General features: G+C 42.5%; 1 protein-coding gene across 1 annotated transcript; it reads right to left on the reverse strand.

The window, feature by feature from the left end:
• Window positions 1-11,928: 11,928 nt before the first annotated feature.
• Window positions 11,929-77,135, reverse strand: RND2 (Rho family GTPase 2). The gene is made up of 5 exons (XM_075846952.1): window positions 76,897-77,135; window positions 63,723-63,810; window positions 33,494-33,603; window positions 16,284-16,418; window positions 11,929-12,678 (listed from the first exon to the last, which is right to left on the reverse strand). Exons 1-5 carry the CDS (start codon window positions 77,083-77,085, stop codon window positions 12,430-12,432), a joined length of 771 nt encoding a protein of 256 aa, XP_075703067.1. The 5' UTR covers window positions 77,086-77,135; the 3' UTR covers window positions 11,929-12,429.
• Between the last annotated feature and the right edge of the window lie 67,044 nt (window positions 77,136-144,179).

A 144,179-nucleotide genomic window follows, 5' to 3' on the forward strand; every position in this document is an offset into this window, starting at 1 on the left:
AAACAACGGCTGTGTGAACGGCCACATTGAATTACATAGGTCTGTTTCAACGGCCGTCCCACGGACGTTTAACACGTTCGTGTGAATCAGGCCTTATATAGGAAGCCAAAAGGGTAAGACTAATTAGGTAATCAAGGCCAGAAATCTGAAGAGGCAAAAATCAAACAGAATCTAGACAATAGATTCAGCATTGGAGCTGTCCCGCATCAGCAGTAGCTCCGTGACAAGAGCCCCTACCTGTGAAACAGGAGATTCTGGGATTGAATACTGACATATATATAATACTTACTAATAAAATCACTATAATATTATTAAAGGTACTGAAATAAGGCAATATTTACATCCCACTTAGGGATGAATGTACTGTTCAGCAGGCATCTTTGAACAGTGCTGCTGAATGTGTACCCCAGACCTAAACTGATGTATGCCTATACAGTCTCGCACATCTAACATTAACTCTTAGGGTATGTGCACACACACTAATTACGTCCGTAATTGACGGACGTATTTCGGCCGCAAGTCCCGGACCGAACACAGTGCAAGGAGCCGGGCTCCTAGCATCATACTTATGTACGATGCTAGGAGTCACTGCCTCGCTGCAGGACAACTGTCCCGTACTGTAAACATGATTACACTACGGTTCGGTCCGGGACTTGCGGCCGAAATACGTCCGTCAATTACGGACGTAATTAGTGTGTGTGCACATACCCTTAGTGTATTACATGGTATGCATATTTTTTCCCATATAATTAGTATTGAAAAGTATAGTCGATTGCGCTTTTCAGTAGAGTTCAATCAAAGATATACCATCAAACGTACTGTATGTCAAAAGGACACTATTTTGGCATACGCCTTGCTAATAGACATCTATGGTCACGTTAAACCTCTACGTTGGAAGCCTTTCCAAACATATACGCCGAATGTAGTGTGAAGTAGCCTTGGGTCTGAAGATCTGCTGCCATCCAAAGAAATCTATGGACATTATGTAATGCTTAAATTTCCCTGCAGCAGCCCATGACCAGTTGTGCAAACATAACATCCTCTTCAATAATGTCCCTGCAGAACATCTCACCGATATCTAGAGCACTGCAGTATTTGCAATGCAGAATATTGTAATACTATGCAGAACACTGCATCTATACTATACAGCAAAGTTCCCTATATTATTACCGATGTATATGCATCGTACTAATGCTGTACAGAGCCATACCATACTCTCCATCCCTGTAGAACAGTATACAGACGGCAGACGGGCGCTGGTAGAATAAACACTGAGCGTGCAGATACCATATAAAGAACTACAATACTCTGCAAGGTGATGTACTGCAGCCAGTGAATAGCTATTTATAGGGCCCAGGGAACATAGGTCTTTCGTCACTGCTCTAACTCCGAACATACTAGCACAGCATAGAAAAACCAAGATATGGTTACACAACACACAGACTGGATGAACACAGTGATAAGCAGATTCTCATTGTGCGGAGTTTTATAAATCATCTGTTATTTTTGCTGTTCTATAATAAGTACAGTGAGAAAATAGTAAAAACTAAAATAATCACTTTATAAAAGTTATATTCTAAATAAGTTATAAGTTTGAGATGTCCACTTACTTTTTTTTTTAATTTTAATATTTTTTTGTATTTAAAAAAGACTTTAACTATTTTTTTTTAACAATATACTGGGAAACATGTATTTCAGTGTATTGTGTTTTTTGCCAGCCTCTGGCAGAGCTTAATAGGAGCACAAAGATGGCAGACCTGGCAGCCTTCAATTGGCCCCCAACCTGCCATGACCACCATCGGCTCCCTGGGAACATGTTGCGAAAGGACCGATGGGCTGTCAGAGGGGAAGCATTGCATTGAGGTGTTGGCTGTAAGATACAACCAACCCTCGCTGAGAATGGGGCCTGCTCCATACTTTCCCTTCTTAGCTATGACGTAACTGTACGTCAAATGTCCGGAAGGAGATAATAGATGAAGGAACAAATTAATATGAAAAGAGATGGAGGAAACATTAGAAGAAGTATTTTTTTCTTGGAGTACTTGACCCATACAATAATGGGCTCTATAGCAGTCATGTTGGCTTTTCTCCAGTTAACACACAGATAATAATCCATATCTTCCATTTGGTTCTTGGACCACCGGTAAACAAACTGAACCTGCATCCGGGTAAGACTACTACATCTTCCTTTATTGTGGAAAGAAAAGTCTTGAAGAAGTACAGGCTTTTTATTTTAAACATCTTTTATTTGGGAGACATGAGGAAAGAAAATGAAGGTGACAGATTCCACAGTACAGCCAGCCATCCTCATCAATCTCAGGGAGAGATATATGAGCTGACTCTTCGTAGTCTTCTGCTGCAGATGAAGATCTTTCAGAATGGAGAAGCCGTTCAGAAGAATATTGATTAGACGGCCAGATTTCACATAACAACTAAATCAGAGATTGCCAGAGCCGTCTGTGGATCTATTTTATCCGAGCGTCAGTGATAGACAGCACTCTGAGGAATTCAGCTGGTGAGGACGTCCTGAAAGCTACATTACCCATATTTCTCATCTTTCAGTTGATAAAAGGTTTATAGAGGTTCTGATTCATCTGAAGAGTCATAAGCAATACACTTTAAAAGAAATGGACCTCTGGATTTAGGCAACTACAAAAGATTGAATCAATATCATGGTACAAGGTGTCAATTTCCAGGCATGACGAGTTATCTAAAAACTAGCACTAAAACATGGTCCTCTGAGCGCACTACTTTGCAAAATATGGATGTGGCCGAATGGCGGCTCACGGTGTCCCTAAGGCTCCACAGTACGGAGATATATTCATATGAATTCTGACAGAAAAATTCACTCCGTGCCCCATTTCGAAATCAGGTACATATGGAGATAAAATATGCCCGCATAGAGTGCTACGAGTATTGTATTATGGCTCCGTACTACTCGCAGCTTGTAGAGCTGTAATAAATCCTGTGTGCATGAACCCTTACGAAGGTGACATTTCATAAGCAAATCTTAATATACACTAGTATGCTATGATGAGACAGTCCCTGATATAGTCCAAAAAGTATGGAATCAACATTTTTGGACTATTTATGTAATGATAAGGGGCATCTGGATGGGGCAAATAGTTCTCTGCATATGGTGTCACTGTATATGGTAGGGCCAGAGCAAGGGCATAGCCTGTAGAGGTGGTATGTCTTGAGTGAGGAGACGAAGGGCAAGGATCTGCAGAGGAAGAAGTCAATGCATGTTGAGGAACAGAGAGTGGTAGGGCGCAGCAAGAAAGGATTGTGTTTATCCGGGGAGTAAAGAAGAGTGTACCTTTGGTGCCAGCTTGGACCAGCGGGCAGCCAGTCCGCCCGTTTTTTCCTGCAGATGTCGTATTAGCAGTTTTTTTCCCCCCATTCTCTAATATCATTGTAGAGCTACAGGGATGAGGTCGATAAGGGGCCCACCGGAGGTATGGAGCCCCAATTATGGATCTGTCTCAGTAAATGTATGGATGTATGGGGTGGCTCTCTATAGGAGGGTGTCCCAGGAAGCCGGAATTATTTAATGCAGTACCCTGACATATTTGTCAGCCCTAAATTAGCGCAGTGCAGCTGGAAATATGAAAAGTATTTGCTTTATAAATGTCCTCAAAGACATCATATCATCAGTGCTCCGGATGTTAAAAGATGGGAATATATTGATATAGGTGTTAATGTTTTATACAAGGTTTATTTGGTTACATAATAAATCAGTCATTTAGGTTTTTGGTTTTTTTAAGGCTGCTGCGGTCAAATATTTACAAATCACACGGATTCAATTTCCCTATCGGGTTGATTTAATGGGCGTTTTTGGGTAGGATGTTTCTTGGATGAGCATAGTCTGTGTACCCGGGTCATGTTTTTAGCAATGGCTGCAAAAAACAACAAAACAAAAAAATTATAGAAAATGCTGCACCGCTCATCTCCAATTTATCTCCAGAACAACAGACGTCAGAACTGGATTGCTTAGATGGGCACATGTAAGGCACCTATGCGCTAGTAATTAAATGAATGACACTGGTATGCATTGAGAAGTGCCATAAGGAAATCCTGACAACTAGCGGCCCAGCGGTGTTTATCTCACAACCGCTTTGCTAAATCTCTCTACTTAATTTGATTAACCACAAATTATCTTAAGAAAAAGCAATGCTCAGTATGTACTTGCTCCCACTTACTGCATCACGGATCTCTCGGGAGGAGGCTTCATCGTGTTTCCAGTTACTTGGACAGGCTGTGGAACTTATATATATATAAAACTTTAGATCTACTCCTTTAGGGTATGTTCCGACATGACAGATTTGTTGCAGAAATTTCATGGAGGAGACTTGTAGAGAACTGCACTGCCAATGCTTGCCAGGGATCCAGCTTAAATCAAACGATGTTCATGGTATAAGGTATCTCAGGATTTAGCGCTAATGTTTAGCTAATCCGGGAACCCCACCTATTGTCCGGGTGTGATCTAAGGCCTCGGCTACACTGAGACTTTTTGTAGCGCTACTGATTGATTTGCACTATTGAGCTACAGCTGCAGTCCAAACTAATACATGGAGTTACATGTGATCTTGTGGACTGCAGCGGTCACTCAAGAGTTAAAATGAATCAGTAGCGCTACAAAAAGTCTCAGTGTAGCCCAGGCCTAATATGATATATAACAAAGAAATTGCCTATAAGATCATTATATATCCGGATTTATGGACATTTTATAAAACTAATTTTATAGTAGGCCAGCGCTACACCTAGACTTTTTTTTTTAGTGCTATGGATTGATTTTAGCAATTGAGCTAAAGCTGCAGTCCGAATGAATATATTGTGTTGCATGCAAACTTGTGGACTGCAGTTGTCACTCAAGAGTTAAAATCAATCAGTAGCACTCCAAAAAGTCTCAGTGTAGCCCTGGCAGTAATCTATATCTCCCCTGTAATAATTGATAATGCTGCTACTGACTTTCCACAACAGAGAATACGTGCAGTCTATGATGGAATACATGTATAGCGACATCTGGATTCACCTTATGGAATGTGTATACGTAGGTGAAACTTCGTGATATAAACAATGGTCAGACCCTTGTGAATCCAAGTACTCACTTAACACAGCTGTAAATACAGATAGTCAATTTGATCTGTCACGAGAATGTGTCCGGCCACTTGGTGGCAGTGTTTCTTAAAGTCTAACATGACAAATCATTAGTGTCTTGCAAAATTCAATTTGTGAGAAAATTGCAGAAGTGATAGGAAAGTAAATTGATTTGTGAATTCACCAGTTATAACAACATTTCCTATAGGAAGTCCTGTCCAGTGCGGTTCCTCCATCTTTAAAACATCCTAGGAAGGATTTGTGTGATGTTAGTTTTCATTTTTTTGTGCTTTAATATATTTATCATTATATGATGTTATGAATTACTGGCATCCACCTACCGGGAGTAGGGAAATATTTTAGGTGAAAATATAAATTATTTTTTTTCTGGTTGTCTTGCAAACAAATTTTCGAGCCAATTTGCCTGGGCCCAGGATAGTAGCTCTTACCAAACCCTCAGGAGAGAAGACAGATCTGTGCTGCATATTACCTAGACGGATAGATTTGAACAAAAAAATATTAGATAATTTTTAAAGATTACAGCCTCTGGATGTAAGCAAGAATGTTTCAATTCACTGACAGAAAGCAGAGATCTTAAAATTGGGAAGTTATTGAAAGTTAGAACATTAGAGCGTATTAAAAAATTATAGAATATTTTTTATGATTAAAGGCACACTTCGGGCAAAACCGATTCATTGTGTTATGTCTTGGGCAGGGCCTGAGGGGGCGGAGCATGACACAGGGAATAAGGTTTGCCCAGAGTATTCCGGAGTATAAAACAGGATCTAATCAATTCCTTCAAAATGATGGTATGAGAACTGAACTTTACCTCTTAAGCAGTGGTATATGTTACATTTAAAGGATACCGTCAGTTATGTAGTCATGAGCTTTTGGCGTTGTACGGTTGTCTTAACAACTGGACCACCTGCTCCCCTGGCCGTGTCTCACTTCTAAACTTCTGTAAGGAAATGTGGTCGGCAACTTAACTGGCGGTACCCTTTAATTAAGGGGGAATGCACAAAAACATGCAGGATGCATATTGTACCTTGTGAGTCGTGAACCCAACTTCCCCCTTCCATACCGGGTGCCCGATTCTCATGTCTGATATCGTACAAAGCAATGAAGAGCCCGCCACCTGCTGCCTTCTTTAGTTACATGATGAGTCCCCTAACTGCTTCAATGATTTGGGACATGCAGCTTGGGATCTGGGGCACAGAGTGCCCAGAGGGATTTTGTTCCTGTAACCCCCTCTCCTTTAGTACACCAATGCGCAGTAATAGTAGTAGTAGTAGTAGTAGTAGTATTAGGCCCCATGCACACGTTCGTAAAAACTCTCCGTAATTGCGGACAGTAATATGGTCCGCTATTACAGACCCATTCAGTTCTATTGGCCACGGGCACCTTTCCGTATCGCTACGGATGGGTGTCAGTGCCGTAACAATGTTCCGAAAATTATGGAACATGTCCGTTCTTTTGCATTTCACAGGTCAAACCAGATGTGATCTTCTCACAAGTTCCGGCTTTTAGAAGCATGTGAACTCGTTGCATGACATTTATACTTTACATTAGCATTCTCATTTTTAGTAATAATGGGGGCACAGTGTTCACGTGACATCACCGCTGGTCGCTAGATGAATGAGCTGATACATTGGCGCAGACACACGAGTCGTTTGTTGTAGCGTCTAATCCAGATCTCTGAGGACAAGTGCGTTATTTATGACATATTCACTCTTCAATTTCCATTTTGCCGCGCATAAAACACTTATAATGATTCAAAATACTTGTGTTTATGCAGATTAAATGAAACGATGCAGATTTTATACAGATGTCTCCGACCTTTCTCTGTGAAGGACTTCAGGGACAGCGTTGCTTATAAATAAAGAACATTTAATCAGTCTTATCTGTACTTTTATTTTTTTAGCTAAAATGCAATTGTGGTTGGAGAGATATATGTTACGCAAAGACTTCATGTCCGTCAAGCCCAGTAAAAGACAATGCAGACAGACTTTCCTCATCTCAGTTGGATGATAACATAGAAAAATAGATCTCTCAGCTGTATATCAGATATTGAAGATGACTGGTCATAGTTGCAGACTTCTTTAAATTATGCATCTGCTGAATGGCCCCCTAAACTACAGACAAAGGGTGCTCAAAACTTGTTGGTTGTCATGGTAGCAAATTAGCCAAAAAAAAGTGGAGTTATGCGTGCTCTCCTAGAGATATTTACGCAGGGGCGTAGCTAGGGGGGGCAGGCGGGGCATGTGCCCCGGGCGCAACTTGGAGGGGGGCGCCAGCGCCACCTCCTCCTGCACTATAGGACACAGGTACAATTAGAAGCAATGAATGGCCGGGTACGTTCCGTGCCCGGCCATTCAGCTCTTTTCTACGAGTGAAGCGAAATCGCGCTTCCGTCGCTGAAAGGCGCTGACTGACAGGGAAAGTCATTCTGCCCAGCCAATCAGCGCCATTCATAGACGCTTCGTTCAACCCCCAGGAGACCTGCGCAGAAGAGAGCAGGTCTCCATTGCTGCCGGCCGGCGTGGGAACGGGATTAAGGTGAGTTTGAATAGTTTGTTATTTTATTGTAATAAAAAAGTGTGTGGCAATATCTACAGGGGAGGCTTTATCTACAAGGGGGACTTTATCTACAGGGGAGCTCTATCTACAGGGGGGGGCTATATACTAGGGGGGGCTATATACTGGGGGGGGCTATCTATGGAGCACCATATACAGGGGTGGGCTATATCTACAGGGGGGCTATATAAAGGGGTGGGCTATCTATGGAGCACTATATACAGGGGTGGGCTATATACAGGGGTGAGCCATCTGTGGAGCACTATAGGGGAGCTATTTGTGGGACACTATATATATGGGGGCTCTATGGCAGGCACTATCTACAGGGGGCACAGAGTGTGTGTGTGTGTGTGTGTGTGTGTGTGTGTGTGTGTGTGTGTGTCACGGTGTATGGTGCTATTATAATTAGGGGTGCAGTGTATGGCGCTATTATATTTAGGGGCGTAGTGTTTGGTATAATGAGAACTTGATCTTTGTTTATAGGTGTAGAAATGTTGCAAAAGTGGGAAGCTGAAGACATCTGAGCGGCAAACTTCAGAAATGCTCTGTGACCGGGGAAGTCATCATAGAGGTCTGGACCGGATGGAGAAAAAGAACTAAAATCTGAGACGTCACCGGTGAGTCACTTAATGTAAATGTTTATTCTGCCTCTAATTAGCACTGTATGATCTGCAGCGAAATGATGGGTGGTATGATTATGATATGATTTATTTTTTGTGAAACAGCAACACTCAGCATATCCTTATCATTGTTCGGGCCATGCTGGGAGCTGTAGTTTTACGCCGTACATACCTATACGGCAGGGGTTGCACTAACTTGAGCTGTATTTGTGCTGAGCTTGGTTCTGGTGCTGTATATATGTACGGAGCTTCGTTCTGGTGCTGTGTATAGAACTATATTGCTTGTAAAATGTACAAATGTTTTTCTGCTCGAGTTACATAAAAACAAATGTGGAAAAGAAATGACATGTCATTGATTGGTAGAGAAAACAAACACGACGAGGGGGAAGGAGATGACGGGAAAGAGGTGGGGGGGGGGGCAAACAATCATTGCCCCGGGTGCTGGAGAACCTAGCTACGCATCTGCTTTACGAATGGGAATAATACAACCTTGCAATCACCTAAAATATATACTGATGAGCGGTTTCTTTTGCATGGCAGTATTATATAATCCTACATCTTGGGCTGTGGTCAGAACGCCAAGAGATGCCATTAGCAATATTGAGGACCAGTCACGGTCAGCACAGGCTATAATGCTATTTAGTGATTTTATTTATAGAGCCTTGTAAGAGAAAAGGGTCAGCCGCTTCTCAAAAACAAGCCACCTCGGCGATCAGCTGACTGCCACGGATCTAGCTGCTGAAGTTTTTGGGAAATGTGCACAATGCCAACTCAAGTGAATAGGTGACCATGTAATACATGGCCATGCCAAGTCTACCAGAATGTGAGCTGCTTTTTCCAGTGTCAACTCTGGCTACTAAAGGGAAGCCTAACAGGACATATGAATTCTTGAGAGATACAGATAGAGATCATCATATCATCATGCTATTTGCTGCAGATATTTACACCACACATACCACTGGCCACATATTCTTACTCCAGACTATCCCGGACTCTGAGCACAGCAATTTACCAGCACCCAGTACATAGGAAAAACAAATCTATAAAGATGAAATACAATTTCAACATAACATCACCATACAAAAATCTTTTGCACTGCCTGTGACATGCTGCATCCTGCTGCATAAGATACAGCCTGTAGCCTCTCCTGTGCTTTATGTCGGTTTCTGTAGCTATTCAGCATACTGCTCATCATTTGTAATTATTTAGTATAACTTCGCTTCTGAGTCATGTGATCTAAGCACAACTATATTTTTAAGGCATCATGAGACAAGTAGTTACCATAGCCAATGTCAGCAGACATTGATTTATAAAGTTGGAATATTCTCTTCGAAAAAGCAAGTTGCAGGTGGTATGAGGGGGCAAAAGAACACTTCTAATGAGGGCCGAATTAGGGGGTGGTTAGTATCATTACATTTGTCAGCTGGATTTTCTCTTAAAAGGACCCCAAGAGCAGCCCTGTTAGTAACAGATTACTATGAATAAAGTTTCAGATCACATCATGACGCATTTGAGTGTATATTGCCTAATCAAGTGGGAACACACAAACATCTCCTATATTTTAGTTTTGTGTTGTCCATTTGCTGTTTATTTAATATGTTTTTTTTTTTACCATTGCAAGAAAGACGTTGCATGAACGTGCTATTTCTCCTGCCAAGAGCCCGGTCTACAGATCTCTCATTTTGTACTGTGTATTCATTCAGCTGGAAGACGCCACGGTTCCACTGCTTCACCTCCTGACCCCCATAAACAAGTCACATTAAACCTCTTCCTATTGTAGCTCCACTCTCCCTTTTAGGATATTACATTGTGTGCCATCTAAATCTCATTAGTGTGGCGTCCTTGAAAAGGCCATTGCAATTTAGAAATAAAAAGAAAAGGCTGATTTAAGATCCGTAGAGCAGGATGAGAGCGAAAGTAATCCCGATGAACTCAGGCCTGCCACAAGTGACCCCCATTACTGCGCCAGTCTATCATAAACCAGCCTGCTAATGCACAGATTTATAAGGAGCCTTTCTGTTATCTCTGGCTAATAGATGTTCGTATTTTCTTGCTATCTTACCAATACGATTTCATATCTTGGGTGATATAAAAAGGTCAATGTATCTTTGAAATTGAAGTAAATATATAAAAGTAACATATGCTGGCCACAGGTACAAAATTACTGGTGTCTTTAAGTCAACAAGTGCCATATTCGATTTGTCCTTAAAAGCGCTTGTTCAGCTCGGCTGAATCGGCAAGTTAATTCTAATGAAGCGGAGGGGAGATGAGAAGCTGAAAATACCATGGGCCACTCTTATCCAACCGTTCCAGTATATTCTCCATCCACAATGGGTCTGGTAGCCCCCAGAGACATATCAACTACACAGTTAAACCCCCTACTAGTGACGGACTGAGGATCCATCTATACAAAACATTGTGAATATCTTAAAATCGGTTATTATTGTACACACAGGACATATTGTCTATAAGGTCTAATAGGTTATTTGTGAATCAACCCATAAGAAGTAGATCCTAGTGGCAAGTGATTGGCTCCAAAGAAAGCTCCTAATGGGGTTGTCTCCTGCTGAACCTTGTTGTATTATTGTGTCGGAGCCTGGGCCCTCTGGAGGATCCTCTGGTACTCTGGTGGGTGAGTCAGACCCTGCCTCCTATTATTGAACTTGCATTTCATATTGGATATCCTATTTACATTCGTGATTTATTACATAAATACGGTCTTCTTCCCATTAGTAGCAGACATCTCAATTTTTGGACTTGGTCATCATTTGCATCTACAGGAAAGCAGTGAGAAACAAATCAAATAGCCCCTGTTTGAAACACAAAGGAAAGCATCGGCTACGTCGGGAAATTGCTGGTGGACCCTTTTTACATAATTGGGGAGATTTTAAATATATATTTAGAAATTGATTGACACTTAATTTTGGACCTCATTTTAAAAAAAATTAAGAATTTTAGTGTAAGGTAGAAATTCATTTTATGAAAATGGTAGTGTGGTTAACGCCATTTCCGGTTGCCTTCCTGTCAATCTGATTGTATAAAGATCCTTTTACACGGTCCGACTGCCGACTAGCGACCATTTTATTGGCCGCGTAAACTGGGAGATCAGCTGGTGAACAGGGCAATGATAAGGAATGAGCGTTTATATGAACGCTTGTTTGCCCGACCATTGGCAGCGTTTTAAGTCTGGTCACAGAGACCCTCCACAATCGCCCGCTGTCTGTGGGGGAAACAATACACAAGTCCTTTTTTTTTCTGCAGCGGAACAAAGCATACCAGGGTGACCATTGAACTAAATAGACATCCATTGTTTTCAACGTGATGCCTGCTGTCCTCGCAAGTGGATGCCCCCACCTGTTTGCACATTCAACCCTAGTGGGTCAATTAACAAGGGTTGTCTATAGAAACAACTAAGAATATGAGTAGATACTGTATGCGAATGTTGATCAGCAGAATAATAACTTGAAGCTCAGAGGCCCCAATGAAGACATCGGATGTCTTCTTATGTGACCCACTTATGTGCCAGGAGCCCTACTTGTGCACCCTCTATAGCTACCCTCCTGTGGATCACCCTCTTCTGTATATCCTGCTTGGGCTTTAAAAGAAAAAAAAATATCACAAAAGAAGCTGCAACTCTTGTAACAATAAATTGATTTTAATTATATTTTTGGATTACAACAATGCTTCAATTCTCAAACCAACACAACCTTCCACACCTCTCCATAACACAATGTGCGTCATCTGTGTGTGTGTGTATATATACATATAAACATACATACATATATACACACGTTACATAGGCTTTACACAGACGCCTCCTCTATGCTCTGTACAATGGGCGTGAACTGTGTGCGCATATAAATACATTGATGGGGACAGAATCAGCAGGACAAAAGCAAAACTTGTAATGCGCTGTTATTTGTTAATATCGCCATTGACTTGCATTTTCAATGTGTTTCTTTTTATTATTTTTCTACGGCAATCCAGAAATAACCGTAACAGTCACAGGCCTGCGCCTAACTATGGTTACACAACACTGGCCAAAGCAAAAACTGCCATTTCTGTGGATTGGATGCCGTATCACCGTGCAGAGTGGATCCTCTACCCACGCTATTTACAGCCAATAGACACATTTTCACATAATAGAGCAGCTCTTGGCACGATCTTTACGGATTTCTGTCTCGCTTAATAGTTCAGTCCGTCCAGGCAGCTGTGAGACGCGTTTCAGTCCCCTCTTGGAGTTGCTGCGCTTGAGGTTCTTGTGAATGCGGTTAACAGAAGCCAAGGTGGTGACGTGAAAGACGTCCCTCACACTGTTCTCCGACACCTTAGAGGAACATTCTACATAAGCCACAGCTCCAATCTGACGGGCCTGAGTGCTACCCTGGAATAAGAGAGAGACCATTATTAGTGTATAAAAACAACTATTCTGTATGCATGCATGGTTTTCCTATTGAAGAGGTTGCAACCTTAGGACAACCACTGTCCACATACCCTACTAGGACATATGGATGTTATAGTGGAGGGTCCCCCATACAGTAGAACCCTCTATGAACCATAATGGACAGCTGCTAACAAACACCAGCTCTCGCTCTGACAGACCATCAGGGCCACTGAAAGGATGGCCATGCCTTTCCTTAGATAAGGCCATCCCTTTCGGATAAAAAGTTAACAGTATGGTGAATCAACACTTTGGGGAAAAAGTTACAGGGCCTGAAGGGAAGGTGCATGACACATGAAATCTCTTTGGTGTTCTTTGAGTTCCTGGGTCATGCACCGACCCCTCAGTCTCGACACTAGGCCAAAATGGTATATTTGTTTTTCCAAGAATGTTACTTAAAATATTCAGATGAACTGGTCACATTACACTTTAAAAACAGGCTGAATCCACTTTATGCTTTTATTTTTACACATCTGAGCATGCCATTGATGATTGTTGAATCCGGTACAATCGCTTTACCTACCCACCGCATAGTTGGCAGTTGGCGATTTTGGTACAACCCCTTTGGTGAACAGGGATATTGCATCTTGTAGCCAGGTCAGCCCATATCATTGGACAGTTTAGAGCAGCAGCAGAAGAGGAGGAGTGTGTTGACCTTGCAGGAGACTGTGACCTGTTCACTCATAAATAACTTTGCCGAAGACAGGGCGAAACAGAGTCCACTTGAGTGGAAGCAGAAGTAGCAGAACACAGACCACCATAGTGTTATAAGGACTTAGCAGTAGCTAAGGAGACATTTGCATCCTATTTGGGTTCTCTCCTGTTGCATGAGATGAAATGCAATGCTATTGTCACTAAAGCCTCTTTAGCATATGACATCAAGCTGCCATCCATCACCAACGTAGCCCCAATATAGTTCAAGCATCCAATCGATGTTTTAATGTGTTCAAATAACAAAGAAGAGACTTTTTTCGATTACAAGACAATGAAAATGATTTTTAGATTTTCTAGAGGTCTATGTTAACTATCAGAGAGAGGGATAATATCATTTTACTTTATACTGTAATGAAACAACATTTATAGGCAAGAACAGTTTGATATATAATTAAGCAATTTTTCACTGAAGCTTTGATGGGGGGGGGGGGGGGGATATCCCTTTATATGTCAATACAATGAAACACATTGACTGGAGGATGTACTGTATGCCGGCATATGCAGAGGAGGAAATATCTTTAAGGCTATGTTCACATCTGCGTCAGGGCTCCGTTCCGATAGAATGGAGCAATAACTGAAAGAAGCCAAAAGGTTTCCATTTCCATCACCATGGATTTCAATGGTGATGGATCCGTTGCCAATGGTTTGTTTGTCTCCGTTGTGCAAGGGTGATGGAAACGGAAAGCTTTGCTTTAAGTTTGTCAGTCAGGGCTCCGTTCCGACGGAAAGCTACATCGGAACGGAGCCTAATTTACACACGGTTGTATATTCGAGAACTCCCCAATTATTCAAGGATGTTCTGCACCTAGATTTCTTTTGGCAAGAAATCTAATAATATATCAAGAAAGAGAGAATATAACTTGAGTACTGCTCGGTCCTCAGCTTGGTGCATTTTAAGATTTACATTTTTTTTTTTTTTTTAAACGCTGTTAAACCCCACAATCTTCTATCTGGAAACGCCCCAAACCAACCAGAAACACCTCTTTAAAAAACGAAATTAGCAAATCCCATCCTTTTGTGGTCCAATTTGCAGAACTAAGTAAAGACAGTTGGCAGCGGATTACATTATGCCATTCCCCATCACAGCCTGAAGTATCAGATTTTTCTAAAAATGAATTTAAAAAAATGAATTTATGTGAACAAACATTTTTAATTCATTCTGTAATGAACTTCAAAAATGTGCAAACTTATTCCAGTTAACGATAATCAAATAAATCACTACTGCCACATGTTATGACTACATAGAGGTCGTACACACTTAGGAAATTAGGGTAATTTAGGCTCCGTTCACACCATGTTCAGTGTGTACAGCATATGTCCTGGGAGACATTTGTGGTGTGTACACAAAACGAAACCACAAAGCCCTATAGACCCAACGGATGCCAAAGGATGTCCAGGAATGTTTCTTGTTGTTGTTTTTACTGTATAGGAAAGTGTAGTCTGCTGTGTTTTTTTTAGACAGTAAGTCACCCCAAAAAAATAATGATATTGTGTGGTATAGGTTTTTTTTTTTTTTATCATGGGGGCCCAAGTATGAAATATGCCACTGGTGTAGTATAAAGGTATACTGTATGGTATAATGCGGCATATGTTGGGGCTTAATGGTCGGCGGTGAACAAAGCCACATAAAACAAAAAATGTGTAATATCTTACTGAAACCCGCTTCAAAAATGGCCGTCGTCGACACCGCCTGTGAGACAGATTCTCTATATATTCATTTTGCCCTCTGTATACATTAATAACATTTTCTCTGTCATTTTTGTTTAGTCTGCTGTGAACTGGCTAAAGAAAACATAGTTTTAGACCCGGTTTTAACTTATGGGAATGTAAACGTCTTCTGTACAGAGGATGTGGATTAGGACATGGAAGGAATGAAGTGTGGGAACTGTGTAAACATAGGCAGAGTCATTCCATTTTAGGAACACAGGAATTTTCTCATAATATACCAGGATTCCCATCTCGAACATTACTACTTTTTTTGGCACACATACACTAAACATAGTAGTCCAGTATCATATAGCAGCATAAGTGAAATACCTAATGAGACCTAGACTACATAGAAAGGAGAACCTCTGGGTGTCATGTTTTTGTTTTTTTTTTAAGATTAGAGCAAAGTAAAAAAAAAATTGCCATTGCGGTATACATGCGGCGGTCCACGGCACTGCAGTTCCAGCCACAACCCCTTGATTCTGTTGATCGATGAGTCACGTTGGTCGGGCCCCCAATAAACATACATTAATGGCCAAAGGATAGGCCCAGATTCCCAGAAAACAAAAGTCTCATTCTTGTAAATTTAAAATGTGGAAAATCATTTTTTTGATATCTTACGTCTATGACGAAATAGGATAGCCTGAAGATACAGGCCCATAACGGGATTCTGATGACATTTCTGTTCTTATTTGACTCAAATGTAATATCATGGAGACCATGTGTGGATTTAAATTATCAAATATATGGATATCCCCACATATAAATTTTTTGCCACTATTTAAGTAGATAGTTATATTTGGTGATTTGAATCCACACAAGGTCTCCATGACTTCATTACACTGCACATGACAGAAGCCAGAACACGACATGATGTCATCAGAATCTGTACAGCATTAGGCTATGGACCTGTAACTTAGAGATCATATCCCAGTATAGGATTAGAAAATTTAAAAAAAAATTTAAAAAAATTACAAATTTTTAGCATATACTGAAGGTGCTTTTTAGATTCTCTGCTGATAAACCTACTTTAACAGTTCTGTAAATAAAGTTTCTCTTGCTACTTCTGCACACGTGAATGGCATACATCAATGTTCTCTACATAATGAGTCCTCAGAGAGTCTTACCTGTTCATGTGTAACTGGGATAAGTCTCTGTTTCGACAGTTCCCGTAAAGTATTCAGATCTGTCCTCATGTCAAGTTTACAGCCCACTAGAATGACCTTGGCACTTGGGCAGAACTCCTGAGTTTCACCTTGCCACTGTTGAGAAAAAAAGATAATTAGCTTGCAAAATATTCTGGATACTCGGTAATTCATGTTATCATAAGCTGCACTGGTGACCTTCCTACGCTAACTAAACAAGAGACTCTAATGTGCTCATGAAAAATTTAAAAAAATTGCAAGACATGATGGGTATTACCTCAACTCGTTCACAAAATCAAGCATTCTATGCATACATCCCACTTGTAGGGCCAACAGGCAGATTTTTTTTCCAACAGGCATCTTCTTCTGTAGTCAACGGGTCTATAAACAAAGAGTCCCCACCATAAGGGCTCATTCAGAGGAGCGTATATGTAGTCTGTGTGACAGCCGTGAAAACAATGGCCGTCACACGGACTCATGTACTTCAATGGGGCCCTTCACACGACTGTTTGAAAGGAGCGTGTGAAGGGTCCGTGAAAAAATAGGTCCTATTTTTTTGCACTTCACGCATCCTTCCATGGACTAAAGTCTATGGGGGATCCATCACAACGCGTCCCGCAGGGGTGCACCTCCGACGTGAAAAACTGCAGTTTTTCACGTCCGAGGTTTGCTACATTCATCTGAATGTAGCCTTCGATAGTATGTAGAGGTCAAAATCAGACAACTTTTTGGCAACTTATTGTATATATCTAACTTTGATCATTTTTATCTAGTCAACATTGAAAGGTTTTGTAATTTGCAATATTCTTATCATCAGGACCTCAATTCGCCCTATGCAGAATTATATTGCGTATAGTACATAATTGATAAGCAGCAAAATGACAAGTGTTGCAGACTACTCCCCAGCAAGGTGACAGAGGGGTGACATCGAGCCTCACATTTCTCCGTCTCTACCTCTAGAATCACTGTAGGTCTGTGTTGTGTTCTCTGTACAGCAGATTAATAAATGATAAACTCCGCTCTTGAGCCCCTCGAGTTCATTTTCTTGTTTAATGGAACACATTCATTCCCCATGCTGAATGCTAAGTAGCCAAATTTTTCTTATTTGTCGAGATCAGTTGGCTGCAAACAGACCTCAGTTTCACATAACAAACGAGGCAGCGGATTCAGCAGAAACCTCCCAGCGAGGGCAGGAAGAAGTGCTACGTGCGGACAGCAGGAAGACTGCCATCGTCTGCCTTGTAGAGACTGCTGGGAAAAAGTTTGTGCAGCATTAAAAAAAAAAAAAAAAAAATAGACTAACTACTCGCTAAATCACGAAAAAACAAAAGCTGCCATTAAAAGGAATCCACTACTTTTGTGTTCATTCACCCATCATATGTAAACCTAATTAAACATAACCGGGTATCTTACCGCTACTTACGAGACAATGGTTAGCGGCCGGTCACTTTCATATCTATATATGCGAATAATAGTAATGAGATCGTTCATAATTATATACGTAGTCCATTCTGATATAATAGATGAGGCTCCTTACGCCTTCCTTTTAGCCAGAGCTGCTACAAAGTGTGTCTCACTCTAGAGGAACTGGCACATCCCTGCATTATTTGATATCTAATTGATTTTAGTGGGAGATGTGTAATACTTAATTTCCCCTGTGATGGCACTGCAGAGTAACTGAACACTTGCTCCCGGGATCCTTCACATTTTGCAAATGATTGCTGGGGTGATGTAATCAGTTTATTGTTAGGGGGGCCCAATAACAAAAAGGTATTTGTCCGAAGTGGACGACCAGTTTAAGGCTGCCGTAGAAACACGGAAAAATTACAAATCATCTTCTTTTAATATATCTATTAGTAGTAAATATTTTGCATCAATCCCACAGAATTGGAGAATTTAACCCCTTTAAACTTGAAAGAATTGTTCCCTTAATTTGATGTTGTGATACAATTATTAGTGAATGATCAGATTATATAGGATTTTACTTAATAAACAAAACTCTAGGCACTTGTTACTGTGTACAGAGATGTTCCAAATTGTTGGATTATCTCTTTTGTATTGGTAAAATTGATAAAAGGACGATATTAAAAGTCTATAGACCACTACATAGTGTCAGCCGAAGACTTCAGTGAGTTTTTGCTCCATCATGTTCCCAATGAGACATTCATCTATATATTGCTGCCCTAACGCTAGCCCAAGACATTATAAGAAAGTCTGCGTGTTTCTGAAAGAGGAGTTGTTCAGCCAAATGTGACATGACCTGATTCGCAAACCTTTGATGTCACCCTAGGGGTCCCATCCTCCTTTTTCTCTTAAGGCCCTTTTACACGGGCCAATGATTGTTCACAAGACGCTCTTTCCAGATCATTGCCCTGTGTAACAGGGCAGCGATCAGCTGATCAACAAGCAAACGCTCGTTCGTCGGCTGATCGTATCGTTTCTGCAGCCTAAAATATTAGCGTGATCGGCAACACACCTCCCTGTGTAAACAGACGTGCTGGCGACATGATAGAAATGTATGGAGATGAGCGATCGTATTAACGAGCGCTCATCCCCATACTAGCTCCTTGTAAAAGGAGCACACGAGCGCCGATCAATGAGCTGTCTCGTTGATCGGTGGTCATTTACACGGCCAACATCGGCCCATGTAATAGGACCTTTACAGTATTGATAAGGAGATTTAAGTGTTTCTGATTGACAGTACTCAATAGATCCCCATGCATAATGTAATTATCCACCTAGTTGTCATATTGGGCTGAATTATCGAACAGCACATGTCCACCTTAAAGAGGCTCTGTCACCAAATTATAAATGCTCTATCTCCTACATAATCTGATCAGCGCTGTAATGTAGATAACAGCAGCAGTTTTTATTTTGAAAAACGATTTTTGAGCAAGTTATGAGCTAGTTTAGATTTATGCTAATGAGATTCTCAATGGACAACTGGGCGTGTTTTTACTTTTTACCAACTTGGCGTTGTACAGAGGAGTGTATGAGGCCGACCAATCGGTGACTAATCAGTGTCATACACTTCTCATTGTTCCAGCCCAGCTTCTTTCACTGCACAATCACACGGTCCTGTGGATCATGCTGGGCTGGAACAATGAGAAGTGTAGGACACTGATTAGTCACTGATTGGTCACTGATTGGTCAGCCTCATACACTCCTCTGTACAACAGCCAGTTGGTAAAAAGTAAAAACACGCCCAGTTGTCCATTGAGAAACTCATTAGCATAAATCTAAACTGCTCATAACTTGCTCAAAAATGATCGTTTTTCAAAATAAAAACCACTGCTGTTATCTACATTACAGCGCCGATCAGATTATGTAGGAGATGGAGCACTTATCTGGTGACAGAGCCCCTTTAAATCCTTGTTCACACAGCGCAGATTTCATGCAGATTTTGCATGAATTTTTTAAGCCAGAATTTAATTTAGGAGACAATACACTTCATGGCCTTCCAAAATCCATTTTAATTCTAAGTTGTAATGCAACAAAACAGGAAAAATAAAAAATCAGGAGGGGAGGGGCAGGGGAATACTTTCGCAAGGCACTGTATATTTCTTCTGTTTAGGTGCCGTTCCTGGTTTTGTCTTAAAAAAAAAAAATACATGCAAAAAATGCATCAAATCTGCACTGTGTGAATAAGGCCTAAAGCTTTGATGAAAAAAAAACAACAAAAAACGACTATTGCATCCCATACAATTAACCCTTCAAATGCTAAACACCACATGAAGTGATGACTCTCTTATAGCTGATCAATCAGCGGGACATCGGTGTCTGCGGCTCCACATTCCCGTTCACTTTCCCTCGGCTACCACAGATTACATTAGCATCAGATAGTGTTTTCTTATCTCGACCAGAGTGATATTGGAGAACAAAAGAACAACAACAACGTGCATCTATTCATCTTGATTCCCCGCAGAGAACATCGCCTCCTCTATTTGATGAAACATGTCTTGTTTAGATTATAAGTACAAGTTGCAGCAGCGATGAGAGGAATCTGCTATCTGCAATAGGCCTTCCTTCCATCCTCATCCACACTGCATAATGATGTTTAGGGCAGAATCTCATTGCCAGCCCCTCACTGCTCGATTTAATGAAACACACAAGTGTTGATTGCTCAGCATCATTACTGCAATGTTCTCATGTAAATGCCTCCTTCTCGTAAGCTGACATACTGTTACAAGCAAGGAAAAAACGTGCGCCTTATGTTAATGCACTAACGCACTATTCTGCAGTACAAAAGTCAGAGCTAAACCAATATACAAAAGAATGCAATGCAGCGGTCTAGCAATAGTGGGTGAAGGGGTTGTAGTTGCACCTAGGCCCCCTGCTACATGGTAGAACAGCAGTACTATATGGAAATTCTGAATGGGCAGGGATAAAACCTCTGACAGACATCTGGCGGCGGCTTATCTCCCCTGAGAACCAAAGGATTGGGCATGTTGAAATCCAGCTTCCCAATCCTGCTCTCCTGACATTTGCAGTCGGAAGGTCCCCATACACATTAGATGCTCAGGGATCCTGACAAAATAAACATTAATCTAATGTGTATGGCCACCTTAAAGAGGACCTGTCACTAGGTCATATAAGTTGAACTGGTAAGCTGACCTGAATAGCGAGCAGTCTCCCTGATTTCAGGTTTTTTTGGGGGGGAGGGGGGTGTCCAGAGTTATGGCCCACTGTTGTGTTGGTTCCCTACAAGCCAACTGGGTGGAGCTAGCTTCCCTGCCTCTGATGCAGACCTTTCAGTGCGAAGCGGCTTGGGGCTAGTTCACGACCGGTTAGCCAACTACAGCAAATTAGCATATAGGGAGCCAACACAACAGTAAGCCTGAAACGGGAGGATCCAGGAAAAAAAAAATATATATATATATAGGGCCGAATCAGGGAAACTATTCGGGTCAGTGAACTTGCTCAACTTATATGACCTAATGACAGGTCCTCTTTAATTGACAATTTGGGGTCTCTGGTGCGGACTTTATAATTGGGACCAGGAGAGCCAAGCTGTAAAGGATCTGCCAGGCACTACGTCTGTGGTTACTCCCAGGATTAATCAATCGACACCTGAGGCCGGACCTTAGACTGACTCCGGCTCCCACCAATCAGGGTGGCAGGCTCAGGAGTGGGAGAGCCTATCGCGGCCTGGTCAGTCGGAGTTAGCTCCGCCCCCTGTCCATTTATACCTGCCGTTTTCTCTTCCTCATTGCTTGTGATTCTTCCTGGTTTCCTGGCCTTACTACAGCCTTGCTCCAGCCTGCTTCTGCCTTGCTTCAGCCTTGCTACAGCTTCCGCTTATCCTGCTTCGCTCTGCCCCCGGCTTGCTTCCTGCTCCTTGCTCTGCGTTCGTATACTTCGTGACATCCTGATCCTGACTGGCTCGTTCACCACTCTGGTTTCCTCACGGTGTTCCGTGGGCTACTGCCCCTTCCCTTGCTTGTTCCCTGTTTGTATTCCCTTGCACTTAGTCAGCGTAGGGACCGCCGCCCAGTTGTACCCCGTCACCTAGGGCGGGTCGTTGCAAGTAGGCAGGGACAGGGCGGTGGGTAGATTAGGGCTCACTTGTCCCCTTCCCCTCCTTCCTGCCATAACACAAGCTATAAAGGATGCAATGTATTATCATGGTGGTATTAATGTATCACTAGTGTATTTGTTTAAAACATTTGCATTGCAGTACCACGTAAAAACACCAATTTGCCACAGACGTCAATACGGTTTCTTGGTATTATGACAGGATAGCCGTCATACATGAACAATAGGGGAGATTTATTAATACTGGCACACAGTGGCGCTCTCTCCCTCAGATCAAGATATACATTCCATGCTCTGAATGGGAAAAAATGTAGCGGTTATTGAAAAATTAGGAAATTGTTTAGGTATCAAAATGGCATTTTTGATTCACTGGAGTCATGACTTTAATTGCAACCAGTCATCCTCACGCTCTTGAGGCGTTTCCTAGAGATTATTTCATTTTTACCGATAATTAGCAAAACGGTCAGAGATGTGAATTTCTACATAAGCCCTGCAGGGAATCTCAAGAATAGGAAAGTCACAAGTACGAAAGACGAGCCCCTTCTTTTATTAAGTTTGTGACCCCCTGCTCTTTGTATGCCCATGCTGGTAGGCTAATATTATTTCACATCAGCCATTGTATGTGTGTCACTGTGATAGGGAAATGCCCAATCCGTACGGTCTGCCAAACCTGTTAACACAATATCAATCTGATATATATATATATATAAAAAAAAGAGTGAAAATATTTATTTATAGGGTTTGGTTACCTCATGTAGATCAACAAAACGACAAAAACCAATGATATGAACTAAGCGGTGAGCTGTAGTTTAGACACGGATGCCCAAATTTCAATTTAGGCAATTATTGCGCCGTTCTTCAGGTATGGTAATAGCTGCAACAGTTATGACTCATTCCTATGGCGATGACTTGGCACACTTAAAAGCACGCTTGTTCCTAATATTTTCTGTTGTATGTTAGAGATGTCTGTTGCTGCATGACTTGCCATCTTGCACCCTTTGTTTGTTTGTTGTAATCTTCTAAAGCTCCGCATCCACAGTTGGCTGTATATATAAATAAATGACACAAACATACAAACGCCCACGCAAGCAAACTGCCATACTGTCTTCACGCTCGTAATCGGGCCAGTTAGTCTATCGACCACACACTGACAGCAGAGACTCGTGGCTCGAATGGTTTTCCCCCGAACGGAGGCGATGTACGAATCTGCACCTGTGAAATAATTTCCAGTATGTGTTGTGCCGCTCGCTTTGTTGTGAACAATGTCCATTCACGCAGCAAGCCTGTTATTAGAGCTACTGTGGAATTACAACAGGGGCTGAAATCAGGTGGTTGAAACCGGCTGCTGCTTCCACGTCTCCCAGCAATGTCGCTGGCTGCCACTTATTTCAATGCTGGAGAGCAAAAGGCTCAAGAAATCACAGCCTGCTGCTTGTTTAATGACTACCTGTGTGCGGGGATAGGCGATCCATCACCCAACAGTGGTCATTGCCACGCTTTCATAGTTAACACAACCTAGCAACCCTAAAGAGACACGATGATCAGTAAATATTGGTATCGGCCTTCTGCAATATAAAGTTTGTCTGTCGCCTCAGACTAGAAGATATTTGAGGAGTTAATAAAGGCTTATGCACACGGCCATTGTGTTTTTCAGTGTCCTATCCGTTTTTGTTTTTTTGAGGATAGCATGCTGAACCAATACCATGAACACATCCTTTTTTTGCGGATCCGTGTCTCCATTCCGCAACATGTCCTATTTTTGTCTGTTTGCGATCGGTCTTACCCAATCTAGCGTATGGGTCCACGAAAAAAAAACAAACACAAAAGGACAGCCACTAGAAAAACAGAAACGCTTGTGTCATGATGCATTAGTAGAATGACTTGTTATTCAGACACCTTATTTCATGGGATGTTTACCCAAGGCCCTGTTCATATCTTTTTTGTGATGTACGTTTAGCGTGTACGCCAGGAAAGCTCCCAGCGTTCACGCTAAGCGTGTCCATAGTGCTCCATTAGCCCAATAGAGGACCAGAGAATGTCTTTTTGGCCTCTGTAGGACTGGTATACTAGTTAATTTTTAGGTATAGAATAGCGCAGTAGACTACGCTATTCCATTCAACCGGATGCTGCAAAAACATATGCCGCACAATATACTTTTTTAACATGAGAGCCTATGGGTGACGTATGCCACTATAGGACATACATCACAGGCATCCGTTAAACATATAGATCATGAGTTTTTAAAAATGTATACGTTAAACGGATACCATAATAGTCTATGGGTCAAGGATGTCTAACAGTGGTATACGTTTAAAGTATACGGCATTAAAAGGTCATGAGAGTTCATGACGTGTAAGTCACGGATGGCCTCTAGCATCCATCATAGTCCAATAATTGGGGTTCAATAACAGATATTGGTTCTATTGTTTTTAGTATATCGAAGGGAACAAATCTGAAAATTATTCCTGTAAAAGTAGAGGAAGTATAGAATGGAAAAAGATGTGTACTAGTAATAATACTGTGCTAATAACATAATATACCTATTGAAGTTGAAGCAGTCCGGCCGAAAAATGGAATCCTTCAAATGTGCAGAACACTAAATAGTCCTATTAAATCTCAGTAACAATCCACTCTGAGCCGCTTAGTTTATAGCTGGACACGTAACGCGTGCAGCGGCTGAGCTGTATACACAGCATGACAAGTAAGATTATACTGTGGCTGCAGCACAACTAGAAACTGCCTGCAAAGGGATCTGTTCTCCTACACTTGTCATATGATTTTTTTTGTTGAAATCATTCTAGGAAAAGGGAGCGTCACAAAAAACTGATCTCTGTTCTTACATGCAGTTTTCTGTCCCACATTTGTGTCCCCTAAGTGAATGAGATGAAAAGACTGCATAAGATAGGGCACGCTGGAAAAAAACAAACAAAGCAAGACACAAAAACGTAACATTAAGCGCTATGCGTCATTCCAATTTTATAAATCCCATTTTGTAAAATTTCAAAAACAAAAAAGCAAACAAAATACCAACAACCTGCAGAGCCAAAAGGTGAATAGAAAATTCAAACGTGTGGTTCATGCCTTAGGCTTCATGCACATGGCAGTCACAGCTCCGTGTTGTACTGCGACGTAATAGGATTTCTTATGTTGGCACAATTCTGATTATTTCTGTTGGAATCCGTCAGAAAATAAATGGCAGACTGCTCTATTGTCTGCCATATTACAGAGCTATTCTCCCCTGGAGGAATTACACCCGGCGGAGCACACATGTGGCAGAGTTGTAGCGGATTTTAAAAACCCCATTTACCTGCAGCACATCTGCATGGATTTCTACGGCATGCTGCAGCTTTTCAAATCTTTGCATTGACATACACTATTTGGACAAAAGTATTGGGCACCGCCCGTAATCATTGAATTCAGGTGTTTTATGCAGTCCCATTGCCACAGGTGTATAAAATGCAGCATCCCGCCATGCAGTCGCCTTTACAAACATTTGTGAATGAATGGGTTGTTCTATAGAGCTCACTTAATTCCAGCGTGGTCCTGTAATAGGACGCCACCATTACAAGTCAGTTCAGGAAATTTTTTCCCTCCTTGATATTCTACAAATCAACTGTGAGTGGTATTATTGCAGTGAAAGCGTCTAGGTACCACAGCAACTCAGCCACGAAGTGGCAAGCCACCTAAAGTTAAAGAGGGGGCTTCACGAATGCTGGAGGCGCATAGTTCATAAAAAAAATAATAATAATTAACGGCGGAGTTCTAAACCTCCTCTGGCATTAAAATCCTCACAAAACTGTGTGCCGGGAACTTTATGGTATGGGTTTCCATGGCTGAGAAGCTGCATGCCAGCCTTACATCCCAAGCATCGGATGGGGATCACCCTCCTCTATCTGGCAGCCTGATGGTGGAACCTGGGTTTGGTGAGTGCCAGCAGAACGTTACCTTACCTGTCTCACTGCATTGTGCCAGTTGTAAATACTATGGGGTGGTTTTTCAGGGTTTGGTCTAGACCCCTTAGTTCCAGTGAAGGGAAATCTGAATGCTTCAACATACCAAGACATTTTGGACAATTGTATGCTTCCAACTTTGTGGGACCAGTTTGGGGCTCAGAACTTTTCTTTTCCAGCATGACTGTGCCCCAGTGCATAGAGTAAGGTCCCTAAAGACATGGTTGGGTGAGTTTGATGTGGAAGAACTTGACTAGCCCGCACAGAGCTCTGATCTCAATCCCATCAAATACCTTTGGGATGAACTATAACCGAGATCGGGAGCCAGGTATCTTCTCCAACATCAGTCTGATATCAAAAATGGAACGACGGACAAAATTTCCCACAGACACTCCAAATGCTTTTAAAAAGCCTTCCAGAAGAGTGGAAGCGGTTTTAAAACCGGCAAAGTGGAGATCGACCCCATGTTAATGTCTATGGATTTAGAAAGGGATGTCAAAAAAGCTCCTGCAGGTGTAATGCGTAGGTGTCCCAATGCTTTTGTCCATATAGTGTATTTTCCTGGATTGTCAGTGGATTGTCAGTGGATTTCACCAAGTGCTACGCTATAGAACAAACGTGCATGGAATCCACATCCAATACTTGTGGATATTGCAGAAGATTTCAATCAGCGGAGAAGACTTTGCTGATGTTCTACAGAATAGCTCGACGGCCCCACCAACAGTTATGCACCATTTATACAGTAATACTGCTGTCCGGTTATGTGGTACATTGGGACTTTGTAAATGCTATGGGGTGGTTTTTTAGGGGTTGGTCTAGGCCCCTTAGTTCCACAATAGTTATGTCATTATTGGTCATATCAAACAATACTGGCCATGAGGGTATAATGTGCAGTATTTGCTGTGATATACACTGGGTTGTAGAGACCCCTATACATTATAAAGGAACCATTAATCTGTATAATACATTGGACCCACCCAGCACCTCGGTCTAACACATGAAACAACTTTATTTGCTTTATTGTAGATCCATAAATATGCTAATTTAATTTGTATAATTAAGGTTTTGGGTCTATTAAACCTAATGGAGATCAAACAACAAGTGTGGACTTATACTTTATAGCAACGTTTACATTTCCCAATGATTGCTTTTTATTCTCCATTACGGTTTTACCGCCGTCTTTTACTGCTTGTCACATCCATTCTACTTTTATGAAGTTATTTTGAGGGAAATATTTTTTAAGGGGTGACAGCAGGATATCAGGTTGTTTAATCTTCCTTCAAATTAAATTCTCTCAAAACTTGTTTCAAGCTCTACAAACTCTACAATAAACGCAAGGTGTTGGTGGAGTTGATAGGAATGTGTTAAAATGGAACAGGACTAGGAAAAGAGATTTAGAAAAACGGAAGCAATTGAACCCCCCGCGTAAAACTAATGAGCCTTTAGTAGATCCGCTAATACATCTAACAAGGCTCATGTGGCCAGCTATTAGGAAGGATATTAAGCCTGTACATACTGCTCTCCACTGTCCCCCCTGCACCCTGCAGTGCCCGCTCTTTAAGTACAGACATCTGTCCGGAACACAGGGGCATTGTGGGAGCTGTGTATGGCTCCATTGTGTGAAATGCCCAGGACATTCTGGTTCTTTGGATAAATTCCAGGAACTTCCTATCAGCTGCAGAGGATAAACATGGAGTTATGTGAGTCAGCAATGGCCACAAACTAGTCGTAGGATGCTGTCCAGTCTAGAGAGTGCACCAAGGTCATTCAACCCTGCGGCTGGCACGGTGGATGTGTCATTTGCAATTTAATTTGGAAAGCTTTCTGCTCGTTCTCAGAATTCATGGATGGCAGCATAGCAACAAGTGATCCATTTGAATGACAACCTGTTGATGAGCAGAGAATGAAAATGCTCGGAAGATCCTTGTATATTGATTCTGTACATTGAAATGGCAGCACTCTCGAAAGCACCATAATCTGCGAGAGTCCTTATAGTGACATGTAATATGTGAAGTGACAGGCATACAAACAGGATTCAGCTCTACATGAGAACATCAAGGCTGCTAAGGTTTTACCTACCTTAGCTTTACAAATAATATACCTCAACAAATATTAGAAAGAATATAACTTGGGACATCTCTACAACATACAAAAAAAATAATAAAAAAAAAGGTATTAATTCTGGTTTCCTACATGGGCATCACGAACATATTATGTGGTGTCTGTAGTTTTGCTTTACGTCTCCCCTTACCTCCCATCATGCCTTGCAATAAAGCAGATTTCATATACTTTGCATCCTGGAAGCATCATTCTTCTGTGATGGTTATCCTCACGTACTTCATGTTCATTTTTTTATACATGTATTCCTAAACCGCAATAGTTTTCTTTAAATAATGGATATGTCGACCATATACTAAAATAGCGTACTATGATAATGTCCTCTGAGGACTAGAATAAGGGCCTGAACAGGTAAGAAAGGTCCGCTTTGGATAATGCCTTTTTGTTAGGAGTTCCCTGAAAATAAGCGGATTACAGGGTGATCTCAGTGATCAGCTGTAATCTATGGGTGTGCCTAGCAGCAAATGTTCAAATCTGTTACAGCGCCACCACAGGGGATATAAAGAATTACATTGTGCCCATTGAAACCAGTCAGCTGTCCTTGTAGTGCACGGACATGCTGGGTCTTTTCAGAGACACTCTTTGTAGCTGAAATCTGCTCCCGAATGAAAGACCCTAGTATAATATTTGCAAAACCCTTTTTGAACCAAATGGCCATCTTTTCAAATTAGACACTCACCAGCCATAACCCCAAATCCATAATAGATGGCCTGTAAATACTTCTAAAACATGCAAATGATCTATCAGAAGACAAATAGAAATGGACTGGCGATACTTTCCTAATGGTTATATTATTAGTAAAAAATACAAATTAATTTTGGAGTATCTGAAGCTACTTGACACGTTTTATTGAGCCGATAGTACTGCTGTATGTCATCTGTCTATGAAAAGAGTGTACCCTGCAGCACACGATAGATCTGTCACCCTCGCTTACAGGTCCCTGCTAACAAGCTTCAGCGGCAGCTTTCTCTCAGACGCTATTGAGGCCCAGGAGGTGTGTGGTAAATAAGGGAGGAGGAAGCAGCATTCATTTACACCTCTCCAGACAGAAGCCGCGTGCGCATCCTCACACCTCAGACACAATGTTACTAGAAAAGACGCCTTCTCCCACCAGAACAGCATGAGCTGCACCGGCTGACAGTGGAGAACCATTGCTCATGCAGCTCCTTCTCACACCTTGTAAAACCTTACAAAGAATAAACCTGAGGTGGAGGAAGCACATGCCATCTATGCCCAGTCTGAAAACAAGAGGCAAAGCTGCCACGTTGCTCAAAAGGTATAAATGCCAGTCTTCATTACAAAGCACTGCGTTTTTTTAACAATAAAAGCCGAAGCCATCTTGGCGTGAGCGTGCATTAAAAAGTAAAATATAATTGCACAGGGCAACACAGATTAATATATGGCATTCAATGTGAAATAGAAAAATAGCAAGGGCAAACACTATAATGGCAGCCCAAGTAAAGTCTATGGGGCTTATAAGAGGGCCCCCAGCTCAGGTTGGACCCATCTCTCTTCTGTATGGGCGGTTTCAACCTATGAAGGGCTCCAAAGAAACAGAACATTACCATACATGGGACGAGGAGCCATGGGGTAACCTCCTTATTCTCCCAGAAGGAATGGGAAGGATGTGGGGAAAACAGGTGTCATGCCCTTCTGCCCCACCAGCGCTGGAAGAGAGAGACTATTGGAAAAGATAACGTGAAAGGGTTTTCTATATACTCCAATAAAGGTGGTTGGAGCAATAACATCTTATTTTAATGGTGATTATATAGTAACAAAAAGTAGAGGGTGGAAATGACAGAATACTGTCGCAAGGGGTGATCAGGCATAACGTACTAGGTGAAGTGAGGCGCACTGCTGGAGCAGCCCCATCGAGACAATAATCCTGAGACACAGTAATTATTTACAGCAATGCAGGAAAAGCTGGCAAACCTCCAACAATTGTATGATGTTACCGTGCTCCTGCCCAAGACTTAAGGCATTCACACTCATTAATATTCATGAATATCTTTTTCAGTAAAGACGCATTTTTCTTGAGGAAATGTAGAAACAAATTTTTTAAGCATGTACACAACTGTCCACGTATTTGTTTCATGTATAGGTTTACTTTTGTGAAATGTGTATGAAGGATGGATGGGTAGGTAGATGGAAAGTTAGTCTGCTTTAGATACATGTTGGGGGGGGTTCCCAAACAAGAAAGAATTGGCCCCATTTTCTATGGGGTCCTCCCACTACAATACAAGGACTCATATTGCGAAGTGTAAATTATAAAGTTTGTAGCTACAAACCAAGAACTAATTTTCACTGTAGGGCGATGTCAAGTTGACTCACTTTATGCAAGATGAATCTGACTGTCCCAGAGACTAGCCGTCAATTACTAAAGAAAAGCCTGAGCTCAATAAATTGTCAGAAAAAAAAAAAGGATTGTGATATATATATATATATATATATATAATCTATAATATGTGTCTCTATCACCAATGGCCAAATTAGTGATAATTATGATAGCAGCTATTGGTGTAATTACTGATCGTTCTTTAGACTTCATGGGCAATCTAGGGCAATTTAGGTGGTATAGCAGGAAAGGTGGGGGTGTCAGGAAGCCATGATCAAGTAGACAGAACACATCCTAAATAGATGGCCGTATATACCCTAAACCCAATAGATCCAGAATATACTTTAATTTGCATCAGTTTTCATAAATCACAAATCAATCATTAGGTGTTGATATCTTATTGATGCCAAGGAGATCTAGGGTAGTTGCTCAATCAGGTTGCGGTTTCATTTTATCAAAAAGTCTCTGAAAAATAAACGTGGTCATCTGATTGGTTACTTAAAGCAACACATCCCCTTTTCTTTGCACCTATTTTTATAAATCTCCCCCAATTTTCGGAGGTTAGTAATTAGTGTTCCCCTTGTAGAACTCTGTAATAATTTCTGCATCACTGTAAGGAACACCCTCATAAATGAACCTACCCAAGGGACTCTGTGCCCCCTGATCTATGCCCAGCACAGAACATCCTGTAGCGCTGTACACAAAAGCCAGTCTAGACTACGAACCGCCTATTCTGGGACAGCTGCCCATGTATGTGCCTGAGCAAACTGCCCAACTGCATGTATTCCCTTCTCACATTCCCTGCAGATGGGCAGGTGGACCTAGCAACTTCAAGAAAGCTCAAGCTTTGCTTGGGAAATGTGTGAAATTGTGTATTATGAGAACATTGAAAGGGGATTGTGTTTAAGTGTTCACATAATCCTGGATACCTTACAGCATTCTGCAAAAACTTAAAGCGGGAAAGCTCCGTTTGTGATTAAAAAAAAACAAAAAACGGCAATACTTATTTTTAGTACATTTCTCTGTCAATTTTCTATCATGGTTGACTTAAGGGATTGTCTGAATGAGACAACCAGTTTATGTAAAGCATATGATCTATAAGAAGAGACTAGAAAGTCCTGTCAAGCGCCACTCTCTGCTCTGAAGCACAACTGGTGCCAAACGAAATCCATAAACTCCACCGATACTATATAATTTTTCATGTAATTTTAAACAGTGAAGGTTCATGTTAATATGGCTTTATACAGCAAGTGAGCAAAACGAATGACTTCTAGCATGACTGGTGAAGTGGTAGTTTGCTCAGATCAGGATTGTGCATTTATAATGATATATCTGCGCACTACATTATCCAACATGAATGATGATAATCCAATCAATTGTGAGATCTCTGAAAGGGTAGACATCTACATTAGAAGGAAATGACATAAAAAATTCTCTATCAAGAAAAGTGGTCATTTGTTTTCCATGGCAACTGGATTTTAAAGTACTACAAACGAGCCATAATAACGATAAACTGCCATCCAATTCCAATAGACATTATATTATCACGTTGCCCTTCTTCACACTCATATGTTGTCGAATCACACCCACCACTTATATGTGTTTATGTGCAGTTTATTTTTTTATTTTTTTTTTTATTTTTTTAGACACGTTCTCTATTCTTTTTATGAAAGTACTAAAAGCACATTTGTGAAGAATATTCCAAATCATCAAACATAGAGGAGATACATGTCCTTAAATGTAACATCAGGTAAGAGAGAATAGGACAAATGTACATACACATCTCTATATACAAAGATTAGTCTAATCTTAGGTCTGTTCTAGTCTTAGGTCTACAGTTTTCTTCTGGCTAAATCGTAATGACTTACCACCTCCATTGCTCAGTTAAAAAAAGTATCTAGTGGTCTCCACTGAATCTATGTATTGATTGCTTGAAAAAAAAAATCCAGCACCAAGCCTCCTGCCCCTGTAATCTATATAAGCCGCTAGCAGAATTGCAAATGGGTGACTACTCTGGTCTCCGGCAGAGTTAGGAAGACCGGTGTAGTCACCCATATTCTGCTTGTAACAAGGTATGGATATTCCATATAGAAGAGTATGCAGTGAGGCCACTATGAATAGATATGTAGAAAGATCACTCTGAACCATCTTTTAATTTCCATTGTCTGCAGCTTTGGATATAGACTTCAAAATACACTATCAGGAAAACATGGCCATGGACAGTAGGGACATCAGCTCTGTTTGGTAATATCCACATGGGTGGTAAAAAAATAAATGAGCAGGACCAACTCCTTTCCACAGCAACATTATGAAACAAATAGGAGAGAATTTATTTGAGGATAGCGCTACCCATCTCAAGGGATGGAGGGGTGGGGTTGTCGATCCTCAGGTTTTTGGAAAATGGGGTGTGAACCAACACCCATTTAGATTAGAACTATGGCTCCCTCTCCTCTATACACGCACACCACCTACATTACATTTGAAGAGGATCTGTCTCTAGTTTAGGAATGCCCAATCTTCTAGCTAATCTGATAGGCGCTGTCAAACTGATAATGCTAGTGAAAATTGTGTCCCAAAAAGAGCATTTTAAAAGTTATGAGCTTTTTTTTTTTTCTAAATATGCAAATGAGGCTATACTTGACAAGTGGGTGTCAACCCCAGCGATTCTCGTGAGTTGGAGCCTCCTCACAGTTACTGACGCGGTCCTATCAGCATGAAGCTGCTTCACACAGTGTGAGAGACTGAGGCTGGATCAATTCAAATAGCCATATCTCCAGCTGTGGACCACCTAGAACAGTGGCATATGAAAGAGGAGATTCTAATCTTTCATATGGCACCAGGATCGCAGTCCTAGCTATGAAAACCACCAGACGTACAACCAGTGGAAAACAGTCGGGAAAAGAAGCTGTATACTATATGATCACCACCCTATGGGCTGGGAAGAGGGGAACTCTATGAAGCAGATTGGACAGAGTCATACAAAAACATTACACCGCCCAGAGTGAAAAGAAAGGGTAACCTCCCATTGGGCAAATATGAGCATTTTTCTAAATATTCTAATTTGACTATAACATAGCGCCTATTAGATTAGTTAGGACATTAATAAACTAGAGACAGATCCTCTTTAAAGTCTATAATTTATCTTCAGGATCAGCAAAGGACAATGCCCCAGTACGTAGCACAATCACTGATATCAATTTAAGTTGACAATTTCACATTAGGGTAGATCTTCGTTATAACATAATCCTACTTACCTTTTTTAATACACTGTCTAACGTTTCTGGTCGGCTGATATCAAAACAGATGAGTACGGCATCAGATTCTGGGTATGCCAGAGGACGGACATTGTCATAATATGCTGAGCCTGCAAATGGAGAAACACATTAGCCAATTCCATTCAATGTCTCTATATCTTATCCCAGAGCTAAGAGATTAGTAAATGTCTTCCTAATACTTACACGTTATAATACAGCAATAAAACTTTCAGGAGAAAATACATTAAGGTCTTGTACTCATGGGTAGAAATAAAAGCATTATTATAAGCTGTCCAGCACATCATGCCCACGGTCCTTTTTGGTGTACTACAGATAATTGGGTTTTTACAGGACCCTTTGGCCTTTGGGAGTCAACCATCCTTCAAAGGCAGCGCTATGTTCACAGCACCTTCCTGCCGCTCAGCGAGCATGCGTCTTCAATAGGGAGCGGGAAATAAGCCGCTGCCAGACACCTCTGGTGATGGTTTATGTCCCGTGAGAATAAAGGAATATGGCATGTCGAAATTCAACATGCCCGATCCGTCTTTCCTCGCCGACATCTGCAGTCGGGGAAAGGTTAGGCTACCCCCATACACATTAGATGGTTATACAGTTAACTTTTTATCAATTACTAGTGCAGGTAAATATAAGAAGCTTTGTAATATAGGTCACAAAATAAATATGCTTCTTGCTCATCAGACTGCTTTGCTTTTTTCTGTTTTTAACATAGAAGTCTATGGAGATTGAAGGGGGAAGAAGTAAGACAAAAATTGTAGCTTCTTAGCTCTGCCACACCCAGCACTTTTAATACTGCTATATCTACTAAGATAGTGCTCTACCACTGTTCAGAGTAAGTTAAAGAGGCTCTGTCACCAGATTTTGCAACCCCTATCTGCTATTGCAGCAGATCGGCGCTGCAATGTAGATTACAGTAACGTTTTTCTTTTTAAAAAACGAGCATTTTTGGCCAAGTTATGGCCATTTTTGTATTTATGCAAATGAGGCTTGCAAAAGTACAACTGGGCGTGTTGAAAAGTAAAAGTACAACTGGGCGTGTATTATGTGCGTACATCGGGGCGTGTTTACTACTTTTACTAGCTGGGCGTTCTGAAGTATCATCCACTTCTCTTCAGAACGCCCAGCTTCTGACAGTGCAGATCTGTGACGTCACTCACAGGTCCTGCATCGTGTCGGCACCAGAGGCTACAGTTGATTCTGCAGCAGCATCAGCGTTTGCAGGTAAGTAGCTACATCGATTTACCTGCAAACGCCGATGCTGCTGCAGAATCATCTGTAGCCTCTGGTGCCGATGTGGCCGACACGATGCAGGACCTGGGGCAGGAAGTGAGTGACGTCACAGCGTGATCTCTGGAGAACACGGCTGTGTCTGCACTGCCAGAAGCTGGGCGTTGTGAAGAGAAGTGGATGATACTTCTAGTCAGAGCGCCCAGCTAGTAAAAGTAGTAAACACGCCCCGATGTACGCACATAATACACGCCCAGTTGTACTTTTACTTTTCAACACGCCCAGTTGTACTTTTGCAAGCCTCATTTGCATAAATACAAAAATGGTCATAACTTGGCCAAAAATGCTCGTTTTTTAAAAATAAAAACGTTCCTGTAATCTACATTGCAGCGCCGATCTGCTGCCATAGCAGATAGGGATTGCAAAATCTGGTGACAGAGCCTCTTTAAGAATTCAATTAGCAGCCTTGTCCTTCCCCCTCCACTCTCCATAGACTTCTGTGTGAGGCTGGAGACAAATGACGGATTCCTATAGATAAGAGGCTGAGTGAAAAGAAGGAGGAGGAAAGCAGCCCGAGAAGTGAAGGTAGCATAATTCTTTAATAAAATATATCAAAGTATTTTATATTTACCTGTACTGTCTCTTTATGAAAAGTGGTTTTATAACTGGAGGTACGCTTTAAGGCCCCATGCACACGACCGTGCCCACAATCACGGCCCGCGATTGTGGGCACGGCTGGCCGCCGACTGACAGCCGCATTTTCGGGCCGTGCTCCCATACAAAGTATGGGAGCACGGCCCACAAAATGCAAAATAAAGGACATGTTCCATAATTCCCGGAACATTTCCACGGCACGGACACCCTTCCGTAGTGCTACGGAAAGGTGTCAGTGTTCAATGAAAGTGAATGGCTCAGTTTTTGCGGACTGCAATTGCGGTCCGCAAAAACGGAGGTTTTTTTTACGGTCGTGTGCATGGGGCCTAAGCGTTCAATGAAGAAAGGCTTTCTAGCAAAAATAAACCTTTCAGTTGTCCTCCATCTCCCATGTTAAAAATTCTATTTAGCTAGATTCTTAAGGGGGATCATAGAACGCTCGTTAACGATAATTGCCCTGTGTAAACAGGCCAGCAATCAGCAGGTGAAGGTGCAAAAGCTCGTTCATCTGCGGATTGTATCGTTTTAAAAAAGTTAAATATTATTGTTGTCGGCAGCACATCTCCTTGTGTAAACAGGGAGATGCGCTGCAGACATGATAATGTATGGAGATGAGCGATCGGAGTAACGACTGCTTGTCCCCATACATAGCTCCTTGTGACAGGAGCAAATGAGGGCTGATCAATGATGTCTCGTTTGTCAGCGCTCGCTGCAACTGCCAAAATTGGCCAGTGTAATAGGGCCTTTAGGCTCTATGCTTGCACAGTTGCATATGTCTGCCATGGACTCTGTTTTAAAAAAAAATAAAAAAAAGTATACTGCGTGGAATGTACGTGATACCCTTTTTTTTTTCTTTTGGCGTTTCCCAAAAAAAAAAAAAAAAAAAAGAGAGGGAAGAAGCAGATATAAAACTAAGAAATGGCTGAATAATACTCTGAACAGCTCAATGACTTATCCATAAAAGTAAATAGAGCATGCTCTTTAGGAACATACAACCCCCTCCATTTTGGCTACATTCTGGTGACAACGTGTACAACTCATTCAATGTCCATTGCGAACACAAAGCAGAAAGCAAATGCAAGACCTCAACCAAACACCAATACAACCCAATGCAGCCAATCGCTTCACCAGTAAATAATACGTCCCATTTACAGACTGAAGTCAATGGTGGTCTACAGCTTGCTGGCAGGAACTTGGAGACAAGGAAAATCTGAAATTCCCCCGACTTCTTTGCTCTATGTTTAAATCATTCCCAGAGCGAAGTTTATTAAAAACATATTATGGGTTTGCTATATATAGAGTTTCCTAATATTTTACATGATGTGACTTCAATCTGGAGAATTCTTATAACGTTATGCGATCCTTTATACTCCAGATCTATCAAGGCTTTATTTTCTCCACATTGGGAAACATGAAAAAAAAAAAAAAGCCACAAGAATACATGACATAAAAAGGAAACAAATATAAAGCGAGCCGAACCGTAACGTGTGATTAACACAGAGGTTGTAAAAGCACACGAAAATCTTTTAGTGACAGTTTGTGTGATACCAGGAATTAAGATTTAGCCTTGCACAAACCACCACAAAATGTACCTAACCCAAGAGCGAAAAGCACGAAGACTGTCCAGTTACCAAGAGCATTAGTGCAGTATGACTAGATTACCACGGCAGCTCCCCGGTTTCTGAGACAAAGACAGGAAGGTGACCAACTCAGAACCCCCAAAATGTTCATTACAGATTAAAAAAAGAAGAGGACCCTGTCCTTAACTTAAAGTATCATTGTTTGCCATATAATGTCACAGTTCCCAACTGCCCCCATGAATAGCGCCAGACTGCCCCCATGAAACAGCGACAGACTGCCACATGAATAGTGGCATGGTCTCTCCTACAGCAGGTATGGCACTGTTGCCCACTGTCTGTGTTTTTACTCCGATTTCCACTTTACTCAGATCATGGTCCTGCCCCTTTGACATATTTCTAAGCCATTAAAATATAATCATGTGAATTAATAGATCTTTACCTTCTCCTTTAATATATTTTGCTGCCGTGCAGAATTTAATTATTATCTCTCGGCATAGAATACTCTCTGGGGATAGAGTAGTCAAATTGGATTAAAGATGAGGTGCTCTAACCATAAATGAAAGACCCTAGAAATGTAGAAGCCTGCTTTCACTACAAGCATTTATTGCCATGGATGATCAAGAAAATTTGGATGGAGTAGATTTAGTACTACAGAGACAACGATTACTACTAACAACCATGAAATTGGTAGGAACATTAACGGTAATCTTGGCATCTCTGGTAACCATTATATAAGACCATCTAATAAAACCCCTTTTGCAAGGTATCCGTGTCCCTTCTTTTTGAGCTGCATCTTATCCAATTTATTGTGACATGATGGAAAACACTGAGTTGACACTTTTCATTACTGGAATTTGGCTGCTAGCACAAAACCTCCAAAAAGAAAAATAATTCCCAGTGCATCAAAGCATACCTGTGACATGTACACACAGACCTCGCCTTGTGTAATCACTAAAAGTCAAGCCGAGCCGAGCAATCAGGTTAGACTGGATAACAGCCGGCAGGGAGGAAAACATACAAACTTCTCATGCTCCAGACACACATAGCAACAGAACCCACGAGACATCACACACGTCACAGCGAATGCCGACAACATATCTAATCTCATAGTAAATGTGACCTGGATAACACCACCAATTCATCAACCCACAACTGGATGACTTTAGATAGAAAGAGTGACACCATACCACCATCACCTGGCCTGTCCAACTCTTCTCCAAAAATGCAACTAGAAGAAGTCCTTGAGCTGTTCTCTTTTGGTTTTACCGGCTTAAATCGGTTTCTGGGGAAAAAGCTGAATGACAATGGATATGGCCGACATTACAGCTGCCACAAAGTTCATCATATACGGACAGTATGCAGTGATATAAGAGTATGGAAGTATCACTACATAACTAAGTATAGTTGAATGAGTTGACATTCAGGTTTCTGGAACATTCGGTGACAACCCGCGTGGAGAATATAATGAGATAACGGCAGCCATATTGGTGGTCACCCGGCTTTGCAAAAAACAGCTATTATTGCATTATGGCTGAACAGTTTCACATAAAAGGACAACCCAAGGACTTCTCTAATTTCATGTCAAATGCTCTTTAAGAGGGGTTGTCTTATCGAATCCAAATGGGCCTCCCCAAGGGGCTGGTTCAAGCCACAACACCCTAACCACCTACCTAAGCTTCGCAGGAGAGGAATGGAACGACCCTTGGGTTCACATTTGAGGTATAAAGTACTCATGGGAAAGGAAAGTAGGTTGAGGCCAACCTGGGCATGGACCCTTCATCCTAATGGCGCCATAGGCTGCCTCTAAGGTATGTATTCCTATTTATAGACGTACTTCTGTAACATTTTTATTACACTTATAGGTGTAGGCAGTACGTAATATTGAATCCGTAGAAATGGAGACTAAAGGGCTAATTCATGTGGGGAATTTCTCTGAAGTGAAAAAACGGCAGGTTTTTCATGTCCACGTTTCACCCGTGTGAGAACAGTTTCACAGATCCCTCCATAGACTGGAGTCTATGGAGGGATCTGTGAAAATGGAGGAAAATAGGACATGTTCTATTTTTCAATAGACCCTTCACGCGTTCCGTTGAAACAATGGCCGTGTGAACAGCCCCATTGAAATACACGCGTCCGTGTGACGGCCGTTGTTTGAACGGCCATCACACGGACGTATGCAATGTTTGTGTGAATAAATCCTAACCGTAAGATGACCGAAGTGGTATCCTAACTATACAATATGTTCTGATAATTTTGTTAATGACTAGTGAAAGTTCTAATCATTTTCTTTTACACCATTTACGTTCGCTCTTCTGCGCCTTCCACTCATCGGTCATCGCCATAAATTTATATGGAGGGATTATTACATTGTAAACTCGCATGAACAAGGTCCCTCATTACTTCTCACTGCGCCTGTGATGTATAATCATAAATATAGGACCATAAAAGTAATAACTGCTGTCACCTGAAGCATGGCAGCCATTTTGAGATGCTAAGAACAAGTGTTTTACAATGTACGTTACAGGGTTAATGGTCTGGAACATCACATCTGCCTCTTCCCTATATCCATAAGTACAATGATTGCTAGCCTGGAGAGGAGATACAAGGTGCTAAATTATGTACGACCCCACATCCGGGCAGGGACGGGCGATCCGCACAGCAGGTGACAGCTGCTGGATGACAATAAGTGGCAAAGTGATTTTCAGAGTCAACAGAGGAGCATGTTTAGCCAGTAAGACGTAGAGGGGAAAAGGTCAAGGACCGAATGAGTCGAGTGCAAAATAAATAGGTTTTTGACAAATATTGAAAGGTCTAACTGATCACAAGGAACACGCATATTTTAAAAAGCAAAGAAATAAGAAGGCGGCGAATTACGTGTGTTTATGGGGAGGCTGGCCGAAAAGCCATTATTATCACCGTTATCGCTGTCACAGGGGTTGGCACCAAACCATGACGGAAGAGTAAATTTTAAGGACTGTTGACTTGACAATAAAGGCTATAGAACTTGGTGCCAAAATAATCATACAAAAAAAAGTGCCACCTGGTGGTCAGTTTATTATGAAGTACTCAACTCTAGGTACTATAAAAAAACAAAACATGGATTATATACAATTGTGTCTGCAGGTCTTGAGTTGAATATTACATGGTTACCATTACATCCCCATAGGACCCACCCTAGCCAACTCTCACTTTAGGACCCACCACTGTCTGAGCACAGCCCCTAAGGCCACATTCACGCAGCAGTATTTCACTTCAGTATTTGTAAGCTAAAACCAGGAGTGGAACCTATACAGACAAGAAGTATAATGGGAAGATTTGTCCCTCGTCCGTGTTTTGGACCCACTCCTGATTTTGGCATACAAATACTGAAGCAAAAAACCTGGCCAAAATACTGCCATGTGAAAGCAGCCCAAGAGAAGGAATTTACTTATCTTGCATGATACCGCTGCCTGCAGATGTTGGAGGAATAATTAGCTACATTGCAGAGTCTGACAGCACGAGGCGTGTGAAAATCCGCAGCTTCTGTAGAAATTTATTAACTCCTCTAATACCAGATTGACACAGGAACACAAATTAAATGACAAGAGGACTTCACGTTATTGTGCACTGGATAACAAATCTGATTTCATATAGTTTACATTACGATACTACAACTGCTCTAATGGTTTCGGAGCACCTTCCAGCTGCCCCAAATTCAGATGGGTTGTGCCAGTCTGCCAGCACACTCCGACTGTCCGAGCATAGCTCTCTTGCAGAGGCAACCTATTCACTCCTAATACACATGGTTCTCGCTCCTCCACTACTTGCCTATACAGAAAGAAGAAGATGTCACCTGTGAGCGAGCGCCTGTTGGTTGCTCACACGTAGCATACAACACATATAAAAGTTTCCCTACAGAGCGCTATGGTACACAAGGCCCATATATAGATGTGAACTGTAAAATGATGTTCAAAAGTGACACTACAGCTTTGGGAAAGAACTCCTACTTCCGCGCTGCTTGGATTCATTCACATTTTATATATGTAACGTTTAGAATACAGGCGTCTTACGTGGCAGAGGGGTCTTTGGGCCCCCTCATGCACCAGAGTCCAGGTGATTGTTATCTCTGCACCCTCTAAAGCTACAACCCGTATGTAAGGATACATGGACCTAAGATACAGTTCTGTAATAAGCCCTTCACTATATTGTTAGTGAAAGAGAACAGCCTAAAATATATGGAGTGAGGCAATTATACCGCCCTAGGCCTGAGGCTTTCCCAGACGATTTAATGATTTGTTCTCGAATTTCAGTCTCATATTTCTACGTCCTCCGTGTCAAACACAACAGTTTACTACATATAAAGAAATGAGAGAGAGTGAAACACTGATCTGATAACATATTTACTGACATTTTTTTATTAGTTATTATATAATGAAAATAATTAAGACATCAGTAGACACAATTCAGACTGTGGATTTGAGGGATGCTTTTCTTTCCCGGACTTTGTCACAGAATCGCTGCAAAATTTGCAGCAAAAATATGCGTAAAATCTGCACGACACCCTCATAGCCGTAGCGTACAAATTAACTACATGTAAATATTAATATATTATACTGTACTTTGTTGCTGATTTTGGGTTTATTAGAAGGTCTCCTGATGTTAAGCCAAATCGCCAGGTGACCTGCTGCTGGCGCCCCCAGCAGTCCGCAGTAATTTGCGGGCTAACCCGGTAGCAAGTGTTTAATTCCACTGCAGCGCCACCACAGGGGAAATTAAGCATTACACAATTCCCATTAAAACCAATGGTCTGTCTACGTAATGGCCATACATGTAGGATTCTCCAGAGACAGAAAATTTTTTTTTGCCCCTCTCTTCCCTGGATAATAGATACTCCCGTCTGCTAACCCAGCATTCACGAATAAATTATTTGAAAACGGGTTTTCTAAGCCAGGCAACACAATAAGGAGGACGTTCGGATGACTCCGGTGTATCTCCATCCGCATTTCACATTTTGGACATTTATTTTCTTTAGGAGATCAGCCTCTATCCAGTTAAGCTGCGGATGTTCCCGGCTTGATGCCAGCATATAAACGTGCTCCTGCTGTTTGTTTTACATTTCAGTCGTCTCCTTACGTAACATAACTGCAGGACCTTAGCGATTTATAATCCCTATGCATACAGCAAGCTGGAAACAGTCAGCCGGAAATGACTTACCCCACACCCCTTAATGTCAATACAGAACGGCTGTCATATGAAAATTCATTGTGGATAAGGTATCAGTGCTAAGGTTTGGAAGCATTAATTATTATGTAACATTGTGAACCCCCCCCCCCCCCCGAGGATATAATATATCATATTCCACACACCTCCAGGGATCATTAAGTAACATTTTTAACAGCTTGGTCTGACATTGGCAATGTCCATCACAACCATGGGAAACGCATCACTAAGCTATAATGAACATATTGAAGTATTCCACAAAACACGAGACATATTGACAGTGTGTTCTCCTCATGGCCTTGGGGGAGACAAGCAGATGCATATCTGTAGCGCGCACAAAGCGTGGAAAAATGAGAGATCACCGTAATTACAGAATGGGGTTTCCCTCTAAAATCCAATGTTATCTATCTAGCTATCTATATCCATTAGGATTTAAGCCGGAATAATTCTTTTATATTCCAATTAGGAGCGAAATGAGAATTACAGAATCATCTTCTATAATGGCATTCTCTACTGCTGCTTGTCAAGTCTTGGCTTTTCCATATCTAGGACCATGATCGGTCAGAATATACTTTAAAAGTTTTATACAAATGAAAGTAGATCATAGGTAACGGGAGAGCAAGCTTGAAATAAAAGGTTTATCCTTAAAAGGGGCATTCCCATCTTATAAAGTGATGGCATATCCCATTGCGTTATGATCAGTGGGGGTCCGACCTATGGGACCCGAACCAAACCTGAGAATGAAGGGGCCGCAGCGCTGGTATAATGGTATATCCCCTTAACAATGGTGCCATGGCCACCCGTTCTGCAGGGAACTGCAGCATGATCCCATTCAAGTGAATTAGGCTGACAGCATTTCCCTGCACAGCGAGGTGGCCGGGAGCGCCGCTGTGCAGGGAAATCTTAGGTGAAGTAGTGCTAAAATCAGAGCTGCGAGCCCTTAATTCTTAGGATTGTGAGGGTCCCACTGATCACAAAGTAATAGCATAACCTAGGAATATGCCATCACTTTGAAAGACGGGAATAACCCTTTTAACAAACCATTCTTCACCTGGATTTTATAGAGGCAAGAACTGAAGCTGCCTATAGATATAACATATGTGTGGGTCAATACCTATGTGCCCTTACCACCATTTACATGTCAGTTTTGCCCATGCAGGTTATTTCTATGGAGAGAGATAAGTGGCTGCCAGTCCTCGGGGGAAACAAATGATCGGACAAGTAAAAATCTAACATATCCAGTCTCGGTTTACTATTCTGGTGGTAAAATTAAAAGATATATTGTTAGATATATATATATATATATATATATAAAATACAATTGTACTAGGCCATTTCATGTCTGACCCAATAAATAGTACTCCATCTGGAGCCGCCAGAAATTAAAAGCAGAAACTAGTGGGTCCATGAAGACAAAGCTATAGAAGGACTAACCACATTGTTATACCTTTGTCTCATACTTAAATAGAAGGAATAAAAATCTTGGAATATAAAGTATTATAAATGTGACATGGTAGTCGAGGGGCCCAGTAACAGATTTTGCATTGGGGCTCAGAAGATCAAGTTATGCTGCTGGGTCAAAGACGGATTATAAGAACATCAACGCAAAGTACTAGGTAAGTGCCTGTTCACAGCACCGTTCGTTTTCCGTTCCGGGGTTCCGTCTGAGGTTTCTGTCGGGTGAACCCCGCAACGGAAAGTGAAACCACAGCTTCCGTTTCAGTCACCATTGATATCAATGGTGAGAGAAAGATTGCTAATGGTTTCCATTTGTCACTATTGCAGCAGATTTCAGTTTTTCAGATGGAATCAATAGCGCAGTCGACTCCGCTATTGATTGCGTCATTAAAACGGAAACCTGCCGGAATGGTGACGAACAGAAACCATTAGCGATGTTTCCGTCACCATTGATATCAATGGTGACTGAAACGGAAGCTGTGGTTTCACTTTCACTTTCCGTTGCGGGGTTCACCCAACGGAAACCTCCAACGGAACCCCGGAACGGAAAACGAACGGTGATGTGAACAGGCCCTTAAAGTGTAGCTAAACGTTCGACAAACTTCTGACATGTCATAGAGACATGTCAGAAGTTTCGATTGGTGGGGGTCCGAGCAATGAGACCCCCACCAATCGCTAGAACGAAGCAGCTGAAGTGCTTGTGTTAGCGCTCAGCTGCTTACTTTCTGTTCGGCTTTTTCCAGAAAGCTGATGTATCGGTGTACGGGCTCATAGACTTTGTATTGAGTCCGTACACCGATAAATTTATTTCCGGAAATAGCCGAACATTCACGAAGCAAATGAGCGCTCACACGAACACTTCAGCTGCTTCGTTATAGCGATTGTGCTCGGACCCCCACCAATCCAAACTTTTGACATGTCAGAAGTTTGTCGAACGTTTAGCTACACTAAGCCAATTGACCAATAAATTGAGGAGCATTTGTTTTTAACGTTTTCCAGTCGGATTGATATTTGGGAGCATATGAAGAGGTGTGTTCCTTACAAACATTTGCAAGAAAATAATTTCCTAGAACTCTTGGTGACACGATCGGCTTTAGGGCGAGAACTAGAGAATCAAAGTTAAATTCCGTACCCAAGACCTTGGGATCTACTCTACCCTGTTCAATCAACTGCTAGCAAAACCTTACCACCCAGGACCAAGTTAATATATTTTATATGTTACCATATTTTTCCTGAAAGTGAATTGTTATGGTTATCACAGATTAATCCTCCAGCGCTGGTGCCCGATAATACACTATGAACGACTTCTGAAAAATTAATGGCCCATGTTCATATCACTAATGCCTTATTTTTACTAAATTAAATTGCTAAGGGGTTTGTAATTTGAAACCAACGTGAAAGCCATAAATGATGTATTGATGGGTATATATATTATCATTAGGCATAAGCTTTTTTTTTTTTACATAAATTAATTGCTTTTCTATTTATGGTGGAAGATTATAATGGATATCCGTCTGCTGAAGCCTTTCATACAGTAAGAAGAGTCTGCTACTGTTAAACATGTGTCAGCTCCTGTAGGACTGTCACCCGCTGTACAGGGGTCAACGGAAGGATGGGAATTTACAGCTGCCATATAGATAATTAGTATTATTACACTTAATATGAAGCGTGAGATGGGAGCACCATCTAACAACGCCTGGGTGTTAAGAATCCTGCAGCTGTTGTAGTAGATTTCAACCCTGTGGATGACTAAAAAAAAAAGACAACCTTGACAAACGCACATGGTCTGTCACCTGCTCCACAAAGAGGTCAATACAAGTGGTATTATGGATTGTAGGGATTTAGACCATCATGAAAGGAAATCATCACGGAATTAGTAGTTATGTCAAGTAAAAACACAACAGGTCATAAAGCGAGATACTTTATACTGAATCGCCTCGTCAAAGGACATAACAAGGAGGAACCTTTGGCCGACGCCATGCATCTCATTACATGAACTATAATCTGTTACCAAAGTCTTGTGATAATCAAGAAGACGCACGCTTTTACTGGAACTAAGGTCCTTAGATAGAGGTCACAGCCTCAGTGCTTACAGCGCGTTGTTATGGTGGTCACTGTATTGAAGATCCATTGATCTAAGTTGTTTTTTTTTTTCATATCTTGCAGATTTTCTGCAATTAATACAATCTGATTCATGCAGTAAAAATAAATGGTTTCATAATTAAACTGTACTGGTTGTCTACACACAATGGAAGTAGACGAGTCAGTATTCAAACACAGGAAAGATCCTTGCAGATCGCAGCCCCTGATTATGGAGTATGGCAAAAAAATTTCCATATGTACCTTTAGGCACCCATTCACCCGGCGTATGCCAAAAAAAAAAAAAAGGAAGAGTGTCCCTTTGGCATGTGCCAGGCCAGTACACTGCATAGAATAACATAGTAGACTACACTATTCTCTAAAAATGGATCTAGTAAAGTTACGTCACTAAATTGCGCCAACCCACGCAAGGGTCCAGTCTCAGCGCCACATAGGCTGAAGGACTGAGGAGGCTGTGAGACACTCCAGCAGCGTTCGTTGTGGGAACGGGGCTAGGCGAGTAGACGTTTATTTTTTGGGGGGCACTATCTACAGGGGGTTGTGTAAAAAGTTTTCTATGTGGCCCAGTCTTTCCTAGTTACGCCCCTGTAAACGCCAGTAGATTTTCCGGACGTATGGCTCTAACATGATGTGAACTTACTCTGTTATAATGCTCGATATCACAGACCTAGTGTCCTACTTTGAAACCTAGAGCCCTATGAGATAAAAGATTTTGAGGTACCACCAATAAATATGTATAGGGCTCATCAGCTCTGTTGTAATTGAGGCCCATTATAATGTCAAAGTCTGAGTCTACTAGAAGTTGCTCTGGTCAGTCCAACCTTGCACAGCTTGTAGTGATTAGAAGTTTCCACCTGATCGCTTCCTGGATTGTTATAAAACGACAAGGGGACATATGGCGACAGCACAAAAGGGAAGAAATTAAAAGTTTGTCCTATCAGGACAACCCCTCCCCAACAGAAAGCCCCCCCCAGATAATCAGCCACGGGTCTGGCAGCTGAAACCCCTGTTGATATTAGCGGAGGGCAGCCACATATGTCCCCTGCAGCGTAATGTTACACTACATTCGTTCAAAGGGATGAGTGACTGTCCATGGTCGAGCTCCAGAGATAAAGCCACTCTCCATTGTGGCTCATCACCCTGGCTAAAAGAGGGGAGTCCCGAATCTATATATCCGAATAGGTTGCCCATTTAAGAGAATAAAGTCAGTAAGTGGTCAATGCTTACAATATGAATTAAATAGGGAAATAATGGTTTTCACCAGGGCGCCCCTCTGTTGTCAGACTGTCAAAGTTTATTGAAGCCCAAAACTAGGGGCTACCAACTATTAGAAAAAAAATAAAAAACTGGCTTACCACCTTTTAGCAATAAAGTAAAAATTAGGCCCCATGCACACGACTGTAGTTTTCATCCGTGGTTGGTTATCAGGTCATTGCGGATCCATTTATTTATACAGACCACGGACACCTTTCAGTATATTTACGGATGTGTGTACAGATGAAACGCAAAATATAGAACATGTTCAGTTCTTGGCTGCAATTGCGGTACTGACTTTCCCTTAGAAGTCTATGGGTGCTTCCGCAATCGCGACCGGCTACGGATGTGCATCCGTATTTGCGGACAGTAAAAACCCTTACGGTTGTGTGCATGGGGCCTAACTGGGCAGTGCACATATAGCGCTGTAAGCTCCTAATAAAATGTATAATAACCTCCGGCCCCTGAGTGGAGCGGAGGTTTATCCATGTCCATAGAGAGTAATAGACCTAATGGACTAATATCCTTAGAGCCACCTGCATTGTACATGAATAAATAACAGATTCATAATTTAAAAAATTCCCAGTAAATGTTTTCGTTTACCAAGCTAGTGGCATATAGTGTTAGATGGCACACAGACTTGGCATATTTGTAGATTTCTAGTCACTTAAAACCATTGATACTCCTGCTGCCCGGCTCTAGCAGACACAGCAGCTGAATGTGAACACTGACTCTTTCACGGGGCAACACAAGAAGAGCAGTGAGATACACAACACGATCACAGTATGAATTATATATATGACTGGTGTGACTGGGGGAAATTGTTTTGCTGGAATGTATCAGGGTGCCTCGTGCTTGCATGAGTTTTTCCATCTACCATGATGGGTAAATATATTTCTGATTATTTTGCCTGAAACCTAAACCCTTGTTTTTAGTTGCAGTGGAGAAAAATTACAAAGATCTGTCACAATCATATTGTTATCATTCTGATAATGGTCTACGGGTGATGGACTGGACAACGGATACGATTTTTGTACAGGCTGCAATATATCCCCTATTCAGGGAACATGTCAAAAGAGTTATGAACACGACTATAAAATTAATTTATTTGTGCAGCGCTCGACAAATCCCATGAGCCAGGTAGCCAATGCGATAAGCAAACACAGAACATTTTCTAACTTTTTGGGTTGTTTTCTATCCATAGCTATGGCAGATATGTCCTGGCCACTCAAAATATACAGACTGTCTAATACAAACTACCTCCTAGAGTGTTGCATGTCACTGCTAAAGTCTTCAGTCATTTATACACCCCTGTATTAGTCAAAAAGAATAATTTTGACATCAAAAAGGTAGGCCCTTTCATTGTTCTGTCCACGACAACCTTTATATACAACTACAATGATGTAACCCCAATAGATTAAAGGGGTTGTCCAGGATTAGAAAAACATGACGGCTATCTTCTAAAAACAGCGCCACACTTGTCCATGTGTTGTATCTGATATTGCAGCTCAGCTCCATTGAAGTGAATGGAGTTTGAGCCGTAATACCACACACAACCTGTGGACACGTATTGCGCTGACTTTTTTTGGAAGATAGCAACCATGTTTTTCTAATTCTCTACACCCCGTTTAAATGTATACATGTTGTAAGATACACCACAGGAGACACACGCTGGCATACGTATATATGAACCACTGTCGACAACTGGATGTCGCTTCCCTAAGACTTTCCATAGACAGACGCACAGACATGTTAAAACAGATATGGAAAGAACATTTATTGCAGACTACAGTTCTCTTGAAAAGAACGGCTTACTGCACAGACCGATGTATACAGGAGAATAAAAGGCAAGTAACTATTCCTTTCCTCACTACAGGGATTCCCTTCTTATAATTCAGCGTTCAGTAGACTTACATATTCTACAGGACAAATCGTTCTTAAAAAAAAAAAACAAAAAAAAAAAAAAAAAAACCACACGACAGGTACGAAAGCTTCCAAGTAAAATTTGGCAAAAATGAAAATGTGGGGTAAATGAACACGTCTGTGACAAACTAAAGTCAGAGATTTCTTGCCTAGAGCAATTCCACAAAACAACATTTTAATGCAACTATTAGAGCAGAGAAGGCGTGAGTCAAGGCTGGTAACAGTTACCATTACGCCAATGACCAATGCCACCATTTCCTCATTAGCATGTATGGTATTGTGCCCCTTGACTGGAGGATGTCAAACAGCAGTAGGCCACCTTACTGACCATGTGTTATTGACAGCTTGTAACACTGGTTGATCAACAGAATGGCCCACTAAGGCTTCGTGATACTTTACCAGTCTGTCCATTACCAAATGAATGCCCTCCATCAATCTAGCCAACAATCACCATAAAAAAAAAATACAAAATAATAAAGAAATCAGATCAGCCCCTGGTTTAATCTAATGGGTTCATAGTATCAATAGTATTTTGTCCATCACTGGCCCATAGAGAAATGGGATTAGGTAACCCTGAGCAGGCACCATTCTTCAGCACTGGTCCTATAGACTAGTTATGCCAAACATTATCTTGACAAACATGTCCTTGTACTCAAAAGCAACATACCGCTTAATTACAAAGTACAGGACCTCTAATTATTTGGTTACGTTAATTTCGAATTGTTTATCAAGTTGACATGTGTCAGTATATTTTAGAAAGACAACATAATTAATAGACAGGCGGAGAGTATCTATATTATTATGCAACCTGTTCTTCAAATCCAGATGGCCGTAATCATAGGGGAGCTAAAAAAAAAAAAAAAGACACCGAACAGCGAAGAGAAAATTACTAAATGATGACGGGAAACGTAGGACTCTAATACCCATTGTCTGCACACAAACAATGTGGTAATTACTACGTATTTAAAGAGCCATGAGAACGCAGGTTTAGCTTGAAGCCAATTTTAACACAAGTAGAAAAACTGGAATCCACCAGTCACTGTAGAAAGCGACATGCAGTCATCTAAAAGGAACAATTAGCTGTAAAATGTTATTGTTGTTTGCAGACTTTCACATTCATCTGTATGTGTCACTTCCCCTCGACTTACACAATTATCCAGAAAATAAAAAATACATTCTACTTCTCATTTTCACGTCTAACCAACTTCTACAGAAATCCGATACCTAATGCCTGAAGTCAACTTTACTCTGACAAAACCAAAATGTCCAGAGGCCGTGATCTTTCCACTTATCAAGCAGCCTGTACCATTATCTGTTAATGAGGTTTCCATTTATCATACCATCCCCCCAAAAAAATACAGACCCTGCCATTTGGCCAGATTAGCATTGCTTAAAGTGTAACTACTCTTTCATGGTGTTCTGCAGAAATCATTAGTATAGAGGATTGTAGGGTTTTTCTCATCAACGGTTTCTTTATTATGGAGCACAGATTCTCGTTACAGTTGGTCATACACTAGACATTTTGGACATCCAAAAGGCAGATTGAAACCATTTTCTACACTGACCATCGGCACCTTTTCATGACACGAAGGCGTGTGACAGATGTCGACCGAAGGCAGGTAGCTGAATAAAGGCCCTTTTACACTGGTCGACACTCGGCCGGTGCGAGTGCCGATCAACGAGACATTGTTAATCGGCACTTGTTTGCTCCTGTTAGACAGAGCTATAGATGGGGGCGAGCAGTCGTTATTCCAATCGCTCATCCCCATACATTATCATCATGTCGGCAGCGAGTCTCCCGGTTTACACAGGGAGATGTGCTGCCGACAACGATAATATTTTACTTCTTTAGAATGATACGACCAGCAGATGATCCAGCGTTTGCTCGTTTATCTGCTGATCGCTGATCTGTTTACACAGGGCAATAATCGGAAAAGGGCGTTATACGAACGCTCGTCTGCACGATAATCGCCCGGGGTAAAAATCGTCCTGTTAGCAAAAAGACAGATCTGCAACCCCTGAATGGAAGCTCAGACCAAGCTAAAGATCAAGGTAGTGATCGATTGGCAATTTTTTTCGCTTTAATTTATGGCATTGACGTTCAAAACAACAACCTTCACAGACAAACCGTGAATTGCAGATCGTTCCGAAATGGACGTCTGGAATATATGCTATAGACAAATCAGATACTGCATTTTTTTTGCAGAATTGTATCCAGTTGGATTTAAAAGCCATGTCGATTATGCTTTTGAAGACAGTTGAAAACAAATGGTATGTGGGAGCACGGTGGCTCAATGGTTAGCATTGGGGTCTTGAATTCGAAACTGGCCAAGAACAACACTGCATGGAGTTTGCATTCTCTCCTTGTGTGGGTTTCCCTCAAAATCCAAAAACAGACAGTTTAATTGGCTTCCTATATAAAAAAATAAAAAAAGTCTGAGATAGGGAAATTAGATTGAGAGCCCCATTGGGGACAGAGACTGATGTGAACGGTGACAATCTCTGTTCAGCACTGCGTAATATGTAGGCGCTATATAAGCAACAGGAAATAAATAATGCTATTCCAAAATAATGGCCAACAGAATTGTATTTGCACATTAGATGCATACGTTTGGAGCAGCTCCTTAGGTATATGATGAGCATATATCCCAAACAATGTGTGTCTTAAAAGGGGTTGTCTTCATGAGACAACCAACTTGGCGTAACCAAAAAAAAAAAACAGCAGCCACTGCCAGCACTAGAGGTCTGATCTGTTAATTGGATTGAGCTGAATAAGTGCTGTATACATATTGGATCCACTAGTGGTAGTAGCGGCCAACAAGTAATGGGGTTATTACATATTTTTTATAAAAGAAGGATATTCATAGCATACTTAAAAGTCATGCAACTTTTTAAGATACTTTTTTGTTTTGTACTAAAGATTTCAGAAGAGAGCTATTAAACAATAGGAACGCTTTCATCTATGGATAATTATGAATATAGTACATGAGGGACCTGCACACAGAGAAATGATTACATCAGGCAATGCGGATTGTTCGGCTGATGTAAGTCAATACTTTATGTTGCGTGTAATTTGAATAATGGTTAAAATAGAAAAAATAAATTACATAATTTGTCAAGTGTGTATATAGTATCACGTGTATTGCTGTATGAATAATAGGACTCTGGTACAATTTTGGCGCTATCCATAATACAACTCAATAACATACTCATGTAGGCTACACGTTCATACGTACGATTTAATTGTTAAATGTGCAGATGGTTGACGGATACGCTGCCTAAAAAGCACGCAGAGTATCCGCCCTGTGCTCCGCAGGGAATTCCGGGCGGAAAACCGCACCAAGCTGTGGTGACGTTTTCCGCCTGGAATGTTCGCTGCGGAAAACTTCAGCACTTAGCCGGCCTGCTAGCAGACCAGCCCCCTGGGATGATATTTCATCCCAGGAGACTGCTGCAGCGGCGATCAAATGGGATGAAGCGTAATCCCAGGAGGCCGGACCTCTGACATCATCCGGCCGGCATCCTGGGATGATGTTTCATCCCATGTGACCACCGCCACAGCCTGTGATTGGCTGCAGAAGTCACATGCGATGAAACGTCATCCCAGGAGGAAGAAACAGACTACTGGGTAAGTTTTAGTTTTTTTATGCAGAGTTGCGTTTTTTTGTGCCGGAATTGCTGCGAACCACCTGCCAAAAACGCAACAGCTGCTATTTGTTGCGGGTTTTACCTCCCCATTGAATCCATTGAGCAGCGTTTACGCAAATACAATTGACCAGCTGCGGAATAAAATTCTGCACCACAGGTAAATTTCTGAGCGGTTTTTCCACTCCGTATTTATGCAGCGTGTGGCTGAGATTTTTTTTATCTCATCAACTTTGCTGCTATTGTATTTGCTGTGAAATTCCATTGTGGAAAAACTGCAGTATATACGCAACTTGTGAACTGACCCTTAAAGGGCATATGAACACAGCAAAGCCGTACGCACACACCCTGTATGGCGGAATGGCGATGGAATTATAGAGCTGTAGGTTGACAGTGTGCTACTATATGGTTTCTCGGTGAGGCGCCATGTTCTCCCCTAGAAGAATTCGATAATACAGCATGCATAGTAACATACCACAACTTTCTAAAAGCGGTCTATGGGCTACGTATTACAGATTCATAACACAGAACTGTGATACGGTGTACCTGAGTTTTCAGGTAAATAAAAATAACATACCGTAGGTCTTTGAAAAAAACAAACATAGAAGTGATGCGGCACATTTAGAGTCAATACACAGTGAAACCTCTTGAGAAGACCGCCTGATCTAGAACACATTTTTCTGGGAAGGATTTTTACATTTGTTTGTATCCTTGGTTTATAGACCTTCTTGACCAACCGTCAAACCATTTTTCCCGATTTTGGGTAATTGTTTCAAAGAAGTTTCACTGTATTAGGCAACTACCCAAATTGCTGCCATTAGCCAAGACAGTAACTATCGATCTGTAGCATATACCCAAAAATTTCTGATAAAATGTTGTGAGGAATCAGAGGCGTCTATAGGCTAGATTAGATGGAGAGGAACCTTATGTGGTTTTGTGCTTCACAACAAAAAGGACTTAAACCAACTCAGAAATTCACTCCTATGGGAGTTACAGAAACAGCATAGCTCCGTGAGCTTGGCTGTTTCCGTGACTCCCGACCACCTAACTAGGATGTGGCCGGGAGGCAGCGGGAACCAAGTAAGCTAGAACTGGGTTTAGGGGGCACAGTTCTAGAGAGGTGCGGGTCCCAGAGGTGGGACCTGCCTCTATCAGACTTTTCGGTCATATCCTGTAGATATGCCATAATTGTCCAAGATGGGAAAACCCCTTTAAGATCTACACCAACCTGTTGTATGTGAACGCTTCTTCTTGGCATAAAAGCGGCGAATATTACCATTCTGAGAAAGAAAAAATGAAGAGAAATCCTTGCGCGACACGAAGTATACAAGCCTAGTAACTCAATTATCAGAGCCATCTCCCAGAATCCCTTATTCACGGCATATTTGGGTCGTTGTCTTGCTCTGATAAACACAACTATTTTGCTTCCAGCTCCCTTGACAAAAAGGACAGAGAATTGTCTACTGCAAAGTTCAGCAAAGGCTTCTGGGGAAACGCCATGAAATTAACATGAGAATGATAGAGCTCTGAGTGAACCATTGTCCCCAGCAGGGTTGTCAATAGAAGAGGGTGAAAACAAATGTTAAAAAGCCAAGCCAGAGAACCAGCAGAAGGGATAGAGATCTCACTTCTTGTAAACAAGGGGTGGCCTGGGAAAATCCTCACCTCTCTGCAACATGGCTTTCATTGTTATAGGGAACGTGCTACAAGCCACCAATGCGAAGAAGATGCAGAAAGGGGCCACGCTTGCTTTCTGGTATATAATGACTGTCAACCCTAAGAATTAAAAAATATGAGCATCATATCAGAAACGTCACAATAGGACATTACCGAAGGTAGACTAACCTTAAAAGGGCCTCTCTTAATTAAACCTGCCTCCTTACTTTTGATTGACAGCTTACTTTTCATTGACAGCATTCAGTATGAGCCAGTTTTCGGTGGTGGGCAGGCATAAGAAGAGGAACAAACGAGACTGCCGTATTACCATAAAAGACGCAAAATGTTTGCAGACCGTTTTTTACGGTCAGAGGAGTTTAGGAGAGGGGATAACGGCAATAAACATAGCGTAGTCGACTGCGCTATTGATTCTGTGAAAACAACGGAATCCTTTCACAACGGTGACAAAGGGAAACCATTAGCAAAGTTTCCGTCGCCATTGAGATCAATGGGGATGCAAACAGAAGCGAAGGTTTCCGTTTGCCTTTCCGTTGAGGTGTTCCCCTGACGGAAAGAACCGACAGAGTCCCTCAACGGAAAGCAACGCTGATGTGAACACAGTCTAACTATAGTGGGTGCAAGAGTTGTAGTTTTTACCCTAACCCTGATTCTTAAAAGAGCCTAAGAGCCCCTCTGTCCCAGATGTTAATGGATGCAGATGGAACCACTAAGTGGCCCCCTGGTCCTCCACATGGTGCAGGCAAATATCCTCTAAATAAATTAGGGACCCTAAGCCCTCTAAGCCCATTTAACAATGGAGAGAGCTACTTTAGGCTGTGTAAGATTTTGCACACACCAACTTCTCTTTAAAAAAGTTCTACACTTTGTGGAAAATCTTGCTCAATAGTAAACAATGGAGATAAGACGTAAATTTTTTTATATATACACCGATTTACCGAATCTGCAACTCTGTTGTAGAAAAGACCCATTCCAACATAGTGGTTTAAATATGGCCAAAAAAATGATAGTCTGACAGGATAGAGGGTGGCATTGTGTAACCAGAGTTATATCATTGCAACTTCATGCCCTCCTGTCACTCCTGCCCTTTGGCCTTCAAACAGAGAAGTCGGCTTCCAAATATTTTCTCAAGACCGGCGAAAGGCGAGCAGACAGCGCAAAAGAGCGGAGTCCAAAACCATTCTCTTTATTTCTGGCAGCAATTGTTCGGCAATGACAGCAATCCCAACATATCATGTATTGTAAACGTGAATTGTGGCTCCCAGCAGGGAAAGAGTTAAATAAAAGAAGAAACAGTAGTTAATGTTCCTTAAAGATCAATAAGCAGAATGCAAAGACAGAAGGCTATTGAGCCAATAATCAATTAACGCAGGTGGTAATTACGAGCCCTTGAATAATATATTAGCGAGACATTAGTAGAGTAAGAAATCTGTTCAGTCTGTGCAATCATTATCAGTCGGAGGTCTTTAAGGGCTTAGCAATATTGCTGGAGAGATTTCAGGCAAGTACCGTTTTATTTTACCAAAAAATAAATACATTTTTTTAAAAAGTCGCAAATTAAAGTGAATCTACACTAAAAAACAAAAAAAACGAAAAACCACTTCTTTCACGACTCCATGCATGAGGCATCTATTCATATGTTCACAAGAGGTTCTTGAGCATTCAAGTACTCTGCAAGACACGGCACAATTAAAGTTACGGTACGACTTGTGGAATTGACATGGTCCATTGAAATTTGATTATCTGGCTGGATGTAGAAGTGAATACATTTGCCAAACATGCATGATAATCCCTGGAAGAGGGGTGGGTGACTGACACCCTTACGTCTGAAAGACTCTATTGAATCTGGAATTGACAATAAAACCACTACCGAAACCCATAAGATCATCTTAAAATCCAGATAAAGACAAAAAGAATACCCTGACAAGTTTACTTAAAGGAACACTCCAAGGAAAACTGATAGAATGTGTTACGTCTTGTGCAGGGCCCGAGGGGGTGGTGCATGACCAAGCGATTTAGTCTTTTATGTTCTTTGAATTCCTGGGTCATGCACTGCCCCTCAGGCCCCGCCCTAGGCAGAATACATTGCCTGGAGTGTTCCTTTAAGCAATGCAGCCATTAATTGAACAAGAGTCCTAAAGTTTGTCTGCAGGCATGCAAATATATAATTGGAATGATTCTCCTAATTGATTTATCCAAATGTAGCATCAATTCATGGCCCTAAATGGAAAATTACTGGTCAAATACATTTTACTGAAGAACAAACAAGGTATTTGTTTATGTAGAGCACGTCCGCTCATTGAGTATATGTACATAGACGTCTGTATGCACATTCCTCCTCTATGTAAATAAAGGGGCACCTGTCCCAAAATCTGCTCCTGGCGATGGAATCAGTACATGCAGGGATGGGAGGAGGGGTAGGCAAAGTAGGTGGCTGCCTTGGGTGCAAATGAAGGATTACAAAGACTCTGCTTTGGGCACCAAGAGAGCTTGTTAACCACTGACTACATGCAATACATGACACAATCTACTTTGTTCCTTTTGGAGAGCCCCTTTAAATGTTATGACTGAATAGACATTCAACCTGGGACTCACCACTTTGTTGTTTTTTTTTACTATTAAGGCTTGTCCACACGTAGCGGAATTGCTGCGTATTTTCCGTCCGAAAAATACGCAGCAGAATACAGTAGCAGCAAAGTCGGTGAGATTTAAACAAACGCTGTGTAAAAATTCAGAGCAGAAATTTACCTGCGGTGTGTATTTTTTGGACCGCATCATGTCAATTCCTGCTGCGGATAGTGGACTGAATTGCTGCGTTTTTCAGGAGGAGATGTCACCATCTCCCAGCATTGAGAAAAACACAGCAAAATATGCACCATTTTCTGCAGTGAAAAACGCAGGAAATAGTGCGTTTTATCCGCAGCGGAAAGTCTGCTACTATCAACGGAATTCCGTTACGTGTGGACAAGCCCTTACACTGTATGTCCGTAACACAAAGTACATGTACAATATTTTTATCTTGCTTTACTGGCATAGTGAGATCACACCGTCCAAGGAGTCGACCTGAATTCTGAACACTGCAGAGCAATTAGCACAGGCATTGTACAAGATAACTGCAGCTATAAAAGCGGCGTCATTAGCAGTTAGCGGGCAACCTTGTGGAGAGAAATCCCTTCATTACCTTTATAGAATATTTTCTAAGCAAGGAGAAGTTTAACGCAGAATATATTCAGGTATTTAGTCTGCGAGGGCTACGTCTTATTCGGTTTTTAATTTGCCTGTAATTATACGGCTTTTAAGATGAATAAACTACTGCTAGCGAATAGTGAAGTATAGGACAATTGGTCTAGCAAGGTGGCACGGTCCACAGCTCTGCTTTTTAGCTGCTGTGAAACTACAACTCCCAGCTTGCCCTGATAGCACTTGTAGTTTCACACCAGCTGTAAGAGCGTCAGGTTGCAAACCACTGGCTTGTCGTTTGAGCCTACGTGATGTTGTGTAAGGCCTCAAGCACACATCCGTGGCCCTTTATACGGCCGCAAATCTCGGATCCGCAAAACAAAAACCGCACACTGATAGCTTCCGTAGTTTTAACGGACCAATGAATGGAATGCCCGAGACTGATTAACAAAAACGGACAGGACTAAAACCGGTTCTATTATTTGCGTAACGGCCACACGGTTCCGCAAAAAAAAAGACAGATGTGTGCATGGCCCCATAAAAATGAATGGGTCAGTGCGCTATCCGTTAAAAAAAAACAGATAACACACCGAAGCATTTCACTGAAGTGTGCTTGAGGCCTTAGTGTCCTGGTAGCAGTGGCGGTGGTTCAGGTATTTACCCGGGGGCCAGAGACTCCTAGGGGGCCCACGGGATCCGGCCGGTTCGCCCCAGTTCTCCCGGACCGGTTGTTAAAATTACAGCTGGTTTGGCAAACCGGGGAGAAGCAGCACTCAATTGTATCCACGATCTTAAGAATGCGGATAGAATTGATTAGGCCAGCGCATGCGAGGCACGGAAACCATCGGTTTCCTGCCTCGCCAATAGGCACTTTACGGATAATGCAGGCAGCTCTATGTCATTGCGCTGCCTGTATCGTTGCGCTGTATGAGGCCTAGTCTCTCACTAGACTTGCGTCGCTGGAGGACGGCGGGGGAACGGGGACAGGTGAGCATGTAATGGTTTCGCTTTCTTTTCTTCAGTGGGCAGTGTTGGAGGCACTATCTACAAAGGACTCTATGGGGGCACTATCTACAGGGGGCACTGTGTGTATGTGGTGCTTTACTTTACAGGCTTTGACAGTTATATTCAGGGGCACAGTGCATGGTACGATTATATTCAAGGGCGCAGTGCATGGTGTCATATTTAGGGGCATATTGTGTGGCTCCATGAGAATTTAGTCTTCGTTTATAGGTGCGGAAATGTTGGAAAAGTAAGCAGATGAAGACATCGGAGTGGCAAATTCTACAGAAATGGGTCATGGCCGGGAGAAGTCATCATGAGGTCTGGACTAGATGTAGAAGACAAGAGAAAAAGAACTAGAATCTGAGAAGTCACCTGTAAATCACTGGATTTATAGAGGAGCCCTCACCTCTACTGACATCTCTGTTATAGGAAATCCTTGCATTCCACAAAAAGTTGACAAGGGGAATAGTATCACCTATTTGTCAATGCTCGCACAGAAAGGTGGTGTTAACTACAGACACGGGCATGGCAGGGCGGCGGTGAATGGGGGGGGGGGATTACGTCTGGGGGGAACACCCAAGGGCCAATGGTCTATTTAATCCTCCACTGCCTGGTAGAGCTGTGATGTGGGTGCAACATTAATCAGCAGTGTATCTGTAATAAACACAAATAGGGACATGGTGCTGCTCCTACGGGCATTAGGTACATTGGTACAAAGGAAGTACATCAAACCCCAAGGTTTATCCATGGCCACAAGGTATTTCTCAAGAGTTCAAGTCAAATAACACTGCATCCCATTGGTTTGCATCAAATATCACAGGGCTAAATAAAACAATGTTGCCACAACTCGGCAACGCCCATATGTAGCTGTTGACTGGAACATTGGCCCAGCACAACACCAATGCACAAGTTGTACACCAATAGAAGTCAACATAAACCTTGCTCAACCGCAACAAAAGGTGTGATATGAACATTGACTTCTATTGGAATGTGACTCAATAATAATATATTTTCGCAAAGCGAATCAAGAGGAAGTTGCATTGAGCAACTCAACTCTCATGACACTCTAGACGTCTACCAGGCATTGTAAGGATGAGATTACAGTCTAGACGGGACTGCGCAAGTACAATTACACATGACAGTCCACACGTTCCCTACCTACAATAACAATTATGAATCAATCTGTGGTTAAGGAAAGTTGTTATTGGGAATAGGACGGAGCTTGTGCTTCCTCAACTCTTTATTAGCAAACTAAATAAAAAGCAGAATATTTTCCATTCCTGCATTACATTAGCCCAGTGTGACTACAATGTTACAGCAGATATTTTACAGCTGCCTTCGGCTCATAAGAAGCATCGTAAAAGCCAATATCTGAAATTGGAAAGTTTTCAGCAGTAATGTGAATTATTAGGAGGTTGCATTTTTTCCCTGTTTTTAGATTTATGGCTTATAGTGAATAATGGGGGGAGGGCGACGACGACTCTCCTTCCATAGTCCACATCTGGTTTACGTTAGTCTGGGCAGCAAAGAATGTATCTTTGTTTCCTGAAACACTAGGCTTGATCAACATAACCCATTTATGCTAAAATGTTTACTGCCTCAGTCCAGCTTCTTAGCTCAAAAATATATTTTCCGACCACTGTACCATACTTAAAAATATTTTTTTAGGAACCACTCTAAACAAATAGAATACAAAGTGTTATGTCTAGTGCAGGACCTGAGGGGGCAGTGCATGACAAGGATTTTATGAACACTAAAGATAAAAAAAAAATCCTTGTGTCATGCACCGCCCCCTCAGTGTATCAGTTTTGCCTAGTGTTCCTTTAAGAAGTATGGTAGCCGATACCTATAAAATACACAGTATATGACTACATTAGATGCCTTATGATGTTTTCATCTTAAAGGGAAACCTGTAAACAAGATCGGTTTTATTAAGATTATGGGATCTTCACAATGACGTAGTAAAGTAACTATTAAACTGTGCCAACTAAATACCCAACAAGTACCCGGAAGGCCATTTCCGAACTCCTTAGGTAAGACCCCCTGCCAGCTCTCGCCTGCCCTGTAATAGAGGTCCTAATGTAGTACCTTAAACTGTATCATAAATGAAAAATAAAACACAGACTATTCCCAAAAGGGCACAATGGGGCTTTGAACTCCTTATTACAGAAATACAATAGTGGGAGTACTAGGGTAAAGATGCCAACCAACATGAGTTATCCCAATTGTTGGACATGTGACACATTCAGACGAGCGTAGCTAACTTCGGATGTGAAAAAAATTGCAGTCCGAGGTGCACCCGTGCGGGACGCGTTGTTACGGATCACCCATAGACTAGAGTCTATGGAGGGATGCGTGACACAGTAAAATAGGACAGGTCCTATTTTTTCATGGACCCTTCACACACTCCGTTAAAACAACGGTCGTGTGAACGGCCCCATTGAAGTACAGGAGTCCGTGTAACGGCCAGTGTTTTAACAGCCGTCACACGGACTACAGATACGCTCGTCTGAATGAGCCCTTATGGTGTACCAGATTGATATGTAACAAGTGTAAATTAGTGTAAAAATCCCTTTAAGCCGAACATATGATCAGCGGCAGTAATATTTATCAGTTTAGGATGCAATAATATGTAAGTGTCAGTTCACATGATGCGCATTGCCGGATTTACTCTTGCACAGCAGGCGGTTGCTTTGCATTATGGGAACATTATAACACGGAGTTAAAAGCTCTTTGCCACAAGTAACTGCAATTACTTCCACACAAAAAAGAGCAATTCTTCATAGCACAACACATGCCAGTTATACACATATTAGAAAATGCTTAAAAAAATTGTAATTCAAGTTAAAACTGCGTTTTAAGATGAAGGAGGCAATAAAAGTGTATAATGATAGCTTCTTCTGACATTAGACTAACCGGGTATTATCCGGACGTTACGTTTGGTATAAAACACATTTTATTACTTCACAGTATGACAGCTTCAAATGCCAATAACTGTATATATAATCGCTGGTTCAACCTGCTAACATTAAAAGTGATTTATGCTCCCATATACCACGTATAGCGAGCAAGTGGGAGGGGCCTGTGCCAAGATACGGCGAGCTACGACGTCTGATTTATTGAGGTACAAAATACTCAATTCCCTTTATATTCATGATATACTCACTTCAAATGTATTAATAACCAACCAAAAAGGCAGAAGCTAAAATATGTCCTTATTTACAAGTAAAATGTCCCTCCTGTCTGGGGACATATAAATTGTTGTCCTGTGTGCGCACGAAGAATGGAAAACATTGCATCTTCAACTGGTAAAAACCAAACGTCTGACATAAGAATAATGGTGCCGACAAATACGGCACAAAACTGCGAATTACGTGCAGACATATCAATGCCTTGAAGGATATGTACACCTTTGAAATAGTTTTCTTTTCTTTTAAAATAAAACGGTCTATTAGTGTGTTTGGTGTGACTTTCAAAATACTTTTTATCAAAAATGAATTTTTACTTTTTAAGATACAGCCGCTTTGTATTCTGTATACATAGCAGCTGTATCTAGCACTGAAACCTGTATCTGTCAGTTCCATGGGACTGAGGGGTTCAAAGTCAGCAGGTCCTGCGTGTCTCTGCCACCCATAATCGAGCGGCTAGCGATCACATCCAACTTAGGATCCTCATGTGATCAATTCCAGGTGGATCCTAAGTTGGATGAACTTGGATGTGATCGATAGCAGCTCGATTCTGCGTGTCAGAGACATGCGGACCCGCTTCCACTGAAACCGCCAGTCCCACGGTCCTGACAGATTCAGGTCTTTGCGCACGATACAGCTGCTCCGTATACAGTATACAAAGCAGCTGTATCTCAAAAAGTAAAAATAATCTTTAATAAAAAGTATTTTGAAAGTCACACCAAACCTCCTGATAGAGTTTTTTTTTTTTTTTTAAATAACGATTTGTAAAGTTGTACATATCCTTTAAGGCCTCGTTAAAACGAATAGACCGTCCCATTCATTTTTGAAAATCTGAAACCTTTAATTTGGTATTGGTTTCAATCTGATCTGTCGCCTTATTTTTTTACACCATATTGCAGCTTCTACAAAAGAACAGGGTGGAGGTCTGATGTTAACGGATTACAGCCACGTCCATGTTTGCAGCTCTAATCAGCTTTGTTCTTAGAGATGAACATGGATGTGGCCAAGTAATACACAATAGGTCAGAATTATTATGGTCTTTGCGCTTCGGTTGACATTTTGTGCAAGTATTATCTTGGCGCAAACATTGCTGCCCAAATTTATTATTGCGTGTGCCAGAAAGAACCTTGATTGGCAACATGCTCGCCAAGTCTGGTCGCAAACTTAGAGTATGGCCATGGATTTGTCAAGTCGTGAATTGCACGAGGTTTATCACGCGGGTGCACCAGACTTGTGTCGCAAAATACTGGTCTAAAGTATATTACCTAATAAGTGCTGTAAAAGAAGAGAAAGGAGTCCAACATGCACTCAGATGCGCCAAATATCTTTGAACAATTTGCCGCATCTGTGATGTGGTTTTTTTAATCCGCAGAATGTCCATTGTAGTTGTGTAACCGCTGGTTATTTGTTGCAGGTTTTCCCCATTTAATTCAAGGAGGTAAAACTCGCAACAAATAGCAGATGTTGTGGTTTTTGCGGGGGAAAAGCAGCGATTCGCCACAAAAAACGCAACTCAGAAAATCTTATACTTACCCAAAATTTTGCGCTTTTTTTTGTCCAGGCCAGCATCCTGGGATGACGTTTCATCCCATGTGACCTATGCAGCCAATCACAGGCTGCAGCAGTCACATGGGATGAAACGTCATGCCACGAGGGCGGACAGCAGGGCGGCGGAGGAACGCGTTGCCATGGCTAGGTAAGTATGAATCCAGTAAGTTAGTCTAGAACCCCCTTCATGATGAAAAATAACAGAGAAAAAAAAAAAGCATGCTTTTTGGGATACTCTCTCTTTTTCTTTTACTAGAGAGATGGAGATATAAGCGTAACTAAAATCTAATGATCGGATAATTCCATAAAAAAACATTTGTCTATTTCTTGCTTCTTGGAAAAGGGGACAATCTGGTCCCACCTCGGTCTACTTAGTTTGTAGTTCTTAGAGTAAAAAGATTATAATTTAGGTACAGTGGCCTTTAAAATAAAAAAACCCTGAAAGTTATTTTGCTGGGAAATCCACAAAAAAAAACCATATAAAATAGTCATTATTTGCAGCTACAGATCAGCGCACCGGCCACGCTGTGTAACTCGCAGACAGCCTGCCGATATACAGCAGAAGCAGAGACTCACCAGACGTGTCCCACATGTTCAGCTCGATCCTCTGCTTGTCTATCTCGAAGCTGGCCGTGTAGTTCTCAAAAACAGTTGGGACATAATTCTGAAATAGAGAGAACAATATTATTACATAGGACACGGACCTCACAGAGAAATACTATATGTACATACATGGGGAGAAGGCTTATTCATTGCACAATAGGATTTTTTTTAGTAGCTCTCCTAAGTTCAAACTATTGTTTTTTTGATCCATTTCTAATAACAGTTTTAACTACAATTACACGCAAGCTTCAACCACTTTACCAAATGTTTATATGCTTTACAACTGGGATGAGAAAGAGGTAGTGGATAGGGGCATGTAAAAAAATGGGGCACCCTCACACTGCTGAAAAGACTCAACGGGAGCCCAAAGACCTACCGACCGTTCTTGCCAAAACCTATAACTAGGTGTCGCATCAACTTCGCTTCCCATCTACTGTATGAGAGAACATTATATAGGTTTATGAAGGAAAACATCCAAAACGGGCAGCCCGCAATGCCCAAACTAAGCTTTCCATCCTCCGGGGCAAAGATACTCTTTACTGCCTAGCCCTATATCTAAATACCCAGGCCAAGGCAGAGTGGCTTGTTGGTGCCCCCTTGGCCTCCTAGAAACTTAGGGCAACCTTGGGTGCTATAAGCTATAGCCATCATAAAACAATCTACCACCTTCTTAGTGGCTAGCAGGAAAGATGTGGGTGGCAGCTGCCCGGCTGTATTTTCTGATCACTAACAATATTTTATAGATTTAATGTTTATTTTATTTCCAGTATTTTATGTAGAACACCTTTACATTGGAGGCACAATCCAAACCGTAGGGATCAGTATTCCATATGATGTAATAAGCGTGTGTGCCATGTAGACAAGATACCTGAATACTATAGCTACGTTATTTTGCACTTGCACTTTACTACCCACTTTTTTTTATGGCTTTTGGCAGTATGAATTATATAAAAATGTGGGTATTATTGCTTGTTACTGGGTCGTACTATATATTCTTCATCTTGCATCCATTGTGACTCCAAATTTTATTAAATTCATTTTAATATAGGATAGCAATAAAGTTGGCATTGTTGGATTATAGGTGATGTGGGTTGCTCCATCATTTTGTAGGATTAGTAGGTTAGGGATTGACATATTGAATGAATTATACCAGGGGCGTAACTATAGAGGGTGCGGAGGTAGCAGTCACACCAGGACCCAGGTGCCTGAGGGGGCTCAAAGGCCCCTCTGCCACATCCGAAGACACCAGTATTATTGAGAATACATGGTAGGTGGGGAGCCCTGTAATAGATTTTGCATTGGATCCTAGAAGGTTGAAGCTCTGCACTAACATCCACTATCGCATGTAAAATACACAATCTGTCTTTAAAGACAATTTATTGGGCTCTCCTTTGGCTTTTGAGTTCCCTAGTGTCAGACATGCAGTGCCCCTCTTCATTTTAGGGACTACTTATCTGGTATCCGAGAACATAACGGCACTCTGGTAGCTTTGGTCAGTCTAGCTATTATATAATGGAATTCCCTAATATGAAGTGTCCAACAGCCTCAGAGTGATCTCCATTTACAGTATTGAAAAGCAATCTGCATTGGGACTCCGTTCATAGGTTCGGTCTGACTTTCCCCGTCACGGGAACCCATGAACGGAATCCAAACAGAAACTCACCACTGCTTTTAATGGTGAGGGACCCGATGCAAATGGTTTCCGTTTGTCACCGTTGTGTTAGGGCCTGTTCACATCAGCGTTGGCTTTTCGTTCCGGGGTTCCATCGGAGGTTTCCGTCAGGTGAACCCCGCAACGGAAAGTCAAACTGAAACTACAGCTTCCGTTTCCGTCACCATTGATATCATCCACTCATTAAGCGATTTGCGGATTAGAAGACTAACTACGTATTCATATATAAAACAACATCAGCTGACAGATTCCAAGCAGAGAAGTTTTTTTTCTGCACTGCACAGACTACAATAAAGCTAAAAAAAATAGTGAAAAGTTTAAAAAAGGTAACATTTTACATGACGACTATATATTCAATGTTAGTCAAATTTGGAGTGCTTTATCTTTCTGCAATACATTATCCTGCAATTCATTGAGTGGTTACTCGGCTCTGCTACATCTGTAGCTCCTATGGGCTATGAACGGTATAAATAGTCAGCTACATAGAATTCCAATACAAAGCCGCCATGCAGTCTGCCCCTGCACACCAGAAATTAAAAATAGTTGACAAGTTCATCAATTGAAATTTTTAATGTCACAAGGGATTGTCATTGCCAACACCGTAGAACTACAAGTCCCTGCACTAAGTACTACGTCAACGGACTTCCTATAATATTATTGCTGTCGGGTGTTTATTTGCATACGATTGAGAAATAAGATTCGAATAATTGGTCAGGAATATGACTCATTTATCAAATCATTGGAACATAGAACCACCCGGATGCGGGCAGCTCTTTGTCTCCTAGTTTTTCACTATACCGCCATGTTTCCTCCACGCCTTCACATTTCAAGTTGCCAGACCGTCTCATTTAAATGTGAGATGACAATGATAAATGAAATTCACAAGAATTCCTCCCTAACCCTATTAATCTGCTGGAATGATACGAACATCCCTGGAGATGAAAAAGGAAATTATCACCTGATAGCAAGTTATGTAAATGAAGCTATTCCTATGGGATGCTAGAAGAGCGCAGCTCCAGCTACCCTGTGTCCATCTCACATAATTGCACAGGATAAGACTAAAAGTGAATCCAACAGCAAGCACAGAATAGAATAGACAGGTGAAGTAAAGGCCCTAATACACCGGCTGATTTTGGCCGGTGCAGCGAGACAGGTCGTTGATCGGCGCTCGCTTGCTCCTGTCACACGGAGCTATGGATGGGGACGAGCGGTCGTTACTCAGATCGCTCATCCCCATACGTTATCATATCAGCAGCGCGTTTCGCTGTTTACACAGAGATGTGATGCCAACGATAATATTTTACTTTTTAAAACAATACGATCAGCAGATGATCGAGCATTTGCTCATTAATCTGTTGATCGCTGCCCTGCTTCGTATTCGCGATTGGAGGGGGTCTCAAGTGCTGGGACCCCACCGATCAAAACTTCTGACATGTCACTATGATATGTCAGAAGTTTGTTGAAAATTTAGTTCCACTTTAACAACAAGACCTTCCTCTATTACCACTGTGCCTTTATTTCGGCATCAGGAAGAAACACTCGCCCCCTTTTATTGCACGGTTTTCTGCTGGTTTTGTTACCATAGTATCGATATTTGCACTTCTGAGCGGTTACAAAACATTTTATCTCCTGCCAAATGTTTAAACATTCCTTTATTTTAACCTGATAACTGTATTTTTAATGAAGATATCAGACAAATCTAAATGTACAAGTGTTAATCCGCACTCACTAAAGTTAACAACGTCCTAATGGGATTACAGAGCAGATGTTTTCAGAGACTGCAATTGTTTGAAGTCTACAGGAAGAAAACAAGACTGAATGTGCGCATTAGTGGATAAGTGGACACAGTGTAGGCAGTCTCTTTAATCTTATTAAAAGGGACTGTCATCTCGACAATGCATTTCCATTCGCCCTATTATCATAGAGGGGGGTCTCCTGCTTGGGACCCCCTCTATGAGCCAGAGGGAAGGGAAAAAAAAAAAAAAAAAAAGAAGAAGGAGTAGCTCTGGTGGTTTTAGCCTCTCCGTATATTACATTGTCGGCCATGTATACTAATCAAACATAGATGGTCTAATTTTTAGGTCACATTTTTGTGCAAAAATCAGGGAAGGGGCATACACAAATAGATACGAGGAGACGTCATTTAGTAAAACTGGCACAAATTTTGGGCGAAGAAAACTCATAAATGCATCAAAACGTGCAATTTGTGTAAAGATTGAGACTTTTGATGCATTAACTCCGCCCACGCCACTATTGCACAAAGTAGGTGGGGCTTAGCAAAAGTTTACCAACAAATTTACTATAAATTTACACCAGAAACTAGCTGGCGTAAATTTCCTTTTCAAGTGCTAGAGATGTGCCTAATTTAATACGAGGCATGCGCCTCTTAATAAAAAACAGACTGGGGTAAGATGAGACAAATTTATTAAAGACTGGCGCAGTATTAATATTTCCCCCCCTTCGTATTTCAATTCTTTACCATTTTAAAGATATAAGTTTGCGGTCAGTGAATGAGAACACTTGTTTAGATTTAGAGGCTGCCAACCTATAACATGCCTATTCCTGCGCAGCTGAGAAATAGATTGTATGCAGTCCAGGCAATACTCGGAGGTAAATACATCGGCAGCAGATGCACGAATCCCTCCGTTACGGGGCGGATACGCTGCGTAAAAGTACACAGTGTATCCACCCTGGACGCCACAGGGAATTCCGGAAAAAAAAACGCACTAAATTGTGGTGGATTTATTTGGGCCAGAATGTCCGCTACGGAAAACAGCACGTGATTGGCTGCAGCAATCACATGGGATGAAAAGCCATTCCTGGAGGCCGGGCTGGATGGAGGTGCAGAGAGTTCTGGGTAGGATTTTTTTTCAGAGCGATTTTTGCAGCGGAAATCCCATAGAATTCAATGGGAAGAACCGCAAGAGAAAAGCAGCAGCTCCGCAGCATAAATTGACATGCTGCGGATTAAAACACCACACCGCAATTTATGACCGTTTTTTCAGCGTTTTTTTTTTACACAGCGTGTAGATGAGATTTGTTTAAATCTCATCCACTTTGGTGCTACTGTAATATGCTGCAGATTTTCTGCAATTAAATCATTTACGGAAAATCTGCCATATTTACACTACACGTGAACCCGGCTGTAGTTTGCTACAATGTATCTGTCTGGAGTACAGGACGTGTAAGGCTGCGTTCACATCAGCATTGAGCCTCCGTTGATGGGTTCCGTTAGACCAGGGGTCAGCAACCTATGGAACTGGTGCCGCAGGCGGCACGCGGAGATGGTTTGCTGGCACACTTCCCACTCCCAGTGTGCAGTGCCGTGGTGTGCTTGGTGGCACTGAACACAGGGAGAGAGAGTGGCACTTTATTATGCGCTTGGCGTTGCTGATCACCAGGAAAGAGCAGAGCTTCATTGTTTTTGTCGCTTCTGAACACTGGGCAAGCACACAATGCAGCACTGCTATCTCTCTTGGTAATCAGCGCCACAAGTTCAGTAACCACTCAGTAAAATAAGAGTTAGCAAAAGTTGGCAACTTTCTCTCCTGTGTACACCCCCCCAAGCTGGTGTTCAGTAGCCGTGGTCTCTCCTATGTGCACCCCCCCCCCCCCCCCCCCAGCTACTGCTCAGTAGACACAGGGTGACTCTTTTGTGCCCCCCAAGTTGGTGTGCAGTAGTCGCACTTTCTCCTGTCTGCAGTGCCCTAAAGCTGGTGTTCAGTAGCTGCGGTCACTCCTACATGCACCCCCACAGGTGGTGTTCAGTAGCCTTGCATGCGCCACAGATTAATAATTTTTGCAAAGAAAGTCAGGGAAAAGGGTCACACTGAAATGTAAGTTTAATTAACTGATCAATTGATTTATGTCACATACGTGGTAACAGTTTGTCTTATAGGACTCTCTTGTTTGCATGGCACACGGAGTACTTCATCTTTGATTTATTTCTTTTTATTGGCACGCCATACAAAAATAAAAAAAAAAGTTGCCTACCCCTCCTCTAGACCTTACGATTGGCTCTCCCATTCATGGGTTCCTCCGACGGAAAGGTCTAACGAAACCAATGAACGGAAGGCCGACGCTGATGTGAACAGGCCCTTACACAGAGTATTGCCTAGACTAGAAACAATTGTATCCGAACTTTCATTTATACATAAGAAAAATAGACACGCTGCAAGCATCATTGTAAAAAGTGCATGACATGTTACTGAATTACTGAGTTCTCCTACTGCAGCCGAACTCCTACTATGCTGCAAATCAAACAAATGAATGAATAAATAAATAAAATGAATAAATGAAGTTATTGCCCTTATTCATGGCTGGAAGATTCCACAATGACTAAGAGTTCTAATATATAATAAACCCCCTGCTGTAATTTAAGATATTAGAAGTCACTTTGGGGTATTTCATCATCTGCACAAAACTTCTTTTTATGGTCCAGTAGGGATATGTCCTTTCAATAAATCACAGCATGATACTACAAGTTATTTTCAGCTAGTCGGGGCCAAATACCCTGATCAACCATCAAACTTTCAACATGCACGGACAATATAATCTGGAAAATATATCCCTTAGCAAATGGGACATCATGAAAAAGCCTAAAAAAGGACAGAAGCAGTAAGTTACGTGAGAAGGCTGCTTATTGACCTACAACACAAGGGCATATGGCTGCTCCACAAGGAAACTTGGATACCGGCGGCAAAACAAGTCAACATATCATCAAATAGAAGTAGCGAAATGACAAAAACACATCAAGTGGAGGAAATATTGATGATACCGTGAATCCAAACACCCTTCTCGGAAATCCAAATGTGCTCAGAGGTATGTGACAATAGATACGAGCTTTCCTCAAATTGTTCATAAAGGATCCGTCATACAAAAAACGAGCGATGATAATCACTGCCTTCAGATGTGCAGACAGAAGGTAAAGAACATCGGATCACAGCACTACAATTCAATACAAAATCATGGACGGAGATTTTGGAAAGGCCACATTTCTGGTAACATTGGGTCGACTAATGACTATTTTATTGGCCGCACAAACGAGCGGATCAGCTGATGAACCAGCATTTGCTCATTGATCGGCTGATTGCCTCCCTGTTTACACAGGGCAATGAGCGTTGGTATGGCCACTCGTTTGCCCGATCATTGGCCCATGTAAAAGGGCCTTTACTCTCCACAGACCCTACAGCAGAAGCAGGTTTTGCCTCTATGGTACATACCATTCATTTTACAGTCTCGGAAACCCTTTTAGGCTTAGTTCACACAGAGTCTTTTTGCAGGCAGAAAAAATATGCCTCAGAATTCCTCCAGGAATATAATGCAAAAACCACGGGCAAAAAACGGCACAAACAAATGCGCAAAACTAGCGTCGTAAGTTTTTTTTTTCTGCCTCCTATTGATTTCAATAGGAGGTTAGAGGTGGAAACCACTTGAAGAAAGGAGAATGCCGCTTTTTTTTTTCCCCGCGAACAGCCAAAAGCCATCTGAGAAAAGAAAAACACCCTCCCTCCCAACAGAAAGTCGATTTGGCCTATTTTTTGGCACGGATTCCGACACGGTTCATATTTCCAATATACTTAACTCTTAGATTCTGCTCCATTCCCACCCCCCTCATTCTGTCATTTGGCTCCAAAGTTTACTGTCCACCAATATGATATATTGAGGCCACATGACTGCAGCAGCCATTACGTCACTATAAACCACAGTCGCGTGATGCAATTATGGATGACGAGTAATTCCGCCAGGACAAACATCTGAGTAGTAGGACCAATGAACAATAAAGGCTGGAGCTGAATTTTAAAGGTACAGTACAATGCTTATTATTTTCCTATTTGGAATAACTTTACTTCAATAGAAGAAACATTTGTTTCTATTTTAAGAGATAGAGCAGAGCTCCCAATGGACACATTTTTTGAAAGTTGTTTAATAGACTACGATGGTAAATCTGTAAGACAATACCACACGTCAGGCAAGACCCCAATAACAAATATCGTCAACAGTACGATTTTTATTTGTCTCCTTTAAACACCGTGAATTTTACATAAAACCACTCCATGCCTCCTGTTATATTTAAAGGAGTAATAAACCTAAAGATGGAAGCTCATAAAAGTAAAGTTTATGGAAGGAGCTGCTAATAGTCACACATATGTATGCAGAGCTTCTCTGAACTGGAGATATGGAAGATAAAACTAGTGATCATGGGGGCAGAATACGATAGTCAATCGCTTCTCAGTCTGAAATGGCTGATAACAGGAAATAATAGACTGTATTTAGCTGCACACTAAATATAAACAGAGTACGAACCAATTTTATATCTTCATAATCAGAGTAGTAGCTAACAGATTCAGCTCGCTGTCCTTGCCCTATATCAAAATATCCTGGCCAAGGCAGAGTGGCTTGCCGGCACCCCTTGGCACCCAGCACATGCCCCACCAACACCCCCTGAATACGTCCCGGTCATAATAATCAAACGCATGAGAGTCAGAACACTAAGTCATAATTATTCCACTGTTCACTATACAGTCCCAAAATTTGCTTTGGCATGATTATGAAACCCTCCAAAGGGCCAACCTCCAGGGTACTGCACCAGGATTACCCCCTTTTCTGTTACATCACTAGACTCCACTCTAATCTGTCACCTGTTTTTTCGCCACCAAACTTCTTCTTACGCTGCTGGCCTGATATTGTGAAGAGCATTGCCTACATACCTTTATTAGACGTCTTGGTGCCTTGGCAAGAATCAAAATAATGCCTCCACCCGGTATACGCTAGTTTGCAGTAAGCGTCCTACAGTTTTCCTTCTAATGCCTCTCCTCCTTCCTCAGCCAAGCGGTTACATAGATGCCGCTTCATCCAAATCCTGTCCTGTGCCGTCCGGATCTGGCGCATGTGCGTTGGCTTTACAGCCGTCCTGCGCATGCCGATCTCGGGCCCGCGTCTACCACTCTCCTCAGATCCTGACTGCACGGCGCAGGAATTGAATGAAGTGGTATCGGACGCAGCAGCTAGGATGAGGGGAGGCATTAGAAGGAAAAGTGCAGGTATTGACCCCTGAGAAAGCTGCAGAGATGGCAATACGCATGGGGTGCCAGATGGACGGGTCCGATACAAGGGGGTATTGACTTCTATTTCCACAGCCAGACATCTTTTAAAAGGCTTGTTTTACATCTCATGTTACAATGATATAGGTTGTATTCTGGGCAGTGAAGAGATATTGTGCATTTGCGTCAGATCGGGTCAGTTCACACGTTGCGGAAATATTGTGGATTTTCCGGAATGGAATTTGAAGCGGAAAATCCGCAGCAAATACAGTAGCAGCAAAGTGGAAAAAGATAAAACAAATCTCATCCACATGCTGTGTAAATACAGAGTGGAAAAAAACGCTCAGAAATTGTTTGGTGTGGTTTTTTTTGCCCGGTATTCCGTGAAGTGCACAGGGCGGATACACTGCGTGCTTTTATGCAGCGTATCCGCCCTGTGTGAACTCAGCCTAAGCCCCCATACAGGAGCTTCATTTTTATTCAGCATTACCTCATGTGGGAGAGAGATGTGTTTTTAAGGTTTTGTACTTATGGTCTAAATAACCTTGGTTTGTATTTTTGCATTTTGGAGTGCAAGTACCTCTTCTTGAGCATAGTTTGCATATCGCAGGTTGTTTTCAGTGTATGCCACTTAACACCCAGATATTTAGTCATCCGCAGTGCCCGCCATCGCCTCTATTCAGGACACTTCCTTCTACGGAGGACTCTTAGAGGCATTAAAGTCAGTTTTTACGGTTTTGAAAGAACGAAGATGTAGTAAAAGTAGGTGGACAATGCTTTTCACAATACCAGACCAGCGGTGTTCGCAGCTTAGGGGCGATAAAACTGATGACAGACTCCCTTTAATTACGATCATCCTAGGCTGGCACAGATGCCTCTATAGAAATTCTCTCTAAAGAACTGCATGGAGGAAATAGGATTACACTGACTGCTTTATAGGATCAAAATGCATTTGGCATCACTCGAATGCTACACAACGAAGACATCCAGCAATATACTTTTTGATAGGATCACATGTTGTTCGTGAGTTTTATAATGGGATCGGTTACACTATTGACATGTATAAAGATAAAACGGCACCTCCCTACAGTTGGCAGTGCCCATACATTTACAGCTCCGTTCTGTTTGATCACGCTTTATTATTTGCATACACGCTTCGCCCTTCCCTAGATATATAATATTTCCCCCCTACTGTAGGTCTCGGTGAAGCAACACTTCATAAATGCAAAAATTCCCTGGGAACAATCCTCTGTAGGATTACACTGTACTCTTCTGGAAACTGACATATGATTCCACTTTGGGGCGAAAAAGGGGAATATCCAGCTGAGCAGCCTGCATTGAATCCTATTGTAGATGCATGCTTTATTAACCCCTCATAGGGCTCCACTGCACATGGAGCTGGCACAATACTCCATATGACTAGCATAACAATAACCCACTAAAGAATGAATACCGTAAATAACACTAATCCTGCCTTCAGCTGCTTGCTGCTCCTGGTTCCATATATACCAATATAATGCATTTCAATTTGATAGGCACAACTTGCATCCTATAAGTGGGGCCGCACAGTGAGAATTTCTTATATGAATGCAGCAATGTGATCAGCTGGTGCCCCAACGCAGGAACACGACTATGGGCATGGAGTGCTGCATGTACAAAGAACATAATTGTATCGGCTCAACCCCAAGTGCTACAATACTAGATTTGGTGCAAAAACGGACGTTGATAGCATGCACCATATTTATGCATGGATCAAGCTATGTGCTGGCACAAAGACGGGCATGGCTAGATTGTCACATGAAACGTGACATATCTATCAAAGTGATATAAGCACACGGGGACACAACCGGGCACGGTCACTTCACATGCTGGAGGTGGTTTCATGGTGAACACTAGTCTGATGTTGACATGTAACCTTTTTGAGGAACTTTCAATAATGTTCCAATACATAAGTAGACCGTATTACTACAGAACACTCAATATATAATCACATTGCACTCGACCTGGGAGGTAGATTGACTACAACTCTCAACAGGTCATATATAGCAAAGTCAATAGAAGTAATGTAAGGGAACTAGGGAACTGGAACTAATCCGGAGACCCTTTAAAACCACATGACCTCTCGTAGAAAGTAAATAGTACAAGGACTCGGATTTCATATGCAAGCGCTCAGAGCAAACCCGACTTTTTTAGTGGCCCAATTTTTCAAGACATCAATAGCAAATTTTCAGGGATGTTCGCTACATGGCTACTGGAGCTTGTGCAGCCACAAATGACCATCAATATGGCAATACTAGTCGGTGAAGATCAGTATGCTGCTGGAAAGACATCGTACATGGTATTGTACTGCAGGACTTGCCTACATATCCGCACATATCATTCGGAATAAGGGCTCGTCCAGAATTGCTGCGTATTTTCCGTCCGGAATTTTAGACGCAAAATATGCAGAATACAGTGGCAGCAACTGGGAGACATTTAACAAATCTCATCCACACTCTGCGTAAATATTCCGAGCACAAATTTACTTGCGGCGCGTATTTTTCGGACCGCAGCATGTCAATTCCTGCTGTGAAAGTGACTGAATTGGTGAGATTTTCAGGAGGAGATGTCACCATCTCCCAGCATTGAGAAAAACGTAGCAAAATATGCACCATTTTCTGCAGTCAAAAACGCTGAAAATTGTGCGTTTTTTGCCGCAGCGGAAATCCTGCTACTTTCAAAGGAATTGCTGCAGAAATTTTCTGCAGCAATTCCGTTGCGTGTGAACAAGCCCTAACTCATAGAAGTCTATATTCTGATGCAAATTTTCCATCCACAAAACTCACAGGACACATTCTATGCTCTCTACTTGTGAAAACATTGCTCCTGGCACCAAGGCAGAATAATTGTACAGTCTCTGTCCTTGTATATACTTCAAGAAACGTTTTAAATCCACATGACCTCTTGTGGGAAGTGAATGGAAGAGCAGCTCTGAAAGCTTAGGCTAAAGTACTACTACTCACAACAAGCAGTGATAGTATACTGTATACAGCTAGAACACACTGGTATACATAACAGACTTGTAAGTATAATATCATTGTAGGTTATAATACAAAACTAGCTACAAACACACTAGTGACGATCAACGAACTACCAGATAAAACTAGCAGCTATTATATACTGCTGATTATAGCACGCTACTAGTTAAGACACTAGAATATATATATATATATATATATATATATATATATATATATATATATATATCTGGCAGCTGTAATGCACTACTGGCTTTTGTACTACTAGTTATAGAAAACAACTGTAATATATATATATATATATATACACACACACACATTATACATACACATACATACAGTATAACACATTAGTATGACAGACTGGTACCTATACCAATTAGTAGCTTTACACACCAGTAACCAGAATGCACTGCTAGTTACAGCAGGTATCTATAATGCGCTACTGGCTAGAACACAATGCTAGTAATAACACTAGTATATGACAGACCAGTAACTGTAAAGACGTTAGAAGTGTTATAGACAACCCGCTATAATGAATTAGCAACTATAATTTATTACTAGTAGTTCCAACTAGCAGCTATAATACACTGCTAGTGATAACACACTAGTATATACTGTATAACAGACTAGTAACTGTAATCGATAGATAGATAGATAGGATACTCAAACAGATTACTTGTTTATAAACACACTACTATTTACAACACAATAATATATATATATACACACACATACAGTAGTAATTATAAAAACAAAAGTTGCAGATAACACTACTTCATATGATACACCACTAACTGTTATAATACACACTACTAGTTATAATATACATGTATAACAGATTAGTAAACAAAACAGCCTGTAGATCACTACTGAAGTTAAACCACACTTACAATTATCAATGATAACTCTACTTATCTATAAAACACCAGCTTATAATGTACTAGGAGCCACATTCACTAGTTATAATACACTACTGCCTAGAAGAAGAGATCAGGGGCTACAAAACTGGTTATAATACACCACTGGCTGGAATGGACTAGCAGCTAGAACACGCTACTGCCTAGAAGAGATCAGCGGCTACAAAACAAAACTGGTTATAATCCACTAGTAGCTATGGCAGATAATACACCGGCACTAACACCCTTTTGACTGCCTTATTACACACTAGACATCATACACCAGCCTAGCATATTATACAAACCTACTATATATATATATATATATATATAATCCTCTAGCATACTATACATAATAAACTAGTATAGCACAATACACTACTATGTCTAATATCACTATTACATATAATACACTAGTAGCTGTACCCCCAGCGCACACGACAGGGGCAGCAGAGTTTGTATAATGTGCTAGCACTATTATCAGGAGGGATGAGCAAGTATACAGGAGCCGGTTACCTCTGGGTAGCAGTCTTTAGCGAACACATGAAGCAGAGCCGTCTTCCCACACTGAGTGTCCCCGACCACCACTATCTTACACCGAGACATCTGCTTGTCCATTCTCTCCTCTGTATCCTCAGATCTCCCCTCCCTCATGGAGAGCCCCCCTGCCCAGTGGAACAGAGCCCCCCGGTACAGTCCACACATGCACTGCGATCCTCAGCCTCCCAACATAGCTCCTGTACTGCACACTCCGGCCAGCAGCGCCTCCGACCTGACGGCCCTGGGGAAACGCCTCTGAAAAGGAACGCGCCAATGAGAAGCCGACTATAGGTGTCCTCATTACCATAATGGGCGTGATTTAGCGGCTCGATGAGACCGTGAATTGATGCGGATTGGCATTATAGGTGCAGCATGTCATATTCATAGAGCGCGCCGCCGGTGTACTCACCTGACGCGGGACATAGGGGGTTAAGGAAATGGAGGGAAGCGCTCAATGTTGTGACTGGAACCGAGCGCTGTATTCTGAATGAAGACTAGTATAGGAGGAAAGGTATAATGCAGTGTATGGACTGTATATAGTACTAAATATATAGTATAAAATAAACAATATAAAACTACCATAGTATACTATATAATTATATTGGATAAAACATGCACTATAAGAAAATATAGTATAGTACTTTTAAGAAATATAGTTTAAACTATTACCAAATATAATACAGGAATAGTATTCAGAGGCATGGGCCCCATTAAAAAAATGTGTAACGTGGCCCCTCGTCTACCATGTGCCATTTATAATACTGAGGTCTTTTTATGTGGCAGAGGGCATTGGGCCCTGTCAAGCACCATAGCCGGGTGCGACTGCCACCTCTATCGCCCTTATAGCAATGCCCCTGATAGTATTATTCAACAACCATCCGTCACCCACAGTGGCATACATCATTACATGACATATACGGTTAAACAGACACCATTACTGACTATGGCCGGATTCAAACGAGCGTTTTCGGTCCGTGATATACGGTCTGTATGTCGGCAGCATTTCCCGGCCTGAACACAGTGCAGGGAGCCGGGATCCTAGTCCCTGCCTCGATGAGGGAAAACTGTCCCATACTGAAAACATGATTACAGTACGGGACAGTTGTCCCGCAGCGTGGCAGGGACTCCTGGCGTCGTACATAAGTATGATGCTAGGCGCCCGGCTCCCTGCACTGTGTTCGGTCTGGGAAATACTGCCGACATAGATGCCACTATTAGGCATTTTTTCAGGATCCCGTTAGATGGAATAGCCCAGTCTACTACACTATTCCATACTTAAATAAAAGATATACTGACATATACCAGCCCAACATAGGCCAAAAACGACACTCTTCTGTCCTCATGGGTCTAATGGAGAGCCCTATGGACACGTTTAGCATGTATGTCAGGACCTTTCCAACGTGCTCGCCAAACATAGGACCAAAATGTGATGTGAACAGGGCCTTATTTAGGCAACTCTGGCAAGATTATTTTGCCATTTTATGTCAATGTCATTGGGTACTGTACGGTTGCATTATTTTAGCAATGTACAGTTCTTCGCTGTTTCTTTATTTCCTTTGTACTGTAATGGAAGGTGATAAATACGCATTTCTCCCCCAGTTTTTGGTATCCTGGGCATCCAATGAGTCGAACTCACAACAATTTACACATTTATGACAGATGCTATTGATAGTCTATTAATGTGTATAGTGGGAAAATCACTTTCGGAGTTCTGATGATGCCCACATGCCACAACAAAGAAGCAGGCTGTAACGTCCACAGCCGCGGACCGTAGTTCTTACCTGCCCCTGACGGCTGTGGCCATGGACGAGTGAGGGCCGGGCGGCATCTCCCTCTTGAGAGACGCCAACACTCACCTCCGCATCGCTGCACTGGTTCCCATAGGGTGCTCGCGCGCTCGCGTCCGGATTTATAGGGCCAGTGCACACACATGAGTAAGATCTGCAATTACCCCATGATCACCCTGAACTATAAAAAGGGCTCTGCCCTTTCACTCATTGCCTGAGCGTTGTTGTGTTTACCCATGTTAGTCTTAGCAAATGGTCCCTTAGTGTTATCCTGTTCCCGTTTCCTGCTACCTGTATCCTGTGCTATATCTGTTCCTGTGTCTTAACCTGTTGGAGTTGTGTTGTGCCACCGGTCACGCCTACTGATATACACCACGTCTGGTGTCTACAAGTTCATCTGTGTGGAGCCTCTATTACTGTCTGGACTATTAAAGGTACTATTGTATTAGGACTGTTGTTTGGCCAGCTGCTACGGCGGTGCGGCCTGGTGGGTCCACATACCCATGGATCGTGACACAGGCCAGAGCTTCCCCATTACAAATGTTACTATATATACAATATATTATAGTACACAGACAATGCGCTATCTCTGCTGCCCTGCATATATACAGCTCTGCGTCACAGCGAGCAGTCTATGAGTGTGTGACAGAGCAGTGTATGTATACAGGAAAACAGAATGTGCGTTAGGCTTATAGTATAGGAGAGCGGGCAGCAGGGTAGTAGTGCGCGCACCGGGCTATGTGAAGAACACACTGGACAATACACTTATCGAAGAGGGGAGCCAGGCGGGCATCCAAAGACTGTAGACAGTATAGTATAGAATAGTATATACAATATAGTGTCAAAATCAAGTACTGTATAAACGATATGAAATAAGCAGTATATATAGTATAGACAATGTAGTATAAACTGCATAGAATAGTTTAGTACTGACTAGTATATATAATATAGGCCGCAGGAAGACTAGATTGTTGGAGACTGGTTATTTTTGGTCATATTTGGATTCTTTATTGGAATGTTGTTTTGGGTTATTTGACCTGTTGGATGGGAATTGTCCTTTAAGGGTCATAGATGATTGATGTCAGTTAAATTCATTTGCTACAATCTGTCAATTTTGGGATGGAAACATAATTTTGGCACATGGGAATGATTAGAGCGGTAACTGTGTGGCCATAATAATGTAATTATCTACTATTATCTAGGATTCCAGTCCTAATCTTAACTCAATCCATTTAGAATGATCCCGTCTAGTCTCTATCTCTAGAGACTGGTTACACTGGTTCTACACTGTAATCCTATCAGAAAGCGTGATGTAAGGCAAATCTCACATAGCCAGAGCTCCATACATCCTAAGCACATTGGTCTAAAGTTAATGTTTCCATATGCTATGTTAAGGCATATGGAAGCAATAGAAGGGACATCCCCAAAAAAAACAGACAATCCCTTTAAGCTGCCCATAGATGCATGTTAGCATTTAGTCAACCACCTCATGGACAATCAACCATTACACCAACACCTCCAGAAGCATACCAGACTATTATTAAGTCAGGCGATGGCTCCATAAATATATAAGAGTCTCCAAAAAGTCATCAACTGGAAAGTCAAAAAAACAATAAGTCCTGGGAGAAGACCCAAAAAACATCTACCAGATACATATCTTTGTTTGGAAGTGAGAAGATGAATTCAACAGGCAGCACGTGATTTAGTGGTTAGCACTGAACATCTGCATGGAGTTTAACATGTTCTTCCTGTGTATGCATGGGTTTCCTCCCACACGCCAAAAAACATACAGATAGATAAAATTTAGATTGTGAGCCCCACTGGGCACAGTGAGTGATCAGATCGTCTGTACAACACTACAGATTATTTTGGCACAATACGAAATTCTTGTGATTTTATTGTGTCTCATGTATGACCAAATGTCATTGCGTGGTCTTAGGGTATGTTCACACGCTGGACTAAAAGCATCTGAAAATACAGAGCTGTTTTCAAGGGAAAACAGCTCCTGATTTTCAGACGTTTTTTAAGCCACTCGCGATTTTCGCAGCATTTTTCGCTGTGTTTTTTTATGGACGTTTTTGGAGCTGTTTTCAATAGTCAATGAAAAACGGCTCCAAAAACGTCCCAAGAAGTGTCCTGCACTTCTTTTTCGCAGCCTTTTTTTTTTTACGGGGCCGTTTTTTAAAACGGCCGCGTAAAAAGAAGGCACATCAGAACGGAATGCCGTTTTTCCCATTGCAATCAATGGGCAGATGTTTGGAGGCGTTCTGCTTCCGATTTTTCAGACGTTTTTCGGACAGAAAAACGGCCGAAAATAGCACGTGTGAACATACCCTTAATGTTGCTGAAAGTGACATAATATTGATACTAATATTAGATAGTTATAAGTTTTTGTTTTATATTCATTTTAAATTGGTTTTCCCATAATCATTATTTGTTTAGGAAAAAACAAAAAATACACGGCGCACATAGTGCATCATCTCAGGGGATTTGAGAAGTGATAATAGAGATGATAAGGTTATGCTCACCTGGAGACGTTGTACTCTGAGCACAACTCCCTGATGCACCTATAGGATGTAGGATACTGCCGCCCGGGGGATGGTGCCCTTGAAGGCAAAACTGACTTCAGGCTTTCTAAGGGTATGTGCACACACACTAATTACGTCCGTAATTGACGGACGTATTTCGGCCGCAAGTAGTGGACCGAACTCAGTGCAGGGAGCCGGGCTCCTAGCATCATAGTTATGTACGATGCTAGGAGTCCCTGCCTCTCCGTGGAACTACTGTCCCGTACTGAAAACACGATTACAGTACGGGACAGTTGTCCTGCAGAGAGGCAGGGACTCCTAGCATCGTACATAAGTATGATGCTAGGAGCCCGGCTCCCTGCACTGAGTTCGGTCCACTACTTGCGGCCGAAATACGTCCGTCAATTACGGACATAATTAGTGTGTGTGCACATACCCTTAGTCTGCACCACATGGGTGTGAACTTTTGTCCCATGGAGTCAATAGTGTAAAGAATATCCAAGGTAATCTACAGAGGAACAGCGCCAGTAAGGGGGATTTCATTTTTCTTCCTGCCTTTGATCATAATCATTATTTATCAGCTATCCACAGTATAGGTGATAAACATCTGATCAGTGGCTGTTTGACCACTGTGACCCCCATCGATCACAAGAACATGCTTACCTTGTCGTTCATGGGAGCCCCATAGGATTGGAGCGGTAGTGCGCATGCTCAACCAGCACTCTATACATTTCTATGGGGCTGCCGAGCGCTATCTATGGTAGCCCCATAGAAATTAATGGAGTGGTGGTGGTGCATGCACACTACCGCTCCATTCCTACGGGGCTGGAAGTCCTAGCAGCCAGACCCCCACCAATCAGATATTTATGCCCTATCCTCTGAATAGGTGATAAATAATGATTACGGGGAAACCCCTCTAACCAATAATTCTGTATCAGCTTAATGGCTAAAGAATGTATTTGTTGGTTTCATTCGTTTTCGTGTGACCTGCACACCTCACCCAACCGGAAATACCTTTCTGAATTTCACACATGCAGCTCTAGAGTGACTCAGAAGGACATTTTTTTTCCATTTGAAATGTCACAGTCCATCTATCACCCTTCCCTCTGTTTTGTGTAGTCTATGTAAAAATATATACAGTATAGAAACACATTATTATCAGCATACAAGCCACATCACTCCCATTCTGTAGCCCTTAAAGGGAATGTGTTGTCAGCAAAACATGTTTTTTTTTTTTAGTTAAACAATTAGTGTGTAGGTGATTAAACATTGTTCTAATTTTTTTTTTTTTTCACGAGTCAGGAAATATTATAAATTGGATTCAATTGGATTCTAATTTATAATATTTCCCATTGCTGGTCACTAGATGGAGCCATTCCCAAAATTGCAGCATTGCATGTGGTAAAGCAACCACATTGCTTTATGCTGCAAAATTGGGTAAAAAGCCCTCGCTCTAGTGAGCTCTCAGCATCCCCTCCTCCTTTATCCTGGCTAGTGCCGGGAGAAACGAGGGGTTTGAACGGTCTAACCTCCTACACTGTGTCGCCATTTTTTGAGCTAACACACAGTGTAGAAGGTTTACATACACTAGTAAACACACACTGAAACACAAACATACATAGAAATCCCTTACCTGCTCCAGTCGCCGCCGCTCCCTCCGGTCCATCCGCTCCGTCTGCTGCCGCTGCTCCATGTGCACAAGTCCGGAAGCCGCGACCGGAAGTAGTAATCTTACTGTCCGGCCGCGACTTCCGGTCCACAGAAAAATGGCGCCGGACGGCGCGCATTTCAAATTGAACTGTGTGGGAGCGGCGCATGCGCAGTTCCCACACAGCGGCGTACATGTTAGTGGATGGAACGGGCCCCGTTCGCAGTCCCTATGGGACTGGAGTTGCCGTATTCCATGTCTGTATGTGTCGTTAATCGACACATACAGAAATGGAAAAAAAAATAGCAGCCCCCATAGGGAAGAAAAAGTGTAAAAATAAGAAAAAGTAACACACAAACACACAAATTAATCCAAACGTTTTTAATAAAGCACTAACATTTTTAACATATTAAAAACAATTTTGTGGTGACACTGTTCCTTTAAAGAGGATCTGTCACTAGTTTATTAATTCCCTACCTCCTAACTAATCTAATAGGCGTTATGATGCTGATAACTACAGTGTGATTTGTTTTTCAAAAACGTTTATTCTTTGCAAAGTTATGAGCATTTTTCTAAATATGCTAATGTGGCTATACTTGCCAAATGGGAGGTGACTTTTTCTTTTCACTCTGGGCAGTGTAATGTTTTCTGTATGACGCTGTCCAATCAGCATACAGCTTCTCCCTCTTCCCTGCCCAGCAACACAGCGTGATCATATAGTATACAGCTTCCATTCCTGAATGTGTTTTCAACTGGTGATATCTCCGGTTGTGTCACAGCTAGAACTGCGATACTGGCGTCCTATGAAAGATTAGCATCTCCTCTTTCATATGCCACTGTTCTAAGTGGTCCACAGCCCGATATATGGATATTTGAAGTGATTCCCCCTTCCCTCCAGCCTCAGTCTCCCACACTGTGTGAAGCAGCTTCATGCTGATAGGACAGAGGCTGTGAGGAGGCTCCACCTCAGGAGAATCGCTGCTGTTACCTCCCACTTCTCCATTAAAGTATCATTTGCATATTTAGAAAAAAGTTCATAACTTTTAAAATAATAAACATTTTAGGACATAAGTTTCACTATCATTATCAGTGTGACAGCGCCTATCAGATTAACTAGAAGATAGGGCCTTACTAAACTAGTGACAGATCCTCTTTAAAGAGCATATGCACTCACTGATGTGTGCTGCACGAATCTGTGATATGGCGCCCCTAGACTGTGATGGGCTCATACTATACCTCCAGTTTTATACATATACATTTGTGACAAAAAAATGTAGTGTGTTCTATCGTATGCCATTTACAGAAGTATTGCTTCTAGGTGGCACACAGAGTACCTACGGGTTCATAATACGGACCTAGAGTACCTGGTAAGAGTTCATGCACATGCCTTTGCCTAAAAAAAAAAAATACTAGTAAATGTAAGTCTCTCAGTTGTCCTGGTCTATAAAACCATCTAAAATTGTCTTCTGAATCCCTGCATGGCTAGGCAGATTTGCCAGTCTCGACTCTAGGAAAGTTGAATGATAAAGCCCCTGTAAGCGCAGCAATATTGGTCATCACCCAGCTGTCCCAGAAACTTACAGAAGAGGTCAACTTAGGGGGATTGTTTTTTTATTTTTTTTATTTTAGTGGGCTGTTAATCTTCAAATCAGTCTAGGAGGAGAAAAAGTTTTCAGGTGAGCAGGCAGTTTTTTTAAATTTTGGTGTCATTAGGGAGAAGCAGAGTAGCTGGCTGAACCAGCTTTTTGCATTCTGTGCATTAGTAATATAAAACCACCACCATGCCCTCTCCTGCTGACTCACTAATGTCATTATGAACCCCCCTCTGGGGATAAGCTGCTTCCCCTCCCCCAATACATCTACAGTGATCCAAGCGCATGTGCTTAAAGTATCAGTCTGCAAACTTTAGGGGGCTTTAGTATAAAAAGAGACAATACAGTCTCTAGATAAAGAGCATATACTTCCGTGTCATATGCACAAAAATAGCCTGAGACATTTTGATTTTGTCATAGGCTTCCAAAAACTTTAATTTCAAAATTTATCGGCCAATAAATTAAATGTAAATAAAATATTTTCAAGCATTTTGAAGTATAAGAAAAAATGATAGAATCAGCAAATAGCAGTGGTAAGGGATGTGTACCCATGGACCTGATGGGTACAGGATTCAGCGTGAGATACAGCTGCTCTGTATACAGAATACAAAGCAGCTATAACAAAAAAAGGAAAAATAATTTTTAAAATGAACTAATTACAAAGGTTTACATAGCTTTTAAGCCACACGATGAACGGCGTGGGCAGACAGGGCAGATTTAAGGTTTCCAACCTATGACATCATTCTACTGCCGTCAGGCCGGGCAAAAGCACAGCCGCAGTCAGCCAGCAGCGTTGTTTTTAATTGATTGCATATAAATTGTGATAAAATAACAATATCTAGTGTTCACACTTGCTAACATGTACAACGTTAAATTCAGTCTCCACAAGCTGGATGAAGTAGTTGTTTACTTATATGCTTCTCATCAGAGTAGGCATCTTTAGGGCTCATCCACAAGGCTGTATTATAGGTTCCTCTGGTGGGCTCGAGGTACCCCAGTTTGTTGCTGTATGTCACAATAACCTGTGTCTTCATTTCTAAATATTTTCTATTGTGATGATATCATAACCGTGTTTGTCTTTTTCCCTAGGATGTGTTCTATTTTGATGATGTCACAATAGCCTGTGTCTTCCTTTGGAAGATGTATTCTACTGTGATAATATCACAATAGTGTTTGTCTTTATTCCTAGGTTGTGTCCTATTGTGATAATGTTACAACATTGTTTGTTTTTATTCCTAGATTATATTCTATTGTTATGATGTACCAATAGTGTTTATCTTTTTTCATAGGCTGTGTTTCATATTGTGGTGATGTCCCAATGGTGTTTGTCCTTGTTTCAAGACTGTATTCTATTATGATGATGTCACAATAATGTTTATCTTTATTCTTAGGCTGTGTTCATCTGTGATGATGTCACAATTGTGATTGTCTTCATTCCCAGAAAGTGGTCTATATTTAGGGCTCGTCTACACTCTGCGGAATTGCTGCATTTTTTTCTGTCCGGAATTGCAGACTGAAAAAAAACGCAGCAGAATACAGTAGCAGCATAGTGGATGAGATTTAACAAATCTCATCCACACGCTGCGTAAAAAAATTTAGAGCCGAAATTGACCTGCGGTGTGTAATTTTCGGACCGCAACATGTCAATTCCTGCTGTGCAAAATGGACAGAATTGCTGCGTTTTTCAGAGCAGATGTCACCATCTCTTTGCATTGTGAAAAACGCAGCAAAATACGTACCATTTTCTGCCGTAAAAAACGCAGGAAATGGTGCGTTTTTGCTGCAGTGGAATGTCTGCTATTTTCAACGGAATTGCTGCAGACATTTTCTGCAGCAATTCCGTTGTGTGTGGACAAGCCCTTATGATGTCATAAAAACTTTATTGTCTTTATTTATAAACTGTGTTTTATTGTCATAGTGTCCCAATTATGTTTGTCTTAGTTTCCACACTTTTTTTTATTGTGATGTGACAATATTGTTTGTCTTTGTTCCTAGACTGTTTCATTGTGATTATATCGCAATAATGTTCTTCTGTTCCTAGACTTTATTCTATTGGGATGTCACAGTAGTGATTGGTTTTATTCCTAGACTTTGTTCTATAGTGATGATGTCACAAAAGCTTGTTTCATCATTTATAAACTGTGTTCTATTATGATGATGTCGCAATCGTGCTTGTATTCGATTTTAGGCTGTGTTTTATTGTGATGATCTCACAATAGTTTTGGTCTTTGTTCCTAGGCTGTGTTTTAATGTGATCATGTCAGAATAGTGTTCGTCTTTATTCCGTGGCTGTGTTGTATTGTAATAATGTTACATAACTCTTTGGCCCACATTTACTAAAGCTGGCATATGTTACGCCAGGCTAAGTAATGGAAATAGTTGGATTTATGCCAAATTTATTAAAAGGCACACGACTCTAAATAAATTTGGCACATGTTAAACTGTCTGACTGTGACAGGCGTAGATTTGCAACAACATTTGCGCCATTTGTACCTAATTTTCTTAATATATTTGGCCTCAACTACATCTCCTTGGAGACCATGCCCACTTTTCTGATCACTTTCCAAATTTGGCAAGCAACAAGAAAAGTCACAAATGTTACCACAAATTTGTCCCACGTCACTGAATGCAACTTTTTGTGGCACAGCTTATGCCAATACCTAGCATAAACGACACAATAAATTTGGGCCTTTCTTTTTTCCTAGGCAGTTCTGTTTTTTTAATGACGTCACAGTAGTATTTGTTTTTATTCCTAAACTGTGCTTTATTATTATGGCCTATTTCCTTATTTATAAGACGTGTTCCCTTTTGATGATGTCACAACATACTGTAACCCTATTCATATGCTTTTTTTTATTTTGATGATGTCATAATAGTTTTTTTCTTTATTTTAAGACTGTGTTTTGTTGTGATTATGTCACAGGGGTGATTATCCTTATTCATAGACTGTCTTCTATTGTGCTGATATTACAATATTAGAGTAACAGTGCCCCAAAGGTCCAACAGAAAGAGAAAATCACTTACAGGTAAGGGCAGTTTTTAATTGGTTTATGTACAAAAAAATGTTACAATTAGACTTTCTTAACGACCGTATAGTTTTTTTACGGTGGCCATACAGGCTAGTTAGCTAGTTCTTATGAAGTGCGTCCTTTTCACGTTGGCACTTCAGAAGAAGTTTTCCCGCATCGGGTGGGGTGCTTGATTGGTGACCACTAGTAGTGGTCTCTGATCACGTTTAACCCCTCAGATGCGGCAGCAGTCAATCGTGATCGCCGCTTCTGAGTGGTTTTAGAGGGAGGGGGCTCTGTCACCCCACCGTCACACTGCTATTCGACAATGGTTTCTGTGGCAGCCAGGGACCTAGGCATGGCCTAACAGATGCCTGTTGGTTTTACACCGACAGTCATAATACACTGCAATACAGAAGTATTGCAGTGTATTATAAAAGATCACATAGTAAAGTCCACTAGTGGGACTAAAATAATTAAAAAAAGTTTTTATAAAGTTTGTAATAAATAAAAGTCCGAAGTAATAAAAATTAAAAACCCACTTTTTCCCCTTACAAAATACTTTATTATAAAAAAAGTTACACATATTTGGTATCGCCGCATCCGTAACGACACCAACTATAAAACGATTGCATTATTTAACCCGCACGGTGATTGCTGTAAAAAATAAAATAAAAAAACAATGCCAGAATTGCTGTTTTCTGTTCATCCTGCCTACAAAAAAATTTGATAAAATGTGATCATAAAGTCGCATGTATTTCAAAATGGTACCAATAAAAACTACAAGTCGTCCCGCAAATTTTTTTTTCCCATACAGCTATGTCAGCAGAAAAATAAAAAAGTTATGGCTCTTAAAATATGGCGACACAAACACAAATAATTTAGAAAAAAATGTGTTTTTACTGTGTAAAAGTAGTAAAACATAAAACATAAAAAAATAGATAAATTTGGTATTGCTGCAATAGTAACGACCCGCTATATAAAGTTATTATGTTATTTACAACACATGATCTACTGTGTAAATTTAAGACACAAAAAAGCGTGGCAAAATTCTTAATCCCCAACAAAAGAGTTAATAAAAGTTAATCAATAAATTATAAGTACCCCAAAATGATGCTATTAAGAAATACAACATATCCCGCAAAAAAATCCTTATACAGCTATGTCGACGGGAAAATAAAAAAGTTATAGCTCTTTGAATGAGACGATGGAAAAACTTAAAAAATTGCTTGGTCATTAAGGTTTAAAATACCTTCAGTATTAAGGGGTTAAATGATATGTCGTGTGTGTGAACAATGATTACAACAAAATTTGCACTGCAATATAATGTAGACTTGCACATGTTCTGTGTGGATTGACTTTGGACCCTTAATAATTTCTTCAATTTACCCCAGTACGACATTATATGTCTTAATGTATTTTACCCTAAGGCCGGATTTACACGAGCGTGCGCAAAAGACACTTAACAGCTCCGTTTGTCAACCCCGTATGATGCGCGGCTGCGTGATTTTCACGCAGCCGCCATCATTATGACACTCCGTTTGGATGTTTGTAGACAGAAAAGCACGTGGCGCTTTTCTGTTTACATTCATAGTATGACAGCTGTTGCGCGAATCACGCGCGTCCCACGGAAGTGCTTCCGTGTGGCATGCGTGATTTTCACGCACCCATTGCCTTCAATGGGTGCGTGATGCGCGAACAACGCACAAATATAGGACATGTCGTGAGTTTTACGCAACGGACTGACGTTGCGCAAAAATCACGGACTGTCTGCACGGCCCTATGGCCTAACATAGGTCCGTACGACACGCGTGAAAATCACGTGCGTTGCATGGACGTATATCACGTTCGTGTAAATAAGCCCTCATGGTTACATCCCTGTGACTTTTGATATGTTGTGGGGGATATCAGCTCATTGAATTTCTATGACCAACATGATCCCAGTTTAGACATATGTGATATTATACCCAAGGAAGACTTTACTGTTGTTGTTACTATTGTTTACATGGGAAAATACTAGATTCTGTATATTCTATTCCTGCAACTTAGATGGCAAGAGGTAGTGCAATTGATCTGTAATCTAATCATATTATTACAGACATACATTTACGGGAAAGGTAGAACTTCTTTCTTGAAACATGAATGGTTGTATTTAAAGAAAACTTTAATTACTATACATTTTACATTGCGCAACCGTATGGATGTTGGAACTTACTTATATACTTGTACATTTTAGTAGGAAAGCATGTCAGCTTAATTTGAATCGTTTTGCCTATTTCAACTATTACAAATGCTGGATGGGTATAATCGAAAAAGACAGAAATTGTGTATTTTTCCTCAAGAAATGTTATTTCCTTTTGCTCTTTTCAGCTCCTTGACCCCTCCACTGAAAATGCTTTCTAATCTAAAAATGTGCATCTATTCTATAGGCGGCGATCCTATATGTATGTTACATCTCAGTCTGCTCAGTCTCTCCTTCTTATGTCTAATCTCTGCTCCTGGTTCTTGTTTGAACTGTAAATATGTTGCAATTAGGACACATTTAAAAAAGCTAAAATGTGCAAACATCCTAATGCACAAAGTCCAAAACACTGGCGGTAACCCAAAATGTCATATAAAAAAAGGCAGCGAGGCAGGGACTCCTAGCATCGTACATAAGTATGATGCTAGGAGCCCGACTCCCTGCACTGTGTTCGGTCCGGTACTTGCGGCCGAAATACGTCCGTCAATTACGGACGTAATTAGTGTGTGTGCACATACCCTGAGGGGTATTACGGACGTAATTCTGGCGTTTTTGCCCCGAATTACGTCCGAAAATAGCGCCTCAATAGCGCTGACAAACATCTGCCCATTGAAAGCAATGGGCAGACGTTTGTCTGTTTACACGAGGCGTAATTTACGCGCCGCTGTCAAATAGACCTGTCACTTCTTTGGCCGTAATTGGAGCCGTTATTCATTGACTCCAATGAATAGCAGCGCTAATTACGCCCGTAATTGACGCGGCGTTCAAGCGCCTGCACATGCCGTTACGGCTGAAATTACGGGGATGTTTTCAGGCTGAAACATCCCCGTAATTTCAGCCGTTACGGACGCCCTCGTGTGAACATACCCATAGGGTATGTTCACACGTAGTCAACAAAAACGTCTGAAAATCCAGAGCTGTTTTCAAGGGAAAACAGACCCTGCTTTTCAGACGTTTTTTACCAACTCGCATTTTTCGCGGCGTTTTCACGCCGTTTTCGCGGCGTTTTTTACGTCCGTTTTTGGAGCTGTTTTCATTGGAGTCTATGAGAAAACAGCTCCAAAAAAGGCCAAAGAAGTGTCCTGCACTTCTTTTTACGAGGCGTAATTTTACGCGTCGTAATTGCCGTACGACGCGTAAAATTACGCGTCGTGTGGACAATACAGCGTTATACCCATAGAAAGTAATGGGCAGATGTTTGACGACGTATTTGAGACGTATTTCCAGACGTAAAACGAGGCAAAATACGCCTCGTATACGTCTGAAATTTGGCCGTGTGAACATACCCTAAGGGTTATCATTTTCTCCGTTCTTTTGTGGTTAGATAAAGTATTTCTATAACTTTATTAATTAATAGGATTTATATATTGTAGGAATAAAAAAACTATTTGGTTTTCAAAGTGTATTATATGTGTCTATGTAGTGTTGTGTAATATATAGACGGAATGGATGTGTGTATGTCAAGGAACATTACCCTCCCCCACAGCCATTGTTTCTCAGAACAGAGCTGCAGAACTTAGAGACTGAATTTAAAAAAAAATACTCTGGCTGGTAACTTTTTTTTTTTTTTTTCCCTGGCTATCATCCACAATGCAAAATTACATTGAGAAAAAAATGACTTGACAATGAATCCACAGTTCAGTGCTATTGATCAGCTGCCATCTTCCTCTGTAAGCCTCCTATGTCCAGCTGGTGATATGTGCCTATACACACCATCAGTTCTTCACGGATAATGCAGGGGGCACTGCTGGATCGCCATAGGAACACAGAGCTCCCTGTGGCACCTGTTAAAGGAGGGGGGGGGGGGCTTTAGTGGTTGGTTGTCAACCTGATGACATAGAGACATATATCACCTAGGAGTTGGCAACATTACGAAAAATCTTTTTTGTATTGGAGATAAATATATATATATATATACATATTAGGCGGTGATGCTGTTTAAATTGTAGGTCCAGCTGTTATTTATCTTCTACCGTTCTGATGCTTGGCTGCAATATTAGGCCTCAGCTATGATGGCTGATCGCTGCTTAGCTGTAGTGGGTATTGGGAGTCTGAAGTCCATGTCCTGTCTCCCCAGAGGCTTAGGGCCTGTTCACTTCACCTTTGGCTCTCCGTTCCGGGGTTCCGTCGGAGGTTTCCGTCGGTTGAACCCCGCAAGTGAAAGTGAAACCACAGCTTCCGTTTCAGTCAATGGCAGGTTTCCGTTTTAACGACGGAATCAATAGCAAAGTCGACTGCGCTATTGATTCCGTTGGAAAAATGGAAATCTGCCAGAATGGTGACACACGGAAACCATTAGTGATGTTTCCATCACCATTGATATCAATGGTGACTGAAACGGAAGCTGTGGTTTCACTTTCACTTTTCGTTGCGGGGTTCACCCGATGGAAACCTCTGACGGAACCCCGGAACGGAATGCGAACGGTGATGTGAACATGCCCTAATGGGGGTTTTACACAGGACGATTATCGGGCAGATGAGCGTTAATATAACGCTCGTTGACGATAATTGCCCTGTGTAAACGGGAACGAGTAGCAGATAAATGAGCAAACGCTCGAGCATCTGCTGGTCGTATCAATTAAAAAAATATATATTATCGTTGTCGGCAGCACATCTCCTTGTGTAAACAGGAGACGTGCTGCCGACATGGTGATAATGTATGGGGACGAGGGATCGGAGTAACGACCGCTTGTCCCCATCCATAGCTCCGTGTGACAGGAGCAAGCGAGAGCCAATCAATGATGTCTCGTTGATCGGCGCTGTAAAAGGGCCTTAAGGCTGCTTCTGTGTGTTTTCCCCATGATTTACACTGCAGCTCTGCTTATTCAGATTGGTTGGAGTGGATATAAGCAATACTCACCAGGAAGTCACTGCATGGGCAACTGATTTCCATTATACAATGAGAAGATAATTATAAACCAGAAAATAAGCTATGGCTGAGCAAAATAAAATGATCAAGTAACAGCTACAGATAAACTTTGGCAAATGAGGCAAATATGGAGAACACTGGGATCTGATCTACATAGCGCACTGTGAAACAATTGACAGAATTTTATTGATAAATTTTGCTGACAAATAGACACATTCATTCAATACTTCTCATGTTATTATTTACTGTACATATTGTTATATATTTTCAATACTAAGGAAAATATTTGTGAACCTTATTTTTCTAATGCCTAAAGGAAAAAACAATTAAAAGTTTAAAGTCTCACGGATTAAAAGGTTAAACTGAGTCAACAAGGTTCCTAAATCCATTTTCCACGCTTGGGATATTTTTGAGGTTGACTCAAAAGGCTCTCACTGCAAAAGTGATTGACCTATGACCATCTTTTGTCTCTCTGGGCAAGAGGTCAAAGGGCCTCAATGCAAGGAAAAAAAAAAAAAAGTCCTAACCGGAGCAGTAGCCATTTGGAGGCAGTAGAGGAGAAAATATTATTGAACGTTTATTATGTAGGAAAAAGACCTTCTGTAAAGATAGTTTTTATTAAGAAGTAGAAGCTAAAATATAATAATAGTATAAAAAATATTGTTGTATTGTAGCACTACCTCGGCATTGGGCTGGTGGCAAGTATTCATAGGGAGTAAGTTGGTAATTGGAACCACTCTTGGTATACACTTATTTATTTTAGTTGAACCTTTGGGGGTAGGGGGTTGAAGATCAGCAGAGGTCTTTTCGTCTCTCTGTTGAAGTGTTTCTTTAGACCGGTACAATAAGTGTCCTCATACGCGGCCCGACATGGGCCGTGTCAATAAGCGCCGATCAAGCGGGACAGCTGGTTGATCGGCGCTCGTTTGCTCCTTTCACAAGGAGTTATGTTTGGGGACAAGTGCTAGTTACTACGTTACTAGGATTTACACAGGGAGATGTGCTGCCGGCAATGATAATTATTTCTGTTGCATAAACTATACGATCAGCCGATGAACAAGCGTTTGCGCGTTAATCGGCTGATCGCTGCCCTGTTTACACAGGAACACTCGTTTGCCCGCTAATTGGCCCGTGTAAAAGAGTCTTAAGTTTACAGACAGATTGAATAGATTTCTCTCTGTCAGTAACAATAGTTTTCGCATCGTACACATACTCATTGCTGCCATCAGAGCAGTACAGGTGGTTATACTGTTAGGGGCCCAGGAAAACCTGGTTCCCAACATGATGAGCTTCATTCCACATAAGTGTAAATACACAGGCCCCAATTTGTTTTTGGTTCTCCTCCCCCATTATATAATCCCACTTAATATATGGTGTGGTCATGCGAGGATGCATAAAAATCATACTATTCCCAATTATTTCAAAGTAAATTGGTCACTGTGCTTGAGAAGGAGTATCAGAGCCTCCCTTTTAGGGCACAAGATAGATGTTGTTGAACACAATAAGGCCATATTCACACCCTGAGGACTTGAATATTTGCTCGTATGGCGCCCAGATATATCTGATGGTGGCTCTGTATGTATTGATTATGGCTCCAACTGCTGCTAATCATCAGGGCATCTATGATCACATCTATTTTACTTTTTTAACTTTTTTTTTCTTACCTTTTTTCTTACCATGGCAGGACCTGTACAATATAAGCATCCCCATAGCAGAGATTTATATACCTGAATCAAATTCTTTAATGTGCAAAGCTTTCTACAGTATGAAATGGAAGACGAATTTTTTTTTAACATTTTGTTCCTGGAGATTGGACTTTTTGTTCAGTGTGCAGGAATAACTTGTATATAATAAGTGGTACCCACGACCTGATGCCTTATGCTGGGTAAATCCGTCACATTGGAATTCATTCTCTCCAGAGGCTGCTGGGAATGTTTCTGAGTAGCAGTGTCTATAGTGGTCAACGGTGGCAAAGCAAATTAACTTCACAGGAAAGTTGGCAGCTGGGAAACGTAGAGATCCCACTGCACTTTACTGTTTTGTGGAAGTGTTGACCCCAAGGTCAAAAGTTCCCCGTAGATCACTGCCAATCAAGCGGGACAAATGGGATTTTCCCAGAGGTCCCAGAAAAGCAGAGCAGGTGCCCCACTAGAATCATGTCCTGCTGATAGAGTAACACATTGATACTGGACATTTTGGTTGGCTTCGTTTTTCTATTGTATACATTTGTGTGTGTGAATATTTTATTCATATTCAAGAATCAACATGTTGAATGTCTCTGAATAATGTGACAAGTCAATTATAGAAGTTATTATGTTTACTTCTCATTATTTCTGGATTGAGTTATCTTTCCTGAATGTTGGGGTGCCTATTAAAATGGGAGCATTAATAGGTTCAACACAGTCATGGAAAGATGGCTGGGGCCAACTTAAACTAGGGCTTCCCCCTTTCAATGGGCCATTACTGGCTGCAGGGGCTACCTCTGTGGTACCTATGCCCAGTGTTATATAGAGTTTCACAGAGAATGCACTTACAGCACATAAGAGCCCGCTTCCAGTGGAACTCACTAACCATTTTAAAGAGGCTCTGTCACCAGATTATCAAATCCCTATCTCCTATTGCATGTGATCGGCGCTGCAATGTAGAGAACAGTAACGTTTTTCTTTTTTTAAAAACTTTCATTTTTGGTCAAGTTATGAGCAATTTTATATATATATGCAAATTAGGTTTTAAATGGACAACTGGGCGTGTTTTTTTTCGTCTGTCCAACTGGGCGTGTATTGTGTTTTTAAATGGGCGTGTTTACTTGTTTTACTAACTGGGCGTTGTGAATAGAAGTGTATGATGCTGACCAATCAGTGACCAATCAGCATCATGCACTCCTCTCCATTCATTTACACAGCACATAGTGTTCTTACTAGAACGATGTGCAGCCACATACACAAGTGCCCTGATAATGAATACACATGAAATCCAGCCTGGACGTCATGTGTATTCAGAATCCTGACACTTCTGAATCTTTTCTGTGAGATTTCCAGCAAGGGAAACGAAATCTCGTTTACCTCGTAATCTCGCGAGATTACGTGTGGCTTGCTGGAATCTCACAGAAAAGATTCAGAAGTGTCAGGTGTAATGGCAGGAAGGAGGTGAAGGGAAAGTGAGCCCTAATCTACCCACCGCCCTGTCCCTGCCTACTTGCAACGACCCGCCCTAGGCGACGAGGTACAACTGGGCGGCGGTCCCTACGCTGTCTAAGTGCACAGGAAAACAAACAGGGAACACGCAAGGGAAGGGGCAGTAGCCACGGAACGCCACGAGGAAACGGGGCGGCGAACGAACAGTCAGGACCAGGACGAAGTGAGTACACCCGAGCGGGCACAGAGACAGAAGCAAGCCAGGGGCAAAGCAAAGCAGGTCAAGCAGAACTGCAGCAAGGCAGAAGCACGGCAGAAGCAGGCTGGAGCAAGCAGCAGTGGGGCCAGGAATCCAAAAGAATTACAAGCACTGAGGGAGAGCACAGGGCAGGTAATAAAGGACAGGGGGCGGAGCTAACTCCGACAGACCAGGCCGCGATAGGCTCTCCCACTCCTGAGCCTGCCACCCTGGTTGGTGGGAGATGGTGTCAGTCGAACAGGTCTGGCCTCAGGTGTGGATTGATTAATCCCAGGAGTATACCTAGATGAAGTACCTGGCAGATCCCTAACAGTACTCCCCCTTTTATGAGGGGCCACCGGACCCTTACTAAGGGGACCCGGTTTAGTGGGGAAGAGAAGGTGGAACCTCCTGATCAATACCCCAGCGTGAACATCACGGGCAGGTACCCAAGTCCTCTCCTCCGGCCCGTATCCTCTCCAATGGACCAGGTACTGGAGGGAGCCCTGGACCATCCTACTGTCCATAATCTTGGCCACCTCGAATTCCACCCCCTCAGGGGTGAGAACGGGAACAGGAGGTATCCTCGAGGGGGACCAGGACGGGGAGCAGCGTTTAAGGAGGGAGGCATGGAAGACGTCATGTATGCGAAAGGATGGGGGGAGCTCCAGACGGAAGGATACAGGGTTGAGGACTTCAATGATCTTATAAGGTCCAATAAATCGGGGAGCAAACTTCCTGGACGGGACCTTAAGGCGCAAGTTCCTGGACGACAACCAGACCAAATCCCCGACGACAAACCGGGGGTTAGCAGAACGTCTACTATCCGCCTGAATCTTTTGTGCGCTCTGGGACGCCTCTAGGTTCTTCTGAACCTGGGCCCAGACAGTGCACAGTTCCCGATGAACATCCTCTACCTCAGGATTATTGGAACAACCAGGGGAGACGGAGGAGAACCTTGGGTTAAACCCGAAATTACAGAAAAACGGGGAGACCCCTGACGAGTTACTGACCCGGTTATTAAGGGAAAATTCAGCAAGGGGAAGGAATGAGACCCAATCGAATTGACAGTCAGATATGAAACACCTTAAATATTGTTCCAGGGATTGGTTGGTCCTTTCCGTTTGGCCATTAGTTTCGGGATGGAAGGCGGAGGAGAAGGACAGATCAATCTCCAACTTTTTACAAAAAGCTCTCCAAAATAAGGAAACAAATTGTACCCCTCTGTCAGAAACGATATTGACTGGGGCCCCATGGAGACGCAGGATGTGTTTCACAAACAAAGAAGCTAACGTCTTGGCGTTAGGTAGCTTCTTAAGGGGCACAAAGTGGCACATCTTGCTGAAGCGGTCGACTACCACCCACACCACCGACTTGCCCTGAGATGGAGGCAAATCGGTGATAAAATCCATGGAGATATGGGTCCAAGGTCTCTGGGGAATGGGCAAGGAACGTAGTAGGCCCGCAGGTCGGGACCTAGGGGTTTTGGACCTAGCGCAAACCTCACAAGCGGCGACGTAAGCCCTAACATCTTTAGGCAACCCAGGCCACCAATAGTTTCTGGTAATGAGGTGTTTGGTGCCCAAGATGCCAGGATGACCAGATAGAGCGGAGTCATGGTTTTCCCTGAGTACCCTCAGCCGGTATTGCAGGGGAACAAACAGTTTGTCCCCAGGGACGTTCCCGGGAGCTGCACCCTGATCAGCCGCGATATCAGAAGCTAAATCAGAATCCGTGGCAGAGACGATTATACCAGGGGGTAAAATACAAGCAGGATCCTTCTCGGAAGGAGGATTGGCCATGAAACTACGTGACAGAGCATCAGCCTTAATATTCTTGGACCCAGCCCTATAGGTAACCAAGAAATTAAATCTGGTAAAGAATAGTGCCCACCGAGCTTGTCTAGGATTAAGCCTCCGGGCCGATTCTAGGAAAACCAGATTCTTGTGATCCGTAAGGACCGTTACCTGGTGTCTGGCCCCCTCCAGGAAGTGCCGCCACTCCTCAAAAGCCCATTTAATGGCTAGAAGTTCGCGGTTGCCAATATCATAGTTACTCTCCGTGGGCGAAAACTTCCTAGAGAAGTAAGCACAGGGGCGGAGATGGGTGAGGGAGCTGGTACCCTGGGACAAGACGGCCCCCACTCCCACCTCGGAAGCGTCAACCTCCACAATAAATGGCTCCTCTTGGTTGGGCTGAATCAGCACGGGGGCCGAGATAAAGCACTTCTTGAGAGTCTCAAAGGCCTGGACGGCCTCAGGGGGCCAATGGAGGACATCAGCACCCTTGCGGGTAAGGTCCGTAAGAGGCTTAGCGACGACCGAGAAGTTGGCAATAAATCTCCTGTAATAGTTGGCGAACCCTAAAAAACACTGTAACGCCTTAAGGGAGGCAGGTTGGACCCATTCCGCCACAGCTTGAACCTTGGCAGGGTCCATGCGGAATTCATGAGGAGTGAGGATTTGCCCTAAAAATGGTATCTCCTGTACCCCAAAGACACATTTTTCAGTCTTAGCAAACAGATTATTCTCCCGAAGGACCTGGAGCACCTTCCTGACATGCTCCACGTGGGAGGACCAGTCCTTGGAAAACACCAGTATGTCATCAAGGTACACAACAAGAAAATTACCCAGGTACTCTCTCAGGATTTCATTAATAAAATTCTGGAAGACAGCAGGGGCATTACACAACCCAAAGGGCATGACCAGGTATTCGAAATGACCCTCGGGTGTGTTGAACGCAGTTTTCCACTCATCCCCCTCTTTGATGCGGATAAGGTTATATGCCCCCCGTAGATCGAACTTAGAAAACCATTGGGCTCCCTGAACCTGATTAAAAAGATCCGGAATCAAAGGAAGTGGGTACTGGTTCCTTACGGTGACCTTATTCAGGTTACGATAATCAATGCACGGCCTAAGACCACCATCCTTCTTCCCCACGAAGAAGAAGCCAGCACCTACAGGAGAAGTCGAGGGGCGAATGAAACCCTTGGCCAGGCATTCTTGGATATACACCCTCATAGCTTCACGTTCAGGACATGAAAGATTAAATATCCTACCCTTAGGAAGCTTGGCACCAGGCACCAAATCGATAGCGCAATCGTGATCTCTATGGGGGGGCAACACCTCGGAGGCCTCCTTAGAAAACACATCGGCGAAGTCCTGAACAAACTCAGGAAGCGTGTCTACCTCCTCCCGGGGAGAAATAGAGTTAACAGAAAGACATGACATAAGACATTCATTACCCCATTTGGTGAGATCCCCAGTCTTCCAATCAAACGTGGGATTATGCAACTGCAACCAGGGAAGGCCTAAAACCAGATCAGACGATAATCCCTGCATCACCAGTACAGAGCACTGCTCCAAATGCATGGAGCCAACCAGGAGTTCAAAAACAGGAGTATGCTGAGTAAAATAACCATTAGCAAGGGGAGTTGAGTCGATTCCTACTACAGGGATAGGATAAGGTAAATCAATACAAGGCATCTTTAGAGACATAGCAAATTCCACAGACATGATATTAGCAGATGAGCCAGAATCCACGAAAGCACTGCCCGTGGCAGACCGGCCAGCAAACGAGACCTGAAAGGGAAGCAAAATTTTATTGCGTTTCACATTAACGGGAAATACCTGTGCGCCCAAGTGACCTCCCCGATGATCACTTAGGCGCGGAAGTTTTCCGGCTTCTTATTCTTGCGCCTGGGACAGGTGTTCAGTAGATGCTTGTCGTCCCCACAGTAGAAGCAGAGACCATTCATTCTGCGAAACTCCCTACGTTGTCGAGGGGACATGGAGGCCCCGAGTTGCATAGGTACCTCCGAGTCCTCCGTGGGGGGGCGAGGAGACGGGACCTCGGGGGGGATCGCAGAAAAGTCAGAGGGGAGCACACTGAAGCGTTCTAGCTGACGTTCCCTGAGACGTCGGTCAAGTCGTACTGCTAGGGCCATAACCTGGTCAAGGGAGTCAGACGAGGGGTAGCTAACCAGCAGATCCTTCAGGGCGTCAGATAATCCTAACCTAAACTGGCACCTTAGGGCCGGATCGTTCCACTGAGAAGCTACGCACCACTTCCTAAAATCAGAACAGTATTCCTCAACCGGTCTCCTACCCTGACGTAAGGTCACCAGCTGACTCTCGGCTAAAGCAGTCCTGTCAGTCTCGTCGTAAATGAGTCCGAGGGCAGAGAAAAAACGATCAACAGAGGAAAGTTCAGGGGCGTCAGGAGCCAAGGAGAAGGCCCACTCTTGGGGCCCTTCCTGGAGTCGGGATATGATGATACCCACCCGCTGGTTCTCGGAACCTGAGGAGTGGGGCTTTAGGCGGAAATACAGTCTGCAACTCTCCCGGAAGGAGAGAAACGTCTTACGGTCCCCTGAAAACCGGTCAGGTAACTTGAGGTCGGGTTCTAGAGGTGAGGTGAGGGGTACTACTAAAGCAGCGTCACCCTGATTGACCCTTTGGGCCAGGGCCTGGACCTGTAGGGAGAGGCCCTGCATCTGCTGGGTCAGGGTCTCAAAGGGGTCCATGATAGCGTCAGCGTAGGGGAAATGGTAGACTAGGTAAGGGCTTGTAATTATGTAATGGCAGGAAGGAGGTGAAGGGAAAGTGAGCCCTAATCTACCCACCGCCCTGTCCCTGCCTACTTGCAACGACCCGCCCTAGGCGACGAGGTACAACTGGGCGGCGGTCCCTACGCTGTCTAAGTGCACAGGAAAACAAACAGGGAACACGCAAGGGAAGGGGCAGTAGCCACGGAACGCCACGAGGAAACGGGGCGGCGAACAGGACGAAGTGAGTACACCCGAGCGGGCACGGAGACAGAAGCAAGCCAGGGGCAAAGCAAAGCAGGTCAAGCAGAACTGCAGCAAGGCAGAAGCACGGCAGAAGCAGGCTGGAGCAAGCAGCAGTGGGGCCAGGAATCCAAAAGAATTACAAGCACTGAGGGAGAGAACAGGGCAGGTAATAAAGGACAGGGGGCGGAGCTAACTCCGACAGACCAGGCCGCGATAGGCTCTCCCACTCCTGAGCCTGCCACCCTGGTTGGTGGGAGATGGTGTCAGTCGAACAGGTCTGGCCTCAGGTGTGGATTGATTAATCCCAGGAGTATACCTAGATGAAGTACCTGGCAGATCCCTAACATCAGGATTCTGAATACACATGACGTCCAGGCTGGATTTCATGTGTATTCATTATCAGGGCACTTCTGTATGTGGCTGCACATCGTTCTAGTAAGAACACTATGTGCTGTGTAAATGAATGGAGAGGAGTGCATGATGCTGATTGGTCACTGATTGGTCAGCGTCATACACTTCTATTCACAACGCTCAGTTAGTAAAACAAGTAAACACGCCCAGTTAAAAACACAATACACGCCCAGTTGGACATACGAAAAAAAAACACGCCCAGTTGTCCATTTCAAAGCTCATTTGCATAAATATAAAATAGCTCATAACTTGGCCAAAAATGAACGTTTAAAAAAAACCAAAAACGTTACTGTTATCTACATTGCAGCGCCGATCACATGTAATAGGAGATAGGGATTTGAGAATCTGGTGACAGAGCCTCTTTAAGACCGGGATCACACACACAGTTTTTGGTGCATTTTTTTTTTAGCCAAAGCCAGAAGAGGATCGAAGAGGAAGGAAAGGTATAAAGAAAAGACTGATGCATCTCCTTTCCTTTGTGTCCACTCCTGTGTTTGGCTAAAAAAAACTGAGCCAAAAACTTCATCAAAACTGTGTGTGTGTGTGTGATCCTGGCCCTAGCATTAATACATGCGCTAGCTAGAGAATCAGCCGAAAAGCATGTCCCTAAAGCCAGTTGCACACAACGTTTTTCACGGCATCCAAGTGGCACCCAATAGTTTTCACTTTAGTGGGTGAATTGGACCCGACTCTCCGATCCGTTTAAAGATATGTCCTATCTTTCCACAGATCACGGACGGGACTCGGGTGGCACACACTGTCGTGTGCATTAGGCGTAAGTACCCACAGGAAACGACAGAATATGCAATGTCCATGCAAGTGTCTCTCTGGTCAGTTTGAAACCAATGGCTCCTGTACTGTGAGAAAGTAGTGTTAACCATTGAGCGGACATCCTTTATGTGATCCATGAAGGGCAGCAGTGCAAATGGCAAACCGACTATTATAAATAATTTTATTGAATAGACTCACTGAAATATGTCTGGTTTGTGACTATGGGTAAATATGTCACTACATCAGGGCCATAAAAGAATTTGTAGGAACTCAGAAAAGAGAAAATTGTGGGCTCTTCTTCTGTACTCAGGAGAACACCCATAAGTTTTCACCTAGGGGACGCAGATGCCAGGAAGAGGAAAATGCGCATGCAACAGCAAATCACTTTTATATCGCTATGCCATCTGTAGGATGATCTCTGAACAACAATCTCTTATATGACAGCATTGGAGTTAATACCTGTAGGATACTTTTCATACTTCTGCTCCTCTTTTGTGTTTTGACAAGGTTGATACATTCAATGCCTGCAATAAAAAAGCCTTGTTTTATTAGTCAATAGACAAAGATAACAATTCATTGTGATACATTATTGGTAGCAGGCTTTTTACCATGATCCAGTTCACTGACACACAATGTTCCTGTTTACTCTCTTATGTTCTTACTGAAGCGATCTGTGCAGAATTAATTAGACAATGTGATAAACAGACATGTACTGTAATTAATAGGCAGCGCACTGCGGTATTATTCTTTATGTAAACTGTTAATATTCTGTATGACTCATCGTGATAAGTATTTAGTTTGTCCATGTGGTGACATCCACTTCAAGAATTTGCTTTTAATATTATGGTTGAACTAAATGAATACAATAAAATAATTTGTTACTTACGCACTGCTTACATTAAAGGGGTATTCCAGTGATAGGGTCACTGTACATCGGTGGTGGATATTGCCATATCACCACTATTGATGTCCAGAATGTGTGCATCCATGGTCATCCCTTGTTTAAATGGCATTTGGACCTGTTAATTCTGGGAGAGGGTCTGGGCACTGGGACCTCTTTGACATGTCTATAATAAGTGTCACGTTGGGTGCGTGGACCCACTGGGCCGTACCGCCTTGATGGTATGGCAGCTGGCCAACAGGAAGCAGGTCACAGTCTATAATTTGTATAGTGCACCTGTGGCAGCTCGGACTGTAGCAATGACAAGCTCGGCTGGGACTTAGGCAGCAGGCAGACGTCAGGCGTGGTGTAGCAGGAAAGGTGTGGAATACAGCACAGCACAACTACAGCTCAGCACGGCACTTGACCAGGTAGCACGGGTTACAGGTACAGGAACGGGGAACACTGGCAAACACTAGGACACCATTTTCTAGACAAACTTAGGGCACCACAACAACGCTCAGGCATGGGAGGAAGGGGCTGGGCCCTTTTATAGTCCAGGGTACTCATGGGCTATTTTAGACAAGGACCCGGCCAAGGTAAGCGGAAGTGAGCACTGGCGTCTCCTGAGGAGGAGACTGGGACCAGCGCTCGCAGACCCATGGCTGCGTCCGTCAGGAGGTGAGTGAACCTGACGGGCCCGCGGCCATGGACATGACAGTAAGAAACCTAAAGCTCGTCATACACTTGAGATAGCTGTCGACCAAACTATCGCTCGGCCGACAGCTATTCCTCCCGACTCCCATTCCTCCCGAAATTCAACATTCCTGATCCTTTTCTCCCTTGACATCTGCTGTCGGGGGAGAGTCGGGACGCTATCATATACATTAACTTCTGAATAGTAAAACCTAAAAGATGGATCCCCTCTAATGTGAATTTGGAATAGGATGTTAGGGATCTGCCAGGGTTTTCTAAGGAGGCCTCCGAGGTGTTGCCCCCCCATAGAGATTACGATTGCGCTATCGATTTGGTGCCTGGTGCCAAGCTTCCTAAGGGTAGGATATTTAATCTTTCATGTCCTGAACGTGAAGCTATGAGGGTGTATATCCAAGAATGCCTGGCCAAGGGTTTCATTCGCCCCTCGACTTCTCCTGTAGGTGCTGGCTTCTTCTTCGTGGGGAAGAAGGATGGTGGTCTTAGGCCGTGCATTGATTATCGTAACCTGAATAAGGTCACCGTAAGGAACCAGTACCCACTTCCTTTGATTCCGGATCTTTTTAATCAGGTTCAGGGAGCCCAATGGTTTTCTAAGTTCGATCTACGGGGGGCATATAACCTTATCCGCATCAAAGAGGGGGATGAGTGGAAAACTGCGTTCAACACACCCGAGGGTCATTTCGAATACCTGGTCATGCCCTTTGGGTTGTGTAATGCCCCTGCTGTCTTCCAGAATTTTATTAATGAAATCCTGAGAGAGTACCTGGGTAATTTTCTTGTTGTGTACCTTGATGACATACTGGTGTTTTCCAAGGACTGGTCCTCCCACGTGGAGCATGTCAGGAAGGTGCTCCAGGTCCTTCGGGAGAATAATCTGTTTGCTAAGACTGAAAAATGTGTCTTTGGGGTACAGGAGATACCATTTTTAGGGCAAATCCTCACTCCTCATGAATTCCGCATGGACCCTGCCAAGGTTCAAGCTGTGGCGGAATGGGTCCAACCTGCCTCCCTTAAGGCGTTACAGTGTTTTTTAGGGTTCGCCAACTATTACAGGAGATTTATTGCCAACTTCTCGGTCGTCGCTAAGCCTCTTACGGACCTTACCCGCAAGGGTGCCGATGTCCTCCATTGGCCCCCTGAGGCCGTCCAGGCCTTTGAGACTCTCAAGAAGTGCTTTATCTCGGCCCCCGTGCTGATTCAGCCCAACCAAGAGGAGCCATTTATTGTGGAGGTTGACGCTTCCGAGGTGGGAGTGGGGGCCGTCTTGTCCCAGGGTACCAGCTCCCTCACCCATCTCCGCCCCTGTGCTTACTTCTCTAGGAAGTTTTCGCCCACGGAGAGTAACTATGATATTGGTAACCGCGAACTTCTAGCCATTAAATGGGCTTTTGAGGAGTGGCGGCACTTCCTGGAGGGGGCCAGACACCAGGTAACGGTCCTTACGGATCACAAGAATCTGGTTTTCCTAGAATCGGCCCGGAGGCTTAATCCTAGACAAGCTCGGTGGGCACTATTCTTTACCAGATTTAATTTCTTGGTTACCTATAGGGCTGGGTCCAAGAATATTAAGGCTGACGCTCTGTCACGTAGTTTCATGGCCAATCCTCCTTCCGAGAAGGATCCCGCTTGTATTTTACCCCCTGGTATAATCGTCTCTGCCACGGATTCTGATTTAGCTTCTGATATCGCGGCTGATCAGGGTGCAGCTCCCGGGAACGTCCCTGGGGACAAACTGTTTGTTCCCCTGCAATACCGGCTGAGGGTACTCAGGGAAAACCATGACTCCGCTCTATCTGGTCATCCTGGCATCTTGGGCACCAAACACCTCATTACCAGAAACTATTGGTGGCCTGGGTTGCCTAAAGATGTTAGGGCTTACGTCGCCGCTTGTGAGGTTTGCGCTAGGTCCAAAACCCCTAGGTCCCGACCTGCGGGCCTACTACGTTCCTTGCCCATTCCCCAGAGACCTTGGACCCATATCTCCATGGATTTTATCACCGATTTGCCTCCATCTCAGGGCAAGTCGGTGGTGTGGGTGGTAGTCGACCGCTTCAGCAAGATGTGCCACTTTGTGCCCCTTAAGAAGCTACCTAACGCCAAGACGTTAGCTTCTTTGTTTGTGAAACACATCCTGCGTCTCCATGGGGCCCCAGTCAATATCGTTTCTGACAGAGGGGTACAATTTGTTTCCTTATTTTGGAGAGCTTTTTGTAAAAAGTTGGAGATTGATCTGTCCTTCTCCTCCGCCTTCCATCCCGAAACTAATGGCCAAACGGAAAGGACCAACCAATCCCTGGAACAATATTTAAGGTGTTTCATCTCTGACTGTCAATTCGATTGGGTCTCATTCCTTCCCCTTGCTGAATTTTCCCTGAATAACCGGGTCAGTAACTCGTCAGGGGTCTCCCCGTTTTTCTGTAATTTCGGGTTTAACCCAAGGTTCTCCTCCGTCTCCCCTGGTTGTTCCAATAATCCTGAGGTAGAGGAGGTTCATCGGGAACTGTGCACTGTCTGGGCCCAGGTTCAGAAGAACCTAGAGGCGTCCCAGAGCGCACAAAAGATTCAGGCGGATAGTAGACGTTCTGCTAACCCCCGGTTTGTCGTCGGGGATTTGGTCTGGTTGTCGTCCAGGAACTTGTGCCTTAAGGTCCCGTCCAGGAAGTTTGCTCCCCGATTTATTGGACCTTATAAGATCATTGAAGTCCTCAACCCTGTATCCTTCCGTCTGGAGCTCCCCCCATCCTTTCGCATACATGACGTCTTCCATGCCTCCCTCCTTAAACGCTGCTCCCCGTCCTGGTCCCCCTCGAGGATACCTCCTGTTCCCGTTCTCACCCCTGAGGGGGTGGAATTCGAGGTGGCCAAGATTATGGACAGTAGGATGGTCCAGGGCTCCCTCCAGTACCTGGTCCATTGGAGAGGATACGGGCCGGAGGAGAGGACTTGGGTACCTGCCCGTGATGTTCACGCTGGGGTATTGATCAGGAGGTTCCACCTCCTCTTCCCCACTAAACTGGGTCCCCTTAGTAAGGGTCCGGTGGCCCCTCATAAAAGCGGGAGTACTGTTAGGGATCTGCCAGGTACTTCATCTAGCTATACTCCTGGGATTAATCAATCCACACCTGAGGCCAGACCTGCTCGACTGACACCATCTCCCACCAACCAGGGTGGCAGGCTCAGGAGTGGGAGAGCCTATCGCGGCCTGGTCTCTCGGAGTTAGCTCCGCCCCCTGCCCTTTATTACCTGCCCTGTGCTCTCCCTCAGTGCTTGTAATTCTTTTGGATTCCTGGCCCCACTGCTGCTTGCTCCAGCCTGCTTCTGCCGTGCTTCTGCCTTGCTGCAGTTCTGCTTGACCTGCTTGCTTGCCCTGGCTTGCTTCTGTCTCCGTGCCTGCTCGGGTGTACTCACTTCGTCCTGGTCCTGACTGTTCGTTCGCCGCCCCGTTTCCTCGTGGCGTTCCGTGGCTACTGCCCCTTCCCTTGCGTGTTCCCTGTTTGTCTTCCTGTGCACTTAGCCAGCGTAGGGACCGCCGCCCAGTTGTACCTCGTCGCCTAGGGCGGGTCGTTGCAAGTAGGCAGGGACAGGGCGGTGGGTAGATTAGGGCTCACTTTCCCTTCACCTCCTTCCTGCCATTACATAGGAAGTGCTGATCAAGACAGTATTGCTTTACAATCTGATACTAACTACACAAAATACACCATAAATCTATCTGAACCAACTAAATTATTGTGTATTTCAGGTCAGTCTATACAGATTGATCTCTGATTGTTATCAATCATATCATTACATATAGCTAGCATTGTTGTTTTTTTTTGGCCAAAACCAGGATTTAAAAAAGGAAGACATATAAAACCAAGCATACACAAGATAGCTGCCTGCCAAACATTCATTCGTCCCGAATCTATGGCCCGGATCTCCTCATAAATATGCATGCTCAGCCAAACCGAGCTTGCATGTTTATTTTAATGAGTAGAAGATGATATGCCGCTGCCAGGCAGTCCTGCCAGAGGCTTACCTCCTAGCATGCCAAAAAATTAAATGTTGAATTTCTCGCAGCATCTTCAGTCAGGAGGTCCCTATACACATTAGATGGTTTTACAGATCCGCCTACATTAATTCAATGTGTATGGGCAGTTTATTAGGTCATATCGGCTTTAAAAAGCAGCTCTCGTTCTGGTGAAACTGGCATTACATTATGTGGTCGCAATTTATTTGAATGGCCAGCATGTAATACTAAATTTCCCCTGTTGTCACCACTGCAGTATGGCTGGCAATAACAGCTGAGGACTAGGGGTTTCTGAGGCCAGACCCTCGGAGATCAGATGATCGCCAGGCCGAATTTAATTTAAAAAAGGTGTTGTCTTGATGTTCAGAACTTAGAAATGTCAGGGCAGGCATGTTTTTAAGGGTAAACATTTCAATACTTGCTATATCTATATACTGCATTTATCAGGTCTTTGTGACTGTGGCCAGTTTTAGCCATGCATGTGATGCCCAACTTATAACATTATTCTTTTGTGCCTTTTCTTGTTGCCTTGTCTTGAATTTATCTTTACTTTCTTTGTAAGCAAAACAGAAAAGGCAATGAAAGGAAAATGCTGACAAAACATCAGGAAATCCAGCAGATGAAAGCGCAGGCAAAGTAAAACTATCTGACTATAAGTCTGGTTCATGTCCCACCCAGAGAATCAGAATGATGACGATCACATTGCAAAGAACTGTAGATAAGGCCACTAGATGTATAGAACACTGGCATCTCTTATCTAATGGACAGAACATATTTCTTCTCCTTTGATCCTTTGCCATACATACATGTTTTTTTTTATCTGGCTATGAATTCTAATCCCACTTTAGTACCTCCACCATACCATGCCCTCAAAATTATGTTCACAGGGGTTCTAGAAGCTGAGATTTGGAAGGTAGGCTCTTTACATATAATTTATTCAGCTGTCTCATTGACTATAACTGTATTACACATTTTTGATACAATTTTGTAAGCCAAACACAGAAGTGGATAAAGAGATGTAGCTAGTTTTTTCTCCATGTGTATTTAAATACCCTGGCCTAGGTAAAACAGCTTTTTGGCATCCATCCTGACACTCAGCATCCAGGACACATAGTCAACCAAACCCTCTGAATGCATATAGAGAATAGGAGAAGTATAAGTACTTCTTTTGTATTTCTACTTTCCAGCCTTGGCTTAAAAAAAATCTGCATCAAAAACTGCATATGTGAACCCAGCCAGTATCACACACAAAGTTTTGATGCCGTTTTCGTGGCAGTTTTTGGCTCACTCTTTTAAACCAAATTCAGAAGTTGATCCAAAAGGAAGAAAGGGTATAAATTAAAAAAAAGACTGATGCATATTTTCTCTTTTGCCCACGCCAATGTTCGGCGCAAAAAACTGAGCCAAAAACTGCATTAAAACTCTGTGTGTGATCCTGGCCTTACTGTTGTGAAAGAGCCTGTGTCAGGCAAGCTGTTTTACTGAATTTCAGGGCCAGCATAGATGTAATAGATAACTGCCATGTTTGCAATTTTTTGTTATGCTAATATTATTGTAACAAAATAAATACACAGAGATTTATAACAAATGGCCCAAAGAAAATTGAAGCAGTTGCCCATAACAACCAATCAGATTCCAACTCTTATATTTCAGAAGCATTTTTAACCTCATTTGTTGCTTTTCCTTTGAACTAGTTTTGATAAATCTCCCCAGAGTAGTTTTTCCCTGTAAAAGCAAATCAATTCCTCTCTCATATTGTACATTTTTATTTGATAGTGTTACCTTACTGTTGCAGCTTGGAGAATGTTTTAGATGGTAAACGGGAACTAATTGGTCCAGTCCGGCAGCCCAACATATTTCTTACTCAAAGATCTAAATCTAATTAAGTTTCATAGCAGAAAAATGTCAGCAGAGCAAATGATTTGTACAGTTACTACTTGGTCTAAATCTTAAATTAGACCCTAAATTGTTGAAAGAAAAATAAATAATCAGTCTTTTTCTCCAGAGATGATCGTTTCACTAAAAATCTCCTGGTATTGACATGTCACTGCAGAATTGAGGTTTGGCTGGTCACATAATTGGCGTCTAACTATACTTGAGTAATTATAGAATCGATGGAGCCTTAATTGGGTTCACAGTCCCTGCTTTAATAAATGATTTTCTGATAGCCATATTAACCTATGTCATCAAAGCATCCAACACTGGCAGAAATAAATAATGGTGGTACCTTGACAAAATAGACAGGCCATAACCTAGTGTAAAGAACTTGTCGTCAATGAAAAAAACTCTTCAAACCTAAAGCGGATCTCCTGTAACTCCCTTATTTAGACTTGTCTCGGTACATGTCTGACAGTTAACTAGTAATGTTCCTTATTTTTTTACTAGTGCTCGTTCATCGGCTGATTTGCTTGTCTATGCGGTCAAGAAAATGGTCGCTAGTCAGCAGCACATCTCCCTATGCAGACAAGATGTGCTGCCGACATGATGAAAATGTATGGGGACAAACAATCGTAGTAACAATCGCTTGTCTCCATACTCAACCGATCATTGCTCCTTGCGAAAGGAGCACCAATCAACGAGCTGTCTCCGTCATCGTCTCTCGTTTTGTGTAAAAGGACCCTTCGCTTGGGTGAAGCATGGTTTGGCCCTGGGATCACACACCCATCAGGCCTTATAGAAGCAGTATTGCCATTCTATAGCTGGTAGACTATGGTTCTACCCGTCTTTAACTGGGACATTAATATTTCCCAGCATGTCCTTTTATCCCACCCCTTGGTTGAACTTGATGGACATACATCTTTTTTCAACCGTACTATGTGACTATGTCATGGCAAATATAGAGTCAATGTCACACAGGGTCAGACTGGTCTACTAGAGTACTAGAAGATCTCTGATGGGCCAAGGCTCAAACAAAATAATGGACCCTAAGGGTATGTGCACACACACTAATTACGACCGTAATTGACGGACGTATTTCGGCCGCAAGTAGTGGACCGAACACAGTGCAGGGAGCCGGGCTCCTAGCATCATACTTATGTACGATGCTAGGAGTCCCTGCCTCTCCGTGGAACTACTGTCCCGTACTGAAAACATGATTACAGTACGGGACAGTTGTCCTGCAGAGAGGCAGGGACTCCTAGCATCGTATATAACTATGATGCTAGGAGCCCGGCTCCCTGCACTGTGTTCGGTCCGGGACTTGCGGCCGAAATACGTCCGTCAATTACGGACGTAATTAGTGTGTGTGCACATACCCTAAGGGTGCAGTTAGGGTAAGTTCACACGACCAAGTTTCAGACGTAATTCGGGCGTTTTACGCCCCGAATTACGCCTGAAAAAATGGCTCCATTACGCCGACAAACATCTGCCCATTACTTCCAATGGGTTTTACAATTTACTGTGCCAACGACCTGTCATTTTACGCGTCGCTGTGAAAAGACGGCGCGTAAAAAAGACGGCTCATCAAAAGAAGTTCAGGACACTTCTTGGGACGTAATTGGAGCCGTTTTTCATTGACTCCATTGAAAAACAGCTCCAATTACGTCCGTAATGGACGCCGCGAAAAACGCGAGTACGAGCAATTACGTCTGTAATTCAGGAGCTGTTTTCGCCTGAAAACAGCTCCGGAATTTTCTGACGTATTTGACGTTATCGTGTGCACATACCCTTACACTTGGCAGATTTTGTTGCAGAAATTTCGGCCCCCTCAAGCTCAAGGCAATGTACATGTTCTATGGCTGCGCCACTGCCTTACAAATAATCAACTGCCTTTGAAATAATCAAACATGAAGTCAAGGAGCAATAACATGATATACATTATACTGCATTTTGCTTCCACAGAGGGAAAATATATTTGTGATCCATATGCATGTACTGCCCTCTACTGGTAATGTTAGGGCTAGACATAATGCCATTTTATTAAGAATACATACCGATACTTGAAAATCTTCTATTTTCCTAATTTATTTGGCAATAATAATTCACTTGTATTTTATACTATTGATTTACCACAATATTGACACATATTGGCTAGACGTGATTTGGGATTTTGTTCTTTATCTGTCGTGGTATGTGGATGGTGTTGTTGGCTGGGGATGTACGATTGTTTGTCAGTTTTCAGAAATTTTTGTTTGTCTCATGAGGTGCTATAGGTTTGGCCCAATAGTGAAAAGGCCAATGCCTTCTGGCATGTTTTTTGTTTGGAAGGGGGAAAAAATCATATTAACAATCCATGATATAGTTGTCCTGCTAAGTGCCATTAGATATACATATCTAATGAGTATATACCACTTTGATGTTAGAAGCGTTGCCTTATGAAGACAACCCATATGCCCTATTAGAGAGTCCTGTAAGTGTATCTGCTGCTTTTGATGGACTTGAGCCGCCCATGTATTACATGATCTGAATGGCCACCGTGTACAAGTACATTACACGTCTGGCTGGCTGCAGGTTTCCCTAGTAAAATCAGCTATTTGCCCCTTTAGGGTATGTTCACACGGCCTATTTACGGACGTAAATCGGGCGTTTTTGCCCCGAATTACGCCCGAAAATAGCGCCTCAATAGCGCTGACAAACATCTGCCCATTGAAAGCAATGGGCAGACGTTTGTCTGTTCACACGAGGCGTATATTTACGCGCTGCTGTCAAAAGCCGGCGCGTAAATAGACGCCCGCGTCAAAGAAGTGACCTGTCACTTCTTTGGCCGTAATTGGAGCCGTTACTCATTGACTCCAATGAATAGCAGCGCTAATTACGGCCGTAATTGACGCGGCGTTCAAGCGCCTACAAATGCCGTTAGGGTATGTTCACACGAGGGCGTCCGTTACGGCTGACATTACGGGGATGTTTCAGCCTGAAAACATCCCCGTAATTTCAGCCGTACCGGCATGTGCAGGCGCTTGAACGCCGCGTCAATTACGGGCGTAATTAGCGCTGCTATTCATTGGAGTCAATGAATAACGGCTCTAATTATGGCCAAAGAAGTGACAGGTCACTTCTTTGACGCGGGCGTCTATTTACGCGCCGTCTTTTGACAGCGGCGCGTAAATATACGGCTCGTGTGAACAGACAAACGTCTGCCCATTGCTTTCAATGGGCAGATGTTTGTCAGCGCTATTGAGGCGCTATTTTCGGGCGTAATTCGGGGCAAAAACGCCCGATTTACGTCCGTAAATAGGCCGTGTGAACATACCCTTACGGCTGAAATTACGGGGATGTTTTCAGGCTGAAACATCCCCGTAATTTCAGCCGTAACGGACGCCCTCGTGTGAACATACCCTTACGGTGGCCATAGACATAAGATAGCTGCTAGCTAACATGCGTAATCCTCATTTCCCTTACATCTTTAGTGATTGTATGGGAAAAAATCACTAGAATGTTACTTTATAGATGAATCATTTCATTAAGTGTTTCCTCTGAATGAATCTATTAGGTTTACATTCTGTGAGAAGCAAATGTTCAGACCTAATATAATCTCCTAAATAAAACCAGAATAAGGTTATATTCATCCATTCATGTTGGGATGAAATAAAGATAATCTGGAAAATAAGGGATGCAATACCCATTCTTGTTTTTAATTAATGCTCTAGTTTTCATAATGTTAGGAAAAAAAAAGTTACCAACAATTCATGGTAATAATGCTGTCAGCCTTGTGCTACGTCTTTTACAAATATAGTGAATCCATTATAATCAAAGTGTTATTTCCATCTGATGTATTCCAGCTTCTCTCTGCTTGCACCTTGTAATAAACGGTGTTAGTGGTGATTATTTTCTGTACATAGTCATAGTATTATGACTGGTTTCCATTTCATTTTATACATTGTTCATTGTCTACATTGTGAGTTACACAGCAGAATACTAAACAGAACTCCATAAGGCTACATTCACACCAGCGTATCAGATTCACGCGCGTGAAAAACGTGCTTGAATCTGGTCCGTGTGTGTTGCGTTAGGCATCAGTGTGCTTTGCGAGTGGCATGCGTTATTCACGCACTCGCAAAGCACATCTTTTTTTTTTTTCTTCATTATTTTCAATTGAATTGATGCGTAAATCACGCACCGCACACGGATGTGCATCCGTGTGCGGTGCGTGGTTTTCACGCACCCATTGACTTCAATGGGCGCGTAGCTGCGTGATAACATACCAATATTGGACATGCAGTGAGTTTTACACAGTGGACTCTCACTGCGTGAAAAATCACACATGTGTGAATGGCCCCAGACGTGAATCACGCTCGTGTGAATGAGGCCTAAGACTGCATCTTTAACTGATTCCTTTACTTAAAAAGTGGTCGTCTGCTTATTTTGATCCCTCTTTAGGGTATGTGCTCACACAAAATCAAAAACGTCTGAAAATACAGAGCTGTTTTCAAGGGAAATCAGCTCCTGATTTTCAGACGTTTTTTAATCAAAGTCGCGTTTTTCGCTGTGTTTCTAATGGCCGTTTTTGGAGCTGTTTTTCTACAGAGTCTATGAAAAACGGCTCCAAAAACTGCTGAATAAGTGACATGCACTTCTTTTTCACAGCCGTTTTGAAAAACGGCCGTGTAAAAAACGCCCTATCAGAACAAAGCGCTGTTTTTCCCATTGAAATCAATGGCCATATGTTTGGAGGCGTTCTGCTCCGTGTGAACATACCCTTAGAGGGGGTCCTTGTTAGAAAGGTTCTTAATAAATAAGCTGGTCATATGGTGTCCTCCTGCAGGCACCCACAGCGATAAGTTGTAATATGTGGGGGAACCTGGAAACAAGTGTTTAAATCCCCAGCAGCACCCCCGCAGGGGAACTGAAGCATTACATGGTACTAATTGAAACGCATGGTCTGTCTGTGTAACACATGGACATACTATGGTATTTGGTAAAGTATTTTTTCTAATAATCCATAAATCCCTAAAATATGCTTATTGCAAAAATTAATAAATATATAATTGGTGGACATATTCTAGAAGTTCATACGTCTCTGAAAAATGCTCATACATATTTAGAGGATTTTCTCATTTTCATTTGTCTAACAAGTAAGGCTCTGTTCACGTTTTTCCGTCTTTCCATCATAGGAACAGAACAACAAATAAACGGAAGTGGTGGAGCCATTGCATCAGGGACACTTAATGGGTTCCATCGGGTTTCTGTGAGGGTGCCTGTAGTTTTACCGGAAGAAATAGCGCAGCATGCTGTGCTATTTCATCCAGAATTTTTCTTGGAACTGGTGATGGAAGCCCCTATTGGAGCCTCCGACACTTGCCATTTGGAGGATGCAATGGAGCCAGACGAGAGGAGTTGTCAAGCTTTTTGTGCAGCTGACGCCATGCTGAACGTGAACAGAGCTCAGTCTGTGCAATAAGCCATCATTTTGGAGAAAACAAGTTAGCAATGCTGGATAGAGTGAGATTGAGAGGGGAGGCTCTGTAGGGACTAAGGAGAGGGAAGCCATGCTGGGGACTGAGAAGTTGGTGGAGTTATCCTGGTGACGAACAAGAAGAAGGGGGTTATCCTGTGGACTGAGTAGGAGTTTGAAGCCATGCTGAGGAAAGGAATGGCATGCCGGGATTGAGTAGCCTTGCTGGGGACTGAGGAGAGGAGAGGGGAGCTGTGATGGGGAATGAGGAAAGGGAAACCATGCTGGGGACTGAGAAGAGGGAAGCCATGATGTGGAATTAGGAGAGGAGAGCCATGCTGGGGATTGAGGAGCGGCCAGTCATGTTGTGTACTGAGGAGAGGGTAACCATGATAGGGAATGAGGAGAGGGGAGCCATGCTGGGGACTGAAGATTGGGCAGCCATGCTAGAGACTGAGTAGTGGGTAGCCATACTGTGGACTCAGAGGGATACACTACAGTACAATGCAGTGTTCTTCAAACTGTGACTTTCCAGCTGTTATGAAACTCAAACTCCCATTATGCACTACAAGTCTCTGATAGGATAAACTGGGAAGCCACAGGTAGGAGACCACAGCAGTATACCTAATATTGAGCTTACATATTAGTTATGAGTTATAGTACAAGACTGGGTACATGGCAGGACAATACTTCCCAGATGCAGGGAATACAGTACTGTGTGCTATATGCAAACTCTGTCATTGAGTACATGATTTTGGGGTGTTTCATCATTTTGTGTACTGTACATGTTTGATGATTGCATTTAACACTTCAAGCAGCATTCTGTCTACTTTTTCCTTTAAGGGGCCAACCCATAAAATTATTTTTTTTGTGCAATTTTGGTTGGTCATCTCAAAGAGGTTTCACTATAATATAATATGCTGTTCATTTAAGAAGGTTAGAGCAGGGTCACATAAAAGGCAATACATATTTTTCATGTATAAGTTCTAAAAACATCAGTATGGATGACACTTGACAAATTGCCGGCAATCATTCATATCCCATAAAGTCAGTTCGGTTTGCTTACAGGATCTATCTAGAATTCAACTATTGTCATGAATAGCAAGTAGCAGCTATGCTTCTCTGCTTACAATAAAATACAGGAAATATTTGTCAGACGGGATGTGTTTCAGTCTTTTTTGTTATAACAATAAACTATGAAGACAAGAAAAATTACCATAAATATACAGCTAGATCATGTCAGTGTAGTCATAATATAATAAATCACATTATTCTCAGTGCTGGGAGCCTGTCTCTGAAATATGTCATGGCTTTCTGCTAAAAATTCAGTCAGCTTAGCATCTGGTTGAGAGAGGTAAATCCTTTTGCCAGGGTGATAAAGTGGGCACTGAGGTCAATACAAGAGGTCATAAAGATATAATTTGTGCGTCTGCAGTATTAAAATTTGGTGATTTTATCAGTTGACTAATATCTATTCCATTGGATAAAAATTGAACAAAAAAAAAACTACATACCAACCCTCTTACTGACACATGGCCACTATATGTGGGATCATCTTGAATGGGCAAATAACCAGGAACTAGAAATGTAAGCAAGTAGATCTCTTCATATCACAGGAGTCAGGTTATGTAGTCAGAAGATGGCTAGACAAAAAATAATTTTAGGCTAGGGCTACACAGCATCATGTGTCGCATGACATGAAATCGCATGAGCGGCGCAAAAAAAGTATGCGATTTGATTTCCCGTGACTATTCTTGGGTGAGCTTTGTGTGTGAGTTGCATGTGACTGCGACTCGCAATTTTCTCTTCCATGAACTCATAAAGACCTGTCGCATGCTATTTACATTGCGGTCTATGGAAAGTCGTGTGAATTTTTTGCGAATGATGCATCGCAGTTGCGTTAGGTCACCTGTTGCAACACCACCACATAGACAATCAGCTGCAATGTCACAAGCAACAGCCGTGGACTTATTATCAATCTTAGTAATAACATATAGCTGTAGTTATCTAATCATGGGTGTATCACCAGGGTATCAGGCCTAGCAGCCCTTCGTTCACATCTGCGCCAGGGTGCCGTTCAAAATGATGGAACCCTTGCACAATGGAGACAAACGGAAACCATTCGGATCGGATCTGTCTACATTGAAACCTTTGGTTTCCGTTTGTGTCAGTCAGGGCCCCGTTCCGACAAAATGCTCAGACGGAACGTCGGTACGGAACCCTGGCGCAGATGTAAACGAAGCCTAAGTTGCCATTAATGATCACTGTGAATGTTAAGGGGTTTAGTTAAAGGGACAGTGGAAATTGAATACTGACTGCTGGGACAGAATGGAAACGAAAGTAATCTTATGAATTTCATATCTCTAACATTTGCTGCTAAATGTGGTCATGGTCGAGTGGGGCTCACTATTGCTATCGGCAAATTTTGATACGGCTCTGTATCTGACTATGTGTTGCAAGTAGTTTCTACTACAAATATTGGGTAGGATCACTAGGCAGATTTGTCATTCAGATAGCTAGAGTTTAGCGTTGGAATCTGATAGGTTTGCCTGCTGCTGAGTTCCAGGGAATCAGCATCAGAGGGAGCCCCCCTTTTAAAACGTTACTATGAAGCCCACTATCTTGTATGTATTTCTCTCTATTAACCAAACACCACAAAAAAAATCCCCTACTTGTAATCAGTCGTTTTTATTCCCTGTAACTCCGACGCGGGTCCCACTCCTGCCGTCGGGTCTCGTACCTCCTCCATCTGTTGGTGTCCTATGTTTGCGGCCACAATGTCCTTAGTGCACGAAATTCAAAAGTCACTCATCCAATCCCTGTTGCCCCCAGGACTATTTAAGACTATCCACTTGGTGCCTGAGCAACATTGGGACAGCCTAGTTTGTATCCTGCAAAAGTTCCTGTAGGCATCTGATTCTAGTCCGCTATTGCTGTCTGTTGTTAGACTGTATACAGTTATCTCCTATCAGCCTGTAGCCAGTCTGCTATTGCTGTCTGTTGTCACCCTCTATCCAGTTATCCGCTGTCTGCCAGTGTCCAGCTACCTGCCCTTGTCCAGCTGTCTGCTATCTACCTGTGTCCAGTCATCTGCTATCCATCAGTGTCCAGCGATCCGCTCTCAGCTTCCATCCAGCTGCCCGCTGTCAGTCTGCTTCCTACCATCGGGTCAAGCCTGAACCTTCCATTCATCAACGTACCATCTTCCAGTGCCTGTTTCTAGTCTGCCGGGGCCACCTCAAGAGGTAGCGACCTGATATCCTACCCACAGCGAAGACCAGATCCCTGTATATGGGTTAAAAGTTTAAGACCGGGGAGGCTACTTAGATAATGCCCTTGGAGGTGGCCCTAAGCCAAACCGGTGGAGTAGCCAAGTGGGTCCACAACCTGCTGGTCATAACATTCCAGTCAGTCATTCCTCATTTGTATACATACATTTTTGCTGCCACTCTCTACAAAATACATCTGATACACTGGATAAAGCAGTACAGCTGACTACCGGAGGTTCAATCAAGGAAATGTCGATCTTAAAAAATGATGTGATATTGGTTTTTTGACAGGTTCATCTTCTAAATCATTTCAAGGTCAGGTTATTTTGAATGTTCCCGGCTGTGTTCTGGGAGAGAATGGTAAGCTTCCAAAAATGACATTATGATTGGGTCTGAACATAAACCCCATGTTATCAAATTAAACTAATTTTCAGAATCATTTAGTATACTTGAGCTTATTACAGTTAGGGCAAGACAGTCTACTCGTCAATGCCAATGTTCTTTATCTAAAGATGGGAACATCACCAAGTCTTTTACCCTTTCGAAAAGATTCATGCAATTGACGGCCATTGTGAGGAGAAAGTATTCACTCGCTGTATATAGATTGTAACTTCAAAACTTCCTTGACTTAAAGGGCATGTCCACCTTTGATCATTATTTTACAGATTACCTATGGAATTATTCTTCATTGAGTTGAGCAACTATACATATCTTATAATTATGTACTATAATACAGACTGTAGGTAATGTAATGTATGTAGAGTATATCTATATAAAACAGTAAAATGGTATTAAAAGGTGAACATACCAGTCAAAGGGCAATTCCAGCCTACTGGACAATTCAAACTGCACAATCCATACATAACATGATGTGAGCTAGATGTTACCCATGCTGCAGTACTTGCTGTAGGGTTGTATTTATACCTAGCATCCTCCACCTGTGCTTTGCTTGTGAATTTCCTGTATGCAGGCATTTTGATCAAGCTACTTATCCATATACTTCACATTTGACTTCTGGACATCTTGGACATTGACCTCGGCGTGTATTTGGATAACCCTTTGTTTACCGAGTTTGATTATCTGCTCCCGGCTGGTTCTGACCTCTGCTGTACCTTATATCCACTTGCACAGTTTTCAACTTTCTGTTTACCCACTGACTGTCCAGTTATCCTGTTCAGGTATTGCCTGCATTGCACCTCTTATCCAACACTGAACTCTGCTAAGACAACCTGGGTTATATGCAGTAAAGACCATCCCACCTTGGATCTGGCGAAAACCTTAGAGTAGCCTTAGACTCTGTCGATCAGAGTTGTGACGGATTTGAGGTTACGGATTTATTTGCACGCTCTCTCCCGGAAGTCTCCAGAAGCCTTAGGGGAATCGCTCAATTTGCAATTACATAACACTGTGCACATGTAGTTCATTATATGGGGAAGGTAAGTACTCCATAGGAGGATTAGGGGGGGTAAAAAACACTGTTGTGAGTGCCATAGAAAGGAGGGGAGGGAGGCCAGTCTGTGACTACCAGGTGAATGGTGTATTGGGGTACAACTATGACCACTGAGGTAAGGAAGGAGGGGGCTGCCATAAATACTGGAAGGGGGGGGGGCTGCTGTGACTACTGTAGAAAGAGGAGTCCTGCTGTGACTACTGTGCTAATGGCATACTAGGGGGCTGCTATAATTACTGGGAGAAGGGTAGTCCTGCTGTTACTACCTGTGGGGGTGAGGCTCTGCTGTGACTACTGAAAGAAGAGGGCAAGGTTCTGCTGTGACTAAGGAAAGGACGCTGGAAGACACTAGTGTAACTACTGGGGAAAGTGAGGACCTTCTGTGACTATTGTGGAAAGGCAATGCTGGGAGCCTGGTAATATGGAGGAGAAAAGAGATACAATGCTTAAATTATTGTTGGAACATGGGAGACAATGTTGTGGTTACTGTTGCGGTACAATACATTGACTACTTTTCGGAGGTCATTGCTGTGCTAGAAGTAAGAGGGGGACACTGCTGCAAAAATAAAGAAGAGTGCAGACACTCCGATGATTATTGCTTAGGAAGAACAACTGCTACAGCTAAAGGAGAGCACTGCAGTATTGTCAATACTGTGGGAAGAGGGGAAGGTAAGTACTCTAGATGGGGGGGGGGTAGGGGAAAAAGACAATTGTGAGTGCGACAGTAGAGAGGGGAGGGAGGCCCTGCTGTGACTGTCGGGCGAATAGCATGCTGGTGTACTACTATGACCACTGGGGAGAGGAAGGAGGGGGCTGCTGTAACTACTATAAGAGGGGGAAGCCCTGCTGTGACTACTGTAGAAAGAGGGGTCCTACTGTGGCTACTAGGTGAATGGCATACTGGGGTACTGCTATGACCACTGAGGAACGGAAGGAGGGGGGCTGCTATAACTGCTGGGAGCAGGACAGCCCTTCTGTGAATGCTGCGGAAAGGTGGCCCACATGTGGCTACTGAGGGGGTGAGGCTTTGCTGTGACTACTGGGAGTGCTGTGACTACTTTGCTGTGCTAGAAGTAAGAGGGGGACAGTGCTGCAAAAATCAGGAAGAGGGCAGGCACTGCTATGATTATTATTTAGGGAAAGACAGCTTCTACAGCTAAAGGAGAGCACTGTAGTATTGTCATTGCTGTGGGAGGAGGGGAAGGTGCTGAGCATAGCGTGCTTATAAACTCCTGACATTCCTGATAAATATTGTGGTATTTTTACAATAAAAGCAGAGCAGTTATCTTGCAGTTTGTTAGTTATTCCACTAGATGTCCCTATACTATGGCTATAATACTTTTAATGTAGTTTTGATCCACACCCACAATGAAGATGTGGCCATGCAAATGTAGTCCTTCTCTATTGAGGGTTAGGGCCACGACAGCTCAGTCTGAGTATTGATGGAGATCTCAGCTGCACAATGTGCATTGATCTGATTTATGAAATGTATGATTGACATATCATAAAATGTGTTTTGGGATAACCCCTTAAATATATTTAATTTACACCTATTAAAGTTTGTATTGACCTCTGAAAGTTGTATGCACTATATGGGTGCATATGGTTGTATGCACTACGGGGCGGATACGCTGCATAAAATGCACGCAGCGTATTCGCCCTGTGCGCCGCAGGGAATTCCGGGCGAAAAACTGCACCAAACTGGAGCATTTTTTCGTCTGGTTTGTCCTTTGCGAAAAACTGCTGCACTTGGCCGGCCTGCTAGCAGGCCGGCCTCCTGGGATGAGGTTTCATCCCAGGAGACGGCTGCAGCCTGTGATTGGCTGCAACAGCGGTCACATGGGATGAATTATCATCCTGGGAGGCCGGCCCCCTGACATCATCCAGGCCGGCCTCCTGGGATGATGTTTCATCCCATGTGACCGCTACAACCTGTGATAGATTGGCTGCAGCGGTCACATGGGATGAAACGTCATCCCAGGAGGCTGGTCTGGAGGAAGAAACACAGACTCCCGAGTAAGTATAAGATTTTATTTTTTCTTCAGAGTAGCGTTTTTTGCGGTGGAATCGGTGCAAACCCGCCGCACAAAATGCAACAACTGCTATTTGTTGCGGGTTTTACCTCCCCGTTGAATTCAATGGAGAAAACACGCTACAAATAAGCAGCGTTTACGCAAATACAATTGACATGCTGCGGAATAAAATTCTACACCGCAGGTCGATTTCTGAGCGTACTTTCCACTCAGTATTTACGCAGCGTGTGAATGAGATTTGTTTTATCTCATCCACTTTGATGCTACTGTATTTGCTGCGGATTTTCCGCAATGAATTCAATTGCGGAAAATCCGCAGTATTTACGCATGGTGTGAACTGACCCTATATATGAAACTTGCAGGATCAAACAATCCGCAGAATACATATCAAATACATACCACAGTAAAATAATTTATTTTAGAAGTTGTTGTCGAAGCATATCAGTATTGTAGCTTTTAGGCCTCATTTACACGAGCGTGTGCGTTTTGCGCGCGAAAACCACGCAGCGTATTGCGCGCGTTGTCATTGCGTTTGCACTGCGTATACGCAGCGTCGCTGCGTTTTAAACGCGCGCACGTCCAGCGTTTGCAACGCGCGTAAAAAACGCAGAGGTGATTAATGCGAGGCCAGCCTACAAATAGGCCTGCTGGCCCAACCCCTGCTTGCTGGGAAAACAGGTTTTGCACCTTAATTTCCGCCTCTGCAGAAACCCCAGTGTGTGTTTCTCCATTGAAGTTGTTATTGGCTTTGCACGGCACACTTATGCCTTCTCAGTCGCTGGCACGTGTGCTTCTTGCCTGGATGATCTTGCGTCGTTTTGGGGAGCGTAGACCCATGCTGCAGCACCAGACGCGTGGAAGATGTCACATTTGAGTTCATCGACTTGTGGCCCAACGTACGACCAAAGGCCATTTCCATACCCTGTATGAGGACTTACGCCGGCACCCTGAAAAATTTAGAGCGTTCTGCCGCATGTCTGTGGGCACATTTGACCTTCTGCTTGAGCAGATTCGCCCTGGTATCACCTACAAGAATACCAACATGAGACGCTGCATTTCGCCTGAGGAACGTCTGCTTGTGACCTTGAGGTATGTGTGCAGTTGCAATTACTTAGTCAATGACGCTGTCAGTTTTAGCAGCCACCCCTAACATGTGTTGTGGCTTTCTTTTTCTTTCTCTTTGCTTTCTAGATTTCTGACCACAGGCAATAGTTATCATTCGTTACATTTTGAATTTCTTTTGGGAGTGACCACCATTTCGTTCATTGTCACATCCACCTGTGTCGTGTTGTGGCAGAGGTTAAAGACCACGGTCATGCCTAAGCCCACGACAGAACAGTGGCTAAGAATTTCAGAGGGATTTCTTAGAGCAAGTGAGTTTCCGAATTGCATTGGTGCCCTAGACGGCAAACACATTAGTGTGAAAAAGCCCCCACGCAGTGGCTCGCAATACTATAACTACAAACAGTTTTTTTCTATGGTATTGCTGGCCTTGGTGGACACAAATTATTGTTTCACTATTGTTGACATCGGCTCGTATGGAAGCTCTGCAGATGCCCGCATATTCCGTTCATCAAGAATGGGGAAGCGACTCGTGAATAATCGACTGTCGGTGCCGGAACCTTCCATCCTCCCTGGCTCCAGCGGACCCCCAATCCCGTATGTCATCGTGGCGGATGAGGGGTTTGCCCTGACAAGGCAAGTCATGCGGCCTTTTACAAGAAGGGGCTTGGATGACCGTCGGCGCATGTTCAATCTTCGCCTAGGCCGAGCTCGTAAATGTGTGGAATGTGCCTTTGGCATTATGTCGAACAGGTGGAGTGTCTTTCTGACGACAATGCAATTGTCCATGCAGAATGTGACACGTGTTATACAAGCGTGTGTCGTTCTGCATAACTTCTGCCGCATTAGTGATGCTACCTTTGATGCAGAATATATCCTAACACATGCAGCCACCAGCGACAATGCCCCGGCTATTCCTCTCGGTTGATCTCTCACATCCAGCCTTCGAGTGCGGGATACTTTGGCGGCATATTTCGAGTGCCCATCAGGAGCCGCACCGTGATGACCTTTGAAGGGTTGTCTGTTTTTTGGAGGCTTCACAACACAGGTCCCAAGTGACCAGTGTTTTTTTTTAGTTTTTTGGGTTCGTGTAGGGTTAGGGACTCGCAAAACATGAGGACCCTTGACGCGGGTTGCGAGCTTACATCTGTCAGGGTTTGATCAGGACATTTGCCATTTGGAATGATGGTCGGCCAAAAGTTAGGCGAGTTCAATTGCGAGTGTACTTAGTGTGCTTCGAGTCCCATGACAGCACCCAAACGTTCTCATCTGTTGCAAACAATGTCAAACCCCGATAGATGAACTAAAACCTCATAACACGTGTGCATGCATTGGGGGCAAAGCCCAGAAGTGTGTGAGTGTATAGGCAAAATAAATGTGGGGCAAAGATTGTGTTGAGGGGTGTGAAATAAAAACAACACGCAATAGAAACAATGAACATCCATGTTTTATGTGTTAGTATTTCACACTACCGAAACATGGAGTGGACAGTAAGAACAAAAGGCATTTTAATCCAAATAACACCAACATGGTGTAACAAAAATTATAGGACGAGTTGCCATCCCGTACAAAAAAATTGGCCGGCCAACTTGGAGGACACCAACACACTCACAGGTGTTGGTAGTGGTGGCCCGGGGAGGAATACACGGGCATTTCAGCACCACTATGCTGGACCTGGAGCTGCGGAGGATGTTCCTCGCCAGCATAGTGGTGCTGATGTTGTCCGTGGTACGTTGGGGCAGGGAAGGGGTGAGCCATAGGGTGCATATAGGGGTGCGGCCGTGCGATCGGGGTGGGTTTGATGGTAGAGTGCCGGCAATTGGGGCGTGGTGGCCGGCATGGCAAATCCGCGCCACTGCTCTATGGCCGTGAAGCAGTGGTTTGGATTGTGGGGGGGGTGTGGAGGCGTCGATCAAGGTTATGATCGACGCATGGAGCCGGGCCATGCGATCCATAGGGACCAGGCGGAGTAGGGGAACAATGCCGCGGGCAAAAAAGTCCTGGCCGTCCTCATCCGCGGCTCGGCTCAGGAATTCCAACACCCGGCTATCCACTTGGACACCGGCGGAGGGCTGTGGAGCACGGCGCCGGCGAGTTGTGGTATGCAGGGGGCGCTCCTCAGCCGGAGAGGCGACGGCCCGTGCAGACTGGCCGGGGACGGGGTCCAGGGGTGTCGGCTCCGGGCTAAGGGGCAGGTCATGGGCAGCAGGAGGTTGCGGCTGAGACTCGGCGATGTCCGTGTCGTCAGCAGTGTCCTCCAAATTGTCGGTGGTTCTGGAATGGGAAAACAGCGTTAGAACACAATAGAGATCATTGCCCACAACAACACGATGGCAAACAGGACCTGGGCGAACAAACATTAGACACATGCAAAAGCACAATCTCTTACGTCCGCATCTCCATAATGTCCTTCAAGAAAATCAATTGCTTCATATAGATGTAGGGGCGCTTACGCGAGCCCCCATCTCCGCTGCGTCCTTTTTCCCCCATTTCTCGCCTAAATTGGTCACTGCAGCTCCGCCACCGTGTTTTTATATCTTGGACTGTTGGAGGAAAAACAAATACATGGTCACATATTGGTTTCAACTGTGTTTTTATTGAAAATGTTCAAAATATACATATGGCTTAGAGCTGCATGTGGGGCCATGCAATTCACATGGCAAAACTGTAAAGGATCTGCCAGGCACAGCTTCGGGGTTAACTCCCATAGGTAATCAGTCTGCACCTGAATCTACGTCTCTGAGACTGACTCCATCTTCCACCACTCAGGATGGCAGGCTTAGGAGTGGGAGAGCTTATCGCAGCCTGGCCAGACGGAGCTAGCTCCCGCCCTCTGTCTATTTATACCTGCCTTTCCTGTTCCTCCTTTGCTTGTGATTCTTTTCGTGTGGTTTCCTGGCCCAGCTACAGCTCCTAACTATTTGATCCTGCTCCATACTGACCCTGGCTTTCTGACTACTCTCCTGCTCTGCGTTTGGTACCTCGTGCACTCCTGGTTTGACTTGGCTCGTTCACCACTCTGGTTGCTCACGGTGTTTCCGTGGGCAACTGCCCCTTTCCCTTTGCTTTGTATTCCCTTGTATGTTTGTCTCGTGCACTTACTGAGCGTAGGGACCGCCGCCCAGTTGTACCCCGTCGCCTAGGGCGGGTCGTTGCAAGTAGGCAGGGACAGAGTGGCGGGTAGATTAGGGCTCACTTGTTCGTTTCCCTACCCCCGTCGTTACAAAAACAGTAAATTTCAATAGACAAACAAGACATCAGGGAGAAGACACAGGGGATTAAACGGGGGGGGGGGGGGGGAGGGATAGTCGGAGCTCAACCAACAACCTAATCTAGAGATTCCTGTATCCAATACTTGTCCCACGGGTCCCACACCACTTTGAACTTGTCCAGTTCATTGTCAATAGAGGCCGTCATATGTTCCATTGTACATATTTCCCTAATTCTAGTTACTAAGTCGATGTGAGAGGGAGGGGTTGTCTCCATTTCCAGGCTATCAGCGTCTTAGCGGCGGGGAGAAAGTGTCGAAAGAGTCGAGCTAGTGATTTCCCTAAAGACCTAGGGGGAACGTTCAGGAGGTAATGAAGAGGGTCTAGGGGAATATCCTGCTGCAACACCGCCAATGCCAAGTTCTTAACTTCCAACCAATACTGTTGTACCAGTGAGCAGCTCCAGAAAATATGGAACAGATCCCCTCTCTGACTTCTACATCGCCAGCAATCCGACGGAATACCCGGATTGAAGCTATGCAGAAAGGCAGGGGTATGGTACCAAAACATGAGGATTTTATATTGGTTTTCCTTATATGCAGTGCAGATGGAGGTTTTAGCTGCTTGCGACCAGATAATCTGCCACAATGAGAGAGGGATGGATTTATTCAGTAAGGCCTCCCACTTCAACATGTATCTATGCCCAGGCGGAGGGGAACCCTCCGGGGATAGCAGTATTGCATAAATGGCTGAAATAAGCCCCCTAGTGGTGGTAGCATACCGACATAACCTTTCGAAGCTTGTAGGTGCAGTGACCCTCGTGGATCTGAAAGTTTGCTGCATGTAATGTCTGATCTGAAGATAGTGAAAAAATGCAGAGGAGGGAACATTATGATGTCTTTGAAAGTATGAGAACGGGTGAAGCTCTTGCGTGTGGGGATCAACCATATCAGCCAAGTGAAATACCTCAATTCCCGCCCACAATCGGACTATTCGGGGGGTAGTGCCCCCCGGAATAGTGGGAGTGTAGAGTACCGAAGTCAAGGGCGGGCAACCCGACGCCAAATGAAAGCGGTTTTTACAGGTTTCCCACACCTCTCTTTGAAATCTCATGGGACCCAATAAAGATGCAGTTGGCATTACCAGTGGATCGCCCCATAACAAGGAGTTTGGGTGAACCGGGGCCATCCATAGCTTCTCTATTTCGGTCCATTTATTGTACGCCCTTAAAGACACCCAACTGGGTATGCGACGAAGATGTGCCGCCAAGTAGTACTTCACCACATCAGGGACCGATAGCCCACCCGCAGATCGACCCGATAATAAAACTGATTTCGGAATTTGATGTCTGCCGGAGTGCCATATGAACCTGAGGATAGAAGACTGCATGGCCCGCAATTCCCTCATAGGTACTGCTACCGGCAAAGTCTCAAAGTAGTACAGTAATTTAGGGAGCAAGGTCATTTTGACCGCTGCTATGCGCCCAAAAAATGACATGGGAAGAGGATCCCACCTGGCCATTAGCTGACGTAGTTCCACAAACAAAGAGGGAAAATTAGCCTTGTAAGCCGACGTATAGGAGGGAGTGAGTTGAACTCCTAAGTAAGTCAGGGAGGTTTCCTTCCAGTTGTAGGTGTAGTTGTGTTTGAGGAGCAGGAGCTCCTGGTGTGGGACATTAAGAGGGAGCGCTTCTGTTTTAGATGTATTCGTTTTATACCCTGACAGCCTCCCATACCTACGGAGAACTGTAGTAAGGTTAGGAAGGGAGGTATGAGGTTTAGTGATAGTCAAGAGGACGTCATCTGCAAACAGGGAAACCTTGGACTCTTTATCTGGACCACCGCAATGTCGATGGATTTCCGTATCTGAGCTGCTAAGGGTACAATGCATAGCACAAATAAAAGTGGGGACAGGGGACACCCCTGACGTGTACCATTCCAGATTTGAAACGGAGGGGAGGTGGAGTGTTGGAGTTTAATTGCCGCTGTCGGTTTGGAGTAGAGACCACGCAGCGCTGTCAAGAAAGGGCCCGCAATCCCAAATGAACTTAGAGTTTCAAACATAAATGGCCATCCCAAGCGATCAAACGCCTTCTCTGCATCTAGGCTAAGAAGGATCGCCGATTCCTTTTGCTTTTGGAGGGCATCAATGAGATCAAGGGCCCTTCGTGTGTTGTCTCCTCCTTGCCTAAGAGGCACAAAGCCCACTTGGTCTTTGTGAATCAAAGAAGGGAGCCAAACTTTGAGTCTATTAGCTAAAAGACGGGTGAAATTTTTTAGATCAGAATTCAGAAGAGCTATGGGTCTGTAATTGGAGCACTCTGCGTGGTCTTTACCCGGTTTAGGGATCAGCGTAATGTGAGAATGCAGAAATGTTTGAGGGATGAAAGAACCCTGCAGGAATTCATTAAATAACGAAGCCATCCGTGGAACCAGGATCTCCGCAAAGGTCTTATAGTACCCATATGTAAAGCCATCTGGTCCAGGGGCCTTACCACTAGGGAGGTCCTTCAGTATAACAAACAATTCCTCCGCAGAGATCGGGGCATTCAAGGATGAGAGCTCCTCATCTTTCAGTCTAGGGAGAGTACAGGAAGAGAGATAGGCTTGCAGCGTTTCCCTCCGGCGAGCCGGATCAGGTGGTAAGGTAGTCGGCAAGTGGTATAAGGATTTATAATAGTCATGGAAAATTGTGGCTATCGTGTCTGGGTGATGCTGGAGTATGCCCGCTTTATCCCGCATCGCCTGTGGAGTACGAGCAGTTGCCTGATCCCGCAATAGTCTGGCCAGAAGCGAGTGCTATGGATTATTACCTTTGTCATAATATTTCCTTTTCGTATATAGTAGTGACTTTTCTACCCCCTTCATAGCTAAGTCCTTGAGTTGTGCTCTAGCCTCTATCAATTTCCGTAGTGTCGGGACCGCCGGTTTAATCCCCATTTCTCTCTCCAACTTAGCAATTGTCCGATGGAGAGCCACCCGTTTGGCCCTAGAGTCTCTTTTCAATCTAGATCCCATTACTATGCATTGCCCCCTCATCACCGCCTTATGCGCCTCCCAAAGAGTGGATACAGAAGGAACCGATCCCTCATTAAGTGCATAAAATTCCCGCATATGTCCGGCCATGCTGTCCCTAAGAGCAGGGGACTTAATCAAAGTTTTGTTTAAGCGCCAATGACATACTCTCGTGTTTGGTTTCCCTATTTGCAGGGTCACAGAGACTGGAGCATGATCTGACCAAGAAATGGGGTCTATATCCGCCCCCTGGAGCGAACGGAGGGCAGGGACCATGGTCACATATTGCGACAAAATGAGGGGCCCTACCCTGCTAATGACATGGTACACGGTGATGCGCCTGCTACACAAAAGGTCATTGGGCAATTGAGCGGAAGACACATACAGGGCGACAGTTCTTCAATAGGGATGACATTGCATTGCTTAAAAACACATGGTACTCAAAAGCTCCTTTGCAATCTCCTCCCAGGCGTCCTCCTTGACCGTGCGGTCGTGGTACGCCTCCGCACGAGTGTCTCAAATAGCCCCATGGCCCTGGACCAGGCTGATGAGGCACTCAACGTCAAGCCCACGCGGCATGGCAGATCTCTGGGGAGTGTAGATTCTCTCACACAGGCTTGCCCACTCGCAGAGAAAACGCAAGCACTTCCTGGTTTCTGTTTGCTTTGTCCAGCTTTATAAACTCTTTTGCATGGACATAACAAGTGATCCGTGTGGCATGCGTGGTTTTCACGCACCCATTGACTTCAATGGGTGCGTTATGCGTGATAAACGCACGATTTTAGAACATGTCGTGAGTTTTACGCAACGCACTCGCGATGCGCAAAAAACACGGACTGTCTGCACTATCCCATAGAGTAATATAGGTGCATACGTCACGCGTGAAAAGCACGCGCGTCGCATGCGCGTATATTACGCTCGTGTAAATGAGGCCTTATTTTTGAACAAATTAATTCCAGTTCAGTGGCTGAGGGTCACATTCTGCATGTACAAAAGGGGGTTCAGGATTAGTGGTGGGGTAAACATGCCAGAAGATGTAGGGCCCCTTCCCATTCTTGGGTAGGAGAAAATGATAAATTGTGTAGCCATTATACTTTCTAAATAACGGTGCAGTCACACACAGCAGAGTTTAAAGGGGTTTTTTAGCCGATAAAAATTGATGGCTTATCCTCAACAGCTGATGGCCTGACAGCTCATTCTACAACCATCACCTTGAAATTCGATATGACCTTCTTAGGAAGTTTTGAGAAGACTGCATGCCACCAATTCAATTTTTTTATTCCGGTACATGGAAAAATTAGTTATGTACAGTATTATGTTGCATCACGCTTGGTACAAACAATATTTCCCTTCCCTTTTCCAAACCCTCCCTTTTCCCATCCCTTGGTTGAACTTCATGGACATGTGTCTTTTTTCAACCGTACTAACTATGTAACTATGTAACTATGTAATATACTATAATAATTTGTGAAGTCTCTAGTTATTGCAAAAGTAACACATAACTTTGAATGCAAAGTTATGTATTTATTAACATATGTATTCACACATATACATACAGACAGCGTGTGGCAGATGAGACAGGAATAGTTCACACTTAAGCCCTATTTACACAACAGGGTCTCGGCCGTTTTGCATCCGTTCCAGGCCATGTTTCCATTTTCATGACCGATTTTGACCCGTTCTGCATCAGTTTTTTTTCCCTGTCCGTTTTAAAAAACTGATGAATTTCATTTGTCAATTTTTTGCCACACACTTCCCTCTGCAGATACTGCCACAGCCCCCTGTAGATAATGCCACACAGCCCCCTGTAGATAATGCCACACAGCCCCCTGTTGATAATGCCACACATTTCCCTCTGTAGATAATGCCACACAGCCCCCTGTTGATAATTCCACACATTTCCCTCTGTAGATAATGCCACACAGCCCCCTGTAGATACAGCTTCGGCAATGCTGTGGCCAGGGATTACGGATTCCACTACTACAGGGAGCAAAAAATCTCCTCCTCACATGCACTTTGCACTGTGAGGATAAGAGAGCAAGCGGCAGAAAGCACGGCCGTGACTCGGATCACAACCAAGTGACAGCCGTGCTTTACACGGCCCCATAGACTTCTATGGGAGCCGTGCGGCCGGGAGAACGGCCCAAATTAGCGCATGTTTCATGTTTAAAAAAATCGGGCGTGGGAATAGCCGCATTTGGGGTCTATTGTTCCTACTGTCACACACATCCCCCCCTGAGGAAGCACCTTTAGCGAAACGCGCATTGGGGTTCATGTGTAGGAGCGAGCACTGACCACTACCTTTTCTTGCTGTTATGGGTAAGGTTGTTTGATTCAAATAGCATTTTGATGCACTAGCACTTTATTTCATCATTTTTCTCCCCTTTTTCCTGTTCTACTACAAACTGAACATACATATATATGGTTCACCAACTATTAAATAGGGTAGCCTGTCCCTTTTGGGTTTATACATGACTTATAGCCCATATACCTGTATTATTTAGCAAGAGTCAGTAATTGCTCCTATGTTCATACTGGGGTCTTGTCCTTTTGTTTAATTTTAAAAACTTTGTTTGTCATATGTGTTCAATAAATTCTACTTTTTATATATAATCTGGCTATAAGCTCGTCTTTCTCTTCTGTGTATGGTTTACAATATGGAGCTGCCTATATGGTAAATTATGGGGGGACGTCTCTGTTGTGAACCGTGCCCAGCCCTTAGTACAAATGCTTTTGGAGTGTACATATTGATTAGTATTATAGTAATGTAGTATTATTTTAGTATAGTATTATTGTTATAGTAATTTAGTATTATTATAGTAATGTAGTATTATTATAGTATAGTATTATTGTTATAGTAATGTAGTATTGTTATAGTAATGTAGTATTATTATAGTATAGTATTATTGTTATAGTAATGTAGTATTATTATAGTAATGTAGTATTATTATAGTAATGTAGTATTATTTTAGTATAGTATTATTGTTATAGTAATTTAGTATTATTATAGTAATGTAGTATTATTATAGTATAGTATTATTGTTATAGTAATGTAGTATTGTTATAGTAATGTAGTATTATTATAGTATAGTATTATTGTTATAGTAATGTAGTATTATTATAGTAATGTAGTATTATTATAGTAATGTAGTATTATTTTAGTATAGTATTATTGTTATAGTAATTTAGTATTATTATAGTAATGTAGTATTATTATAGTAATGTAGTATTATTATAGTATAGTATTATTGTTATAGTAATGTAGTATTGTTATAGTAATGTAGTATTATTATAGTAATGTAGTATTATTATAGTAATGTAGTATTATTATAGTATAGTATCATTGTTATAGTAATGTAGTATTGTTATAGTAATGTAGTATTATTATAGTATAGTATTATTGTTATAGTAATGTAGTGTTATTATAGTAATGTAGTATTGTTATAGTAATGTAGTATTATAGTAATGTAGTATTGTTATAGTAATGTAGTATTGTTATAGTAATGTAGTATTATTATAGTAATGTAGTATTATTATAGTATAGTATCATTGTTATAGTAATGTAGTATTATTATAGTATAGTATTGTTATAGTAATGTAGTAGTATTATAGTAATGTAGTATTATTATAGTATAGTATTATTGTTATAGTAATGTAGTATTATTATAGTAATGTAGTATTATTATAGTAATGTAGTATTATTTTAGTATAGTATTATTGTTATAGTAATTTAGTATTATTATAGTAATGTAGTATTATTATAGTAATGTAGTATTATTATAGTATAGTATTATTGTTATAGTAATGTAGTATTATTATAGTAATGTAGTATTATTATAGTATAGTATTATTGTTATAGTAATGTAGTATTATTATAGTATAGTATTGTTATAGTAATGTAGTAGTATTATAGTAATGTAGTATTATTATAGTATAGTATTATTGTTATAGTAATGTAGTATTATTATAGTAATGTAGTATTATTATAGTAATGTAGTATTATTTTAGTATAGTATTATTGTTATAGTAATTTAGTATTATTATAGTAATGTAGTATTATTATAGTAATGTAGTATTATTATAGTATAGTATTATTGTTATAGTAATGTAGTATTGTTATAGTAATGTAGTATTATTATAGTAATGTAGTATTATTATAGTAATGTAGTATTATTATAGTATAGTATCATTGTTATAGTAATGTAGTATTGTTATAGTAATGTAGTATTATTATAGTATAGTATTATTGTTATAGTAATGTAGTGTTATTATAGTAATGTAGTATTGTTATAGTAATGTAGTATTATAGTAATGTAGTATTGTTATAGTAATGTAGTATTATTATAGTAATGTAGTATTATTATAGTAATGTAGTATTATAAGGGCATGACCACACATGGCGGAATTCCTCCGCAACTGTCCGCATCAATGCCGCACAGAATCTGCGTTGCAGATTCTGCAGCGGATCTGCACAAAATGTGCAGAAAATTGATGCGGACTGGCCGCTGCGGACTGCAGGAAAAGTGCTTCTCTTCTCCCTATTCAGTGCAGGATAGAGAGAAGGGACAGCACTTTCCCTAGTGAAAGTCAAAGAAATTCATACTTACCGCCCGTTGTCTTGGTGACGCGTCCCTCTTTCGGCATCCGGCCCGACCTCCCTGGATGACGCTCCAGTCCATGTGACCGCTGCAGCCTGTGCTTGGCCTGTGATTGGCTGCAGCCGTCACTTACACTGAAACGTCATCCTGGGAGGCCGGACTGGAGACAGACGCAGGGAGTTCTCGGTAAGTATGAACTTATATTTTTTTTTACAGATACATGTATATTGAGATCGGTAGTCACTGTCCCGGGTGCAGAAACAGTTACTGCCGATCGCGTAACTCTTTCAGCACCCTGGACAGTGACTATTTACAGACGTCTCCTAGCAACGCTCCCGTCATTACGGGAGCCCCATTGACTTCCTCAGTCTGGCTGTAGACCTAGAAATACATAGGTCCAGCCAGAATGAAGAAATGTCATGGTAGTAAAAACAATACGCTCCGCAGCACACATAAGATCTGCGGACTTCATTGCGGAATTTTGACTCTCCATTGAAGTCAATGGAGAAATTCCGCCATGAGTCCGCAACCAGTCCGCCACTGCTCCGCAACAGACAGAGCATGCTGCGGACAACAAATTCCGCTCCGCAGCCTATGCTCCGCAGCGGAATTGTACGCATCGTGTAAACGAACACTGCTAAATTAAAGTGAAAGTCAATGGAGAAACGGCTCCGCTGCGGATTAACGCTGCGGAGTGTCCGCAGCGGAATTTAAGTGAAATTCCGCTATGTGTGAACCCGCCCTTATAGTATAGTATCATTGTTATAGTAATGTAGTATTATTATAGTATAGTATTATTGTTATAGTAATGTAGTATTATTATAGTATAGTATTGTTATAGTAATGTAGTAGTATTATAGTAATGTAGTATTGTTATAGTATAGTATTATTGTTATAGTAATGTAGTATTGTTATAGTAATGTAGTAGTATTATAGTAATGTAGTATTATAGTAATGTAGTATTATTATAGTATAGTATTATTGTTATAGTAATGTAGTATTATTATAGTATAGTATTGTTATAGTAATGTAGTATTATTATAGTAATGTAGTATTATTATAGTATAGTATCATTGTTATAGTAATGTAGTATTGTTATAGTAATGTAGTAGTATTATAGTAATGTAGTATTATAGTAATGTAGTATTATTATAGTACTGTGCTAGTGTTATAGTAATCTAGTAGTTATAGTAATGTAGTATTATTATAGTAATATAGTGTTTTAGTAGTTCAAATAACGGATTGATTAACAATAATTTTGTATTGTATCAAATTTGAAAGTGATTCGGCCCATCAACTTCACATTTTTTCTATGTGCGGCCCATTTAGCCGGCCGAGTTTGTGACCCCTGCCTTAGCGTATTCAATGAAACACTATTGTTCCCATTAAGTAATGCCCTTAAATTCCACTAGATGGCAACATTTGCCACTGTAAGTCAGACTCACTCCACCCTAAGTTGTTTTTAGAAGAATAGAACTAACATAGACAATGGGATTCATGTGCAGAAGACATTATCATTGCTAATATATGTATAAATATTTGCTCTTAGACATTGACGAGACACATCTTATATTCACTGACACAATGCTTTAAGATTTATTTATTGCATAGATGAGACGCACTGGAGAACTTTAATGTATGGGAAGAGATTATGGCGTAAGGTTGCAACGCCTGTAGATCTAGAAAACATATTTCTCCATCACAACCTTTCCTATCTACTGTCTGTGTAATGGGCATTATATTGCTTTAATGGGGAAATACATATCAAAATTATTTTCTGATACGTCTTGGATACATGTGAGAAAATCACATTGGTAAAGTATTTGATCTTGGGCCACCACTGGTTTCTAGAATAAAATTACTCTATAAAGTGCTTAGATCCCTTAAGCACTGCACAGCATGCAGCTCACGTGCTTCACTGGCCCCCTCCTTAGCGCAGCTCCAGCCCCATGGGGTAATCCTGCATATTCCACTTCTATAGACATATAATATGGCATAATTCAAAAGCTTGACATAGAGGGGTTGTCTGGTGCCCAGGTACAAAGCCATACATGAGCCCTCCAGTTACCTACCAATGCCATCACACATGAGTGTATGTAATGATGACATGAACTAGAAAACTGCTTCAGTAATCTCAAAAACAAACATAAATCCTGGTCTTGTGGTCCTTGATACAACCAGCTGCAATCAGAGAAGACCAGAAATCAGGCACTCTCAGAGAACCTAGACGCTGAAGGGACCCACAATCACCTGATCTACTCCACAAAGTATTTGTTACGATGCTGGTGATACTCAAGAGCGCAACACCAGACAATCGCTATCACTTGGGTGAAGCACGCGTCAACACTGACAGAAAACAAAAGGCACAAGTGACTCATCAGTGGACGAGCAGAACCGAACCCCGAAAGCAGTAGAAGATGTAGACAGATGAATAGCATGCCAGCAGTTAACAGACAAAAAGGGTGAGTTATATTCTTGCCCACCGTCTATCAGAATACTATCCCACAGCAGAGTAAGACAACAGCTTGGCAGCAGACCAAACACACAGGAAAGGCAAACAAAACAGTGGTACTACTGATCCCAGGATGCACATCAAACCACTATACAAAAACAAGATCTCTCAGAGGACCAACAGGTCCCACAGTACAAACAAACAGACAGACAGACAGGGAACAAAGTCACAAACAAGAATCTGCACATGCCACAAACAGTATAACCAGCATCTGAGTAATCCAGGCCTGAAGTATATATAGCCCAAGGAAGGTACCCTGTCTTAATTAATCTAGGCAAAGCTAAATGATGACCAAATCCAGATTCAGACCAAAGGCATTGCCTAGCAACCCCCAAACACAGAGATAACAGAAATCATTGATTAGCAGCAGTCCTACTGCTAATTGTAACAGTATTTGCATATTAGCACTTTGGGTGGCATAGGTTGGGTACAAATTCCTAAATTTAAAGGGGTCTCTTCTAATGATGGATGACCTTTATTGGCAATTTTAGTAATGAATATTGTGAAGGATTTGCGGCCATAACCGAAGGAGATTAATATGTTATAAACGAAAAGAGCAAATTCTGCTGCTCAAATCTCTGCAAACTATAGTTGACCTTACTTGGCTACATCTTCAGCTTGGAATAACTGGAGGGATAGACTGGACTGTGGTTTTCATATGAAGAGTGCAGGTGCCTGTAGAAGCACTGGGGACCCCTCCCAGAACTCTGGATAACATTATGATTACAACCTCCCAGTGGGCTCAGAACTGTTTACAATGTGAGATCAGTCGACGGACCCTGCACAGAATTTCCAGCCCTGGAGCAAATCAATATAAAACTCACAGAACTTCACCTAATACAAACATCCAAAATGCCTGTTTTACTCATCTTCCTGGAGAATACAATGTTCTTACTTTTGTTCTTCACTTTTCATTTATGGCGAGGTCAAGTATGTGTTTAGCAGGCAAACACCACAGGAGCGCAGAAACTTTTAGCAGGGTGATATCCCACACATCTGCAGCATCTGCAAATGTAAAAATGGTGATATACCTCACATACTAAAACACATGCTCCATAAGCAATTCTCCACCACCAAGCACTGCTCCTTTTCATACATTTCAGCTGACAGCATGCAGGCTACCAAAATTATAGCTCGATGGACTCAAAAAGATCTACATACTGATCCAAATGATTTGATCCCATAAGGTTTAATCAGCTACATGTCTGCCAAAAATATCTTAGAACATTCATGGAGGATGGTATGGTCCGATTTTGAAGGCATTTGGTGCCTATATTAGCCATGTACTAGCTAGATGCCACTCTGGTGACACATGATACACCAGTTCAGAGGTGTAACTTCCTTTTTTATACTGGCGTATACTTATGTGGCAGAGGGGACTTTGGTTCCCTAAGGCACCAGGGTCTGGGTGCAACTGCTACTTCTGCGCCCCCTATAATTACACCCTGCAGCAGTTATCTCTTTGATGCATGATACATATACATAGTCCCTTGACTGGAGTGGCGCTGTGCAGAGAGAAAGACTTAAGGGGGTTTTACACAGGACAATTATCGGGCAGACGAGCGTTCATATAACACTCGTTGCCGATAATTGCCCTGTGTAAACAGGGGAACGATCAGCAGATGTCTGAGCAAACGCTCGATCATCTGCTGGTCGTATTGTTTTAAAAAACGAAAATATTATCGTTATCGGCAGCACATCTCCCGCGCTGCCGACATGATTATAATGGATCAGGACGAGCGATCGGAGTAACAACCTGCTCGTTCCCATCCATAGCTCCGTGTGACAAGAGAAAGCGAGCGCCGATCTTCGATGTCTCATTGATCGGTACTCGCTGCACCGGCCATTTATCGGCCGGTGTAAAAGGGCCTTAACTCCAGCATGAACCAACACTTTTGTGTGTTTACTCATATGTGAATATGAAACAGCTGAATCATAATGAGCAAATCCAATCATATGGAAATCCTTCTACTTGATCGGGTGAATATTCTTTTCCATACAGGGCACTCTTAGGCTATGTTCACACAGGGCGCGTACTCTGTATAAAAGCACACAGCGTATCCGCCCTGGTTGCAGCAGGGAATTCCAGACAAAAAAATGCACCAAATTGTGGTGCCGTTTTTCGGCCAGAATGTCCACTGCGAAAATACTGCAATGAAAAAAAAAAAGAATATACTTACCATGGCGACGCGTCCCTCAGACATCCTGATGTTCTGCAGTTTTTCTGCCGCAAAAATTGTAACCTGCTATTTGTTGCGGGTTTTACCTCCCCATTGAATTAAATGGGGAAAAGACGCAACAAAAAAGCAGCATTTACACAAATACAATTGACGTGCTGCGGATTAATGAAATGCACCGTAGGTCAATTTCGGAGAGGTTTTTCCGCTTATCATTTACACAGCACAGATGAGATTTGTTCAAATCTCATCCACTCTGCTGCTGCTGTATTATGGTTTTGAGTTGCGGAAAATCCACACTATTTAAGCTACGTGTGAACTTACCCTTATAGTACTTAATGCTCTTGTCGTAAAGTCACGCTATTGTCGAATTGGCTTAAAAACGAGAACGACTTTTTTGAGCCAGAATTGTGCCCCGAGGCATTATAATTTTCCTTCTCTTGACTGGTCACACAAGATGCATTACTCGGAATGGGTTGTCAGTGAGCACAGGAGAAAGCTTTTGCTAGGTCTCGTATATACGGCCATATTACGGATCCATGCTGTAAAGATGAGTACATCTGCTATGGACCCATATTGTAACCCCTGTACTTCTGAGAAGCATACAGAGGTTTTTTCATGGATTCTTACAGAATCTTAGAGATGAAAAAAAATTATGGTATGTTCCATCGCATGTCATATTAGGGTATGTGCACACGATGAGAGGCTTTTACGTCTGAAAAGACAGACTGTTTTCAGGAGAAAACAGCTGCCTCGTTTCAGACGTAAATGCTGCTCCTCGTATTATGCGAGGCGTCTTTGACGCCTGTAATCTTGAGCTGTTCTTCATTGACTTCAATGAAGAACGGCTCAAATTACGTTGCAAAGAAGTGTCCTGCACTTCTTTGCCGAGGCAGTCAACTTACGCGTCGTCGTTTGACAGCTGTCAAACGACGACGCGTAAATGACAGGTCGTCGGCACAGTACGTCGGCAAACCCATTCAAATGAATGGGCAGATGTTTGCCGACGTATTGTAGCCCTATTTTCAGACGTAAAACGAGGCATAATACGCCTCGTTTACGTCTGAAAATAGGTAGTGTGAACCCAGCCTAATGGAGACATACTGGGACATATTTATTGATGTATTTACACCCGTTTTCTGTTGAATGCCCTATTTATGAAGCTTTTGCACCACTTGTCTTTACATACAACTGTGTCAGAGACGGCGGGTGGGGCTCCATAGTTGTGCTAAACGAGACTCATTAATAAACATTTTACACCACTTTTCTACTTACAAAAGTGGCATAAAGCAATGCCAGGTCTGTGTTGTTTTTATCCTATAGCAGATTTATCAAAAGCGTGTGCAATAAGATGGCGCATTCTGCATGAGGGAGTGCTTTGTACGGTACCCCAGTATTAAGAAATCTCATTGATTCTGGGTAAGAATACGGTGCTTCACAGAGGTGGCTCATGTAGTCCCTATAGGGTCTTTAATATGGAACCGTAGAGCTGTGTGCTGATATTAAGGGTATGTTCACACGATTAACAAAATACGGAGCTGTTTTCAAGGGAATACAGCTCCTGATTTTCAGACATCTTTTGAGCAAATCGCGTTTTTGGCAGCGTTTTCGCAGCGTTTTTTACGGTCATTTTTGGGGCTGTTTTCTATGAGAAAACGGCTCCAAAAACGTCCCAAGAAGTGTCCTGCACTTCTTTTGACGAGCCGTAATTTTACGCGCCGTATTTTGACAGCGTAAAATAACAGCTCGTCTGCACAGAACATCGTAAGACCCATTGCAAGCAATGGGCAGATGTTTGCCGACGTATTGGAGCCGTCTTTTCAGGCATAATTCGAGGCGTAAAACGCCTCCATTACGTCTGAAAAGAGGTCGTGTGCACATACCCTTAGGGTCACCCACACATACACGAGTATTGAGAGTGGTATGCCACAAAGCCACACCATATCTTCACATCCGTTGTTTACCAGATTGGGCAACAAGTTTTTCATTTTTACATGTGCAGGCGCAGTATTCCCACTAAAGTCATTGGGGGGGAAAAAACCACAGGAAATCTGCAACAAAACCGGAACCTAGAGGGCATGCTGTGGTTTCTGCTGTATTGTGTGAGGGGGTTTGTCACAATCCTGTTCACTACAATGCAACATCTGCCTGTTGCTGTAAATGACCACAGTGACCAAAATGTAAATGACACTTCTTGTAGTTAAATTTACTTTCTACTTTGATTTATTTTAAAGTTTCTGTTTATTTTGTAAGTAACAATTTTGCCATTTGCTTATTTGTGTTCTCTTATTTACTTACTCTTGCTTGTTTTAGTATTTAACCCCTTCCCCCCGCTTGCATTTTGGGCCCTAATGACCAAGCACTTTTTTTAGTTTTTCCATCGTCACATTCAAAGAGCTATAACTTTTTTATTTTCACGTGGACATGGCTGTATGAGGACTTGTTTTTTGCAGGATGAGTTGTATTTTTCAATGGCACCGTTTTGGGGTATATAGAATTTTTTTATTAACTTTTATAAACTTTTTTTGCAGGGGTTTATATAAACAAAAACAGCACTTTAGCCATTGTTCTATGCATTTTACATTTACGCCGTTTACTGTGTGGCGTAAATAACATGCTACCTTTATTCTATGGGTCGGTACGATTACGGCGATATGCAATATGTAGAGGTTTTGCAGAATAAAAACCCTTTTGAACTAAAATAATTTTGTTTTGCATCGTTGCTTTCCAAGAGCCATAACTTTTTATTTTTCCGTTAATGTCGCCATATGAAAGTTTATTTTTTGCGGAATTTCATTGCTACCATTTTGAGATGCATGGGACTTATTGATTAACCTTTTATTATTATTTTTTTGGGGGGGAAATGGGAAAACATTGCAATTTTGCCATTTTTTGTGTTTTGTTTTTTTTTTACGCCTTTTACCTAGCGGTTTAAATAATACCAGAGCATTATTGCCTGTCAGTGTAAAACAGGTATATAGCCAGGGCGGGCCTGGGGGCCTTAGTTAGGCCCCCGTCTGTCATGGCACCCCATCGGATGCCCGCAAATGCATTTGTGGGCCGCCGATGGATGACAGAGGGAGCTCCCTCCCTCTGTAAACAACTCAAATGCTGCGGTCGCTAATGACCGCGGCATTTGAGGGGTTAAACGGCCGCAATGAAAATAAAGTTAGATCACGTATCGGCGGCCATTAAGGGACACATTGCATGTTTATCATCATCTTCATCCTGGGGTTGTGTTATCTGCTAAAGCCTCTGCATTCTTGCTGTGGATGTCACTGGTGGCTGTGAGCAGTCAAGATAAGCAGATTGTTAGTCTGGAATGTGTCTTTCCGTGTGCTCCTTGTATTGTGATAACCGGATGAGGGTTGTAAGACAGGATGAAGATGAAACATGAGAACACATGACATTGATAAGATAATATCCATGATCATCCTCCTTGTAGCAGAACAGCAGGGACCATTGCAGCTGTAGTAAATCATGTCCCTCTAAGGCCACGCCACGCCACGTTTTGGCTGTACTTTTCAAGTATACATTTTTTGGTTTTCTTACACATTCAGAGATACTATACGTTTAGATCTGTCCACTCATTGACTTCTATTGTAAACAAAAAAAAAAAAAAGAGCTACACGATTGAGCAGCTTAAAAAAAAAAACATTCTGCAAGTGGAACCCAGAAAAATGTATGACCAAAAAAAATTTATGTTTCAGCATAGGTTCTTCCAATAGAAACCTTTAGGAGTGTTACCGTATACATTTCTATATTTTTGGAACATACTAAAATTAATCAAGCCACATACGCTGGTCAATTCACCTCCTTGCACCCACTAGTATGCATAATTTATATCGCACCAACATATCGGAGCTCTGTTCTTTTTCTACAGAGCTCTGGTGCTACCCCCGCCACATAAAACTATGAGATCACTAGGAGGATTGTATGCAGCTCTTATTGATCTAAAAAGTCTCCGTAGTGACGGCCACCGAGAATTTACGTTTATGCGGCCGGGGGAATGGGGCGTTGGTGCTCTGTTGAAAGAGAACCGAGCTTCAATCCAGGGTAAATATGTAAGGAAAGGGATAAAAATAGCATTTTGTCTGCATTACTGAAGTAAAACATAAAGGTACACTAAAAATTACTTTTTGGCGATATATACAAGGTGGTGACGTTACACAGTTTCAATTGTAATGGAGGCCCAAGATCCAAAAATGAGCATTCACTTGGGTGGCTGTGCCCAATAGTAAAACCAAAAAGGGCCCCATATCCTGGTGCACACCTTTGTCTTCTTAGGTAAGGGACAGTTCAACACAGTAACCGTGACCCTATGCGCATTATTTATGAGGCAAGAAGAAACTTTTCCTCAGGTGGCACACTTACCTGATTGCTGGTGGGCAGCATTATGGAAGACATACTGTCAATCCCTGCACTTTCCCTTCTCCAGTTGGGTAGAGGATGGTTCCAATAATCTTTTTGTCTCAGGCAGAAACACCCGGCCTGGGCTAAATAGCACTGACATGGTCTGCTCCAAAGGTAGCAATTAAAAGATATATATGTTTTCAAAAAAACATATACTGTATGTTAAAAACTGGATGTTTAGAAAGCGCTACACAAATGGAATGATAACCAGGATGATGATAATGGTGGATTTATTTCTACAAAGAGAAGGCAACGCGTTTCAACACAGAACCTGCGTCTTCATCAGGCCAAAATCAAGGATGACTTGATGACTAAGAACGATAGAGGGGGATTTAATGCAAATGAGTAAAAGACAAGGGGACCAGAGTGCAGACCAAAATAATCATATCTCTACATATCCTTGTGGTGGGGCCCCATAGTGAGCCCCATGGTTACTGGTTATGTCCGGCCTTACCTATCACTTTTATTGTTTATTGTAATAAGTTTAATGTATTGACAAACATTATTAAGACTAACGGGGTCGTCTTTTGAGCCCCTCTCTAATAGCAAGCCGGCGCAGTGATCCATCATTCAGACCACCCGGGTATATGGGCGGAGCCTGATATAAATTTGCATCATATAACTATTCCGATCAACTATACAGCAATAAATGTTGTTGCAAAATCTAGATAGATGCTAAAATATCACATACTCTACGACATATAAAAAAGGTGTTTATGTCTTATAACAAAACCACGGTGGACACATAGTTGTATGTTCTTCTGCAATATAACTGCTAGTGCTTCATGATGATCCCGTATGTCTCCTGATCTAATTAGGAACTCAGCCTATAAATACATTGTCTCTTCCCAGCATCTCACAGTTAACAAGCGCATCTGTCATCACATTACTCCGACTTATTATAATATGAACGCTGTTGCTATTCAGCCGGCTCCTTCCAGTTTGTGTATCTGATAGAAACAGTGGTGTCATGTTCCTTGTGGTAATATCCTGAATGGCCACTGAATACTCATTGGTTTACCAGTCACCCTCAGCGGCCAGACCGGGTACCACTATGCGCGTCACAGCATCCGTAGTAACCTAGGTAACGCAGCAAAAAGATCTTCTGCATGGTTAACCCTCAGGGCTAAGGTTAGAAACACAAGGGTTGTAGAGTAAGAATGGGGTTAAAATGACATGTGGATGACGTGCTATATTTTATATAAGGTGCCGTTTTATAGGTTTCAGGTCTTGAGAATGAAAGCTGCACATCTGAGACACATCTGAGACATACCTGAATATTCAAGTGACAGGCTGGTGTCGGGTGGGGGAGGGGTTGGAGCGAAGCAAGATCAGGTCTTTTGCTCTTTTTCTGCGTGTATTATGTATATGAGATGAATTGTAGGATGAAAGGAAAGAATGATAGGGAGCAATAATAATTATTGTTCAAAGACTGATGTGAAATATTATGCATTTATGCTGAAGAATGTACAATCACTCCTATAACTAAGACACTATTCAGACTACGTTTATAGCCATACAGTAGAGGCATAAAAAAAAACAAAAAACATTTAACTGAATGCAAAA

This window comes from Rhinoderma darwinii, chromosome 13 (genome assembly GCF_050947455.1).
Source record: "Rhinoderma darwinii isolate aRhiDar2 chromosome 13, aRhiDar2.hap1, whole genome shotgun sequence".
Taxonomy (NCBI): domain Eukaryota; kingdom Metazoa; phylum Chordata; class Amphibia; order Anura; family Rhinodermatidae; genus Rhinoderma; species Rhinoderma darwinii.

Excerpts from the sequence above, each read along its gene's own strand:
- RND2 (XM_075846952.1), bottom strand. The coding sequence starts at position 77,085 with ATGTGTGGACTGTACCGGGGGGCTCTGTTCCACTGGGCAGGGGGGCTC. Across the intron at positions 16,419-33,493 it reads TAGACAGTGTATTAAAAAAG|TGGCAAGGTGAAACTCAGGA; the intron begins GTAAGTAGGATT and ends TTTTCTCAACAG. Across the intron at positions 12,679-16,283 it reads TCCCAGTTACACATGAACAG|GGTAGCACTCAGGCCCGTCA; the intron begins GTAAGACTCTCT and ends CTCTTATTCCAG.